A 117,173-nucleotide genomic window follows, 5' to 3' on the forward strand; every position below is an offset into this window, starting at 1 on the left:
TTCTTATTCTGTCAATAAGAAGAGACAACAAGGTCGATATTATTCATCATTACAATAAATTATTTGTTCTGCATTATTAAAAAACATAGATGCATTTCTAGGAGATTCAGTGACCCCCTGAACCAACACAAACTGCACCTTGGGTTTGACCGTTTCATCAGAGTTTGTGAGTGATTGACAGCTGCTCAGAGACGGCAAGGCTCCAGGTCAGCTCTGATTGGTCGTTTTCCAGTCTGTGAAATCTTGCAGATGCCATTAGGAGCACCAGAGGACACCGGAGGACACCGGAGGACACCGGAGGACACCGGAGGACACCGGAGGACACCGGAGGACGACACCGGAGGACACCGGAGGACACCGGAGGACACCAGAGGACACCGGAGGACGCAGAGGCACAATCGTACATAAGTACATCATTTAAAAATAAATTAATGAATAAATAATGGAATTTAAAATTGTATACAGGTTTTAATCAGACATTTAAAAGGGCATTTCCCTTAATGATTCCATTATTTATTTATGAATTCATTAATGTATTTTTAAATGATGATATTGACTATATTAGTTTTATACTGTGAAATATATTCGCTTATTCTTTTGTAGTGAAAAATCTGAACATGTTTATAATGTTTTCAACTTTCGAAATAAAGTATGAAAAAAAACTACCAAAGAGTATAGAAGCAAAAAAATTAAATAAAATAAAATAAAATAACAAAAAAAAGACTAAGCAAATCCAGTAAACGCAGCAGGGAAATGCAAATGTGAAAAGAAGTTGCCTGATTAAAACCTGTATTCTTAATTCAGTTTGTGAATCCAATTATTTATTTCTCTTTTTAAACTGCAGTTTCAAATACAATTTTAAATTCCATTATTTATTTATGAATTAATTACTGTATTTTTAAATGATGTACTTATTGACTGTTTTATGGTGTTTTTGTAAATCCCTTTTTGAATTTGAAGTATTTATTGATGGACTAATATTTAATTTGTAAATTCTTTTTCATAATTCTTCTTTTTATTGCACATTAAAATGTCAAATAATTAAATACTTTGTAATTTAGTACATTTTTAGCATATGTTTTTATGTTTTTATTCTGTATTGTTTTTATCTTGATGTTTGCACTATTTTAACTTATGTAAAGCACTTTGTAACTATGTTTGGAAAGGTGCTATACAAATAAAGTTTATTATTATGTATTTATAGATTAACAAATTCATTTGAAAACACATTTATTAATGCCTTTTTTTTATTGTGCAATGAGTTATTAATCAATTAAATGCTTTATTACTATTTAGGTGACTCTGGTGGTCCTCCATACTGCAGTTGATAAATTGTGAGAGATGGAGGGAGATGATGCATCCTATTGACACACACACACACACACACACACACACACACACACAGAGAGAGAGACCACAAATCCTTTGACAACGTGACGTCCTATAGGCTGGACTCGTGGGGCGTAAAAGAGAAAACCCTCGTGTGGAGATGTGAGACTGTGATGTCTCAGTGTGTGCATGGACATGTGGGTATCCTCGCCATCAATGGAGATGTTTGGTAACTGTGGAGAGCCACATGGGATCTGTACTTCACCAGGTGTGTTTGGAAATTAGCCGGGGGCTCGTGGTGCAACTCCACCTCCACTTCTATCCATCACCCATGAACTTTCCGGTCGTCCTCGCGCCGCTGCACCCTTCTCCTCACGGACAATGAAGACTTCTCGCAGGTGCAGGAGCTTTCTGTCGGTCAGCTTGAACTTCTTCGCCCTGTTCTTCTCCATCACCGCGTTCATCACGACGTACTGGTGCGTGGGCACGCAGAGAGTACCCAAGCCAAAGTGCAGCAAGCTGCGGACGCACCAGTGCATCGACTACGGAGTGAACGAGACCGACCCGAACAAGGTGGTGTACAGCTGGGAGACCGGAGACGACCGCTTCCTCTTCAGACAGTTCCACACCGGCATCTGGTACTCCTGCGAGGAGAACATCCACGATGAAAGTAAGAGGAGGAGAAGGTGTGTGTGTGTGTGTGTGTGTGTGTGGCTACTTTATACCTCACCATGAGACACTGTAACTTGATGACATTCACTGCTTATTATATGACATATTATTATATGGGATATGATATATCCATGTCCTAATTGTGGCAGGCAGGGCAAGGCAGCTTTATTTGTAGAGCACATTTCAGCAACAAGGCAATTCAAAGTGCTTTACATAAACATTCAAGAACATTTCGACAAAGTGCAAAAGATCATTAAGACATAATTAAAACAGTTATAAAAACATAAAAACATTAAAGATTAATAACACACAAGAGTAAAAGCTCTAGTGCAGTATAAGATCATTATCTGGTTTAATTAAAGGCAGCAGCAAACAGGAACGTTTTAAGCTTTGATTTAAAGGAACTGAGAGTTGGAGTTGGTCCTGCAGGTTTCTGGGAGCTTGATCCAGATATTTGGTGCATAACAACTGAACACTGCTTCTTCATGTTTAGTTCTGAATCTGGGGACACTAAGCAGACCTGATCCAGATGACCTGAGAGGTCTGGATGGTTCTTAACGTAGCAGAAGATCAGTAATGTATTTTGGCCCTAAACCGTTTAGTGCTTTGTAAACCAGCAGCAGTATTTTGAAATCAATTCTCTGAGAGACAGGGAGCCAATGTTGTGCAATGGTTGATGGTACTTTTGGGATTAAGTGACTGTTATTGCAGGATAACTTCCCTGGTCTGTCCAGTGAAGTAGTTTTTAATGATGAAATGATGAAAAAAAGAAGCCTTTATGTTGGAAAACTGTGTTTTCTCATGATTTCAAATTCTTTTACCTTTATTTTGATACCATTGATTTAAAAATCTATCTAAAAAAACTAATTTGGGGCTGTTATAACAGTTTTTGGGAGCATCTAATTTTCCCTCATATTTCACTCCATCCTTTTCCATATCTTTTGATTAGGGACTCAAATAGTTGGATCGGGTATCGTTGACAATTCAGTTCAATTCTATGTTCCTATACATTATGTAATGGAATTTGAATTCCTGTTCAAATTTTAAATAGAATTGTTGTTGCATTAAAAAGGTTTACACTTGAATTATAATTCCTGTTAATTTAGAAGATTTTTTTTACCAAGTTGCTGGTGCAGGATTTATTATTTTATTAATATCAATTCAGTTAAATTATATCTATGGATTTATTTGTCACATTTTGTTTTACAAAATTAGAAAAGCAATATTGAAGTCAAGTCTGATGTTGCTGTACACATAACAGAATAATCCCAGTCACTTCCACACCGGTATCGGTCCGGTACTCGGTATCGGCCGATACGTAAAGCCCAGGTATCGCTATCGTTGTCGGGACTGAAAAAGTCTGATCGGTGCATCCCTAGTTTTGATTGTTACAGAATAGATCATCATTGTCATCATCACAGTTTACTCAGACAGACAGCAGGCATAACCAGCGGCTCACCATTCACATTTAAAAAAAAAAAAAAACACTTATAAACAAATTGAAAATCATTTCATTCATCATTTTAACTCCCTCATTTGTCATAATGGGGCTCTCTGTTCTGTTCTGTTCGCTCAATTCAGAGATTAGATCAGATTAGTCGCTCTCTTTGACTTAGTCCCTTTCATGACAATTTCAGGATAATCGCCTTCCATTTATATCAGTCTGCTTATATGTGGCATGAAATGCAGAGCAAACAGCAGCACGTGGGAGGTTCAGCCTGAAGTTAATAAAAAAAAAGGAGAGCAGGATGGCACTCACTTCAGATTCAGTATTGTACTCGGGCCGAGGCTTTAAGTGGGCGGCTGCACAGCACTCGATAGGGGCAGAATGTGATTGCACTAGGGCTGACCCGAATGCTTCGAAGCTTCGACCGTGGCCATGGTATTCAAACTCCAAATCACTATTCAAATGCTTAGCTTTTTAAATCTTTTTTTATTTTTTTACATATAAGTATGTAATAATAATGTATGAATCCCAAAATAGCCCATGCAATAAGGAATAATCCAACATTATTCATCTTTAACATGAATTATTATTAGTTATTCTCAGACGTATATCGTATATCTGTTTGTTGTGTGCAGAGGTGTGTGTGTGTACAGTAATGCGGCAGTGGCGCTGTCCCGGGCCCTGAAACGGGGGAGATGGAGACAGACAGAAGAACATGTCAGTCTGCCGTGCTGCTCCGCGAAGCTTCGAATACCTTCGAATATTGCTCACCGAAGCTTCAAAGCCCAAAAAATGGTATTCGGGACAGCCCTAGATTGCGCAAGCTTCATTTGTTCACTAGGAAAGCAATTTGGTCACATTGGAGTAAAGTAATTGAATAACAAAGGGCTCAAGGGGTAGAATGAGTTGCCAAGGTAACATGCGTCAGAAGAAGGTGTGAAAAGTTCAGGTCAAAGGTGGGATCAGGCCAGATTAGTCTTCTGTGGTTCGTTCACTGCAACATGAGAAACACCATTCCGCCTATACCTAATCATAATGTGCTCGTCATTCATCTGTTTATGACGCTCAAGACTAGAATTGAACCAGAGATTACTCAAGAAGGAATTCCTAGCACATCTCATCAAGTGGCTGTACGATGGGGTGTGGTGGGGGGGGGGGCTGAGACAGCTTGAGTTAATAAGGATTATGTAACAGGGGCCTTGATGAGTTTTTCCTCAAAACAGCTGTTGCCACCCTCCTTCTACCTGATTAAAGTGTTACATTTACAACAAATCCAGCGACACGCTCCGCTCGACAGATGACAGAAGGAAAACATCACATCTGCAGGAATGTGCCGTGTCAAGGGTCATTTTATTTTACATCCCATTTGTTAAATTGACACGGACTCTTATTACTGTACGTCTCACATTGTGTTTAAGTTTGCGTGTAATTACCATGCATCTGTTTTTTCTTCAGAATTATTCCTCTATTCTATTCTGTTATTGTAATTCTATGCAAAGTACCTGTTATTCAAAAGGACAAGAGCCAGATGTTGAGCGGCGTTGCCAACACACCAGCTGGTGACACTGAATCAGAAGCCCAAAAAGCTGCATTTCTGACATATGCCTCTTATTCAAAATACTGTTTATTCATTTTGGAACTTATGAACTCTGTTTGCTGTGTGGTCATCGGGCAGGAGGTCATACTCTGTCTAAGCCGATCCAGCTAAACACACCTGGACAGAAATTGTGAATTAAACACAGATGAGAACTTGGACTGAGGCGTGTGTCAGCTCAGTACTAAGAGCATTTATTTATTGAGTTTAGTTTAATCCCAAACCGCTCCCCTCTGACCTTTTCAACAACTCGCATGTTCTCCAAACTCTTCCACAAACAGGGTACTCACTAATTTCTGAACTGCCACATAGTGAATTCAACATAAGGTATTGGCTAAAGCTGCCACTGCTACTGTGCTGTACTAAGTCATGACAGTATGTTGTTTTTTTCTGTTCTAGGTGAGATGTGCAGAAGCTTCATCGACTTGGCCCCTCCATCAGAGAAAGGTGAGTGTCCCAAAAGGACTCCCGTGAAACAGTTACTGTTTAGTGGAGAATATTCCATTTCTGCTAATAGATCCCCCGAAATGTTACACGACGATCCTTTAAGTTGATTCTTTAGACAATGACAGTAAAGTACAGTCTCCAAAGGCAAAACCGTAACACCCGCATGAGCAGCGCAGGGTGGCTACCTCGCTGAAATGCTGCGTTTCTCACACGTATGGCGTCCACACCGGCGGCGTCTCTGCTGCTGCCAGCCCTTTCTTTCTACATAGAGTTTGCCTTTCATAATGTCCATTTCATTTCATTATAAATATCATATTTATTTTAGACAGAAAAAGGTTAAGAAGTGTGTGCTCATTTGTAAATATTGTAATTTAGTAATATAATAAATATAGTAATAACCCACATTAAAACCTGGTATTTTATTCATTCATGGAGCCCTGCAAGCCACTGTATCTCTACAACACTGTCCTGTAAATATTTCAGAATAAAAGCCTTGTTTTATTAACAAATTAAGGAATTCCGTCCACAGAAAAAAATGCTTCAGGGCTTCTACTTTGAAACGGAAGCAGGAAGTGTTGATTTAAAAATAAATCTTTACTTGTTTCATGTCTGTGACATAGTCTACAGATATCTAGACATTGAAACTGTAGTGATGTTGCTGGTATGATGTCAATATACGGTCAAACGATCACTTTCACTGGCTGTTGCTGCTGTGAAACCCTCGTGGTAAAAATAGGCGAGACCTCGAATCTCCAAAAGTGAGCGCTGCTCACTCGGACAGCGTGGCTGCTCTAAACCTGTTAACGTGAACGCTGAAATAAAAAACAGCAGGTTCCGCAGCCGGCACGCACTGCTCATGCAAGCAGTGTGTCCCGGCCGTAACAGTGAAGTTAAATACACATTTTCTAAATAATTTGACCTATTGATGAAGGTATGATATCAACAGTTATCCACTGAGCTATGGAGGGCGATTGTTACCCTATACACAATACTTACACTTATACCTATAAGTACTTACATCATGTTTGGTCTGCTTCTCTAACTCTCAAGTTCCCAAATTCACTAAGCACTTAACTTTAATTTTGGGCATTGCCCTTTTAATATGAAACCATGGGGACACAGAGCATTCACATTCACATTCACACATTTGGTGTTGACTTTTAGGATTTTCAGCTGTGTTGATGCTGTCATTGGAGAAATACGCACTTCCCGCCTCTCTGCGAAGCAATTGAATAGGAAGAAAGACGAGAGGGAGACTGCAATGGAGATGCAATCACGCTTGGCTTGATTCATTGGAAAGCTGAGTAGGATTTGGAGTGGACTCGAGAGCTCTGACATCAGCTGAAAATCAGCAGCGTACCAGTGCGGACATGTTAACATCAGCCCCTATTAGCTCGCCCAAGGAACCACTGAGATGTTGGATTAGATCTAATTTGTCCACTAGTCCAAAAGATATCAGTGTTTTAAGACTAGTATTAAAAAAATGATTCACAGTTATTATCAGCCATAAACAGCAGCCCATTTCAAAGGACATGCATGAAACAACTACACTGTGTACTCAGGCTGACTACGGATATAAGTTATATCACACCATGATATAAAATGTTAATATTTGATGTTATTGTAATCAAATGTGCCCATTTTGCAGGGATGCTGTGGCTGTCGCTGGTTTCTGAGATGTTGTACATTGTCCTGCTGGTGGTGGGCTTCAGCCTCATGTGTATAGACCTGGTCCACTCCAGCAACGTCATCGATGGACTCAAGCTCAATGCCTTTGCTGCCGTCTTCACCGTGCTCTCCGGTAGTTACACGTTATTTCTTATTAACTGAGAGGCTTTGAGTGTTTTGTTTTTAGTGCCTGTGATGCACTTTAGTCACATGTTTGTGATTCCACTTTCCACACAACTTGATAAAAGATATGCACAACATAATATATCTCATCATGTGGTAATCAGGGCATGATAAACTCTGGATGAGGATTTAAGCCTATCAAGATTAGCATCTCATTATTTTGTTTACATGCATATTTGTGTGGCTCAACTATACATCCGTACTTGTGGAAACAAATCATCCTATTTCTGAGGAATTCTATTTTGCATATTTTTGTATTTGAACCACATGTTGTCTGTATTATTCCAGGTCTTCTTGGCATGGTGGCTCATGTGATGTACACACAGGTCTTCCAGGTCACCGTCAGCCTCGGCCCACCTGACTGGAGGCCCTACAACTGGGACTACGGCTGGTCCTTCTGGTAGGACTCCACAGTCACACAGTAGAAGTCAAAGATCGTACTATGTTTGCTCATCAATATCATATGACGCACCGCTCTATAAATAAAGTTTAAGTCAACTCCATTAGGAGATTAGATGAGGGATTCCATTTTTCCATGTAGCAGCCCCAAATAGTTGATCGTAGCTCTGCTCTCACCTCTCCCCAGCATCACTGTCTCTAATGAAAAAAGCCCAAAGCTCTCATGTTATGGCAGGATTAGGCTTTGGTGTCCAAAGCCCCAACACAGGCGCGATTGGAATTGCATAAGGGGATGATATTTCACTCCTTTACAATATGCACATTATGCTGAAAATTTGTTTTAGAGGCTAAACAATTCTTGACCTTTGGTGGGCATTAGCCACCCCTCGTGAAAAGTACACGAGACGATGATTTGATTGTCCGATCTCACATGTGGCACGGCATGCTTGAGGGGAGCGGAAGGACTTACAAGTGATTGATGCTAATCTCCGCAAACAACAAAATATTGAGGGAAAAATGTCTAAATGCAATTTGAATTGTGTCCCGACACGGGTGCTCACCATTTTTCATCACAAACGGCAGAGTCACCACATGTGCTGAATTACAAAGTGAATTTTTTCTTTTCTTTTTGCTCTGTTGTTTTTATCAGCATGGCCTGGGCGTCCTTCACCTGCTGCATGGGCGCATCAGTCACCACCCTCAACTCCTACACAAAGACCGTCATCGAGTTCAGGCACAAACGCAAGACCTTCGAGCAAAGCATCCGAGAGGAGCACGCGCGGGAGGCTTTCGGATATTTCCAGGAATGCTCCCTGCACTCCATCTCCAAATCTGTAGAGGTTTATTCCAGCCAGAGCCTGAAAAGTGGCAGGAAAACTCCCATACCTGTGGACTCTCTGGACCTGACTGACATTGCAACATCTTTGGGAGAAGAGCAGTGCTGAACCAGACAGGACAGGAGGTGGTGGCATTCCTCTCAGTATGGCAACTTGATGGATGGAAGACTTGTTGTCCACATGTGGTCTGCATTCAGTACGGGATGAACAGCTAACAGGATTTCAGGCTGTATCATGAGCTTCACCTGATTCATTTTAACACTGCCTTAAATGTGGGTGTGTTGTTGACGTTGGGAGCTTCAAACCAGCTGACAACTGAAAAAAGTGGACATGAGCTAATCTCATGGATGAAGGTGTTGTCTCTGTTTATGTAACCTACCACAATGTAGATTTAAGAGAAAATGTGAAGTATACCCATATAAATAGAGCGAGGGCCTCTCAGATGCTAATAGCCTTATTAAACATGTTTCAGTCAATCAATAAATCAATGCAAAGACAGGGTGACAGTTGGTCACTGGTTAACTGGTTTTCATTCATTGTGAAATAAAGCCACAAAGACTTGCTGCAAATTATGTGTCTATTCTGCCTACATATATAAATTATAAATGATATGTGAAGTGTAAGTGTGCAGAATTCTTGTACACAGAATGCTGGATAATTTTTCTGTTGGATGTTCACAATCAGTTACTTTCATCGTCTCATGAAGCCCAAACGAGCATTTGCAAACACACTTCTCATCATGTCAGGAAAAACTGCAGAGAAACTTATAACACAGTGCTTTGTAGCATTCAAGTTTATATGAACTCTTGTAATTAGTATAGTGTCACACATTTCCAGTACAGTATGTAATTCACAACCTATGTTCTATTTATTCCGCCACATTTTTTGGCATTCCTTCAACATATTTCCTGCTACTTCACCATCTTCTTACAGTTTAAAGCCAACAATGCAGTGCAGTGGCTTTGCTATTCAACAAACCTTGAAATATTCCACATCTCATTCATTCATACATTATTGATATTATTCAACTTTTAAAGCCAGCAATCCAGTGGCAGCATCAGCCTTTCAACATCTAGCATTCACACGGCAATTTCTTCAGAAATTACCTTCCTAGAAGTTATTGGTCCTTTAGAGAAAGTAATGTCGGTCTGGTTTCAGAGGGTAGGAGGAAAATGTAATTTCCTGAATATACTGTACATTTTACAGTTTTCTATGATACTACGTATGAACTTTGTAATTTCATATTTTTTTCACACTTTTTTAATATGGTAGTTATACTGGCAAAATTATTTATTGTCTGAGGCAAGTCATATGTTTAGGATAATCTTTTTTATGCTTCAGTCTAAGACAAGTTTTTCTTTCGGGAGACCATAAAAGCAACCTTGACCTTGAATACTACTTATCTCGTCTCCAGACCTGGTATTTTGTTATATGCCAGAGCGTCACAGCTGTAGCTGAATAAAGAGAAATACAGTAGTTTTTCCTCATGCAAGGATGTGAGAGCCTCTGGGCTGCTGACTTCATAGCAGTGACCTTGGTTTGGGAAAGTGTATTTCAGAGCAGTCTAACGTAAGATGATTCTCATGAGCCACAGTGTGACTCAATGACCCAAAAATAAAACACATCAAAGTAAACGCCAGCATGAGCATGTGCAACAAGATTATTTCAAATAAATAAAAAAAACAGCTGATGCATTTAAGATATTGAAAAAAGGTGGATAGCATGCAGTATAGGTCTGAAATTAAAAGCTTTATTTGGGGGGTTTTATGGGCATGGTTGCCTTATTTCAGTGGTGCAAAGTAACTAAGAACATTTAATCAAGGACTGTGCTCAAGTACAATTTTAAGGTATTCATACTGTACTTCGGTATTTCTTTTTTATCCTACTTTATAATTCTACTCGACTGCATTTAAGAGGGAAATATTTTATTTTTTACTCAACGGCATTTATTTGATAGTTGTAGTTATGTTGCAGATTCGGATTAGTAATTCTAAAATATAACAAACAAATTAACAAATTATATATAGATTACACATATTATATAAAGCCTCATCCACACTGGGAACGTCAGGAGCGCGTGGCAGCTGCAGGATGCCAGTAGAAATACATCCATAAGCCCTGACAGTAGTGCAGACTAGTCTTGTGTGAGACTGCTCTCTAGTGACAAAAAATAGACTTGCATTCAGGTGCTGCCGTATGATTTTAAATAAATGCAATTACTTTGTTCATCAGGGGCCCTAAAAGCTGCAGATTTATTGTGTGTCAATTTCTTTTTGGTAATTTAACTAATTGAAACAAATTGAAGAGTACAGATTGTGTATAACAAGTTCTTCCCTATCGCGTTGTGTTATAGTTTCCAGATTGCCATAGAAACCACAGTCATGTGAGCATCAGTTAATCTAACTGTGACTCAACTGTAACATGATACAAAGATTAGTTTGTGGTGGTCACATGACTTACTTAGAAAGACAAAATAAATATTTTAAATGAAAATGTAAGTCTAGACATTTATTTTTTTTTTATTCCATTTTTTTAATTTTTTTATTGCTAATTTAAAATGTACCGGAAGAAACCTGAGCACCTGGAGTAAACCCACACATAAACATCCTGCTACTTTCTAATCTGAGGTTTAAGATGTTCCGAAAGTCTGTATTTTGGCTCCCCCTTACCTGCAGAGACGTAATTGGCCTCTTCACCACAAGTGAAACCCAACCCTCCAAAGATTGTATCGTTTGCAGTCTGTTCTGCATTCTTCACTGCAGCATCATGTGCATCCCCTCTCTGCTCCTGCAGTCTGACACGTTTTTCAGCTGCCAAGGAGACATTGAAGTTATGTAATTCTCTGGCCTTTACAGCCTTGAGAGTGGTGGTGGTTGCCTGTTGCTTCTTTAAGGGCGCCAGATTGTCAAAAATCTGACCTGTCATGAGCTCCCTGCACCTCTCTGCTTTTGCAGTCGTTTTTAGGAACAAACTTCAACTTGCAGCATCACGTTTCTCCCTTTTCTGCTCCTGCAGTCTGGCACATTTTTCAGCTGCCGTGGAGACATTAAAGTTATGCATATCAATTCTGGTTTTTTTTCTGTCAAACTTGACAGAAACAAAATCAAACTCATCAAACCAGTCTTGGTTAGTCTTTACACTGTTCCACCAATCACTCTGGTTTCGGTCGAAATAAACCCTTAATTCATTGCATTAGATGTGAACAGAAACAGCCATTATGCTCTCCTAAAAGGAACCAGACTCCATTGAAAAACACAGTAATTTCAAATTTGTTCCTATTGGTACATCCATCCATCCATCCATGACTTTGACAAACACCCAGTGTGTCAATAAGTCACAATGTAGTATTTTCAATGACAAGTGCCATAAATGGCAACATGATCTGTTCTGCATTCTTCACTACAGCATCATGTGCATCCCCTCTCTGCTCCTGCAGTCTGACATGTTTTTCAGCTGCCAGGGAGACGTATTTAGCTTATTTAACATAAAAAAAGCCGTTGCAGTGTATGAATGCAGGAAGAAGACCCCCAGACACCTATGGAAGTTTTTATTGGACTTTATTAGTTGTAATCCACAGAAGACATTCCACAAATGTGTACCATGATTTTTCCAAATATTTCACTATCCACAAACATGTATTTTTTGGTTTTGTGTTGTGTAAAGTCACATCCACAAAAATACAGGGCGATTTGCAAATACGCACAACTTACTCTGTAAATACGTATTTTAAGGTTTACATGTAAAGTGATATCTACACATTTGTGCATCTGTTTCGCATTTGCAGATCGCTTCCTGTGGATTTATGGGCCACATGACATTTGTAACTTTCCTCCTGTTTGTTTACAGAATTTTGTCCGATTGGTACCGCAGCAGATCTGTAGATAAGAGTTGTAATCCACAGAAGACAATTCACAAATATGTACCATGATCTGCAAATATTTCACTACCCACAAACGTATTTTTGTATTTGTGTTGTGTAAAGTCACTATCCACAAAAATACACGTTTGTGGATAGTGAAATATTTGGAAATCATGGTACACATTTGTGGAATGTCTTCTGTGGATTACAACTAATAAAGTACAATACAAACTTCCACAGGAGATAAACGGCTTTTTTATGTTACTGTAAATAAGCTAAATATGTCAGACTGCAGGAGCAGAGAGGGGATGCACATGATGCTGCAGTGAAGAATGCAGAACAGATCATGTGTCAGATCCTTTATGGCACTAGATGGACTAATAAGAACAATTTCGAAATGACTGTGTTTTTCAATGGAGTCTGGTCCCTTTGAGGAGAACATAATGGCTGTTTCTTTTCACATCTAATGCAATGAATTAAGGGTTTATTTCGACCAAAACCTGAGTTTGTGATTGTTGGAACAGTGGAAAGACTAACCAAGACTAGTTTGATGAGTTTGATTTTGTTTCTGTCAAGTTTGAGAGAAAAAAAATACAGAATTGTTATAATTGTTGTAATAAAAACTTCCATAGACCCCCGCTTTTGTTTTGAAATCCTCACTATTTTTAAGGCAAGTCAAGGCAAGGCAAAGCAAGGAAGTTTTATTTGCATAGCACATTTCAGCAACAGGGCAATTCAAAATGCTTTACATAAAACATTCAAGAACATTGCGACAAAGTGCAAAAGAACATTAAGACATAATTAAAACAGTTATAAAAACATTAAAGATTTGAAAATAAAAACAAGCTAAAAATAAAAGCTAGAATAGAAGCTAAAATAGAGTATAAGGATAGAATATAGAATATGAGGTCTCAAGGTTGTCAAATCTGGCTGCAGTATATACTAAAAGTAAAAAGTGAAAGTATGCGGTTTGGAACGCACCCCGTGTTTCCTGTCTCCTAGACTCCGCCCCCTCTGACGCGCAGCTCCTGTGAGCGTCGCTGGTTCTTCCTCTACTCTAGCGGAGCAGCACCGACAGGAGGAGCTGATAGTAGTCTAGTTTAGTTGAGCTGGCGGGCTGTTCGGTCCGGTTAGGTGTAAACCAAGCGGTGAGCTGAGCTCCAGAGGAAGCTGCTGAACAGGAGACATGGAGGAGACGGGCGGTGCGACCGCGTACGGGGCTTCGCTCGCAGGAGGAGGCTTCGACTTCAACAAGTTCATCCGACAACCGCAGACCATCGTGCGGATCCTCAGCTGGGTGAGAGAGAGCACTGTGTGTGTGTGTGTGTGTGTGAACAGCGCATGTTCATAGGTTAGACGGAAGTTATGTTCAACATGGTGTGAGAGCAGGTGGCCTGCAGCGTGTAAACGGGCTCTGTGTATTATCTCTGTTTGTGTTAGTTAGAACAACAACAGGTTTACTTTATGCAGCGTCTCTGCGGGGCGTCATGTTGCACGCAGCTGGTCTGTGACAGACAGCAGCTCGGAGACAGCACAGCTCAACACTGCTGCTGTCAGAGGAGAAGACAGAAAACTGTCTCACACACACTGACACGGAAGCATAGACTGTATGCATATATATATATATATATATATATATATATATATATATATATTATATGTTTTTTTATTTATATTTTAAAAGGAAATTATCATCACATTTAATTAATGATGTCTAATTATCTTTTGATATGTTAAGATATAGTTTATTTTCTTCTGTTTTGTTTTTGTATGTATTTCATTGTTTTTATTGGATTGTTTTCCACTGTTTGGTTAGGTTTTTCTGCACATTTTGTGTATTTCTTGTTGTTGTTGTTTAACTTTTGTTGTATTTTTAAAATGATGTTAGTTTAGATCTTTCTTCCTTTTTTGTTATTGTTTTTTTTTTACCCTGGGGTTGGGTGGAAGTCCTTTCTATAAGCCTGTGGCTTCTTGACCTCTCCTGACACATTTCTTGTTGTTTTTTTCATTGACTGGATTTTGTGCAGTTTTATATATGTGCAAATAAATAAATAAATAAATATATATATATATATATAGACACACACACACAGTACTAAATATAGGATGTATGATCATTTAATCTGTCAGTGATCTCTGCAGTCTAGCTGTGCTCACCAGCCAGCAAATTACTACATTACATTCATTGTAACTTCTAAAGACAGAATATAAGACTTTATTTTCTTCTACAATATTTTATGTGTTGAATACAGGACAATCATGTCAATTATAATAATAATAATGATAATAATCTTTATTTGCATAGCACCTTTCTAAACATAGTTTCAAAGTGCTTGCACAGATACAATGAAATACAGACAAAATAAAAACAACAATAAAAGAACAAAACATAAAGACCAAATAATGAGAAAACTAAAACCCGTAACCAGTGGTATCAAAACAATAAGTTACTACACATAAGCCAAAAGAGGACAATATAAGATATGGGAAAAGGTGCACCAAGCTGTTGCCTTACAGAGTCAAAAAAAAAAAAGGCTTTTTATAAAAATGGGTTTCTAAAAGAGATTTAAAATTGGTAGTAGAGCTAGCTAACCTAATTATCATAAAGGGATTTGTATAGACATGGTGTATTTGCATAAAGAGGGTTTTTTATGTACCAGGGAAAGTTCTTCTGGGAAGTTATGAGCTGCTGATCACCGGTTGCTAGGCAAATCTTGTGGCAAAGATTTGTTTTTGTGGATAGGACACTGATCTGGAAAGTCCAAAATGATTTGTAACCAGACAGGTTGTGCAATAAAATACATTGTTGTCCAACCCCGCGTGATTGTGAGCAACAGATTGAAGGGTTGGGTTTGTCCTTGAACATCTCCTTGGTGAAGTATAACATTTGGTTTTACTGGAAGTGACTGCTTTCGACATCCCGTCTTGGGTAACCGACATGACGGTTGATTTTCATTTACTTGGTCCATGAAGCGTAAACTATTTGTTAGGCCTCTTGCTAATGCACATACAGGGTGAGGAAACGCACAGCTTCATCTGGATACTGTGACATGTCCAGTGTGGTAGATGAGGACTGAATGTGCCCTTGGGTTGCCACAGCCTGCTGAGTGTTTATGTGTTTGGGAATAACTGTGTGAGATTATGCGTGTGTCACTAGTAAACAGGGGGCTGATGGGAAGGTAAGGTGATACCTCTCCCCCGTTGACCCTCGCTGTTACTCTGGGTGAATGTGTGCCACTGAATCTACCTCTCAACACACACACACACTCACACTTAGTGCAGCTGTGCTCAGCTCATCTCAAATTCACACTGGCTAGATCGCCATGTATCTCCGGTGATTTTAATCTTACTTTGATGACACAAGAGAGGATTGTTTGCTCTGTAACCCTGCCTACAGGTCCCATAATGCACCACACACCTGCTACTGGATCAAGGAAAGTCTGCGAACAATGGCTCTTGGTCATTTAAGGTGCTGAATCACATCACTATACCTTCTTTGAAAAAGAAAAACCCAACAGTTCATGTTCTTTAGTGACCCTGCTGTCCTGACTGTTAAATGGGAAACAGTTTATTTAAGTTAAATAATGCACGTCTGGTAGTGTTTTAGTTCATGTGTAAACTAGGGCTATCAAAGTTAACGCGATAATAACTCGTTAATGCAAATTAGTTTTAACGACACTCATTTCTTTAGCGCATTAACGCAACTTGCGATTTTTAGGTTGTAGCGGGCTCAGTTTTAAAGCTAGAGTGAAGATACTGGTATCATCTTGTTGCGAAGGAGGCTAAATAACGCTCCAAACTTGCAGAAAACTGACATGGCCATTTTCAAAGGGGTCCCTTGACCTCTGACCTCAAGATGTGTGAATGAAAATGGGTTCTATAGGTACCCACGAGTCTCCCCTTTACAGACATGCCCACTTTATGATAATCACATGCAGTTTGGGGCAAGTCATAGTCAAGTCAGCACGCTGTTGCCTGTTGGGCTTGAGTTTTTCATGATTTGAGCATATTTTTAATGCTGAATGCAGTAGGCTGCCTGTGACGGTTTCTGGACAATATTTGTCATTGTTTTGCGTTTTACAGAAGGGTGTCAGGATTATTTATGCTGTGTAAAGATATCTTACAGCAAAGCAACCCAAAAGAACATACAGTATGTACATGTGTAAATGATTATGACATCTGTCACTCAACACACAAACACTTTTCAACCGTTATGTACAGAAACAACCGTCTGCTCCACTAACGATCCCTCTGTTTCACTTTTGTCTCGTGTTTTGAAACTCCCCACACTTACTTCCCTAATTTCTCTGACTTCTGCAAATTTTTTTTATTTTTTTTTGTCACATCAGCAGCAGGATTGTGACCTATTTCTCTCTCCCTGCCCTCTCACCTCCTTCCCTCCTTCTTTCCCACCCGTCAAACAGTCCCTCTCTATCCTCCTCCCGGATCTCATTATGAGTGTTGTTAGTGGCATCTCTGCAGTCACATGGCAGGCAGCTGCACTCAGAAGTAGGTCACATGATGGTTAGGTGGGTAACCAGAGGAGACAGCAACAGGCCTCGGGACGGTCAGAGGGACCAGTTAGTACTCTTCACTTTATAAACACACACACAGGAGTCTTTCTAGAGTCAATACTAAGAAAAGAGGCTGTTTATGATGACATGTAATGATGATGTAACAAACCCACTGCAATACTTTGCAGCGGACCTGCAGATTCTATATTTGGCAAACCAGTCTCGACAAAGAGCAAAAGAGAACAACATAGGGAAAGTATAAAAGCTTATTTTATTATCTATTATAAGCATTAAAATCAAGGGGAAATCACTTGTCTCATAGCAGTACTAATTATCCTCGATTACTAAGGGAGGAAGGGAAGGCAGTCAGTGTCCTACTATAGAGGGGCGGGGAAGAACAATACGAGGCCAAGGTCAGCTGCACTGCAGGTTGGTTCTGTCCATTAACATCATTTGGTGGTAGTCTTCTGAGCCATACCATGGACTAGGCTGGCAACACACTTCAGCCTCAAGGAAACCCAACTCGGGCCTTCAGACCGCGGCGCTTGGAGCTGACCCTGCACACAGAAAACACACTGGCCCAATCCCAATGTCCACACTCACAGACTCACAGACTTTGAGGCGTGTTCCCGCAAAGTCCATGAGGGTGTAGGAGGGCTGTCCCACTGTCAAATCATCAAGTCCTTTAGGGCTCTCTCGCTTTCTCTCCCTTTATGAACATTTTACGTAAGGCCGCATTTCTGCAGACTCTGCCTGAGGGAATTACCCGCAATTCATATCGTTGTGACGTTATGGTGCCTTCAAATGGGGTCGTGTTCACGAGAGGAGTCCATATGAACGCCCCTCTCATGTGGTATTCACAACCTCGTATATTGTTTTTCTTCGCAATGTTATAATATATCTGAGGAAAATGTTGATATTCCCAACAGCCTCATCTTTTTCCTCTGTCATTTATGCCTTAGCATTTCCTACATTATGATACCCACTTGTTAGTTTGCTAAATTGTTAGCCTCTGTGGCCTCTAAACACGTTAATATTGCCATTGCTTAACAGCGGTGTTCTCACAACTTAACCACTTGAACGCCAAGCATATTGTGTGCACCACTTCCCATGTTGTAAACACGAGCTCATGAGTTTCATTGACACCAATAAGTAGACTACAGAATGGACGCACAATCAGGCACACCTGCCTTCAATCAGCACCTGATTCACACACACCTGAAACCACTCCCACTCAGTGTGAAGGTGAGCTGATACGGAAGTGATGATACAGGTCTACCCTGTTACGATGTCACGGTGTTACACGTAATGATTGCATGTTTTGACCAATTTGTTAAAGTAGAAATGGATACGGGTTCCTTTCAGGACTTTCTTGAAAGGTCATGTCACATCATTTTCCTCTGATGAATTTAGTTATCTCTCTTCTGTAAAGTTTGCTTTCAGTACTCAACCTGAGGATGTTTGCTGATTTTCTCACGTGATAATGCATTTTTACGTGTTTTTGAGTACGCTCTCTTGACGGTGCGTTCAAGGAACTCCTGATAAATCGAAAGCTGGCTGCTTCACAGTAAGCTCTATAATACAAAAGCTGAAATTACATATTCTTTGCATGAAGGCCACAGTCCTTTTATTCTTCCTCTGTGGTTGATTTTGTGACAGCAGAGCGCCTGATTGCAGTGGTAGATTTTCACACTGTGCTTTCATGAAGTGAAACCAATGGCTGCCTGAAAGTTAACGGGACAAAATGGTCAGCAGTAATGTAAAGTATGCAATGTGAAGTTAATGGATAAACTAGAAAAGCCAGCACTGTGTTCCTTCAACAGGACACTATCTTCTTGTGTCTTTGCAAATCATTGAAAGCCACCTTCTTCTTCTTCTTCTCTCTGATTCACTGTAGATATTTGCCCTGGTGGTGTTTGCTTCCATCACAACAGAGGGATACGTCAACTCTGTCCACAGTGCCGAGGCAAAGTGCATCTTCAACAAGAATGACTCGGCGTGTCATTATGCTATCGGCATCGGGGTGATTGCCTTCCTGGCATGTGTGGCATTCCTGGTGTTGGACGCTTACTTGCCTTTTATGAGCAATGCGCAGGAAAGGAAGTACGCTGTCATGGCAGACCTGGGATTCTCTGGTGAGCGTTAAAGTGATTTCTTTCTTGTTTGTTTTGCACTAATCAATATATTTTATATAAACAGTGGATCAAATGACTTTGTGTAATGTGAAAGGTGTCACTCATAGGATAGAGTTATCACTGTACTACTCTCTATGGGATGTTTTAGCTTCTTTCAGCTCATTGTTTTGGTTTCACCTCTCATAAACCTCCTTTCCAGCCACAACCTGGACAGCTGTTTTCAGCAAAATAAAACTCTTAAAAACCCACTGTACTCCACACCAAAACACCACACATACAAAGTTAGTAACTAGTTGGTAAACAACGTGGAGCATTAAGCAGCTAAAGAGACAGATATTTCCCTCAGTAGTTGGTGGAGACCAAAAATGGAGCTAAAAGAGAGCAAATATTGGACACAGTCGACTCCAAATAAACGCTAATGTTGCTCTGTATCATGTTAAAATAAGCTAATGTTCACGTTCACAATATCTACTTTATAAGGTGATAATAGAGTATGACATATTTTTGTAGGCCAACCAGGTAGTTAGCATCACCCTGGTTCCCTCAACAAAAAAACAATGGGATTTTTGGTTTTGGATTATTGCAGAAAATAAGCTCTGTGGAAAACCAACATTTATGATACTTACACGTTTTGTTCAGTAAGATAATCTTCACAAATGAACACCACTGTTATGATTTTTGAAGTATGAATACAATCACCGGAGGTAAAAAGGTAACGTTAGGCTATAAACAAACTACACCACAGTCGTATGAGCTCAAGTATACACAACGAGGCCGTAAAGGAGGACGAGTCCCCGTGATGACGTCTAGTAGTCTCATTTAGCCACTTGTTAGCAACCGCCTTTTTTAAGATGCATAAAAGCTTCAAAATTCACGAGTGGGGTATTTGTTGATGTATTTTATGTCATAGAACAAAACTTTAAAATCTCTTAAAGCTTGTGTTAACCACAGACCTTATTTCAGTCATCTAACTAAAAACCCATTAAATAAACCCGTTGACTTCGAGGGAACCGAAAGTGCTAACTCATTTCCGGGTTTTAGGACTCATTCCCGTAGCACTCTATATGTCAATGTTGTATTCATATAGAAAGCCTCTGAGTGTTGGCGTAATGTGCAACAGACCGCTGCCTGTTTTCCTGACGTAACATTACATGTATTATTCATCTTTGCGCACGGTAGACGATGAGTGGGCAGCAGATGACATCACACATTGTGATGAAGTTAAACATTCATCAGCTGTACATGTCACAGTTCACAGTCAGCCATTCTTCAAGGAAACAAAGAAGTGGTAGTGCGAAAAACAGCTTGCAGTCACTTGAGCAGATGGTAACAGGAGAGCCCTTTGTATTCATTTCACGTTGTTTTTAGTATGCTTTTCACATTTTCATATCAGGGTTTTCAGCTGAGCACTTTTGATATCTTTTCATGCAGTGAGGAAAAACAATCATTTATATGTGTCTCTCTATGTTTTACAGGGGTGTGGAGCTTCATGTGGTTTGTGTGTTTCTGCCTGTTGGCCAGTCAGTGGGCTAAAACTCATGATGTCACCGGTGTGCCCGAGGACGCTGCTCGTGCCGTTGTGGCTTTCTCGTTCTTCTCCATCGCCACTTGGGTGAGCGGGACTGCTGTTGTCTTCTTTTCAGCTCAGATTTTCATTATCATCTAACTCTCTGCAAGAAAGCTAATACGCATATTTCCCAAAATGTCAGACTATTCCTCTAAAGCTGCAGTCGGTAACGTTGAGCAAATATGATTAAAAAGTTATTTTTATAAAACTGGCACAATATAAGAATGTTGAAAACAGTCGAGCCAAAACCAAGCACCGCTCACCGAAACATTTGAGGTGAGAAATAGACATTACAGTAACAGAATATTGATTCATATTTGATCAGCGCTGTCTAGTTTGACAGTTTGATCGCAGTTTGCCAGTTTCACAAGCAGTGATTGACAGCTGCTGTAGAGACTGCTCGGCTGTGACTGGTTGTTTTCCGTCAGTGTAGTCTTGCAAATGCATTTGGGAGCACTAAGTGGACACAAGGGAACATGATTTTTGTTCTGTCTCATGCACTACTATCAGGATATAGTGACAGTTTTATGAAAATAACTTTTTTTATCATATTTGCTCAAAGTTGCCTAATTCAGCTTTAACGCAGCAACTGGCTTCACATCATGCAGACTTGAAACCTGCTTAAGATACATCATTAAGTATTGTATAGCAGACTTAATAATAACACTTAGTAATAACACATGAAGTCACATTTTTGTAAAAGTCCTCCAGGTTGGTGCTTTCAAGTACTGGTGGGAACTTCTGACATTTGACGCTTCAGACTCAGCTGCTGAACAATAAACCTTTTATTTTTAGAAATTATAATGAAGTTGCTCTCACACACATTTTCCATCTTGTGTAGCATATTAACCGTATGTTACAATAATAGCTGAGAACAAACACTCAGCATTTGCTTATTGTTTGTCTTCTGGACTTGTCTTCTGTAATCGCAAGCGTGTTCTTTAGCTGGCTTTCAAATCATGTGTTGGAGCTTCCCACCATCACTTGAATGCACCATTCAGAAGACTTGTCAAGAAAACCCTGCATTTAACCGCATTACCACACATCACACATGTAAGAGATAATGTACAGCGAGCCGTGTGAAATAAACCCAGACATTGTGAAATATACCCCTTCAGGGCGATGTGGCACACCGACGCAAATATTGCATCGCCCTGAAGGGGTATATTTCACAATAATGACCGACTAGCTGTACATTATCCCGCTTATTACATGGCTACTTTCTTAAGAAATCAATAATGTCACACAATAATGGTCTGCCAGAGTTCGATATCAGAACTGCGTCCATAGCAGCGGTCTGCTATAAAGAAATAACAGAACGCTGTGATTGACCAATCAGAAGTACCGTTGATAAGTAGCAATAATGTAATGCATTGACTGACTAAATGTGTCATTGTGATGATGATCCCTCATCTGAGAAGTTTATTTTTACACTGGTGTGAAATGAAACCAGCTCAGTTAGAAGTTGTGAAAAATACATCCATCAGTCCAAAAGTCAAAGTAAGCTTTGGAATATTTAAAATAGTCTTCAAGTCTTCAAAGTAACTGTAAATAACGTGACATTTCTACTTCATTGTGCAGGGAATCCTGACCTACTTTGCGCTGGGCCGTTTCCGCCGCGGTGTAAATGAAGTTACCATCCCGACCTATGCGGATCCGCCACCAGATCACATCACCCCCTACCCTCCGACCTACGCCCCCACCTCCTACAACCCCACGACCTACACCCCTACCACTTACGCGGCATATCCCACTAGCGTGCCCGACATGCAGCCTCCCTACACCCCAAACCCCCAGCCGCAAGGAGACGCCGGCTACCAGCCGCCCAACTACTGAGACTACGGGAGGTGACGTGGACGAGGCGGTGTTCCAGGTCATCTGTTGGTACGCTGATTGTAGTTGCACTGCACAGACCCAGAGCCATATCACATTGATGTGGCTTCACATTTGATTCAACACACTTTTACGAGTGTTGTCCGATTCGAGAGCCTGAGCAGTGCAACTGCAAGTCAGAGATAAGCGACACCGCTGTTTACGTCAACGGGTCTGTGGTCAGATCTTGAGACACTGTTGACTGTTGGTACTAGCGCTGGGATGATTGGGTAATCTGGCCTCAGACCTTTGTGCAAAGACGCAACTTTTTTTTACCTCAAATGGGCTGATCCTGAAGGGGAGAAGTAGATAGAATGTACCCAGGAGGTCAAAGGTCACAAAAATGTGACGACGTGAAGAATACCTGTGACGGCTCCAATCAGAGAGGAAGAAGCCAACACTTAATGTGTTCCTCTTTTACTCTCTGGTGGAGAATGTGCATATGTACATATATTTCACTGTGCAAAGCTGCCATTTTAATGGTCGTATGTGCCTAACTTTCTTTTCTTATTTGGTTTAGTGGATGTTTCCCCTTCGGTGTGTTTATCTTGAGGATCTTTAAACAGTTTAGGATGTATTAAATTAACAAATGATTTACTTTCTGGGTGTAGAGCACAGTGGGAAAAGACCACTATAAAGCCAAATGTCCCCCTGTGATTTAGTTTGTTTTTTTGTAAAATGTGGGTTCTGTACAGATTATGCAGTTAAGTTTCTTAGCCATATAACCATAAAATCACCCCCGAAGGAAGGTTTTGCAATCTTTGTGCTACAGTAAAATTGCTCCTGTGTTCGCCATCTCAACTAGCTATGTCTTTAAGACCGTTGTAATCAAATTCGTTGCTGATGGTGACATGAGAAACCATAAAACCCCTTTATTTCTTTATTTCGTCCCTAGTCAGCGTTGCCCTTTAAACTCGTAGCTGACATCCAGATAGACAGGAGGAGGGAGGAGATAACTGCACTTATTGAACAGGTTTATCCACCGAGCATGTCCGTAGAGTAACTTATTAACCACCAGAAACAGCGCTCCGTCTTCAGCCTGCGAACAGAGCGGCCAGCCGCACACTTCCTCCAAGGACTTCGTGACATTTAGTTTTCTGAACACTGATGTTTATCTCCTGTTTACAGGCTCCTTAATCTAAACTGCTGAAGGCAGACTGCAGCGGGTGTGTCTTCTCTACCAATGACAGATTAACACCTCAGCCTGCAATGGTTTAGAATCAAACACCTGTCTTTTAGGAAGACTACTGGTTCACATTGTTGCTTTGTGCCCTGACAGTCTGTCAGTTTAACACCTCAGCTGCCTCATCTGGATCCAGATCTGACTGTTGTCACTCAGCAAATAGTGACGCTCAGAAATAGGCCTGAGGTCAGATTTTGGTCATTGTTGCGGGGGTGTAAGCGGACTTTAGATCTGCGACAGACGGACCAGAAACTGAATGTGGTTATATTTATTAAACATAAAGCTATTGTGGTACCACATTCAGGACATTTGTACAAGTGGAAAGACACGTGCATAACCTACTGAAGCCAAATATATGAAAACTACTGCTGTTGCTTTGTCATTTGTGCCTTAAGGAGAGAAATGAAACTGGATTAAATACTGAAGTTCAGCTGTGCATCACAGCTTCCCTTGTGATTTTTGCACAGACTGATCTTCATGCTCTGGGAAATCAGTTAAATCTGCTCTTCAGTTCACATTTAAAATCAATGAATCCATCTGCAGCTTTTAATCACACCAACTTAAATCGCTCAACTGACAGTGAATCTCGAAATTGTGCCTTTAGACTTCTGTGTCCCGGTATAGTATTACAATAACACGAGGCTGAAATTTGATTTGTAACCCATTTTTGCAGTTAATTAACTTGATATTTTGTAAGATTCATTTGTATTTCAGACTAGAATGATTTGTGATGCTTACAATGGTTTTATAAAAACTGGCTCAAAATACTGGTCACTTTGGTTGGCTTGATTTGTTTTTCTATTCCAAGTATCTTTTGACAGCTTTGTGAAGTTGCCATGTGCCCTTTTGCTTTCATCTTGATTTCATGTCATGGTATCAGAATAAAATCATTCACAGGAAGTTCGGTTATCTTCAGGCTATCGTTGCATCCATCTACTGCAGTAATGCAGGTTTTATACCGTAGGGAGGATATACTCTTTCCACTACCAACCTGCCAGCTCGCTGCACGGCCTCAGAGCCTGCCAGGATTTAAACAGGTTATTTTGGTCCTCTGTAGCATGTGAGGGCATTGAGTTATGTAGTGTGTTACAATTAAAAACAAGTACTGCAAGTTATAAAATGGGGTGAGGATAACCTCCCAACGGTTAAGAAAATATTAAATTTTCAATCTACTACTGACCTGTCATACATGGTAAAACATGAGTCAAACCTTCCATAGGAAGTATCTTCTTTATGAATGTTGGCAGAAAATACTACATTTATACATGCACAATACATTTTGTTAAAAAAAATATGTTAAACCTTATATTTGACAGGATAATGCTAGTTAAAGATGTTTAAATAAACCCCCAAAAAGCTCGATATTAACACCAGTGTAGTGAAACCTATGGCAATGCGTTAGTAGTTGGTTTACTCATTTTCAGGGTTATCAAGTCAAAACATACCAATTAGGCTGATTAAGTCCAGGTCTTTAGCATAACCTTCATAGTAAAATAGGAGGAAACTACAATCCAAAAACATTTAAAAGTTAATGTCAGATAAAAGAATCCATTTTCCCAACATTGCTCGCACACACACACACACACAAAAAACATTTGATTCCTGGATTTATACTCTCCACTCGAGTTCTTCAACAAGTCTTGGTGTGCGTTGGAATACCCATACAACCATACTATTTAGTATGAAAGAAAAATATTTAGTATGTCCTTATACATAGTATTTCAAATACACTATGCCAAAAATACCAGGATGTCCTACTGCAACCGGTTGCATTTTTTCAGTATGCAAAACAGCATGTTTTTCTGGCTATTCTGACCCACAATCCCCTGCAAAGCGGAAGATACGTCACCAGTGACTTATCTATGAAATAAACAAGAGAGAGAGCGCAGACAGATGACAGCCGCTGACAGCCAATTGACAGAAGCCGCAATGACAGCCAGCGCATTCAAGTGTAAGTAGGCTACTAACTTTACATATTTTTGTGATTTTTTTGTACAATGTTAATCAATACATTAATATAGGCTGCGTTCCAAATCCTATACTTTTTCTTTTTACTTCATATTTCTTAAGTGTGACAGATATGAGCAAGAGGGTCAAAGTTCAAGGCGCAATGTTATGACGAATTGGTATGTCCCAATTGTGTGCATACTGCATCCAACAGTGCGTACTTTGTAAGGGCAGCTGTAGTACATACTGAAGTAAAAAAAAAAAAAAGAATGCAATTTGGAACAGAACCAAATGTTTGTGTTTAGAGCTGGAGAGAAGCGAAAAGCTTCCTGGGAACCGCGGACTCCACGGGTTTTCCTGCGAGGACCTGTTGTGGGGTTTCATTCCTGAAGGGAGCGCTGTTCTCTTTGTCCACCACCAGACTGCCGTAACACCTTCTACACACGGCCTGATACTTGTCAGCTCCACCGATCACTTCCACCTGTGGCACAGAGACGCAATAGTTGACAGGTTATAAGAATTTGATTAAAGAAAAGGGGACTTTCGGTTTCACTAAATCTAACCCACTCTACATTTAAAAGGGTGAGTGACAACATCCCAATCATTTTAAAGTCAAAAGTTCATCATTTTTAAATTTTTTAGTGAAATAAATACAAGTATTTTGGAAAGATGTTGGTAAAACTATCGTTTTATAATATAAATACAGCATAATATAGTCATTAGTCCAGAAAAGTGTCCTGAAGCACTTTATGGTTATCTTATTGAAGATGTTTCTTAGGTTCGCCTCCTCACCTCCTTCTCTGCTCCTATCCTCTTGGTGTAGGCAGCTTCTTTGTAACACTGCATGCAGACGGCGTGGAGCTTCACTACGCTCTCCGCTAGAGGGACGAGGTTCAGGATGTTTCCAAATGCCTACAAGAATGCACAAGACAGCAGAAAAGCAGTGAGTACCACTGAATGGATGGAGGCATAATTGCATTACAAGGACAGAACAGACACACTATAGTGAGGAACAATGAGCACGTTGAACTATCCGTTATAGTGCTGCTCATGCAGATTCTTCCTTAAAAAATGGGTTTCTTGTCTTGGGACATTTTCTTGCGTCTACACCCACAGAGGTGCTCTTTCTGCTCCTTCAGCATCTACAGTTTCCCGTTTGTCAGTGTGAACTGTGAGTGTGACTGTGACTCACCTTTCTCTGGAAGGTTCCATCCAAAGCAGCGACAATGATCGTCTTCCCTAAATTGGCCATCTCTTCACAAAACTCCACCGTGTCTGGAAACTACAATAAACACAAATGAAGCGCAGATTTAGTGAGAGGAATTTTTTCCCGAGTAAGATGTCGTCTACGGAGGTGAGCAGCCGCTAGTTTAAGGCAAAGAAGAGGAAAATATACACTATATATATACTTACAAACTGTCCTTCATCAATTCCAATGACGCAGGCTTCTAATGCCAGAGGCCGTATGTCTTTCAGACAGTTGGCTGGTACAGCTTCCATTGTGTATCTAAAAGATGGATAGGATAGAGGGGAAAAAAACTGAATTTCCAAAAACGAAATGTGTTTTGCCAAAGATGTTTAAAACATATCGGAAAAATACTTTGCAAATTACTTCCTGCTTTATTCAGAGGTCCAACAAAATAATTACGGACAGGAAAATCTACGCCATCTACCACAGAATCTCCCCACTAGAGATCCTCCTTTGCTCAGGTATCATGGAGCAGGTTGGTGAAAGACACAGTATTCCTCCTCACTGTCTGCCCATTTTTAAAAGCAACTAATGGAAGGACATGAGTGTTAAAGTGTCACTCTCGAAGAGTTTCATTTAAATAAATGTCTGTTAAATCACCATCTATCGCTGAAGGAGGTGACACAATGGTTACTGAGCCTATGGCCCACTTATTAAAAAATATTGCAATATTTGTATATTTTCACAGTATTACGAGCTGGGTGTCTGTGGGGACACAGACACAATTATTTGTATTCTTTTTCTATGCTCGTGTCAATAAAAAGCCTCCAGACTGCTAAACTCTGAGCACTATTTCATTGTTTTCACTCAAATAGAAATGCTAAATCAACCAGGACTGAAATCTTAAGGATGGCCACTTTAACAACACTACCCTGATGTTTCTTGAACTAATAGGACACAGCAAGTGAAGGTCAATGGGATGCTGTCGGAGACCAAACGCAACAACGCAGATCCCACAAGGTTGCGTAGTATCACCTACACTAGGACTATGACTGTAGGAAAGTACAGCCCGATAATTACATTAGAAAATTCCCTGATGATACTGTGATTCTGTTAAGTTCATTAAGTGGTGGGACACTAACCATCTCATTTTAAAATTACACCAAAACACAGGTGATAGATGGTCTTCAACTCGAGGCAAATGACTGACATGAAAAATCATTCAGGTGTCCTCATATAAATAATTAGGAGTACACATAGACAACCTTCGTTGCTGGAAAACACACCTTGGTAACCTGTCCAAAAGACTGCAGCAGAGACTTTACTTTCTAAGGCGATTTAGGCTGTATGGAGTGAGCAGCCAGATCACGCTGATGTTCTACTGTGCAATCCTAGAGAGCGTCATTCATTAGATACAACTGAAAGGCAGGTTTGGGCGCCCCGATAGCTCAGTTGGTAGAGTGGGCGCCCATAAGGCTGTGTCCTAACCATCGGCAGGCCCGGGTTCGAATTCAAAAGCAGATTTGGCAACTGAAAAGCAGGTTTGCCAACATGCTCAAAACAGCTATAAAGGTAATGGGGAAGAAAGACTATGAGCCCATACAGAGCCTGTACAAGCAGGAAGTCATGAAACAAGCAACAGAACTCACTGCAGACTCAACATCCTCTCTTGTCTGAATGCAAACCTCTGCTATCAGGAAGAAGACGTTTGTTTGTTCCGGCCTCCATTGAGCTGTTGAACTCTAATGCTACATGTCAATGTGCGATAAATACACAAGCACTTCAATTCTTACAGGCTGTTTTTTAAGCTGCTCGTGTTTCAATAGGTTCATGTTGTTTTTGTGATGTTTTTTTAATGTAAAACAACACAGTTACACTGTCACTGTGCCCAAGATACGTGTATGTCAATACTATAAAGTTTATTCTAATGCAATTCCTGATTTAATTTAATTAAAAATAAAGTGTTCTCTTTTAGACTAGAGGTTATTTGCTGTACTTGTAGATATCATTTCAGCAAATCCAACCTCAGCTTCACATTTTTCTTTTGTTATCTCTATTTCACACTTTGTAGTTCCGTATGTGCAAACAAATATAATTTCATGTTTCCAATAACAGTCCATCCACCTCAGGTTGTATTTGTTATTGTGGGTGCTGTGCACACAAATTAAAACTAAGCTGATGAGCAAGGTTACTTTCTATTGACTCCATTACCACATCCCCAAAGACGGGTGTATTTCTGTAACTTAGTTGAATCAAAAAAGTGAATGAAAACGTACTTGTCATGTGTGGCCACGCCTGTGTCAGAATAACGTGTGTCTTTGGCATATTTGATCACCAAGCATTTGTACTGGGCTATCTGGAACCGGCGCACTCTTCGCATCAGTTCAGTGCTGCAAATAAAAAAATGACAATAATTTAGTTAACATCAGTGAAAAGCCATCTGTACATTTTGTACATGACAATACAACAGTCAGTTATGTGACATTACCTCTCAAACACAACATGCTACTATATACCATGAGCATGAGGTAATGAATACTAATGTAATATTGTTTAATGTGCAACATCAGTGTGAAGTGGTCCAAAAATGTGTTAATACACAAAGCCTACTGCATACAGATAATAATGCACATAGTGCACTTTCATAAGCTACTGGAGTTACCCTGCACTATACTCATTTTTAACAGTCTCCTCTGCATTATATTCACTTTTTTTTTTAATAGTCCTGTATCACAACTGTTAACTTGCACTATATTCAGTTTTAACAGTTTTCTTCATCTTGTATTTTTATATCTGGTATATTTTTTGTACTTTGTACTACTAACTTTTTTACTGCCTTTTTACTAACATGTTTTGCACTATGGAACTGTGATGCTGGAAACTTGAATTTCCCTCTGGATCAATAAAGTTACTATCCATCTATCTATCTATCTATCTATCTATCTATGTATCTACTGTATCTATAGCAGCTGTAGGATCCTATAGGGAGCTGCAGGGTAAACAATGGAGGATACTTGGCGGGATGTTTGAGTCTGGGCGGAATATTAAGTCTTAACATTACTTTAAACAGTGAATATGATTAACAATAACTAACTACAGCTGCAGAGAGACGTGCTTTGTTTATGTTTGTGAATGAATAACTCACCTTTTGCCTGAAAACATGGGTCCAAAGATGACCTGGATCTGTCCTTGTGCTCTCCTCGGTGAATGAGGCAGAACTCTGGGAGAATCCACGCAGTCCATTCTCACTATAATACCTTATAATAAAAACAACAAAAACAGTTAAATAAATAACAAATATATTACTGACTATGTCCGACAAGAATCTAAATGTTGAATATTTCGCGCCGGCGGTTGTGGGCTGCTTTATCTAACATTCAACCAATGAGAGGAGAGACACGTGAATCTTTAAACCAATCAGCTTCCACGGAGAACCGACGGCGGAGCTGCGGACCAATCAGAGCCCAGAGCGTCATCACAGTAAAAGAGCGCCTGTTCTGCAAAAATTCGTTGTGTCTAGAAGGGAGCCCGCAAATTGCGAAATCTGAGAACCTGAGATCTGCAAAAAAAAAATGCTAAATACTCTCGCGAGATTCGCTGCCCAACGACAAAATCTTAAACTTAAAGCTGCAGTAGGCAGTATATTTCTGGCATCATTGGGCAAAAATTCCATAATAACCTTTCAGCATATTGTAATTCAAGTGTTCTGAAGTGTTCATAGATTAATAAATCAATTTGTAAACAAATTTATTAATGGCTATTTTAATTGCACATTTGGTTAATTATGAATGAATGAATGAATGAAAGACTTTATTTCGAACATATAATAAATAAAAACAGATACAAAATAATAACAAACAAAACAAGAGTTATAGTGTCCGAAAAGGAGTAGGTAGAAGAAAAACTTATATTACCCTACCCCTTTCTCACTTCTCCTCTATTAACTCATATATCATAGAATGATAATATAATATAAAAACTATCCCAGATTTATTTACATCCCAAGTTGAATATATGAACAGCATCCCAAGTTTATTTACAACCCACAAATACATCCGGAGTTAAAAAAATTATCAATTAATTAAATGCCTTATTCCTATTTACGTGACTCTTGTGGTCCTCCATAACAATATGCCAATAATCATGTCAAGTTTTACAATTAAATCAAGTTTTGAATTGTTCAGAGAGCAGTAGAATAAGTAGTAGCCGTGTATATTGTTATACCAGAATAGCCTGCAGTTAACACTAAACAAGTCATAATAAAACACAAATATAATAATAACGTGCAAAGTATGTAGTTTTCTATCAAAACGCGCCGTGAGATCCAAAAATGGCACTGCGGGGAGCAATACCGGAAGGAATTGATGGAAGAGCCAAAAAATATCTCCTACAAATATTGCAAACAGCAGCAATTAAATGCATCACAATTAAGTGGCTAAAACCTTAAATACAACATACAATTTATGGATTGAGAAGGTATGGGAAATTTACCACATGGAACAAATAACCTATTTCCTAAGACTCCAAAAAGACACATTTATTAAAAGGTGGAGCCCTGCCATGATCATACTAATACAGCAATCAGTGATCTGAATATTTGTATATATCCTGGATCATACTTGTATCTCTGTCTTCCTGACCCATGTCATCTCTCTCAGCACATACACCCACCCACACAACACACATCTTGTTTTGTTTTGTGTTTTTTCTCTCTCCCACTTGTTTTAAGTTGTGAAATTTTGTGTAAAAACAAAGAGACAGCTGTAAAATGAAAATACGGTAGGAAAGAATGTGATGATGATTGTATAAGTTGCTGAAATTGCAATAAAAACTAAGTTAAAAAAAAAAAAAAAACGCGCCATGAGTGGCGTGTACAAAGCAGCTGTGCTGTGTGTGTCTGTAGCAGTGGTCTATAGCAACTATTCTCAACCACTGGGCCGGGGCCAACTGGTGGGCCTCAGAGCACATCCTAGTGGGCCGCGGAGATTCTGACAAATGGTCAGATTAACCTCTTCAAAATCCAACGGCCGCTATTCTGTTTTTCAGAGGTTGTAGCGGGCCGGTTTTAAAGCTAGAGGAAGGATACTGGAATGATATGAAACTAAAAAACCTAATGAATCCAATCCAATCCAATACATTTTGGTGAGGAAAAACTGGCATGGCCATTTTTAAAGGGGTTTCTTGACCTCTGACCTCAAGATATGTGACTGAAAAATAGGTTCTATGGGTACCTACGAGTCTCCCCTTTACAGACATACTGTATGTCTCGGATACAGTGACACAAAACGGAGCTTTTTTTTAAAACGAAAAGTGGTGTTGGAGACAACCCTGCACCAGTAAAAGCTCCAAATTGGTGGTGAGGAAATATGAATCTGAAAAGTTTGGATTCATAATGTCAGGCAGTGATGGGTGAGGGTAAACTGAATATGTATGTGGGTCATTACACCTGTCAGTGGCAAAACACATATTTATAGCCCAGTTTGTCATTTATTTGGGAAGATGGTCCTCAGAATTATTTTAACAATCAGAAGTGGGCGTCAAGTTACAAAAGGTTGAGAACCCCCTGGTCTATATATAGATTAGTGGTCACATGGTTCGTCAGTCAGTCATTATTAGTCTAAAGTCCACATTCAGCTCTCCAGATCGCTCCAGATGCGCACATGTTGCTCGGATTTATCTGCCAGCGGACTTCCGTCGAGTTAAGTCACTTCAAGAGATAAAATGATGCACTGGACTGAAATGAAGAAAGATGTAAGATTTGACTTTGAGTGGTATTATTATTTCCCTTTTTCTCTCTGCTCGCAGGAAGTCACTGAGAGTTGTGGAGAGAAAGTCAATCTATATAATGACGTCATTCAATGTATGTTGTATGTATTTGCTTTAAATTGAATGGCCAGGATCATAAATATAATAGTTATCTCTAACTGTGAGTTTAGCCTATAATCTTTCCTAGTTCCTGAAGTAACAACCCTCCCCCACTGAAGCAGGTAGGGTTATAATACTAGCAGAGGAGGGCGCTGTTCCTCCGCGGCTCATGGTGTCTCATGGTGGTGGTGTCTCGGTGGTGTCTGAGCTTTCATTGCCGCTCAGCTGACAGCAGTGTCTCCGTGTGACAGGAGCTCGAGAGGCAGTATTCACCCAGCCTCTGGTCGCACAGGATGTCCGCGGACGACGTGATCAAGGCTCACGTGAAGGCTCTAAAGGAAGGTCAGTGTGTTTGCAAGCTAAGATGCTGATTCATAACAATGCGCAGAGATCCGGTTGAGGTTGAGGTTGAGGCCAGCAGCAACGGAGAGGAAACACACAGGTGTTGTGACAAATTGTGTATCAACGTGAAAACCTGTTTACCTGTCGAAGATGTGTAGCCCGAGATAAAGATAGCCTACACGGTTTTAAAAACAGATTTTGATTTAGAAAACGCAGGCTGCTAAAATATATTTCACCTGTTTTCCACTATGTGAGGATAAAGAGGCTATACAAGTTACATATTGGTGACTATTCTGGGTGATTTCTAAAACAACTACATAATATTTTTTTACAAAAAGAAAAAAACAACACAGGGTTCCAAAAAAAAACATGCTCCTTCTGCTGTAGGAAACATATTCAACACAAAACTGGGAAATTTATTGAAGTTGGTGAGCATACTGTCATTTGATACCTTGCCTACTGTGCAATATCATTTTCCACTTGTGCAATTTTGTTAATGGTCTGTTTATTGTCAATACTGTATATACTGCTCCTATTTTTATACTTCCTTCTATTTAAATGGTTCATATTTTGTTACACTTTGTTTAGCTCTTTTTTTTACTGTGTTAGCTGATGCATCTTGTTTTTTGCACTATCCCCTTTGCTGCTGTACACTGCAAATGTCCCCACTGCGGGACTAATAAAGGAATATCTTATCTTAATTAGAGAGCCAACAGCAGGGAAATGACAGGAAGTGCGTGGCGAGAGAGATGGGGAATGTTAACATTTATTGTCACACATTGTTTTTTTTACAATGCAGTTAGGTGACATGGGTACTCAGGTAGTGACCGGTAGTAACTGGCATCTCTCCAGCCACCAGTCCCAACTTGGTCCGTGTGAACCAGTGACCCTCTGGTTTCCAAGCCAAGTCCCTATGGACTGAGCTACTGCCGCCCCGAAATGCAACAAAGGTCCCCATGCAGACGGAGTTGAATCGGGGATGTTGCCGTTCATGATCAGTGCCTTAACATCCTAATATCCTTCCATACTTTGATACTGTGTGTGTCCAGGTACAGAGCGTGCCCGTGGCCTGGCTCAAACGTTGCTCAACGTGCCATATGGGGAGGGAGATGGGGAGAAACTGGATGTCTACATACCCAGCACCAACTCTTTGGGTATGGACTGCCATGACACCACCCCACTGGCACGCTTCACATATGCAGAAGCATAGATAGTTGATTGACTGATTCCCTCTGTTTCAGATGTACCCCTTGTTATTTACCTACATGGAGGCTACTGGCAGTTTCTCAGGTACGGCGTTATATTCTCTTCTGCACTGCCATGCACATTTACATTTGTTGTTCAGGTTTTTCACGTTGATGCTTTTTGTGCTCATACAGCAAGGAGGAATCAGGATTCATGGCTGTTCCGCTCGTTGATAAAGGTGTAGTGGTGGTTGCCGTCGGCTATGACATCGCCCCCAAAGGTAGAGTCTTTTCATTTCTGACAATTTCTCTTCTTGGGGGGTGAAAAAGAGATTGTTTTATGAAGATGAACAGTGAATGTCAGCCCCTCTGCCTGTGCCTCTTTCAGGCAACATGGACCTGATGGTGTCTCAAGTACGCAGGAGTGTTGTGTCTGTTGTTCAGCAGTATTCTCACATCAGGTACCAATGCTCGTTTTCTGACCCTGCTTGAAGTTAATTCATTGCAAGGAATTCAATGCATCACATTAAAATTAGGGCTGTCAAAGTTGACGCGATAATAACGCGGTAACACATTAACGCGATCGATCTTTCGGAGGTTGTAGTGGGATCAGTCCTAAAGCTAGAGTGAAGATACTGGTATCATATGAAACTAGAAGGAATCTATTGATACTAATCATGTCATACTAGCTTGTCACAAAGGAGGCTAAATAATGTTCAAAAATTACACTAAATTTTGGCGAGGAAAAACTGGCACGGTGTTTTTCAAATGGGTCCCTTGACCTCTGACCACAAGATATGTGAATGAAAATGGGTTCTATGGGTACCCACGAGTCTCCCCTTTACAGACATGCCCCTTCAATGATAATCACATGCAGTTTGGGGCAAGTCAGCACACTGACAGCTGTTGTTGCCTGTTGGGCTGCAGTTTGCCATGATATGACGACAGTACCTGTGAGGGTTTTTGGACAATATTTGTCATTGTTTTATATTGTTAATTGATTTGTAATAATAAATATACATATACATTTGCATAAAGCAAGCATATTTGCCCACTCCCATGTTGAAAAGAGTATTAAATACTTGACAAATCTCCCTTTTAAGGCACATTTTGAACAGATGAAAAATGTGTGATTAATTTGTGATTAATCATGATTAACTATGGACAATCATGGGATTAATTGCGATTAAATACTTTAATCGATTGACAGCCCTAGTTGAACTGCATTTTTTTTTTAACGTTCCCTCTAACCCTGCTCTTCTCTCATTCCGAATGAGCTAAAATGTCACCATCACAAATCCACTGTGTCTCTGTTTGTGTTTTATGAACTCTTACTGATCTTTCCCCCAGTGGTCTGTACCTGTGTGGCCACTCTGCTGGGGCTCACCTGGCTGCAATGGTCCTCTCCACCGACTGGTCGCAGTACAGCATCACTCCTCAGATCAAAGGTGAGGTCCCTCAGGTGAAACGGGACAAGCGTTTGTGCTAGTTACAAACGATTCTTTTCTCACATACTATGAACATTTTTTAACGTTAATATTATCATTCGTATAGCATATAGCATACTAAAGAAGAAGCAGTGGGGCTCAAAAATATAAGGTTGAGACACAAATGTTGTATAGCTGATATACTGTAGTTTTGTCTTTGTTGTTGTTCCTCTAACTGTCTTATAGGTGCTTTCCTTGTCAGTGGCATATATGACCTCCTGCCCATCCTGTCCACCTACGTCAACGAGCCTCTGAAGATGACAGAGTATGTTCCTAATTCTAATTGTTACCCACTTTTTTTTTTTTTACAGTAATCACACATCAGAAGCACTTGTGTAGACACAGAGCCCACGCAGCACAATAATGTTAACACAACGGCTGCATCCGAAACCGCATACTATGAACTACTTACTCAATATGTGTACTATCGTTCAACATACTTTTGTGTGAATAAACAGTAGTATGTATCTTTTCGGACGCACTGAACTGTAATTGCCACGTCTCCTTACCGGATGGAGATGGGTAACCATGGTAACCCGTACCTCGTGTGACTGAACGATGATCTAAGATTGGAATCTTATACTTACAGTTAGAACTGAAGCGTTATTGATGTTACAGAGCTGTCTGACATTTTCTGTTATGAACGTCACCGATACTCCCGCATTGCATTATGGGATATTTATGCCGGCAAAGTGTCCAGTGCTTGCATACTGTAATATTTCACCGGAAATAGTATGCAATTCTCGTACTATTGGTTTCAAACTAAAGTTTCGGACATACTAAAATATCTCACATACTGTTTTAGCGTACTAAATAGCATGCTGGTATGGAATTTCATACAAATCAGTTAGTTTGTCTGTAGAATTTTTCAAGTAATGACATGACAGCCGTTGGACGTTACAACCTGTTCACATATTGGCAATAAAAAATGATTGTACGTGTAAAAACCTACATACAGTCCCTTTAACTGTGATGTAGAGAGCATTGCGTGTGAGAGTGTGATTGTCTGCTTGGAGGAGAACTGTTTGTGTGTGCATGTGTGTGTAATTGTCCTCTGCCGGTCTGTCGTGCCAGTCAGTATTTGACTCCTCTGTCCCCCGGGTGTCTCCTGTTGGCAGGGAGGTGGCGGTGAGGAACAGTCCCAGCAAGCTCGTCCCTCAGCTCAAACTCTCCTCCTCTAGCTGCCACATCATTGTGGCCGTCGCAGAGAACGACTCGCCGGAGTTTCGCAAGCAGTCGGAAGAATACTACAAAGTCAGTGCTGCTGATAGAGCATGAACACTATTTTGGTTAGAGAGTATGACAGGTACCCTGTGGAGTTGTCTTGTAAATACTCTGCATTCTTCTTCTTCACCGCCTTTGTTGGCGCATCACTATGTTTCTTTGTGTGTTACGGGCGGCAACTGTCAACCAGTGCAATAACGTGAAACAGGAATGTGTATTGTGTGCATGCGCTTCTTTGTTTACAATACAAACAAAATGGGAAAACACTCTATAAAAAATTGTGCCGTAGCATTACTAGTGGTCAAAACTCCTTGGGGTACCTTTAATGTTGAAGATCATCATTGTTTTTAGCATCAATTAATTCAATCAATTAATTTATCTTTTTGTTTTTAGTAATGGTTTAGTTTATAAAATGTCAACAAATGGTGAAAAATGTCCAACACAAGTTTTTTAGCCCAAGGTGACACCTTTAAATCACTTGTTTTGTCCAAAACCCCAAAAATATTCAAGTTGGAATAATGTAGAACAGAGAAAAGCAACAAATCTTCAACTTCACATTTAAGAAACTGGAATCAGACAAAATTTGCCATTTTTTATTAAAAAGTTAAACAATTACTCAAGAACTATCTCAATTGATCTCGCTGTGACCTCTCGTCTGTTGGTGAAAACATCATTCAGTAAATGTGTTGCTGTTCACCGAGTGGTAATTGTTTTTTAAGGTGTGAGCGCCTCAGCAGTTTGAGACCTCAACAAATTACATTTCAGTGTGTAAATGATTTGTAATCATGTTTTATTAAGATACCTGAAGTTATTGTGGAAGTAGTTGAGTGTGTGCATATATGTACTATTTCCTTACCTCTTTCTTCTGGCTTTAAAGACTTTGGAGGCGTCAGGACTTGATGTGACCATGGAGGATGTGGCGAGCACTGACCACTTCAGTATCATTGAGCAACTGGTAGATGGGGAGTATCACCTAACAAAGGTACACACTACACATGCTCACAAAACGAAAGAAAAAAAGTGAAGAGGACCCACTCCCTTTGTAGATATAAAGGGCTCATTCTAAGCTAACAAAAACACAACGATTCTTATTTTCAGGTGACTATACACTAATGAAAACATAATGAATATTCCATTTCTACCAATAGATCCCCCTAAATCCTACACATTGGTCCTTTTTAAACCTGCTAATACTGCTGATTTCAAACCGTCAGCCACGTTTTCATCAGACATACAACACATTTGCTGTAGTTTTCCACAAAATTCAGCATATTTCAGCATATATTCATAAAGTATTTTTAGTCTTTAAGGTGGTTTTATGGTTATGCCAGGCCCTTAGAAAAAACAGTTGTGTTTTAATTAATTTCTTCCTCTGTAGCTTCTCTTGAAGACGATGGGGAAGAGCTGAGGCGGCGGTCTTTCATCCATCATCTAATATCAACATACCTCTGTATCAACATACACCTCTGAACAGAGTCATCGTGCACCGTTACTGATAATATATGCATTAATTCAGGTTTGTACAATGGTAAATGTACAATTTTTAATCCTTTTGATTAGTCAACAATGAGGTGGCATGGATTGTTTTAACGGTCTAGTTTACTGTATCATTAGTTATATGTTCACTGTGCTTTCAGAAAAACGTGTTATGAAAACATGGTGTGCCTAAAACTGAGTCACTTCAAGGATGGTGATTGTAGCAAATTATTCTGCTGTTAAACCTGCTCGTATTCAGTTGTAAACAGATTATATAACGACATAGTGCACAATGTTATCTGTTATCACCAGGAATTACTGTTCCACCGGCACACTAAAAGTTGTAGAAATGATAGTTAGTTTTGGCCTATTTCCAATGTTTTTTTAAAAGGGTGGGTCAGTCTGTTTTGTGTTTTTCTTTCTCATGACAATCTGTACCATAACTTAGAAAGTTCATTGGTAAGACAACAATAGGAGCTCATGACAACAGTACTGATATAATAATAATAATAATAATAATAATAATATAAACAAAGTGAATGTAGCTTTTTATTGTAACCTACACAATGCTGACATCTCACCCAGCAGGGAACTTTAATGAACACTATTATATATATACTAATATATATTTGCACAGTTTATTTAATCATAATTTAGCAGACTACTGATATTTAAATACACATATTTTTAAAGAACAAATGGGACTAAATTTAACTGATGCACATTGTTACTGCGCTCATTCTAGCATCTTGAATAATTTTTTACATTATTGTTTGCACAAAGTGTTCTGTGAATCATCTCTTTAGATTATAAAGACAATCATCACAATAAATATTTATATTTGAGAATCCCTGTAATGACAGTTTTTTTTGTGTATGCGTGCCATTAAATGAGATTTGCTGTAATTTGATTGTCCTATCTTGTACGACAAATGAGAGGCAGGATTGTATTCTGTCTTATTTTAGCATCAGTTTTTCGCCTGGCAGAGTTGTTTTGGTAATGGTAATTGATTAATTTAAATTAGGGAATTTTACCACTAAAGTACACTATTAAACCTGCAGTAGGCAGAATATTTTTGGCATCATTTGGCAGAAATTCCATAATAACCTTTCAGCATATTGTAATTCAAGTGTTCTGAGAGAAAACTAAACTTCTCCACCTCCTCATGGCTCTGTTTTCAGGCTTTAAAAAACCGAGCCCATGCGGGAGACGTTGACCAATCACAGGTTCAAGTCCATGACACAGAAGCACATGATTTATTTTTTCAGATTACCTGTCTAATGCACTACTATCAGGAGGATATTGTGACCGTTTTATAAAAATATATTTATTAATCGTATTTGCTCCAATTCTATGCATTGCTGATTTAAGTCAAGGCAGATCTTGTGACCTTGTCTCAAAATCAAGTTTTAAGATCTTTATTTTAGTTGATACTAGGTTCACATGGTGCATATTCCCAAATAAAGTTGTATTTAATCAAATTACGACAGACTGACACAGAAAACCATGGTCAGTGTGTTTCTAGGTGTCTGGGCAAGCAGTTGCCAGTTTATTCGGTACCTACATGTAGCTAAATAGACAGTCTTCAAGGTCCCATATCATGCTCATTTTCAGGTTCATACTTGTATTTTGTGTTTCTAATAGAACATGTTTACGTGCTGTAATGTTAAAAAAAAACTTAATTTTTCTCATACTTTCTGCTCGAATATACCTGTATTCACCCTCTGTCTGAAACGCTCCGTTTTAGTGCATTTTAACAGAATTGCAACAGAATTGCGTTGCCTGGCAACAGTTTGGGTCCATGTTTACTTCCTGTCTGCTGATGTCCTTAACATACACTGCAACCAGGAATAAACTGGGACACATTTAGAATATTTATGTTTAAAACTGTGTAATGGTCTAAATATTGTATATTTGTGACATCACAAATGGACAGAAATCCTAACGGCTTGTTTCAAACGCATTTTTTCAAACGATTTTTTAAAATGGAAATTAGTAACTGTTTATTGTTTACATTTTCATTTTAATTTATCATTGTTGTAGGTCTATGGTACAACGCTACAACGGGGTATTAGGGTCACATTGAGGGGGAAAAAAAAAATCTGAGATTTCAAGAATAAAGTCATAACTTCATGAGAAAATAAGTTGTAATATTATGAGAATAAAGTCATAATATTATAAAGTAGTAATTTTACGAGTTATTTTCTTTTTTTCTCGTAAAGTTATGACTTTATTCTTGTAATATTATGACTTTATTCTCTAAATCTCAGATGTTTTTTCCCTCAATGTGGCCCTAATACTCCGTAGTACATTGCACTTGGGCCCTCACTGCATTAGACTTACATACTATATACTTAGACTATAAACTGTGTTACCTTCATCACAATGCTCAAATGTTTTGCGGCTCCAGACAGAATTTTCTTTTTTTAAATGTCTCTTTTGATAGTAAAGGTTGCTGACCCCTGCTTTAGGGGGTCAACAGTCACCCTGTTGATCCGGCCAGTGCCACCAGCTAGAGGGCTCCTTTTCTGTCCCTATCAGTCAAAGAACACACTTCTAATCATTTTCTTTATTTTGTGTAGTCAACACTAAATCATTATTAGTCACAGGGAGCGGTTAAACATGTTTTACCCATCAGTAGTTGTGTTTACTGGGTCAGTCAGTGTGAGGAGCTGACCGTTGACGACACCAGTTGAGCTGTTGAGTCTCCACAGGAGGAGCCAGTTAGTCACCGACAGACTGCTACATTATAACAGACATTACAGACATAACAGACCATCAGACATGGCACGCCGGTCGGGCTCGGAGACCTTCAGCACCAGGTAAGCCCTGAGGGTTTAGAAGTCACGAAGGGACGCCCTGATGTAAAGCTTTTAACTCCGTTCAGCGTCTTGAGTCCGCTGATTTATAAGCTGGCTGGAGATAATACTGACGTTAGCATGGCTGAGGCTAATGCTAGCTAGCGGCTAGCTGGCGTTAGCTTCATGCTAACTGTTTAAATGGAGCCGGTGTGTTGCGTAAACAAACGGCTGGCTAACTTTAAACTAACCGACGCGTGTGTTATTCCTAAGGACGTCGACAGTAAGTCAGTGTTCGTTCGTGTGACTTTAAATAGTTTAAAGTGTTTTTGTTTTACATTTTGTTCACTTTAGTGGAAGCCGGTCAAAGTTAACAAGTGTTGCCTCTGTGTGGTGCTTCATACTGACGGGTCGTGTGCTTCTGCCTGCGTGGCTGCCTGTAACACAGACAGGTAACAGTAGGGTCAATGAGCTGTACTTATCAAAGTAGAAAGGTTTCTGCAGCTGTGATGGACAAGAACTAGTGAAATGAAGACAAGAACTAGTGAAATGATGACAAGAACTAGTGAAATGAAGACAAGAACTAGTGAAATGATGACAAGAACTAGTGAAATGAAGACAAGAACTAGTGAAATGATGACAAGAACTAATGAAATGATGACAAGAACTAATGAAATGATGATAAGAACTAGTGAAATGGGGACAAGAACTAGTGAAATGAAGACAAGAACTAATGAAATGGGGACAAGAACTAGTGAAATGAAGACAAGAACTAGTGAAGCTGGGACAAGAACTAGTGAAATGATGACAAGAACTAGTGAAATGGGGACAAGAACTAGTGAAATGAAGACAAGAACTAGTGAAATGGGGACAAGAACTAGTGAAAAGAAGACAAGAACTAGTGAAATGGGGACAAGAACTAGTGAAATGAAGACAAGAACTAGTGAAGCTGGGACAAAAACTAGTGAAATGAAGACAAGAACTAGTGAAATGGGGACAAGAACTAGTGAAATGAAGACAATAACTAGTGAAGCTGGGACAAAAACTAGTGAAATGATGACAAGAACTAGTGAAATGGGGACAAGAACTAGTGAAATGAAGACAAGAACTAGTGAAATGGGGACAAGAACTAGTGAAATGAAGACAAGAACTAGTGAAATGGGGACAAGAACTAGTGAAATGAAGACAAGAACTAGTGAAATGGGGACAAGAACTAGTGAAATGAAGACAAGAACTAGTGAAATGGGGACAAGAACTAGTGAAATGGGGACAAGAACTAGTGCTTGTGTTTCTTTTTTAGTCAACTCAAAAGGTACAATAGTGGAAAAAGTCTTCAAGATTCAAGATGTTTATTGTCACGCCTGTTATACAGGTGCAATCGTGTGAAATGCTTTTTGCTGGGAAGCTCCATTAAAAATGATAAGTTATATTACAATTATGAAAGGAAATACTTTGTACAAGGGCATATTAAGAACATGTACATATCAGGATGTATGAATGTACATATATAAGAAATACTTTGTACAAGGCATATTAAGAACATATACATTAAGAACATATACAGTATAAACAGTATAAGATCTATTTTTGTGTGAGAAGGTGTCGTATGAAACCGTTGTTGCTCTATGCTGATGGTGATGTAACCTGAGTAATTACTCAACTACCTGTTTGTCTGCATCTGTTGCATCTTCTTTTACTGTCAAATGAGTTACCATCTGGTAAAGGTAAAAAAGGTTTCTGGAGGTCAGACTAAACCAACAGAAGACACAAACATTTACACTATGGTGGTTTAACCTGTTTAACCATCCAGGTGGATTTGGCTCAAGCTGACATCTATGTCGAATAAAAAACATAAATGCGATAAGATAAGATAAGATATTCCTTTATTAGTCCCGCAGTGGGGAAATGTGCAGTGTACAGCAGCAAAGGGCATAGTGCAAAAAACAAGATGCATCAACTAACACAGTAAAAAAAGAGCTAAACAAAGTGTAACAAAATATGAACCATTTAAATAGAAGGAAGTATAAAAATAGGAGCAGTATATACAGTATTGACAATAAACAGACTATTGACAAAATTGCACAAGTGAAAATTGATATTGCACAGTGAGAATGAAATGAAATTCCACCTGAAAATATCAGGTTATTGTCAGTTTTTTGGTTTGTAAGTGGTCTACTGGGAGCAGTGCTGGTTGTGGAGTCTGACAGCTGCAGGAAGGAAGGAACTGCGATAAGATAAGATGAACCTTTTTTAATCCCCGGGGGGAAATACAGGTGTCAAAGAAGCAAAGCGCAGGTACAGAGGTACAGGTGTACAAAAAGATTATAAAACAATAAATAGAAATACAGAATATACATAGTGAATGGACATAGCGTGTTTCGTCCGTCAGTCAATAAAAATTGTAGTGTACAATAAATAGATGTAATATGTGCAGTCTATAAAATGGTATATGGGATGTAGTGTAAAGTAAGTTTAAGTGCACCAGTGGTTAGAAGAGGTGGTTGCAGGTAGTGCAGATAGTCCAGATAGTTCGTGTTTTAAGTTCAAGGTAGTCCAGATAGATCCAGATAGTCCAGATAGTTTTCATGTGGGGGTCAGCCTTGGTTGTGGAGCCTGATGGCTACCAGCATGAAGGACTAACCCAGGCACTTTGTGTTGTGCCGAGGGGGGATGAGTCTATGACTGAAAGATTTCCTCATCAATTGACATTGAAGCATCTCTGTCAATACATCTGGTAAATAACAGATATACAAAACAATTTCACATTTACAAAGCTGGAACCTGCAAATAGTAGCTTGATGAAATGGATCAATAACTAATAAAGAATGGGAAAGTAAACAATTCCTGTTTATTGAACTCCAGAACTGGTGCTAAGGTCAAGAAGTAACTAAAGTCAGAGCACCGTCACACACTAAGCTTTAAAACTGTGAATTACACACATCTGGAAGCGTTTGCTGTCTATGTTGTGACCTTAAATGCCAGAGTGGGCATGAAACATAATGGAGACTTGGATGTTTTTAAACCATCTAGGGGATTTGGCTCGTATATTGTGTGTTAGTATCCAACCACACGTAAAATGTGTTCAGTCCTCATTGAAAGGACACCTTTGACTATTAAAACTGGTTTTGAAACGCTTTGTTCAAGATTCAATGTGCTCAACACTAATCAGTTATTGCTGACCGAGCCTAATTCTTTCTTCATCCCATTTTTAATCACACACGCTACACCTCTACAGGTTTGGTTTCAACCTGTTCTTCCTGATTGACCTTATTATTATAATTTTTAGTGAAGCATGACTTTCCGTCTTGAGTCTACGTGAAGGGGTAGAAACTTGAGATTGAGAGTGTAATGGAGAGAAAAGGAGGAGGCTTTGTGAGATAGAGATCAGTTATTCATGTGGGAGAGAGGGCCGAAGGGACGCGGAGTTTATTATGGGATGCGTGCGAAAGGGAACAGCATGATGGTTACAGCGTGTTCGGGGGAGAAGAGGCGAAGAACGGGTGAATAATTGAATTCTTCATACAGCGAGGCAGTGTTTGGGTCTGTGCTGTATAGGGATGGGAAATAGGGGCCATGCATACAATAGTGACAATAAGGGCATTATTTGTTGGCCGGGGGTTTGCCAAGTTGACATGTCTATATGTGTGTGTGTGTGTGTGTGTGTGTGCATGCGTGTGTGTTAAAGAGCTCTTGTCGAGAAGTATGAACTTGTTTAGAGAGCAAATGAAAAGGCAGAGGGGAAAAGTAATGGTTACCAGCTTTATGGGAAGTAAGATTATGTGGTGGTATTCAGTAATACCAATAGCCTTTTGGTAAATATTTCTACAAACTAGTTACACCCATATTTTTCAGACTAGACTCATTAAAGCAGACTGTTTGCTTAGGCTGAAATTGCTCTTTCACAGAGACAAACATTTCATTGACGCTGTTGTGACATTTATTTTGGGTTGCTAAATGAGATGATTTATCTGTTTAACTACATAAGTGCTCTGCTAATTCAGTCCCACCTAGATGTTGCTTCAGCTCTACCACAAAATTGTGTAATTTACAGTTGCATTGTCCTCCTCTGCTCAAGATCCTGTAAATGTGTTGCCGAGCTAGCTTCATGTACCATTATGCTTTAATTAGGGATACAGCAATCCGAGTTTTTCAGTCCCGATACCGATAGCGATACTTGGGCTTTGGGTATCAGCTGATACCGAGTACCGATCCGATACCAGTGTTTAATTAATAAGCTGTATGTCTCACTGTGTGGAAGTGACTGGGATCATTCTGTTAGGTGTAAGACAACATCAGGCTTGACTTAAACATTGCTTTCCTAACTTTGTAAAACAAAATGTGACCAATAAATACATAGATATACATTTATTTAATTGTTCTTTACTATTAAAATAATACATTTTACACCAGCAGCTTAGAAAACCATTGTCACCGATATCCAATCCAGCCATTTGAATCAGTATCGGCCCGGTATACAATCCGGTATTGGTGCATCCCTAGCTTCAATCATACATTTCAATCTCAAGCAATCATTCGTAATTGCTAGTAAATTGGCTAACTTTTTCAGGAAATGACTACAGGAATAAAGGCCTGTGGTACAAGAAAAAAATCTAATAAACTTAAGCGGTGTTGGTTCTTGTTTTGGGAGGTAATGTTTGAAGATGTGTTTTAAAGACAAGAGAGAAGCCTGTCAGATATGATAATATTGGCCAGTTATTACTATACTATGATTTAAACAGGGATAAACCACATTATATGACTCGGTGCAGAAGGAGTTGACCTCAACCTTTATTTACTATACTTGTTGGTTGCCCTTGACAACAGAAAGGTCAAGGGTCACCGTGGCACTCTTGTTCTCACAAAACAAGCACGCCTCTCGTATTTCAGCGGGCAGGGTGTCTGTTGGCATCTCATTCCAGCCCTACACCTGTTTGTGAAACTTCAAATAATTGATTTGTAACTCAAATAAAAGTAGACAATGGCTCATTATGACCAATTCAGAGTTCACTCGTTAGTACATCCATGTGGGTTCAGTCTGTGGATCCTATGGTCTTCTGCACATGGTCAGCGCAGTTTGAGATGTGGACGTCACAGGTATTAAACTTGTTTTCCTGGCTTCAAGCTGTAGATTAGTTGTTTATGACATTTACGTGTACTACCAACAGAAGCCATGAGAGGTGTCAAACTGATGCTACTACACAGCAGAATTATAGGAAAAGATGATCATCAGGTACATTTTGTATCTGCAAATTATTTCCAAATAATTCTCCCAGGAACTGAGGAAAAGGGCCTTGTTGACAGTGCATTTTAGCCAATGAGCTTTAGGGATTTCACTGAATCCACAGAGGAACAGGGTGTCCCCCATAGGACCAGATCCTTACGCATGTCGTCACGTGATCAATGTAGTTAGTAGATGAGGGTCTCAACAACAGTCGCACTCATTAAACGTGTGAGATTGGGCCTCCCTGAAGGTTAATGTTTTATTTAAGTTATAAGTGTATGATTCATTTTAATGATGTTAGTGGAGGTGGTCTTTATTTTGTGCGAGGTGGCCCGCCTCAGCAACAAAACACTGCAGGAAACCCTGAATCCTTCTGTCCAAGTGAAAACATGAAAACACTAAAGTAAACTGTTTTTAGAGCTGCAACAATTAATCGATTAGTTGTCAACTATTAAATTAATTGCCAACTATTTTCATATTCAATTAATCAGTCAAAAGGCTCTGATTCCAGCTTGTTAAATGTGAATATTTTCTGGTTTCTTTACTCCTCCGTGACAGTAAACTGTATATCTTTGAGTTTTGGACAAAACGAGACATTTCAGGACGTCGTCTTGGGCTTTGGGAAACACTGATCACCATTTTTCACTATTTTCTGACATTTTATAGACCAAACGACTAATTGATTAATCGAGAAACTAATCAGATTAATCGACATGCAAATAATGGTTAGTTGTAGCCCGAACTGTTTTTCCCACACGGCACTAGTGATACGGTGTTCCAAATATCTTTGGGGCTCAGAACGAAGAAATAATCTGACTTTAATACCAGAACAGAGTGAGGTTAGTGATTCGCTTGTCATCCTGAGGAAGTAGGACGTGCCAACCACCTACTCAGTATGCATATTAGAGGTTCTGTCTGAACAGTACAACTAAGCTTTGTTGTGAACAAAGAACAGTAGGAACTCCTCCCCCATTTTCATTCTTTCATCTTCCCCAGCTATTGTTTTCACTGTTTTTTTATTTTTTTTATTTGAACTTTATACAGATTTTTGATGAAATTAACAATACACAGAAGTTACAAATAGTGTTTCTATTCTTGTCAGTTGCAAACAATGGCAGGTCATTCTATACAGTACCATGTAATGAATATTAAACAATTGACATGTGATTTGAATACCTAAAGAAATAATGAGTTAATTAAAGCAAACTTTGTAAGTTTAAAACTATTTAATAAAAAATACAGATATATTAATTTTTTTCTTTCTTTTTTTTTTTACAATTTTTGCAATTGCACTTTCTCCTCTTTGTCAGTTTTTGTTACCTTTTTATATTTTGTGCCATAACACATCCTCCATCTAGGGGTGTAAGGATACATCGATCTGGATCGATATATCGATTCAATAATCAACGATCCAATATCATCGTTGCAAAGTGAAAACATTGATACATATTATCATCTTTAAGATCCATCCATTATCTGTAACCGCTTATCCTATTCAGGATAGAGAAGATACGCCTTTATTTTGAAATTCCTAACTGATAAAAAAACATTTGTACTTAAACATGAGAAATGTGGAACTTTATAGTGAACAATAGGAAGTATATTTGTATTCTTTTTTATTAAAAAGCAAATATTTCTTTAATTTAAATTAAATTTTTAATTTAAATTTAGTAATTAAATTAAATAATTTAGTTGTTTTTTGTGAGTTAATATAAATGCAACTGATTGTGTTAAATATATATATAAAATATGATATTGTCTCATATTGAGATCAATATTTATATAAATATCATTGAATCAGATTGAAATCATCGTGGCAGACTTTGTGATTTCAGCAAATATCGTAACGTATTGTTCAAAGAATCGATATATACTATCTTATTGTAATTCAATTTGTGATTTACACCCCTACCTCCATCATGCCTCTGATGTGCTTCTCTATTCTCAATCCCAGGCTATAGTGGTCATCACACCCAGTCCACGCCTGACCGTGAGGATGGACACGAGACGTCCATGACCTCCTTTGGTGTTGCCGTCCGAGGCCTCCCCCTGGCCTTGGCGTCCATGACGCAAGCTACCACCTCAGACTCCCGCTTCCACCCTAAATGGCGGGCAATCACTGTGGCGACCCTGCTGGCTTTAGTGCTCATGTTATACCTGCACCGGACAGTAGGGGACAGAGACACTACTACCAGAGGATACTACCGCAACCGGGTTCACGGTTTGCAAATGCACAGCGAGGGCGAGGATGACATCTTCAGGGACGCTAACAGACAAACTGCACGGAGCCTCTCTCGCCACCAGAGAAGGGAAAAACCGTACAATGACACATACCCGTTAAGTCGGCCAGAGAAGACCAAGCACGGCATCCGCTACCGTATCGGTGTGATTGCGGATCTGGACACAGCGTCGCGTAGCTCTAAAGATCAGACGTGGTTCAGCTACATGAAAAGAGGTTACCTGACTGTTTCAGACAGCGCTGACAGACTGGAGGTGGAGTGGGATGCTGAGACCATCACACTGGAGAGTCATCTGGCTGAGAAAGGACGAGGTAGAGCGATACACACACTGATCTCTACTCACCATGTTTGTGTTCTCACATCAGTATGTTGGTTTACTTAATGCTTGATTGACTCACTGTGCTGCAGGTATGGAGCTGTCTGAGCTGGTGGCGTTCAACGGTCACCTGTACAGTGTGGACGACCGTACAGGCGTGGTGTATAGGATCGAGGGCAACCAGGCTGTCCCCTGGGTTATATTACCTGACGGTGACGGCTCAGTTTCCAAAGGTCAGTCTCCAAAAGGCGTCTAACCTATATCCATTGGGTACATGTAGGTCCTCTGAGCAAAATTTCTCAAAATGTTATTGAACGTTCTTATTTCCTTCAACAACACAACTCTTTTGCACTCAAAAAGTAGTCCAAAGACAGCCAATGCAGCCTTTCTTAGATCGTTTTGATGTGTGTCGTGCACTATAGTTGGAACATCAGTAGAAAACAATTGGCAACACAAAAACAACTTTGGAGAGGTTGGCAGTCATTTTAAGCTGTTCACATGCCTTCTCACACACCAGTCCTTGTTTTGTGTGCAGGATTCAAGGCAGAGTGGCTGGCAGTGAAGGATGAGCACCTGTACGTTGGCGGCCTGGGGAAAGAATGGACCACGACCACTGGAGTAGTCGTCAACAACCACCCAGAGTGGGTGAAAGTTGTAGGCTACCACGGTGATGTGCAGCATGAGAACTGGGTGCCGTACTACAATGCTCTGCGGAGCGCAACAGGGATACATCCACCAGGTTCGGACTTTTTTTTCTGTTTCCTTTTCTTTATTAGGCTTTCAATCGATTAAAATATTTGATCGCGATCTGTTCAAAATGTAACTTAAAGGGAGATTTGTCAAGTATATACACAAAATATATATATACAAAGAAATTAGTGGCGTTAAAACTAATTTGAGTTAATGCTTTATTATCGCGTTAACTTTGACAGCCCTACTTCTTTATAGTCCTATCCACATACAACCATTACTGAATTGGTATCTCATCTTTTCATTGGCACCAAGAGCATAGTTTGGGTTCAGATGTCCTTAATCCAAAAATCAATCAATACAACCTGAAGTAAATTGCTGTTTTCTGATTGCACAAACAGTATTTAAAATCACATTTAGTTTCATTGGAAGGTAATGTTGTAACTGCCCCTTTTTAATAACACACACCCTCTCCCCACACTGTGATTGATGTCTGATTGATGTTCAATTCTAGCATCATTTTAGGAGAAATTAAACTGTAGATGACATTATTTTTTTAGTAATGTGTAGAGTCTTCCTCTTAAGCTGCATACAGCCTCACCAACCTTCATCAATAAGCAGGTAGGGCAGCTTGCATGTAGCCTGAGAGGGAAAGGGAAGAAAAAGCTGCCTTATTAAATAAAGCTTTTGCTGCGAGTTCGGGGTTTGCTGACCCAGATGAGCAAATAAACTTTTTTATGACCTCCAAGCTCCTCCAATCTGGATTTGGCTGCTGGACAGTTAGGACACCTTTTAAGAGATTTTATATAGAAAAGTAGAAATTGCACTTAGGATTGGCGCTCACATTTATAAGCAATCTCCCTTCTACAACTGTCCTTGTCCTATAGGCTACCTTATCCATGAATCGGCAGCGTGGAGCGAGCGTCTCCAACGCTGGTTCTTCCTCCCTCGCCGCGCCAGTCACGAGCACTATGAAGAGACCGCAGACGAGCGGCGCGCCACCAACCTCCTCCTGTCCTGCCCCGCAGATTTCAGCCACATGACTGTGCGGCACGTCGGTCCGCTCAACCCGACGCACGGCTTCTCCTCGTTTAAATTTGTCCCGGACACGGACGATCAGATCGTTCTGGCCCTGAAATCAGAGGAGGACGCGGGCAGGATCGCCACCTACATCATTGCATTCACGCTGGACGGTCGGGTGTTGATGCCCGAGACAAAGATAGGGAATGTGAAGTTTGAAGGGCTGGAGTTCATTTGAAAAGGGCGGCGCCGAAGGTCTGCAGGGATCCTCCATGGTTTGACGCCTGAGAAGTGGACTGTATACGTGCAACACTGTTGTTTTGAGTCCTTAAAATTACTTTCCCTCTCAGTTCTACTGTGCAATAATATTGTATGACCCCAAATTTATATATTTCATAATTATATGATAATTGAGAGGCGCAAGAGAAGGTAGAAGGGCAGGAGAATGCAATACCACCACCACAATTAAGTGTCACCAACAATTTACCCATTCATTTTTTTGAGTGACCAGTTTGGGCGGCCTATCTGTGAGTAGCTACACACACCAGTCGCACAGAAATCGTCACCAGCCGGTCACCACCCAATACGATTTTTAATGCTTTTATAATTAGACACTATTGATCTTAGCTGTCAGTCTATCAAACAGCAGGTGATGTGGATCTCCTCTCCTGCAGCCAAACTCTGCTGGTCAGACACTCAGGGGAACAAACAGGATGAAAGATCTTAAGGAAAAGAAACAAATGTCCTTAAAATTACTTGAAATATAACAAGCATACTCATTTCTTTGTGTTTTATCTTACCTGTTCAGACACACTGAAGTCTCTGTTGTTACATGTATGTTAATGTAATGGGTATGCATATCAACTTTCTGATTTACATGTGATCAGTTTTTTCTGAGCAGGTCCACCTCAAATGTTTCTCACATGCATTAATAAACTGAATATCATCAGCTTCTCAAGCCAGACAACAAATGAAGCACCAGCTATTTAATTTAAACAGTAATTATTACACTATTCATATATTAATTTTGTATCCTCTCAAAATGCAATTAAAAGATCTTTTCTTGTTTGAATGTTTTGTATCTTGTTTTTAATGGGTCTGCCACCAACCGTGAAGATGCAACATTATGTTAACATTTGTTAAAACAAACAGATTTATCCAAAAAATAATCATACATTTAAAATGTTGTCTACAAAATCAGTATTATTGCATTACACTTTTCATCACTACACAGTACTTTGTTGCGCAAATTTCATTAAGCATTACCTTGACTAATGTTACAACTTTGCAGGAGAACATTGGCAAACTAAATTTCACAAATAATGATATAACTGATCAAAAATAACGACGGATTTCAGTTTGACATGCTGCAAAGTGAGCAATTATTCCGTTTTATCTCCAAACATTTCAAACCTGAGGAAAATCCTTGTGATTCATCTTGTTCACAGGCTTGTTCCCATGGCAAGGATGTCCTGAGGTAGACCGGCCATTTGAATGGGTTTGAAGGAGCCCAGTTTAGTGTAAAAGTCGAGCATCCTCCGATCGCTCTGCCTCAACTCACAGAACGCTCCTCTGGAACCTTAAAAGTTATGGAAAAAGGAAACCAAGATGGTGTTTGAGAGTTAATATTTATTCTCTGAAGTCCTAGAAAAGGATACGGTTTGTGTTTTAAAATGGAATTGATCGATATTGGAACAAAGTCATGCAGCGTAAGAGATGCAAAGCTCCCAAAACCAGCTAGTAAAAACAGCTGCAGTGCCTGCAGATTTAAAACTGCTCTTAAAGGGATAGTTTGGGTGTTTTGAAGTGGGGTTGTATGAGGTACTTATGCATAGTCAGTGTATTACTTACAGTAGATGACGATCGGCACGCCTCCAGTTTGGAGAAGCGGACTGGAGTTACCTCACGGAAGCAAAGCAATGTACTGCTGTGGACGACAGCACTGTATTGCTTCGCTCCGGCGTCGGTACTTCTGTCTGTTTCTCCAAACTGGAGGCGTGCCGACTGTCATCTACTGTAAGTAATACACTGACTATGCATAAGTACCTCATACAACCCCACTTCAAAACACCCAAACTATCCCTTTAAACAGATTTTCTGCTGAACGCTGGTAAGAGTAGAGGGGTCACATCGCTCAGTGCCATCACATGTCCTTTAGTTACTTTGAAGAGGGAAAGAGGATCTTCCTACCTGGATTGTATTTCTAAAAATAAAAACAAATTAAACTCTCAGCTGGCACTGGTATTAAAATTGCAGGAATAATTAATTCATTTGCCTGGAAACATCATGTCTACAGCTGCAGGAATAAACTGATGCTGCTGTGAATTTCCCTCCTTACAAAGAGGATGAGCTGTTGTGACAATGACTGAACAGCTCCTCCTCGTGGAGAATATGCAGCCTGTTAAACCTGAGTTTGTGAATTGGTTGCCGGCCAGTTCCATGAGTACAAGGCCTTGACCTACCGCTGCTCCTGATGGAGGACAACAGCCGACCAATCATGCGCTTGGCTGGAGAGGGATCAGTGACCCGGGGCAGCACTTGTATGGTAACCAGGGAGGGGAAGTCCTCCAACACTGGATCACTTGCTGCCCTCTGGAGGTATGAGAGAAAACACAAGTAATGCATCTTCATCTTGTATTCTGAAAAACGACTAGATGTTGCGTTCGATCACCTGAATCTTGGCTGCGGCTGGTTTGGCATCGGTGAGTGCCAGGGCGTAACCACACACCCCGATGTCATCCTCCAGGACGAGAGCACACTGAGGGGACGGGGAGATCTCACCTGATGACAGGCTGCAGCGGGACAGAGGGAATGTTACTGTAAGACTCAGGTATGAAAGTACGAATACTCCACAGAGAGAAATCTGACTCTTTCTTACCTGTCACCAATAAGCGGAGGCTGCATCATCAAGGGGACTTTGCCCTCTCCTGTGCTCTGTATCTCCCTGAAAATCCTTTGAACCTCCAACTAGTGCAGAAAACAAAACAGTGTAACATCACTGCTGAATTTGAACAAAAAATGTATCACTTTGTCTGCAGAGCTGGCATCCTAACCTTGTCCTCGGGGCAGTGCGGCCGTATGTTGTAAACCGCCGTCATGGGAGGATGTCTGAACAGGTCCCTGTTTCCGTGGCAAGGCAGCATTCTCTGTAAGTACAAACATACAGATACAGACAAAATAGTAGATTCAATATGACCTATGTGAAAAATGATAAAATATGTCACTGTCTTTGGACATCACTGCTTAACTTACCTGGAACTCCCCAGAGAGGCCTCCTCTGAAGTCCCAGGGTTCAGGTTCGTCGTTCATCAGCTGGGCCGAGGGTCGACCCTGCCCTCCTATGGAAAGTAAACACAACATAACATGATGCTTAGGTTCACTTTTATGGATTAAATTTGCTATAAATGTGGTTAAAGATAACCTAAACTTAAACTTTATTAGATTGTCATATACATACAGGTACATACATGAAACTTGACCTCTGCATTTAACCCATCCTTAGGGTGCAGCAGTGGGCTGCTCCTAAGCGCCCAGGGAGCAATTTGGGGTTCAACAGACTGTATCCCTTAAGGCCCAGAAAACACCAACCAACTAGCGGCAATGAAGGCGGACTGTTGTGTCGTCTCACGTCGCCTTTGTCTTGGCCGACAAGTTTCATTTGAACACACTGCAAAGACTACAGTCAGCAGCCAGTTAGCATGTATGTTCTGCGCATGCGTGAGAGGGAATAACTCTTCCAACCAGCATGTAGCGGTAGACTGTATTCATCATTCAAAAAGAGGAAACCGGAAGACCAAGGATGGCAGATATACAGGCTGTTGTTATGAAACGTACATAAAATAAAGCGGCATTTGCTGACCATTTCACTCCACTCTAACTCGCCACTTAGCTTCATTCCAGATGACCATGTCGCTGTGATAATATCCGTGTATCGGAATGATCAGATGAGATGGAGATTAAAAATGAGAAGAGCCTTCTGTGTTTTTCCTCTCGATTTTACCCGGCTTGTTTTCCGCACTTCTGTCTTGTTCACTGATTCGTTTAAGCTGAACAGCCAATCAGAGTGATTTCTCTCACCGACGCGCTCCGCCGCCAATTCAACATGCTGAATTGGTCGGAAAATCCTTCGACACGTACAGACTAGAGCCGACGGTGCGGGACACACCACAACAACTAGGCCGACAGACGCTCACCGACAGCCCGGAACTGGCCGACGTGTGTCGGGGCCTTTACAAGCCGGACTGTGCGTTTGGATCATCATTAGAAGATTCAGATTTTCTCACCGAGTGTTTTCACGTAGGATCGAGCCAGACCGACCCCGCTCTTGATGTCACATATGTAGTTGTAGAGGTCGTACAGGATGCTGCGGTTCGGGGCGTTCGACAGACGATTGAACATCTGCACCACCGCTTCGCACATGTCATCAAACTGCTGCGCTCTTGAGCGCCACTCCGCAGTCTGAAACAAAACAGGGTTTAAGCATGAATTTACAGCACAGATTATTCACAACATCTGCTTTTGAAAAACAAAAAAGTCGAAATACGCAACACTACCTTGTCTGTCTCTGCAGTGGCGGCCCAACTGTTGTTCTTGAGCCAGTCAAGCTCCTGCAGCATGGTCCTGGCAGTCAGGCCGTATTCGTACGGCAGGTAGAAGAGGTCCGACAGCAGCTTCAGGTCCTCCAGGGTCAGGGGCTCTGCTGTGTACAGCGGGTTCTCTCCAGGTCCAGGAGTGTAGGAGCTCTCTCCCACGTCTGTCTGCATGGGCTCTTCATCCGACGACTCCTTCTTGAGACGAGCCGGAGGACGACGAGGGCCTGGAAGGACGAGGAGGGCGATGACGCTATTTGTTTTTTAATATCATTAAACAGTTTGAGTGTTCTTTCGTGACTCTCTACCTCCAGGTTGATCGGTGCTCTGAAACTCCTGCAGCCAGTCGGTGAGGGCCAGGATCAGGGCTTTCTGGGGGCTGTAGCCAGCGTCCTGCTCTTCATCGCCTGGTGAGACAATGCACAGAAACCACACTTCAAATACATCATATATTTTCAGGCTTCTATACCTATTATCCATCTGATTGTTACACTATTCTCACATTTCCGTGTTTCATCGCCTCTCGACAAACTGGGTTTTATGTCTCAAGAAAAGTCTGAAGTTTGAATGCACTTAGCAACTGAGCTCCTAAAAGATAAGGGCCCAATTCCAAACCACCCCCTACACCCTCTCCCTACCTACTTCCACTCCGTTTACACGTTCACGTGGAGGGTCCGCCATATTAAGTGCCATCCCAAACCAATCACTAGGGAGTGGAAGTTGGTTGTAAAACCCTCCAACAGCGAGCCTGCATCGATGCCGACGACTTAACCAGCCGCCCTTACTGATGATTTGCAACGCCGTTTTGCTTTCGTCATGGAAGATGCTCCAATGTCAGTTTTGTGCGACTACCGGTACAAACATTTACTCGTAAACTGCTCAAACTAAAATAGACATTTACTTTATTCTACTTTATTGTCGTACAGACGTTAATCAACTTAAAGTAAATAGATTGTATTTAGAATCAAATGTACCGGTAGACATGTTCATTAGATTGTAAAGTGTATATTATTTATACATATATATACAACATATATTTATTATTTTTACCCCTGTCAGCAGTTTTAACCCCATAATTTATTATATCTTCAACTGTGCAATACTGACTTAACAGGACAAAAATGTAGTGCAATAATTCAGCTGTGCAATAATTTGGTTTACTCCGGCATTAACACTGCATTTATTTATACAGTACATTTAAACTAATATTCTTATATATTTATATCACTGCACACTTAATGATAGATCCTATTTTTCAGCTTTATTATTTGCACTGTTGTTATACATATTTGTTATTTATTTATATTTTCTTCAAATTCTCTAGGCTATGTTTATATTTATATTTATATTCTAGACTGGGAGTAAAGCATAACTCAATTAAGATCAATTAAGTATTTCTGATTCTGATATTTATTTACTTCCTTGCCGGAGGGAGGGAAGTTCGTCCCGAAGCGGCCGCTGTATTGATACCCTACACCTTAAAGAAGGAGCTTCATTGAGCTGTGAGTGTGACTACAAACGGAGTTCACTCCATCACAGAGTGGGAGTGGGGACGGATTGGAATTGGGCCAAGCTGTGCCACTATTTTCTAAACATTTCCAACAGCCACTGGTCTCTGTTCAGGTTAGTACTGTGTACAAAAAACTACTTTAGCTCAGACTTGAAACCTGCATGAGCTAGATGGAAGGTTTTCAGCTACACAATCCTGTTTCGTTGATGCATATAAATGATTGTGGGAAGATCTTATCTGTTAGAAAGTGTTTCATGTCTGCCATCATCCTGATGAGCTCAGAGAGGAGCCACAGGCTGCTGTTCAGAGACAACTAGGCTGCACAGGTGAGCTCAATCTGCACACAATCAGCCCTCCTATAACTAGGAGGGGAGGAGGAAGAACATTCCTCTGTTTGACCTGCTACCAGCTAGACCTGTTGCCCTGTCTTCATCCAGTGCGTCTAAAGTGAGTTACTCTTTCAGGTTTATCGCTTTGATGATGTCACTTTATGACTGACCATGTTTACCTGGAATGTTGTTTGTGTTTTAATATTATCTGGCTTTGAGTCGATAATTCTGATTATGATGAGTAAATACATGTGCAATGCTGTTTATGTCATGCATCTCCCTCTATCTTGTGTTTTTGAAACACAAGATAGTAGTAGGACCTCCAGACCTCCACGGCTCCTTCCCCTCAATCACTATAAACAGTTACACTGCCGTATTGTAAAAGCAGAGTTGAATTAGAGCTGGAATACCCTGCGTATGTGCCAAAGCTGATGAATGCAATAAAATGCAGCACAGCGAGCGTTATTTTATTTATAAGAGAAAATAGACACTCACCCATTTCCACATCCCTCTGTCCTCCATCAGCGGTTGCTTTGCACCACGTGGCCAAGGTGTGGATGGCCACAAAGTTTGGGAAGAACTCACAGTTGGGATTGGTGAGCACTCCTCCCAGTTTGGGAATGAGCTCAGTGGGACGATCCTAACGGGGAAAGATTGTGTTAATCATTTCCGGATACAGATCAGCCTGGAGCTTATACACACACAAATTATAAATGCAATCTTGTAAAAAATGTACCTTAAAGGGGCCTAGGAAAATCCTTTGGGGGTCGTAGTCGTTTGCGTGGATATTGTCCCAGATGACTGGCGCCCTCTTCAGGACGGAGGACACCTCTTCTATGGACTCCACAGAGATTTTGTGGGATACCACTTTGGGACCTAAATAACACATAACAATAGGATGTGTTGTAAAACTGTACATTTGGCTACTTCTGTGGAGGTTCAGTAAGATTCTGGGTCAGCGCTGCCTCACCAGTCCACAGTATGTCGATACCCGGCAGCAGCTTCTCTCCCACAGTATGCAGGTAAGACGACTGGGACACACTGGGAGTGCAGAATGCAGCGCAATAATCTGGAGTTACAGGGACAGAACAAGCGGGAATGATGGAAAACAGTGACAAAAGAAGAGTTTATTATGTAATTCTTATGATTTTACAGGGCAAACTGAATAGTTGTCAAGTCAAAAGTCTAGGTCTAATGATTACTTATAAAAGCTAAGTCAGGAATAGGCGTGGTTTTAACTATTAATATCTATTTAAAGACTGTGGGCTTAAAATGCACAGGAAGTTTAATTCTCCTTTACAGTAATTCACCACATAAGCAGGCAGGCAAACTCATTAAAATATGCAATATTTATGATCAGTGTATATGATGGAATAGAGGCAGCAGAATGTGCCCAACATTTTCTCTTGGGGGGCATGCCCCCGGACCCCCTCTAAGTTGGCTACTGTTTCCCACTGGCTGGCTACTCCAGATCTTTGTGGAAAGCCCAGTTCATCCCAGTGGAGTATACCATTTTGTAACGCCACTTGTTGAAGTGATTTATCAGGTTTCCTCTCTCTTAAATCTTCCTCACTTTGCGGCTTTAGTGATTTTAGGGAGTGGCATGGTTGGTCGGGAGCACGAAGATGGGTGGTGTGTGTGTGTGTGTGTGTGCCGGTCTGGGCCAAAATGTCAGGGCGGATATTTTTTGTCCCAGTGCAGCCCTGTGTATCACACAAGCTTGAAACTCCCCAGGCTGTGTTCAACGGGACTAAATAATATGTGAAAGAAACAAACTGCAGTGTGCTCGTTCTTTTAGTAGCAGTTTTAGGCACTGCCTGACCTGTCGGACAGAAGAGGAAGGTGTCGGGGTCTCCCAGGTGCTGGTAAACCGCATTAGTGATGGCCACCTGAGCGTGGGCGAAGGAGCTGAAGGCCTGCTTATCAGCTGGACACATCTCCCTGTCGATGTCGTCAAAGAGTAAAGAGAAGGACCTGCAGCCAAACTGCTTCACCTGAGGCAGAGAGAGGATCTTAAGATCATTTTATTTTTCAGACTCCCGACAAAGTAAATTTCCTTTTTGGATTAAACCACCAGGAATTAAACCCACTACCTGCAGCAGCGTCGGCACCATCAGTTGCACGTTGACCTACTTGCAGTCAGTCTATCAAACGCCTCTATTTTATCATGTTTCACATAAAGTAAGATGATGTGCAAAACAACCCCCCAGAGAGCCATAAAGATGAGATTAAATTATCTCTCGTGCTCCACCCTTCATCTCTGCATAACAAGTCCTAACCTGATCCAGTTTCCTCTTCAGGGCGGCGACGTCTTTGGGGCTGGAGAATGTGATGTCCAGGCCGGGAGAGATTGCATAGACGAACTCCACGTCGTGCTGTTTAGCTGCCGATATCAGGGCGACGAGTTGTTCTGGGAAAAGAATGAGATGAGAAAAGAAACCTAAAATATACTGTCCTCCCAGTTACAGAAATATCCTAAATAATAGCTGTTCGACAAGTTCCCAGTTTGATTTGATAGGCATGAACCAAGAACAACCATTAGGACTGAAAATTATGCAAAAGGTACAAGTACAGTATAACAGTATTTGATGGCCCAAAGTCCACTGACGGTATCTGTTTTGACGTACACTTTGACATGATAGTTTTAATGGGTAAATCATTATTGCCCTTCAGTGGGCAACATTATTGATAAGATGCACCCAATGAACAAAGGAGAGGCTCCAAACCGAGCAATTAAACAATAATGTATCTCAGGAGATAACGATGACTCAGCACGGGACTTTGGTATGACATAGATACAACATGAGAGACACCTATAGTTTAAAAAGAACCACATCCCTTTGTGTTTTTACCTGTTTTGTTTCACTTTGTGAATGAGGATGATTCATGTACTTAGGATTTGAATACAGGTTCAGTTAAGGATATTTTTAGTTTCAGTTAGTTTAGTTTTAGTTAATCTTCCAGGAAGATTAGAGATCATTAGCACGTTTTTTTTTTTACTTGCACGTGGGTCACTACGCCACAATAGCGTATGTAAGATATTTTCAAATTTAGGGCTCTAAATGAAAAGTAATATAAACTTTTAAAATATATATATATATATATATATATATATATATATAAATAATAAAGAGTACCTATTATGCATATTTTTAGGTGCATACTTGTATTTAGGGTTTCTACTAGAACAAAAACACTTTATTTTTCTCTTACCGGCTGTGCTGCAGCACCTCTTTTCACCCTCCGTCTGAAACGCTCCGTTTGTTAAATTCAGAAATATCCTCCATGGGATATGAATGCATGAGGGAGCAGGACTCTATCCCAGATGAAAATATTGATGCCCAGGTAGCAACTCTCAGAAATAGTGGTGGTCCACATCAACTAATTCAGACTATCTGAACAGGTCTAATCAAAGAGAAAGTGATTAATGATCCTGCTAAGAGGCTGCTGTTTGACAGTCCTGTGTGTTTTGGGTTATTTGGTAGTCGGATCATGAGATTTGAGGAGGACACGTGAAGGGGTGAAACTCACCTGCCTCCTCTGCGGAGTACAGGTCCCTCCAGTACATCCTGTGTTTGTAGTCATCCTTGGGGGCGTACAGGTATGTGTTCAAACCCCACTTCTGTTCTCTGTGAAACGCCAGCAAAAAACAATCACATCAAGTATTCTGTTAGTTGTTATATGATGAGAAATGATTATGAGCACACAGTGGATCATTGTGCATTTTAAGGGTCTTGAAAGTGAAAATGAAACTCATCAGGAGACAAGAAATGTATGTTTGCTCGTGTTTGTACAGTGTGGTTAACCTCTCCCTTGTACACAGGAGTACAGTGCTTTATACTCCTACTAATAAATGATTGAATATGGCTATTTCATTTTTGCATTGTGCCTATATAGACGTACACCAATCAGCCATAACATTAAGACCACTGACAGGTGAAGTGAATAACACTGCGTAAGGATGTGAGCAACTTTGACAAGGGCCAAATTGTGATGGTTAGACGACTGGGTCAGAGCATCTCCAAAACTGCAGCTCTTGTGGGATGTTCCCGGTCTGCAGTGTTCAGGACCTACCAAAAGTGGACCAAGGAAGGAAAACCGGCGACAGGGTCAGACCCGAGGCTCATTGATGCACGTGGGGAGCGAAGGCTGGCCCGTGTTGTCCGATCCAACAGAAGAGCTACTGGAGCTCAAATTGCTGAAAAAGTTAATGCTGGTTCCGATAGAAAGGTGTCAGAACACACAGGGCATCGCAGTTTGTTGCGTATGGGGCTGCGTAGCCACAGACCGGTGAGAGTGCCCATGCTCTCATGACGATATGGCTGATCGGTGTATAAATTGATGTAGTTGCTGTCCAGTATAGATTGAGGTATGTCCATTTTTCATGGTGGGAAGCGCCTTCGAATGGACTAAATACACACAGACTGTGAGACTGATTTCTTGACAGCAGGCTTAGCTTTGACTGTCTTAACATTCATGTTCCTGCTAGGGCTGTCAAAGTTAACGCATTAATGCAAATTTGTTTTAACGCCACTAATTTCTTTAATGCAATTTTTAGATTGTAAAGGGCTCAATTTTAAAGCTAGAAGAAACTGACATCATATGAAACTATAAAACCTAAGGAATCCATTGACACCAACCATGTCATACTAGCTTGTTGTGAAGGAGGCTAAATAACGCTCCAAACTTACGTGAGGAAAAACTGGCCTGGCCATTTTCAAAGGGGTCCTTTGACCTCTGACCTCAAGATATGTGAATGAAAATGGGTTCTATGGGTACCCACGAGTCTCCCCTTTACAGACATGCCCACTTTATGATAATCACATGCAGTTTGGAGCAAGTCATAGTCAAGTCAGCACACTGACACACTGACAGCTGTTGTTGAATGTTGGGCTGCAGTTTGCAATGTTATGATGTGAGCATATTTTTTATGCTAAATGCAGTACCTGTGAGGGTTTCTGGACAATGTTTGTCATTGTTTTGTGTTGTTAATTGATTTCCAATAATAAATAAAAGCATACATTTGCATAAAGCAGCATATTTGCCCACTCCCATGGTGATAAGAGTATTAAATACTTGACAAATCTCCCTTTTAAGGTACATTTTGAACAGATGAAAAAATGTTTGATTCATTTGCGATCAACTACGGACAATCATGCGATTTAAATATTTGAATTGATTGACAGCCCTAATTCCTGCACTTCCTCACAGTGTTAGTTGTAGTCAGAGGCCACATACCGTTTAAACAGCTCTGTTCTCTGCTCCATAGTCCACGGTCGCCCATAAAAACCTGCATCAAGCAAAGGTCAAGTTTATGCACCAAATGTGTCACCTTATTACCAGAAGTGATCAATACCTGATTTATGTATTTCTACACGATACTGTGCATCTGAAGTTCATCATGTTAGCTTATCGCAGCCTAATTTGGATGTTTACATCTTGATTGGAGAGCTGTTACTACAGCTGGATTAACACTGGTGGTCTAGAAAAAAATATCTTACTACAGTGGATTAGTGATAAGAAACCCTCTGTTCAAGGCTGGCGTAAAGTCATATTTGAGATGGTCCCTTTGGAATATCTTACAAATATTCTACATGTCAAAGTAGATCAGTTCTACAATATCTGGCAGCCCTATCTGAATTATATTGGACCTGATGTCTCCATTATCTCACAAGGAGTCTCTTGAACATGAACTCATATATCCTGTGACTTCCCTGCACTAAGGACTATTTCCTATGACCTCCTATATACATTTTTTGATCTGAGCTGTACCAGTGTTTGTTTGTTGTTGTTTTTTAATTATTATTCTTATTGTGTTTGTGAAAATAAGAAAACCCAATAAACATATTACAAGAAAAATAAAAAAAAACACTGGGGTCCAGTTTGTCTATACTGGTCCCAGTCTGCTCACCTTCCACTACTCCACTGATGAACCTCTTGGTCCCAGTGTGGGCTCGCTCCTTGGCTCTTCCTGGTGTCGACATGATTGGCTTTAGTCTCTTCCTCAGTCTCAGTCTCTACTAATGCTCACACAGCAGCTGCAGCACTGACACACTGTGCAGCCTGTTTGTCACTCATAGGTTTTAATTTGATTGACCTTATATTGCACCAGTCGGTGATGCTTTCATGGTCTAAAGTCTGAAGTTGTAAATACTGTGAGCGAATAAAAGAAAACACAGCTCTGGTTTTGTGATGACTGAAGTACACCTCAGCAGCAGACAGGCGAGCACTGTACGCTCTACGTCTTAAAGGGACAGTGTCTCTGTTTCTTAAAGGGACAGTTCACCTGAAAACACCAAGGGGGCAGTCAAAATAACAATAACCTGATATTTTCAGGTGGAATTTCATTTCATTCTCACTGTGTGATATCATTTTCCACTTGTGCAATTTTGTTAATAGTCTGTTTATTGTCAATACTGTATATATATATATATATATATATATATATATATACTGCTCCTATTTTATACTTCCTTCTATTTAAATGGTTCATATTTTGTTACACTTGGTTTCGCTCTTTTTTTTACTGTGTTAGCTGATGCATCTTGTTTTTTGCACTATCCCCTTTGCTGCTGTACACTGCAAATTTCCCCACTAATAAAGTAATATCTTATCTTATCTTAAAATAACACTTTGAATTTCAGAGCTCTGCTGCATTTGTCCAGCCTGTAGTGTTGTTGAGGATAATCCGTTGATGAGGATCTACATGTGAAAACGGTTCCTCTTGGTTTTTTTTTTTTCCTTCTGTCACATTATTTGGAGGTATTTCTGACTGGTAATTCACCAGCAATTTAGTTCAGTGACTGATGTAAAAGCAGCCACATACATTATTAAAGCTGCTATTGATAACATTGATAACGTTCAGCCACTAGATGTTGCATTCTCCCTCCCTCGTTCCATTGCATTTACTTCACAACAAGTCGTTGCCAGGCATTTACCGTCAACCTCAGCCATTTATCCGTTTTTTTTCTACACTGACGACCACGTGATACCGATCTTGTTTTACTATTGGCTCACAAGCCTCGTTAGAAGTGGGAACCAAACATCAGATATCTTCCAGAGATAAACAAAACATTCATTTTGGACCCGCCAACATTTTTAAAATGATTAATTCATAATCATTACAATGATTTTTTTCAGGAAAAAACATACTTTTATTTGAAACTTTTCTAAAAGTTATGTGGATGTTTTTTTTTAAATACTCATCTATGTAAAATTGTTATTAGACCTTTTAAGCTTCATTTTAAAAGTGATGAATTATTGGCCTGTATTAATACCTAATTGCTGGTGCCTAACACTTCAAAATACAGCCTCAAAATAAGTGAACTTAAAATCCTGAACATTATCAGCCGACAGACCCCCCCCCAGACATGTTTTAAGAAAGACATAGAAAAATATATAAATAATAAATTATTTATATCGTGTTTTTTGGACCATGATTGGCTCCAAACTAGTGATGTCACAAAACCATGCTTGTACATAAACTTCTTAAAATGAGATTCAAGGTGAGCACATAAACACTTTCCCCCTTCAGTAGATGAATGTGAAAACAAACACTGCACATACATCATTCTGCACAGTGAAGCTCAAGACATGAGTCAAGTGGGGGAAAAAAATAAGCAAAACACATTTCTAGTGGAAGGGGACTTTAAACGACCACTGTAAGCTACTTAGTACAAGGCAGCATATTGGCTTATCTGGAACATCACTCCCCTCCATAGATCAATGCAATCACTGTTTGTAATTGCCAAAATCATAATTACATGATCAAGTGGCTCCCAATCATAAGCCCCAGTGGACCTAACAAAAAGTGAGGCAGAAAACCTGATGAAATGTTGGATATAGCCAAATTAAATCCACATTTGATGTCACTGCTTTGATATTTGATGATGCAGTTTTCAAGCTTCCAAATGCTTTGGAATTGAAGAGTGTTAATGAAGTGAACTGAGGGTCTGAAGACAGCAGATAAAACAAGCTACAAAGACTTTGAGTCGATGTGTAAAGAGAGAAAGACAATTTAGAGTAAGTATACAAGACTCAAATTAAGATTAGGGGCCTGCAAAACAAATCAACTGGATGTCATGAGATTCTAAGTCAGCAGGAACCTACATAAGAAAGATACAGAGCTTAAAGCAGAAACAGGATCCAGGGTCACTACCAAGTCAGAGGTTTAGACTGGCTCGTACTGCGGCAGTGGACGGTTTGACTTATCAAACATACGCAACTAATAATATTAATAGTGAAAGCACTCTTCTGTGCATGCTGGCTCACTGGTATGGTTCTTTGGATTTCAAATAAAACAAAGTTGATAGTTCATGAGGTAACACAATCAAGAGCCTTTATTTTTTATATACAAATATACAAAAAAATGATCATTGTTATGGAATGAAACAAAAATCTTTAGTGGGTTCCACTAATATGTCAAATTAAGTGCTATATATTCATACATATCAACTGCACACATCAGAAACTGCATGCGTATTAGAGTCGAAACATGAAAACATACAAAAGGTTGCTACATATAAGTACGAGCATGAGGCTCTGAGGTTCATGAAAAAACAAACACTTTCATCTTTGCCACGTCTCGCTGGGTGTTCTTGTCCTCCCACACAGCTCTGCTACCTCTTTAATCCTCTCTGGGCCTGTTTCAGCAACGAGTCAAAGTCGAGGTCCTCCAACCTGCTCTTGGCAGGAGACGGCTCGGCGTCTCTGTTCGCGTCTGAGGGAGAGAGCGATATTTAAAGACCACTCCATACATTTTCTTTTGGTGCAGCTTGCAAAAAACAGTGATTGGGCTTTGCCAAGAGAAAAACTCTACATACTTAAAGTGGAAGTGAATCATTCAATCAAGTTAAGCTGGTGTACTAAAATGGATTTTCACTCTAATGAACAATTATATAACAAACATGACAAATTTCAGCATTTAAAAGAAAAAAGCAGCTTCGTTTCATCTTTCGTGGCAAGAGAGCCGCCATGCTGCAGTAGCCTGTGATGTCATAAGGTTGGATGGCTCGGCTGAGTTACACAGAAAGAACGGTAGAGACCGTGAAAGACGGTGACTGAGGAGACACGGGACGGAAGAAAGAAAAAAAGAGGGGACACTATTGTTTTGGTCTTTGATGTGAAGATGAGACAGTCCATTTCATAAACTGACGTTGAAATGGAGATCAGTACTGCAGCAGCGCTGACTAAAATGACACTGAAAGAGCCCTCCGACAGGCACTGAGTCCAGCTGCAGCTGACTGTCTCCCCATCTCCTGTCCTCTCCTCTCTCTGATCACCTGTCTCTGTATCCCCATCTCCCATCCTCTCCCCTCTCTGATCACCTGTCTCTCCTCCTCTGCTGTCTCATTCAGACCGTTCAAAGACAGGGTCGCTAAGAAAATAAACGCTGAAAGCACTACTTTATTCTGAAGTCCACGTTGTAGTGTTTATTTACGTAAATTGACGGTAGCTTCTGCTATCAGCTCAATATTTGCATACCAAAACTCCCTTCACAAAGTAAAACTCACCAACTAGTTAGATGAAACAAAGCTGCTTTTTTCTTTTAAATGCTTAAATTTGTCACGTTTGTTATATAATTAATCATTAGAGTAGAAATCCATTTAGTAAACCAGCTTAACTTGGTTGAACATTTCATTTAAACTTTAAACTGTTCTGACTTCACTACAGCGCTGTATATTAGTTTGTGGCGTCTCACCCAGGTCAGCGTAGTGGGAATTACAGAACTGTCTCCTTCCACCAAAGCAGATGTCAAACGGCAGCTCGTTGGGCTTCCGTAGTTTGCCACCGTTGTCGATGGCTGAGAAAGCGTCATCCATGTTGTAGAATGTGACGAAGGCGTAGTGGTCACTATGGGAACCAAGAGGTGCAGGGTTTTAATACTGATAAAAAGATGAATGGTACACTGTAAAAAAGCAATAAAAACATAATTTCAATGGTGCACACTTACCCTCTGTCTCTAAAGTGAAGCGACACACATTCCACGTCTCCGAACTGAGTGAAGCGTTCCCTCAGCTCGTCGTGCGTCATAGACTTGCGGATGCGGCCGACATACACCACCCTGCGCTCGTCCTGTATGAGAGGATTATTATAATTACTCGCTAACCGACAAAAAACAGACCCAAAAGCATCGGCTGACATGTCTGTAATCTTTTACTCACTATGGCTTTGAGTTTCTGAATCCTGATCTCGTGCTCTCTCCGGAGCTTCCTGGACTCTCTGCTGCTGCTGTAGAGAGGAAGACGGAGACTGAGATTACAAAGAAACACCTTTTAATTTCCTTTTAAATGTCTAAATCCCAACATTAACTGACCTGTAAACATCTCTCCACTGCCTACGGCGAACCCGCGGGGAAGGTGATCGGGATCTGGATGGAGACCTCGACTGGGACCATGATCTGGATCTTGACCTGCTACACCTCGATCTCGAGTAAGACCACCTGTGGCGCCGAGGTGGGGAGCGGGAGCGAGAGGGGGACGACGACGACGACGAACACGAACTGCTCTCTGAACGCTTGTGACGGCGCCTGCAAGGACAAATTGAGAATGAGGAGCGATGCACAAAGAGGACAAAGAGAGATTAATACTGAATGTAACAGAGGATCATTACTTTTGTCTTTTTGGAGAGGGAGACGCAGAGCTGCAGGAGGAAGAGGAGGAGGAGGACGACGACGACGATGACGAGGAAGGAGAGCTGGAGCTGGAGTCCGAACAAGGAGATCTTCTCCGATATCTCTGTTTGTCCCTCCCTCTGGCAGGAGGGCTGGGTGGAGGTGTTGGGAGGGTGCATGGGGCGGTCTCGTCTTGACCACAATCTTGCTCTGCGGCAGCGCCGTCTGAAAGAACTTCTGTGGACGTGCTCGTGTCTGATCTGATCCTGGGTTGCTCAGAGAGATGCTGCATCACAGACTTTGCAGAGTTATCAACGGCTCTGTTGACCTCGCTGGTGGAGGTCTGTTTTTTGCATTCAGCAGCAGCGCTTGAGTCACGGGTGGTCACCTGCGATTCATCAGAGGTTTGAGATACATCAAGTTTAGAGGCTCTATTACGCGGAGTTGCACTTGTACGGTCCAAAGGTCCGCAGTAATCGTGATCGGAGAATACAGATGAATACATGTGAGGAGAGATGGGAGCGGCGGGGAGCTCTGGGAGGTTAGCGTGCGTCTTCTTGGACGGAAGAGGACGGGGGTCGATTATCTGAATGGCCTTGGATGGAGGATTTTTGCGTCTTGCTGGCGGATCTTGTTGAGTGGTGAGGATTATTTCGGTGCCGAGGGGCTCTGGGATGTCCGCGGCCTCCGACATTTGAAGACATGGGGAATTCCTGAGGGGTTTTGGATCGCCAGGTGATTCTGAAATGCTTAAAGGTTCAACAACAGAGGCTCTTTGTGTCCCTGCAGGCTGAGTTCTGTCCAAGTGTCCATCTGTTTGGAGGTTTGGATGAGAACTGGGAAGTCTGGGCTCCGGCTCGTTCTCACACACCCTCTCCTCTTTAGCTGGAGGAGGAAGAATAAAAAGAGTTTACGTGAGATTGGACATTAGCGTCCGACAACACGGTGTTATCAGTAATCTGATTACTCACCTTGTGTTTCCTCAAACTGTTCCAGCAGGCTGGTCAGATCAGGCGCTTCGATTCCTGAAGCAGAAGAACAAACAGACATGAAACTTTGGAGGATGCTGTTTGTTTCTCAGTTATTCTTCGCATCATCGCAGAGAACTCAGGCTACATCCACACTCGTACATTTTCGTTTTAAAACGGATAACTTTTGCTACGTTTGTGCCTAGCGTCCACACTACTCCGGCGTTTTTGAGCCCCTAATACGGAGACGGTTGAAAATGCTGCTGACTCCGTTTTAGTTTGAAAACTCCGGGGGAGTTTTTTAGTCTGGACGGACAGAAATGGAGACCTTTTGAAAACGATGACGCAGACACCCGCGTTCGCTTCTTTATTGGGTCTTATCAGTTGGGACGTGTCCTTCCCTGATTCGTCACGCACCATCCGGAAAAAAACAAACGACATCAGCCTCGACCACCAGTGGTTAATGTCAACATGGATAACAAGTTACAAGCGTTGCTGACCCTGTTGTCTCTGCTAGCAGCTGTTGTGTAGTTAAATTCTGCATTTTATAATGCTACTACTGCCTACATGTGCAGGAGGCAAGCTTATTATTTGAGCGGCACACACATGCTCAGTGTACGTGAATGGTCATGTGTTAGGGCTGTCCCGAGTAAAATTTTTTGGGCTTCGAAGCTTCAGTGAGAAATATTAATTTTTTTAATAATTTAATGACTATTCGAAAAATCGGATATCATGACCCATCCCCATTATTTATAACACATTTTTAAAATAAATTTAAACGAAGCATTCAAATAGTGATTTAGAGGTCGACTGCCATGGCAACGGTTAAAAGCTTCGAAGCATTCAGGTCAGCCCTCATGTGATATGCGTTTTCAAGCGTTGCAGTATGGACAGAGATTAATCGCTCGTCTGGACGGAGATCGTTTTCCTTTTAAAACACAGTTTTTAAAACGAAAACATTAGTGTGGATGTAATGTAACATATGTCACATTAAGCCATGTCCCAACAGTTTACCTGAGTCAGCTGCTGCACTCTGCACTGCACAGCCAAACTGAGGAGTGGGTGGTGGTTCCTCACTGGGGTGAACCTCTGATAACGTCTCCTTTACTGGTAACGGAGCCTCTACGGGAGCAGGCGGCTGACTGAAGCATGGCGTGAGGGAAGGACTCTTTATCAGCCTCTCTGTATCGGGACTTGGTGACGGAGGGGTCTTTGGTTCCAGCTTGGCTTCTTCTTTCGTCGGGTTCGGACTGCATCTTTGAGGCTGCGGTTGCTTGCACTCTGAGGAGGATTCGTGTTTGGTTGGACACAGTACCGGAGGTCTGGAGGAGACACCTGAAGCTAACTCAGTAAGCTTGTTTTTAATTTCCTGAAACAGGGTGGCGAAGCCCTGGTTTACTGACGCCACCTGAGGCCCTGAGGAGGATGGCAGTCTCTGAAGAGATTTGCCTGAGGATTCCTTTTGGATTTCTGGAAAGTGCCCGGTGCTGTGAAGACTGGAGTCTCTGTTGAGGAACTCCACTTTGGACTGTGCTGAGGAGAGGTCAGTGGTTGGTGATGTTGTTTGGCTAACTGGCAGGGGGAGGAGGACAGGATTTGGGGGATCACTACTGAGCAGTGTTGGTTTCTTTACTGGACTTTTTTTGCTTTCGGACACGGTAACATTTGGATTAGCTGGCTGCAGAATGGCAGGTGAGATGATTTCAGATTCATCCCTTGGGCGCTTTAATCCGCTGCGACATAGGTTAATGGATGGTTTGGCCTCCGAGGGGTGAGGCCTGGGCGAGGCGGAGATGCGATGGGTCTTGTGACCGGGAGTTTGAGATCTATGGAGCTGATCAGCACTGCTTCTTCTAGCATCTGGATAATGGTGTGCTGCCTTTGGTCCACAGCTGTTTTGTCTTTGCCCCTGTAAACAGAGGATGGGGGTCAGCTCCTTGGGGGGCTCAGGAACACAGGGCCACTTGGTGGTGTAGTTCCCCGGTTTCTCCACCAGGGGCTGTCTCTTTTGGCGCAGCTGTCTGTACTGTTGGAGGCTGAGCGATTTGGCCTTCATCTCGCCTTTCGGCGGCAGAACCTCCGCCTCGTTGCTGTTCATTTCTGAGGGTGGCGTTTGGGGTTCAAGTGTTGAGCCAGCTGGAGTATCAAGTGCTTCGGTGCCGTTCAGTGGAACTGACACAGCTTCACCTGTGTGGCCACTTGTTAGATTTCTCTCGTTCAATTCCTTTTCCGCTGAATCAAACGAAGCCACTTGAACGAGGCCAAAGCTCACCCTTTTCTTCTCTCTGGATGGTGGAGCTATGGATGAGTTTCCATTCAGCAACACACTCCTTAAGGGGTTGTCATTATCTCGCTTTTCATCTCCCTCTTCTGTCTCCCTTGGGTCTTTCACACTTCCCTCGTCATCAGACGACACAACGTTTATCTCTTCATCGCTCTCTTCGCTGGGTCTCTCATACTTCCACACCTCTCCCTGAGAGAATAACGTGCGATTCTTTTTCCTCAGTTGATCCCCCTCCTCTTCCACCTGCAGCTTCAGGCAGTAGGGGTGCATGAGCTTCACCAGGTTGACGAGAGAAGACGAGGTGAAGACCTCGACTTCAGCCTCCGCTTTCTTATTTGTGGAGTGAAACAATGTCTGACTTTGTTGTTTGAACAGCTGTAGAGGGCCGCTTCTCTCCGTTTTGCTCTCATCTTCCTTTTCTCCGTCAAACTTTATTGTGAAGGTTACATTTGGCGATTTAGATCTTGGTCTAAGTCTGTCAGCAAGTGATAGTTCCTGAAGAGAAGAAAAAAAAACACATTAAGATCTTGGGAGTCTAATCTTTCAGCAGAGAAGGTTAATAATGGGGACATCACATATCTTATACAATCTGTTTTTTTTGTTTTGTGTTCATGCATGTTCAGTTCTGTTTATCGAGGCATGTGGCTTATCTTTATCATGTAACATCTAAGGGCCTTTGCACACCAAGTCTGTATTTTTCGTCCAAAATTGTCGCACTTTTAAAAATAAATACAACTTCACAATGTGTCAATCGCATTTACACGCCGACTCCGAAACTTTTGTCCCTCATTTAAGAGTTTTGTTTGACCACTCAGAGGCACCGTCCGTGCAAATGTCAACTCATGCAGAATGGCATCTGATAACATTCAATTCATCTCTCAGCACAAAGCACTTTACGATTAAGTAATAAAAGAATACAGAGGAAGTTAGCTTCTTGCTAATGTCATTCATTCATCAGCCCCGTTTGGGACTAGTGCAATTAGAATTTTTGCAACGAAGAGAATAATAAAACGCATCGGACCCAGTGCGCAAGGTTTCTGTGCGCAATGTTTTTTTAATCGGATGACGGATTAAAAATACAGACTTGATGTGCAAAGACCTTAAGTGCTTAATAAAGCCGCTTTGATCATCATGAGGTGCTCATAGCTAATCCAAATTTGAACAGCATAACCAGGAGGTAACGCTGCAATGCAATGGACTGGAAGTTGAATTGAATTATTGTTTCCAAATAAGTCATTTGGGGCATATATCTCTTGTTCCCTAAGTGTGCACCCACCACTGAGTTGTCCCTGCGCTCTGGGTGGGTGAGGAGCTGACTGTCTGGCAGGGTGTCAAAGGGAGTCCCGTCGTCATCCTCCACGCTGTCCAACATCTCGGTCAGGGCCGACAGCAGGGTCTCGCTCTCTTCCTCCGCTCCGCTCTTATCCTGAAAAGGGGCATTTGTTCATATGCAAAATTAATATTCTACCAACATGTGGCAAATGTTAACTTTTGTACGCTGGAGGAGAGTCAAAACTGTCGACAACATAAGAAAAGGCGTCTTTTTTTCAACTTCCAGTGTACTCGTGACGATGTGCTTTAACTCTGACCTCTGATGTGACCGTGGAGTCTTCAAAAATGGCCAGTATGGAGTGATCCATGCAGGACTGTGCGTCCATCTCCACGCCCTCCATGTCACGTCTACTCAGGACCAACTGCAGAGACACAAACACACAAATATTAATACAACACACAATCTTACAATACACTCCTTCCTCTGGGTGTGACCAGAAGCTGAGGTACAGGATGCAATAAGCTCAAAATTAACGTTTGCAGCATAAACAGGAAGAGCTGCCAAATCTGACGAGCTGATGCTTAATGCTCCACATTTATAATATTTATAATCTAAATAAATGCATTGATCTAGGGAGACATATCTACGGAAATTAGAATAACATTCAACAAATAAAAAAAAAAAATCAAACAAAACTATCGAGCTGCAACTAACGACCTTCTTGATTAATAGATTAATCATTTGGTCTATAAAATATCAGAAAATAGTAAAATTCTATAATTCTATTTTATTATTTGTTTGTTTTTTCCTGACAAACCTACCTCTTTGCACTTTGTACTAATCTTTATTGTTTGTATCAAAAAACAAATGCAGACATAACTGAACATGTGATTCAAGATTCAAGCCCTTAATTGTCATTGTGTAGTACAACGAAATTAGATTGTGACAATCCCATAGGTGCTAATGAAAAGATAATACAATTTAAAAAAAAGAGTGCAATATACATATAAAAGAAAATACAATATGTATATTGATGAGATGACAGTTTTGCCAGATTACAGTTCTGCCAGATTATTACCCAAAGTGTCCGTCAGATAATTATATAATTATTGCACAGAGTGATCAGCATGTTATTGCACATATCTGTAACAGTAGATTTATAGTATTTACACTGCAAACGTGACTGATGTGTCAGTGTGGTGTGAAACTATAACTACGGCTTAATAATTCATATAAATGAACATGGACGCTGTCAACGAGCAATGCCTCACTCTAATCTACTAAAGGTTGATCAGGACAGAAGTGTGCTAGGAAGTAGGACGCAGGCTGAGGGGACAAGTGGCCATAGAGGCGGGTCACAACCTGCTCACTATCTCTGGGAAGCTGAAACAACAGCTCTCTCTCTCTCTCTCTCTCTGGGCTTCTACTGTTGTAACAAGGCTCTCACGCTCTCATGTGACAGTAAAGCACTTTTTTTTCTCCCTGTGCATGCCTGAAACAACTCTACATGATGCTCAGTAGACTAGAGAACAGAGTATAGAGGAGACAGTGGGGTGAGCAGGACAGTGCTGAGGGTGCAGCTTTATCTGAACATCTTGTACTTCAGAGGAAATGAGCCAGTCTTTCATAAACCCTCGACGGTGGACGTCGTGTTAAACACGAACAAAGAGGTAACAACATTAACTAACGTGTCATCGAGCTGTTTCGGTTTAGCTACATATCAGATGAATCACTGAGCTCCTCTGCCTCCCTGCTGCTCACTAACCTCCGTAGTACTACTAGACCTGGTCCAGCCACGTGTCGCCGTGAGGACATGTGGCCTCGCGCCGGTGGAAACCCCCCCATTAAACCCCGGAAACACCCTCCCGTGAGGTTATTTTGTGTGTCCGTTAGCTCGTATTAGCAGACCGGTACCTCAATGGGAGTGTTGCAGGCCAGAAAGTCGCTGTTGCCGGCATTTAAATCCCCGTCTGTACCCCTCCACTGCGCCGCCATGTTGCTGCTCCACATGGTCCGCTGGCAGGCCGGAGACGTAGACACGTGGTGAGACACGTGGTGAGTGAGACACGTGGTCACCCAGCGAACCGGAAGCGCGCCGACCTGGGATCAGACTGACGTCATCAGGTCCATTAGAGAGAGCGTGAGGAGAGGAGAGGAGATCAGATCCAAGGTCAGCTATATGTGTTCCTCAGTGATTGTCAATTATGTTGTAAACGAGCTACAGATGTGATTTTGCTGTTAAAAACTCAGGACTTAATGAATCAAAGCTGTTTTGATTATTTATTAAAATCGGTAGATAAAAATAAATAGACAGATTAAAGGGAACAGTTTTTCCATATCTCTCTGTGACAACAAATACATAAGGTTTCTAGGCTTTCTTTCATATCAAGTTAGTTAGCATCAATTAAATCAGTGTTATTTGCTATAGTAGGACTTTTGATGCAGGATTGTCACTTTTTATTTTATTGCTCAAAAGCGACACTACTGGAGTTATCCTGCACTATACTCATTTTTAACAGTCTCTTCTGCACTATATTCACTTTTTCAATAGTCCTGTATCACAGCTGTTACCCTGCACTATATTCAGTTTTAACAGTTTTCTTCATCTCCTTGTATTTTTATATCTGGTATATATGCACTACTAACTTCTTTACTGCCTTTTTACTAACATGTTTTGCACTATGGAACTGTGATGCTGGAAACTTGAATTTCCCTCGGGATCAATTAAATTACTATCTATCTATCTATCTATCTATCTATCTATCTATCTATGCGTCCAAATGACAATGCTACAAGTTCTACTCAATAAAGCAGATGCAGGACAAGCGGCAGCAATAACTTAAATACAGTATCACAGGTTTATAGGGGAGAGTGGGATAATTTTAACCTGTGTGGAAGTTGAGCCACCCCTTGTTTCTAGGCAATGAACAAAATTGATCATGTCCACATATTTTGCAAGAGTCATCCATTTTACTGACCCTGTGATGGAGAGAGGCCCATAAGTGGGGAGCACATTTAGGTTAAAAAAAAAACCCATCTTTTTGCCGATCAAAGTGATTTATTTTTTGTTCAAATTGCTGGATGATACAAATTTGTTAAAATGGTGCGGGGGGTGGGGTCACATGGTTATTTGAGCCAAAAGGCCTGCGGGAAGTTGAGCCATTTATAATTATATATAATTGGATTATAGCTTCAGCTTGTTATATAAATCTCAATCTAAACTGCAATGGTTCAATAAAGGATAAATAAAAAAAATGATCATATGGGCTAATCAACTTTTAACCTTTGGTTCACGTTTTAAGGTGCGTCACCATCTGTCATGCCGCACTCCTGAAGCAACATCTCTCCACTGCCTTTAAGCACAATGTGGGGGAGTTCTTTGATAAGCTCACTCCAGTGATGGACAGGTATGATTGATGGACTAGGCATACCGCATATGGCTCAACTTATCCTCTCCCAAGTCTCCCAAGAGACCTCTTTTTTTTCTTAAGTCATACTGAAAACTGTTTATTTTAGATCCAAAAGTGATCATTCCCAAGGATGCACCACATACTGAAATATATGTACATGTTTTAGTTGGAGACATTACTGTCATTCCCTCACTTTAAAGACGCCTCAAGTAAGAACTGGCTCAACTCTCCCCACTCTCCTACCTGTAATTTACAAACCCTATGATAGTCAATACAGTAGAGGCAGTTTTGAAAAACCTGTAGTCATCTTATTTGTGTTTTGTATTCATTAAACATACAGCATTTCAGCAAAATTAGGGAAACTGCTGTGAGATAGCCTACCACTGTGAACTGAATGATTAGTTTGGATCAGTTTCCCCCCTTTATGGCAAGAGGCTTTCATAGAGAGAGCACTAATAGTGTTACTGGGACTTAGCTTGAAATTGCAAATAACACTCTGTAAAGCTGTTGAATTCACCCAAGTGCTCCATCGTTTCCCGTGTTATAATTGCTGAGAACATCATGGGAATATCAGTGCATTCAACATCAGTATCATAGTATGGCAGACATGATAATAATACGTGGCATTAATAGAATCAATCCCATGTAAGCAAAGAGTGTATCTGCTTCCTGCCTCATCACCAGAACAAACAGGGATTATCTGCATGTTCAGACATTGCAATATAGATGTGTTGACTTTGCTGATTAATGTGTGTACACACACCTTCCACCGTGACGTGGTTTGCTGTCAGGGCCTAACAACAGTGTTTCTACCCTGTTTCACTTGAACCTACAAAGGTCCCGTTTAAAGGTGTAAACAACGTTGGTATCGCGTGGTATCTCTGTGTCAACAATTAGTGTGGAAAAAATGGATAAATGGCTGAGATTGATGATAAGTTCCTGGCAACCACTTGTTGTGAAGTAAATGCAATGGAACGGGGGGAGGGAGAATGAACATCTAGTGGCTGCATGTTATCAATGTTATCAACCTTTAACTAAAACGTGTTCAGCCCTCAGAAAGCATTTGTACAGCTCACTAGATCATTATGATTGAATACATTTGAATGTGCTTGTGTTCACATGACTTAATGTCTCGCTGAGGCCCTGCACGACTTTGCAGTCAAATGAATCAGAACCAGCGCTGCTTCATAATAAATCCCTTTTTTGTTGTGGTTGTTTCCACTTTATCCTGCGCTCCACGCTGTGCGCTACCTGATATAATGAATAATTATTCAAAATGTCTGAATAATAAAACACAGCTGTCTGAAGCAGTATTTTCACCTGTGGATTGCATTGATGCAGACCCGCAGCAGCAGCAGCAGCAGACCTCATGCTCCACTGACAGATCACATGATGGTCTTTTGGATGGTTGATTGCATTTACATATTCAGCACAGCAGACAAGTGTTTTCCTCTCTTCTCCTCCTGTAGTTACCATCACACTACCCCATTTCCAATTGTGCAGTGATGCTGAAGTTGTTCCACTACACAGTTAATCATGTGAACAGAAGCTGGAGTGTTTGTCTTTTAATGAATCCGGTCAAACCAGTCCAGCTTGACCCAATGACATTGTGTTTGTCACCTCACATCACACCTCCATCCACACCTTAACTAGGTGATGCTGAGCAGTGGCTGTTGAAATGTCTGGTTGTGTGAAATTAAATATATATAAAACAAAAAATCCCATTTTAAATCCTCCTACGTTTGATGGTTTTTTTTCCCTCTGGTCCCTCTACAAAAACAGCGAGCCTGGCTCTGTCCAAGTGTTACAAAATCTGCTACGAGCACATCTGAAACTCACTAAATAACACGTTCAATCTTACTTGAGCTTTGTTCAGTCAGAACGAGCCAGACTAGCTGCTACCGCCTGTTTCTAGTCTTTATGCTAAGCTAAACTAACCAGCTGCTGACTCCGGCATCATAGAGTGATATCAATCTTCTCATCTAACTCTGCAGCAAGAAAGCGAATAAGTCCATTGAGGGATCCTGACTCTTAGTACCTGACATGGGTCAAGCTTAAAAAAATTTGGACCCTACATTACTTCTTCTCACCCGGGGAGAAGGGACACTCAAATGATGTAGCCATTTTTGGTTGAAATTTCATTTTTTCCTTTCACACTTGTCATTTTCTGTACTTAAAGGTACTATGTGGAACTTTCAGAAAGTCCTTAGTTATGTGTCAAGGCACTTGGGAGCGCGCATACAACAGGCTGTTATAGGCAACCAAGAAGGTCTGGGAAGGTCTCATTTTTAATAAAGGAGAAGTGTGTAACATTTCGGGGGATCTATTAGCAGAAATGGAATATAATATTAATAACAATGTTTTCTTTAGTGTATAACCACCTGAAACTAAGAATCATTGTGTTTTCATTAGCTTAGAATGAGCTGTTTATATCTACATAGGGAGTGGGTCCTCTTCACGGAGTCCGCCATGTTGCACCGCCATGTTTCTACAGTAGCCCGGAACAGACAAAACAAACACTGGCTCTAGAGAGAGCCTTTCGTGTTTTTATATCACCTGAAGGCCACCGTAGTTCTTTCTTGGAAAGGGAGGAGTGAGCGGAGAGGTACTCAGTTGGTTGCAATCTGCAACCACACCGCTAGATGCCTCCAAATCCTTCACACTGTCCCTTTAATACATGTAAACTGTTACATATACTGTAGTACCCTTAATTACAAACAACCTCGGAGCATCACCTAGTGTATAGTGTGAGGGTATAGCAGTGTAGAGTGAGTGGGCAGCGTTGTATGTGGATGTTTTCTTCTAATGGCTTGGGAGCAGCATGTTTAAAGAGAGCTGTCACGTTAGAGTACTTACTGTAAAGGCCTGTCAGGAAACCAACCAGGAGAAAGAAAGTTATAGCTTTAGTTGACAGTTCTTGTGCACATGTCAGATCACCAGAGCAGAAGATAATGGTGTTTAGTGGACCTGTCATGCTTGTTTTCATTTCTTTTCTTAAAAAATAAATAAGTACTAGCTGTCACACTGTTGTCACAGTATACTCAGAAGAGTGCTTCACTGCTGGACGATATTTAAAATACTACACTTCTATAGCAATTTAGAGATACTGACTGACAGACTTTAATATATTTTGAGTTGAAACCCCCCTGTACTGTAGCTTCCTGTTGGTAGGTGGTGATATCCTGTCTGGCGAATAATGTAGATAAATCTGTTGTGATTAATTTTCTCCACTAGATGGTGGCATTATACATCTCCTATTAACATCTGCTCACACGTTCTGCTTCTCTATCAGCCACTCTGAAGTTGTGAATGAGTTAATTCCCAGTGAGCTGATTGCTCCGAGCCGCAATGGATGCCAATCAGATATTCATACCTGAATGAAATGAATGCGTAATGAACTCGGGTTCATCGCCTCTTCATTTGTGTTGCGCTATCTTGTATCATCTCACTGTTTGTCTGTGGAGGACTACGGATGTGTCTGGCCCGTTATCTCGTGCATACCAGCGAGGAGTTGACCTTTCTGCTGAATGTCATGGCGGTACACGGAGTCAATGGCTGTACTAGATTAGTTGGGAGGGGAAATATGCTCACAGACGCGCACTTTAACAAGGTACAGCATATTCCCTGTTCATTTATTTTGATGCACAGGGCCACCTGGAGTGTACTTCCCATATACGTCTTACCTACAATCTGCTCCGTGACCTCTATTTTTGTGTTTCCTTTGCTTTATCCCTTAATCCCACATCTTCTGTACTCCTGCTACATCTCTCTTCACCCCCGCCGCGCTAACACACACACGCACACACACACACACGCACACACACACACACACACACACACCACCTCCCGCCTCATCGCCCACAACTCTTGAAACACATTACTGTCTGAAATGGGGCCAAAGCATCCTCCAGTCTCCAGCGGGTGAGGTGCGAGTGTGTTCGGGAGCGTGCAGAGGCATGTGTAGTGTGTGTGTGTGTGTGTGTTCAGTAGGGGGGGGGGGAGTTCTGTGTAAGTGGGTCACCTTACTGCAGCTTCCAGCGCCCAGCCACCATGTCAGTACATGGCCCCACACACACACACACACTCAGACACACATATTTAACCCACTCTATCCATCCACTGTCCCTTTTTTTTTTCCACTCGAGCCACTGTTTTTGGTTGGAAATGTGAAAACGCACTCACTCGCTCATAAACAGACATTTTCCCTAATTCCCTTAAGCTCTACAGAGTGCCAGACTTTACTCTCATTCTCGGGGGGTATAAGTAAATAAAAAACATCTCTCTCTCTCTATCTCTATCTCTCCCCCCCCTCCCCTCTGCCTCTCATCCCTTCCTCACTCTTGACCTGCAGCAGGACTCCCACGGTGCTCTTTTGGCATGTTTGAATTTTTAAAGAGCCCATGAGGTCTAAGGAGTCAGGTATATGCTTTCCTCTCTCCGCCTCACACTTGCTGCTGTTGTGTGTGTGTGTGTGAGAGCATTTTTCTATGTCTCGGCAGCTCAGTCATGCAGTGTTTTGCATGTGTGTGTGTGCACTTCTGTGACCTTTCAGATATTGTGTAACGCCGGGGGCAGCGTGTTTATAAAAAGGCGAGAGCACTCTGATCTTTAACTTGACACCCTCTCTACGGGGTGACGCAGGACACGCAGGCGTTACTTTGAGACTGCCGAGTTGTGTTGCTGCCGTGCCCGTTTGATTTTTCTTTACTTGAAGTAAGTCTTCGAGAAGAGGAATGTCCTCCCACGTGGTGCCGAGGACATCTGTTAGTGAGAAATGAAGGCCTGAGAGAGAAAGGAGAAGAGGAGGAGGAGGAGGAGGAGGAAGGGGACTTACATTAATACAAGGGGGGGAAAAGAAAGGAGGTGAAGGAAGAACAAGAGAGCACGCAGAGAGGTGGAAACAAGGAGGAGAGAGAGTGACATCAGCTGGAGGAGGCCACTCTTTCCACAGAACAGCAGAGGTGAGAGGCTACTCGACAAGAGGTTACAGGTGTACACGTTCACGGGCGCGTACGTTCACGAACACGCTCGGCGTGGTAACAGAAGCCCTGCATCAATAATGTAGCTGAGAGAAACAGGATGCAGATTCTGCCTTACATAAGAGTTTACAGAGGGCTGGCTGTCTCCGAACAGCCTCTTTCATTCTCTGCTTTGCCCTCAGGCTGGATGCACACAAGATTTCTCAAGCTAATTAACCGCCACATTCGCCGTCCAAACAACTTTTCAAGATAAGTGTGCTGCAACAAAGGCACGAGAGCAACGCTAAAGCCATTTTTAACTTCAGTCTACTGACTTTAGGTGATTTGTTTTACTCTGTGGGGCGATTTTTTAGTGGTGTTTTTCCACTAGTCCCTGGATCTTATATTATTGAAGTTTCATTATTGAAACAAGGCTGTTGTTTTGTAGGAGGCATGGTTAGTTTGTTGAAAAAGTACAAATCCCTCAACATTAATGACCTGGGAAGTGAACTTTGTCTCTGCAGCTGTGGACAAACTGATATGGTTGGACCTGCCAGGAGCCAAAGCACATTGTTGTCACAGGTCACAGAGACATAATTGGGGTCTAGCAGGGGCCGCTATTTACCTCAGATAGACTAGATAGGATAAATCTGTCCAAATCAAAATCTGAAACACACTTAGACTAATCATTGTTTTAGTCATGCCAGCAGCGTGGCCCTATAGATGGCTACATACATACATGTATGCCGGTTTGTGGTTGGCCCATAGACTATAAGAAGTGGACATAGTCGTTGTGACGTCACCCATTGGTTTGTGGACTAAAGTTTTAAAGCCTCGAGTTTTGCATTTTGGCCGTCGCCATCTTAGTAGTTGGCCGTCACCATGTTCACTTTTTTGCAACCAGAAGTGACACAAGAGGGTGGAGCTAAGAACAACCGATCGCTGAATAAGACCTTTTCTGGCAACCAAAAAGATTCTAATAAATTTCCTGATCTGAAAACACACTGTGAAAGGGTTAAAGTGGTAAGACGAAAACGCGGACAACTCCCAGACCTTAAAACGCCGTGGTAGCGACCTGTCAATCACAATGTAGCCATGCCCTAAAACATACCCTGCTTTATGGACTATTTGACTCTAAATGGGACCATAATTTACTAAATGAACATCATGCTGTATTGAAGAAGACTTGAAACTAGTGATTGAGACCATAAACTCATGTTTACAATGTTTACTGAGGTAATAAATCAAGTAAGAAGTAGGCTCATTTTCTCATAGACTTCTATACAATCAGACTTCTTTTTGCAACCAGAGGAGTCGCCCCCTGCTGGCTATTAGAGAGAATGCAAGTTTAAGGCACTTCAGCATTGGCTTCACTTTTCAGAACCGGAGGCTGCCCACTGTTACGGACATTCATGGTCCCTGGATGATGTATCTCACCGACTTTGGTGATGCATTGACTTTTCTTCTAGTGCCACCATGAGGTTAACTGACCTTAACTGACCCCCAGACATGTCATGTGGCTCCACCATCAGGTCAAAAATGTCGGTCAATTCTGGTTTAATCAAGATGATAAATGCATACATGAATCAAGGAAAGTAAACAGAAAGAACTAAGGAAACATTTTAGGGAGAATGTAAGTCACAGCAGGAAACTTTGATTCGCTCCAGAAATTCACGTTCCTGTTTTTCCTATTTTGTCATTTTCTTCTCTGATGCCTTTTCTTCACCTTCTTGTTTGTTGATACTGTCTTTCATTACTTTGGCCTCCACAGATTTCTTTGTCTCCGTTATTAATCTTTGTTATGTCGGCTTTGACTTTCTGTTAACGGGCAAACTGTTGACGTGTGTGTGTGTGTGTGTGTCTATATAAGTATGGTAAGGTGTAAGACGGTGTGCTTTGTGCACACATCCGCTTGAAAGTATGAACTTGTCAAAACTGTCTGTATGAAACTGTTAATGTGGACAGATGTATGTGTGAATCACAGTTTTCATTTGTAAACGTGTGTGTGTGTGTGTGTGTGTGTGTAAAAGCTCATCATGCTTGTGCTATCCTTTTTCTGCCACATTGCCATGGCGACAGTGCCCTCCCGGGGTAATGGGGGACGAGTGCGCCAGAGCTATTTATTCTCTCTTTCTCCCTCCATCCATCCATCCATCCATCCATCCATCCATCCATCCATCCATCCATCCATCCATCCATCCATCCATCCATCCATCCATCCATCCATCCATCCATCCATCCATCCATTCATCGCCCTCTCTTTTCCTCCGTCTGTCTCTCTCTCTCTTCCTCTCTGCCCTCTTCCTCCTGCAACCTCTCCGTCTCTCTCCTCTCTCCGTCTCCCTCCTTCCTCTGCTCTTTCTTCCCCTCTCTGATTGGCTTAACACTCTCCTCCTCAAAATGAGATACTGCCTAATGAGACAGAGGGTGAGGAAGAGAGAGAGGGAGGGAGACAAAGAGCAAGTGTCTTAAAAAAGGGAAGTAGAAATATGTGGAGGAGGCGATCTATGTAGACTTGCACGTAAAGAAAGAACCTGATTTAACAAAAGTCTGTGATGTCATTTTGGAGGGAAACAGCGCAGAATGTCAACAGTATATTTATATAATCCTACATTTAGCTCTCTGTCTGAGCTTTGTGCATGTGTGTGTGCTGTAATGTATATGCATGCAGTCTCTTGAGGTGTGAGTATGTGTGCTGTGGGCTCAGTTGGGGTCATGACCTTTGAAATGGTTTGAATATTTGAAAATCCCTGAATGAGCAGTGTTTGTATATAGAGTATTCTGTATGTGTTGTTTGAAGCAGAGGTCAACGACCTTTTTGACCTTAAAATGAACCAATGTCTACTTGTGACCGGTTGTCATACAGTATAGGTTAAGAATGATTTTCCCATTTCAGATTTTATTTGAAACCTTTTTAGAAGGCTGAAGGGTTGAAACTCTGCAGTATTTCACAAGGAAATAGCAGATCGATGATGACAGAAAAGTCTGAAAAAGAAAAAAAAATTTAAGCCGAAAACACACCAGGCAGGGGCTCGCCGCAATAATTAAATGTTTCTGCAGCCGGGAGGCATGTTCATGTGCTTCAGGTGGGAAGAAATTCTTTGTAACATAAGTCAACATGTCACAGGAATCACGGGACTCTGTTAACTGATTAGCTGTGGGTACTCTCTGGCCGCACTTCACTGCAGGATCAAAACGGCCGCTGCAGCTTTCCATAGACATTGCATGGCAGCTCGTCACAGGCTGTACTTGGCCGCTGCTCTGGTGTGTTTTCAGCGTAAGATGAGAAGTACAATGCCACTCTCATGTCTGTACGTTAAATATGAAGCTTCAACCAGCAGCTGGTTAACTTAGTTTAGCATAAAGACTGGAAACAGAAGGAAACCTCTAGCCTGGCTCTCACCAAAGGTAACAAAATCCAACACATCTATTTAACCAAACATATCTAGTATTTCCCAAAATGATGAACTATTCCTTCTATCATCTCATGACTCCTCAGTTTTTTCTTTCGACCCCTTTCAGGGCTCCCGTCCCCCAGGTTGGGACCCTCTAGTTTAAAGGATAAAGCTGTAAATATTCAATATTTTCTTATTGTCAACAAATCCCACGAGAAGACCAAAACAAACGATGCGTCAGCTCGTCTCTCAATAATTTCTGACTTCCTGTCTGTGGCTCTCAGCTCCAAGCCAATTTCTAATGAAAATGTAAAGTTTTAAAAAAAACTAGGGCTGTCAATCGATTAAAATATTTAACTGCTATTAATCGCATGATTGTCCATAGTTAATCGTGATTAATCGCCTTTTATCTGTTCAAAATGTAACTTAAAGGGAGATTTGTCAAGTATTTAATACTCTTATCAACATGGGAGTGGGCAAATGTGCTTGCTTTATGCAAATGTATGTATGTATTTATTATTGGAACCGTCAACAACAGCTGTCAGTGTGTCAGTGTGCTGACTTGACTATGACTTGCCCCAAACTGCATGTGATTATCATAAAGTGGGCATGTCTGTAAAGGGGAGACTCGTAGGTACCCATAGAACCGATTTACATTCACATATCTAGAGGTCAGAGGTCAAGGGACCCCTTAGAAAATGTCCATGCCAGTTTTTTCCTCGCCAACATTTAGCGCAAGTTTGGAGCGTTATTTAAGCTCCTTCCCAACAAGTTGGTATGACATGGTACAAATTGATTCCTTATGTTTTCTAGTTTCATGCCAGTATCTTCACTCTAGCTTTAAAACTGAGCCCGCTACAACCGAAAAATCGCAAGTTGCGTTAATGCATTAAAGAAATTAGTGGCGTTAAAACAAATGTGCGTTAACACATTATTATTGCAATAACTTTGACAGCCTTAAAAAAAGCTATTTAAACAGCTGGGTACTGCAGCTTTCAGCAAATGTTACTCAAAAAGGTGTAAATAGTGCATTTATTGGGGACTATTTTTCAGCGGTGGATTAATACACATTTGGTAGGTTATAGTGAGTATTTATAGTCAAAATGAACTACTACAGTGTCCATGTTGATGGCAATGAAGGAGCACTTCAGTCAGCTGGTGACTCTCTCTTTCTCACACACAAACTTGTGCGTCTAACAGAGAAAGACACATGACATAGTGATAGAAGACAGATTAGAGTGCGATGAAGACAGTGGGAGGGAAAGGTGGAACGGAAGAAAGAGTAATAAGGAAAGAGAGAGACGGCGAGGAGGGAGGAGAGGGGGGGCAGAAGAGATAAATGGCCCAGTAGACAGGAAGATGAGTGAGGCGAGAGAGCAACACTGTGTGGCATACTGCAGACAGAAAGACTAACGGAGCGAGAGAGTGAATGGGTGAGAAAGGGAGACGACAGCGAGAGAGCCGAGGCACGTCAGTCGCCCCCTCCTCTCTCCTCCTCCCTTTTCCTCCCCCTTTTCCCTGCCCTCCCTGCCATGTAGCCTAGACCTTCGCTGGATGGTAACAAGCCACTCAGACGGCTGCAGCACACACACACACACACACACACACACACACACACACACACACACACACACACACACACACACACAAATGCACAGCCAGATTTCCTGAAGATCATTTAAACCTTCATGTGTGCACTTCTGTACGTGTACGATCATGTGTGTGTGTGTGTATGTGTGTGTGCGCGTGTGTGTTTGTGACTGTGTGTGTGTGTGTTGTATGTGTGTGTGTCATTGTAGCAGCAGCAGCGGTGAAAAACAGCCTCTACATATTTAAAGGAGAAAAAAAAGGACCCACATCACATGGTTGTTATTCTCTCAAATCTGCCTCTCAGGTCACTTTGACAGTCCACTCTCTCTCTTTCTCTCTTGCGCTACCTCTCTCGCTCTACAACACACACACACACACACACACACACACACACACACACACACACTCTCGAGCACTCAGCCTCTTGTTCCCTCCCTTTCTCTTCCTCTCTTTCTCCCTCTCTCCTCCCACCTGAGCTGTAATTTGCAGGGCTGATGAGGGTGAGGGCAGAGCAGAGGCAGGAACAGAATCCTTCTCACTCTATAACACACACACACACACACACACACACACATACATACACGGTGTGATTCACAGCTACAACTGAGAGAATCCGATCCTTTGTGCTCTTTTTTTAACCTCTTCTTCCCCTCTTTCTCTCTTTTCCTCCCTCGTCGTCACTCTCTCCTCCCTCCCTCCCTCCCTCTCTCCCTCCCTCTCTTTGCTCCCTGGTGGTGTATGTGTGTGTATGTGCGTGCGTGTGTGTGTGTGCGTGTGTGTGTGTATGTGTGTGTGTGAACAGTGGGGATAACAGACGCTCATGTGAGCAGCCTCAGTGGCGGCAGCAGTGACTGGTGAGAGAGAGGAGGAGAAGAGAGAGGAAGAGAGCGGGGATAACGGAACCACCACCATCATTCTGATCGGATTCATACCAGACATGTGAGAAGATGTCCGTGGGCGGCTGCGCGTGTCCCGGTAAGTAGCTGCCGTGGTGATGGTTGCCGTTAACGACAGCCCCGCTGCTGGTGCTGCTGCTGCTGTTGCCAGCCGCTGACTTTTTCTGGTCGTTGTTGTTTGTTGTTGTATTTGGGTTGGTGAGTGCAGCCGCTGCCGTGGCGTGACTGGGGCAGAGATGGGCAGGGAGAGAGGTGCCCCGGGGCCCTGGGGTTCTGTGTGCAAAGGCTCATGGGAGGTCGCCCTCTGTGAAGCTGAGAGGATGGAGAGCAAAGAAAATACTAGAATAGATGGATCAACATGTAGTCTGTTTCTTCCGTCTGACAACAGAGTGCTTTTTTACTGTTTGTTGATTAGTTTGGAGAAAAAAGATATTTTTTGGCGGTGCAAACATCTGGGCATGAAGTTGTTGCTATGGCACCACTAATGCTACTTCTTCTTCTTCTTCTCTTCCTCGGCCAGTTTGTTTTTGTTCTTGTTGCTTCTTCTTGCTGCTGATTTCTGACTGTTGGACAACAGAGCTCTTTTTAAAGTCGGCACAGATGTTGCACTCACTTCTCCGCAGTGTGAAAAACTGACTGGCCCCTCGTGCGGAGATACCAGAAGAGAGAGAAAAAAGAAGGATCAAAGTGTGACATTTAAAGGGCAAAGGTCACGAGCTCAGATCAAAGGCTTGCATGATTGATTCTGCCCCTCTTCCCACATGAGCTATTAATGAATATTTCACGCAGAGGAGTATATCATTTAGGACGCGTTAAGAGGGCGATACTGTCAGATACTCCTCATTCAGATTTAACAGCAGTTTTTCTCATCGACATAAAAAATGCAGCATCACCACGTCTGTTTGGCTGTGAAGTCAGTTTTAGCATCCCTAAAGATTAAACTCCTACTCTCATTGTTGTATAATGGCCTTGTTATTTTCCATCCTCTTTTACCCAGAAGTCCTTTCTTCCTGAGTTCATGGAAGGTCGGCAAGTGCATCCTTGAGAGGTAGAAGTACTGTCTCACATGTTACGATCACTAGCATCACCATTTGTTTATTGCTGCTGCTTTCAATCACATCTGCTTCTCCTCTGTCCTCTCTTGACCTGCTGCTGGGAATCAGACAGACGACCAACGGTTTCATTTGAACTTAAAAGCAAAATCGGCAACATGATGAACAAAACAACTCTGCAGTCAGAGGTTTGCTTGTCACTATTTTTTAATAAAATTGGTTAAAGTTGAGTAACAGCCCCGGGGCTTCTGGGAGCCGAGCCACAGAGAGCGACCTGCGGGGAGTAATATCCGTCATATTAGACCACCGTATTGAGAGGTGCGCGACTTGTTTGCTGCCTGCGAAGGCCGAGGAACTCCCTGCGGTCCCCGAACTGTTGCGTTTGGGTGTCGAGCGCCTGACAGCAAACAGATAATTCTTCTCATTTTATTAGCTTTAATCAGACAGAGGAGGAAAGGAAAAAAGAGGAATCAAGGTCTAGAAATAAACCCTGCGCCGCTGAGCCTCAGGCAATATATTAAGCATTGCAGCAATTTATGTTGCACTCCTGATAGGACGTGTAGGACATGAAATATAATCCTATAGCTGAAAATGTATTCATAATAATGATAGATGTACTCAGAAGCTCACGATATACAGCAGCAGCAGGAGAGGAGGAGGAAGTATAGAGTTGTGTGTGTGTGTGTGTGTGGTGTGCTGTATCACCCTGACGTGGCCTCCTCTCTGCTGCCTACCAGGCCACAGTGGCCGCTGTGGTCAACCCTCAAACAGCCGGGATGTGGATACAGAAATTTAGCCAACCACGCATCCAGTATCAGATTCCTTAGCTGTTGCCAGTTTCGACTTTAATCATTAGAAAGATGGAAACACTAACTGGTCCCATGTTTTTTGCGGTTTGGAAACTCTTTTGCTGACAGATTATTTCAAAGGCGGAAAGTTTAGGAAAGCAAATTAAGAGACAATGCCAACTCCATCCTGGCCTCTACGGTTGCATGAAGAAGGATGGATGAGTGGATGATGGAATGGCACACGATTGGAGTAGAAATGTAGACAAAAAGAGAAATATTGGCTCTGTGATCAAACCAGACGGATTAGGTATCAGCAAGGACAAACTCTCGAGATGACAATTTGTCTTGAACACACAATGTGGCGCAGGGAAACTTGGCGCACCCGTGTTAAATGTGACTGCACGTACACGTTGAGAGTTTTCGTGTGTGTCTGTGAGCGCGTGCGTTTTCAATCTCTGCGCAGCGCCCCGTGCTATGAAGGCAAACGCTGCCACCTCAGCCGTTAAACAAGCCAGCACAGCAGAGGCGGGAGCGTTTGTTTAGAACCAGGCCTTAGCTATCTTGCGGTCAGATTGCATACTTAATCAACGTGGTCATGGAAATTTCCAAAAAGACGTTATGACCGCACTCTTGTGCGCTCCACTTTTGCTCTCTTATATTGTTCTCTCTCTGGTGTTCCCCCTTTCTTTTCGCCTCAGTCTTGTCTGCTTTAAGGATTCTCCCCTTTATTTTCCTCAAGATTTCTTTTCAACTCTTTCAAGGAGAGCACAGCTGCTTTCCCCATCTTATTTGGAAATGAGTCTTAACAAGTCTGTAACTTTAAAAAAGGCAACACAAGTCATGTTTATACTTTTGCAACAAGTATTCATTTATATTCTATCATACAAACCTGGAGGCCTGAAACAATCTGTTTGGTGAGTAAAGCTTCACCTACATGACGTAACTAAAAACCAATGTAAACACTGCCTCCAAATATGGAACAATCCCTCCATTCACACTTTAAATGAACCCAAGTCTTGACCCTTATACAGTGGATTTGCACACTTATGCCTCCCCACTTTCTTTATGACCACTCAGAGAAGGTCGAGAGATGCTAGATGATGATAGAAAACAGAATAGAATATAAAACTACAAAGTCTCTGTGTAGTCGTTCCCCCTCTCGTTCTCTCTTGTTTACATTCCAGAGCCGTGTTCGACACTGAAGGATCCTCCCCTTCTTGTGTGGGCTCAGAGTGTGTGTGTGGACGTACGTGCATGCAGCATGTGCCCCAACATGTGGATGACATAAACAGTGGAGCAGTGTGTGTGTGGGGATGTGCTCCGAGCTGCGCTACATCCCGGAGAAGAAGTTACATGCTCTCTGCAGCTACAGTACAGATGTTTTGTGCTTTGTGGTCAATCAGACTCTGCGTTGACCCACCCAGACCTTACATTACACCCCCTCCCCTCACCCCCTGCTCCTTTACCTCTATCGGAGTCTATCCTATCACACTATCTCACTATACAGCGTGTATATACCTTCATCCTTCCTTCCCATGCCCCCCCCCCACCCCTCCCCTTGCTCCCTCCTTCTCTTTGACTCCCATGATTGCTAACGTATGTTGGCTGGCTGGCTGGCTGGCTGGCTGGCTAGATGAAGGGAGGGGAGAGGGGGGTAAGGAGGGAGGAGAGAGAGAGAGGGAGGAGAGAAGGGGGAAGGGACTGTGCCCTCTCATGCAGAGAGTCACATGGTGTCCCTGATTGGAGGAAAATGAGTAAAGACTGCAGCCCGGCTGAAATGGCAACAGACAAAAACGCACAAAGGCTGAGCTGTTTGGAAACGGGTTGCACAACAAGAGAGCCTGAAGAGGAGGAGGAGGAGGAGGAGGAGGAGGGTGTGACGGAGGGGAAGAGAGAGAGAGAGAGAGAGAGAGAGAGAGAGAGGGAGTGAGCAGATACTGAGGAGAAATGTGGATTAAGAGAGAGGTAGAGGAGGAGGAAGAGGAGGGAGGGTGGCAAGAAAAAGAAAAAGGAGAGACGAGAGGTGACGTGGAGGAGGAGGAGGAGGTGGAGGAGGAGAGGGGGGGGAGGCAAAGAGCAGAAGAGCCAAGAAAAGAGAGGCAAGTGGGAGATGAGCACCGTAGGAGCGCAGGAGGAAGAGTGGGTGGGAGGGAGACAGGGTGAGACAGAGAGAGAGAGAGAGATCAGACTGTTTCTATGTTTTCTGCAAGGCTGAGCAGTGACGTGATTGGCTGAGGGGGGGTGGTGTGGGGGGGGGCAGACCTGACTCTGAGATCAGAGACAGACAAAATGGCTCCCAGAGAACAGAGAACGCAGCATCAGGGCACTGTCATCTCCCTTCACACAGCTGTCAGCTGACACCAGCCGCCGCCGCCACACACACATCTGACACTCACACACACACACACACACACTCTTAAAGGCTAAGCCACCTGCGAAATGCCAGTGTGAGGGGAGAAAACTGAGGATGATGGCTGATAATGCACATCATTAAGTTGCTATAGTATGCTCTTTTTGTGAAACATTTCTGATGAAACACAGATGATATATCTTAATGACAAACTGGCTCACATTAGAGCCTTTTTCCCTGCTTTAATCCCTCCACCTATTGGCCTGTACTGACATGTGACGCGCTCACTGCTGAAGTTCCCTTGTTGCAGTGTGTCTGTGTTCTCCTGCCAGAGGAAATACTGAGGAGGGAATTCACCCAGCCAGCGAGAATACTGTAGGACAGCATGAAAACAAACACACTGGATCACAGCAGCCACAAGAGGGAGCTGCCGTCAAAGGACAGCCTCTGATTGTAGGTCACTTCTAATTTCTCCCCCCCCCACTGTAATGATGCATGGAGTCCTGACTGCAAATCAAACAGAGACTGATCACTTTGTGCAGCATAACAGCATCATTTGCATACAGTTTCACTTATGAAGCTCATTTGCATAACAGCTTTGATTATTGTTCTTTTATGTGAAGTTGTTGTGCTTTTATTTGCTCTTGCAAAAGAGCTGCATCAATAACAATTGCTGAAAGAAGTACTCTGTTTTACTCAAGTTAATACAACAATGTCAAATTACATTAGAAGTACAAGTTCTTCAATTAAGTATAAAAAGTATAAGTAGTCATTATGCAAAAAAGAAATTGCCCCCATGAGTGTTTTGTTATATATATTGTATATTAGGGCTGTTAATCAATTCAAATATTTAATTGCATGATTGTCCATAGTTAATCACACCTTATGTATCTGTTCAAAAGGAAAAGGCAGATTTCTCAAGTATTCAATACTCTTATCAACATGGGAATGGGCAAATATGCTTGCTTTATGCAGATGTATGTATATATTTATTATTGGAAATCAATTAACAACACAAAACAATGACAAATATTGTCTAGAAACCCTCACAGGTACTGCATTTAGCATAACAAATATGCTCAAATCATAACATGGCAAACTGCAGCCCAACAGGCAACAACAGCTGTCAGTGTGTCAGTGTGCTGACTTGACTATGACTTGACCCAAACTGCATGTGATTATCATAAAGTGGGGATGTCTGTAAAGGGGGGACTTGTGGGTACCCATAGAACCCATTTACATTCACATATCTGGAAGTCAAAGGTCAGAGGTCAAGGGACCCCTTTGAAAATGGCCATGCCAGTTTTTCCTTGTTTAAATTTAGCATAAGTTTGGAGCGTTATTTAGCCAACACCCTTTCTAGTTTCATATGATGCCAGTATCTTCAGTCTAGCTTTAAAACTGAGCCTGATACAACCAAAAAAACGCAAGTTGTGTTAATGTGTTAAAGAAATTAGTGGCGTTAAAAGGGATTTGCCTGACAGCTCTAATTTTTATTTTAACCAGGGGTAGGCGATAAGGAGAAAATCCTCTATCGTGGTACTTTATATGTACACAGTAAAGTTTCTGCAAAATAAATTGAGAAACGTTTATGGATAAAATAACCAGATTGAAATGTCTGTGTTTAGCGAATCCAGAGAATTAAAAACATGAAGGTACTTCTTAACATTAATGCAAAAATCATGTAAAAATCAATATTGCCATAAAGCAGTTATCTCGGACTATGAGTATGTAGGAATAACTTTCAATTATAATGGCTGTTTTGAACAGTAATGACAAAACAAAACAAGCAGGGAGAATGATCTTTGCTATGATAATCAAAGCTTTTTCAGACTGAAGTTACCTGTAGACATCAGGTGCTGTTTGACCAGCTGATTCTCCTTATGTACAAGCCAGGTATGGGGCTCCCATAATTTCCACCAAATGGAAATGTTTCATGAACAGAAACAGAAACACAGCAAATTGCGTTTGTATATGGCAGGTTGGGGAGATTTCTTTAATTTTTTAGGTTCATTTAAAAAGTGGTGACCCCAAAAAAGATATCATGAACTTTGTTTAAGTTGCTAAAGAAACTGTACATATCAGCGAAAAATGAATTTCTAATGTTAAAAACGTAATAATTAATGAATGTTCAATGATTGTGGCGATATCAGTCCAGAGTACATTTAATTTCAGGCTAATTTTGATTCCATAGCCATTAATGTATAAAGAGACGTCTGTAAATCAGAGGATACATTTTTAGGTAAATCAGTCTCCTAGCATGAACACTTAAATAGCCCTTATTTAAATCATTATGCCCTTAAAGTTGTAAAATTAACTAATAACCAAATTCAGAGTTATTTTCTTTGGCATAATAAGATCATGCATCAGACCCACGGGTTCATATAACATATCCGGTTCTGCCATCTTCCTGCTACAGGTAGCTGTGTGTGGCTGTAATAATGGATATATTGGCTGTAATTCATCACTTTTATTATCTGTATGCTGTAAGCCTGTACCGTGGTGGATGTATTAACGTCTCTGTTCCCAAACAACCGGCTATCGGCCAGTAGCTAGTAGTGCTAGCAGCATGACATAAACATAATTTAATGTAGGTGTAGGCTATTTACTTACACGCCGGACAAGCACAGGACACAATGGGAACAACCTCTTATACATCCATGGTCTGTGGTCTATTGGACATCAATTTTGGATCCTTGACATGAAAAAGTTTGAGATTTCTCTCAAAATCTGTGTGCTGGATTTTTCTAACTTCCATTTATGTCCATCCTTCACTTTACGCTCCTCTAGGAAGCAGCCGGGCCAACAAGTTTAATAAATAAGTAAGTAAGTAATTAGTTATAATAGTATGCATATTTATAATAGTTTTATTGTTAAACACGGGACATGTTGGTAGAGACATTAAAATTATGAAAATAGAATAGAAATAATTTAGTTTTACTTTTGTACGGCTCTTTTGTAGGCAGATGTTTCACTGGCGTCCGGTAGTTACTTTCAGTTCAAAATGGCAGAAGCGTATTGCTGCTGGGCGCTGATGTTGCAATAGAAAGAACAACTGACTTTCACTTCTTATCAATATACGTTCTTTGATCAAAGTCAGGAAACATAGGGGGTAGGGGTGAGAGCAAATGTATCTGTATCTGCTAGCTGTTGCTATCTCACTAACTAGCTTCAACTGGATTTGGCTCTCTCGCTTTGACAGTTTGGTTTCCTTTTGAAATTATACATTGCTACAGCATAAAACAATTAATATGTTAAAACAATTTTTTTGACTTGACTATGAATGTAGTTATTGCAGTATATGTCGTCATATTGCCCAACACTACCATTAATTGAAATGTGTAATGTGTAAGTAGCATTTTTATGTTGTAAATTGGCCGAGGGAAGATAATCTCAATTCATTTATACATTGTTTGAGTGTTTAATCTGTAACAGTGCACCGAGTTTTAGTCATATTTAAGTCATTATATGTTTTGTATACAAAACCTGAATCAGAAAAAGAAGTCAGATAAATGCAGTTGAGTATAAAAGTAGCCTACAATATTGCCTTTGACATGTAGTGGAATAAAACTATAAAGTAGCCTTCCACTGCAGATAAGTGTTGGGTTTTCTGACTCACAGACGGTTTGATCTAAAGCTCGCAAAAAAAAAGTGGCAGCTTGTCCTTTGGATCTTTTTACCAGAGCTGAATCAGACCGATAGATCTCTGTCACTCCATCTGATCCAATAAAAGAGTAAAGGAGCGTGAGCTGCCAAGTGTATAAAATCTGGCACACAGTGACCACTGAAAAAAGAGCCCCAGAGACATTTTAACTAGCTTCCACATAAAGCAACGGGACTACCTGTGCTATTGATGTGTTTACAGCGTGTCCGACGTTCTTACTACGAAGTGGTAAAATGCCATGAAACCGCACAGCTTTGGCGTTACGCTCAGGGAGAGAAATGTAGTGTAATCTATGAAGTGGGTTTGTTTTTATTCCTGTTTGAGGAAACAACAAAAACTCTTTGAACTGGGATCAGTTTAACAAGGGCTGTGTCTTCAACTCATACCGACACGAGACTGTCCCCAGGTCAGTGTTTAAGGCGGTGTTGAAGGGAGGAGGACTGGGACGGTTGTTATCACAACTCTGGCAGATGTGTGTGCGCCGTTTAGTTTCCTGTTGACTGGTGAGTGGAAGTGGCAGGCTGCACACATTTGCACATACACAGGCGACACGTGCGTGAGAGCGCACACATGTACACACCCGCTGACACTCGCACACACACATACACACTGTAGGCATCCTCCCATCCTCCCCCCCCCCCTCCTTGTGCCCCTGAGCCTGACAGTCTGGACATGGGAGATATCAGAGAGAGGGAGAGGCATGAAAACAGAGACCAAGTCTTTTGAGTTAGATCAGTATGTAGCTGTGAAAGTGCATTTGTGGGTGACAAAATGGCGATGTCAGAACAGCTTGAAACTGAGGGAGGTAAGTCTCTCTCTTTCTGACCTTTTTCCTTGTTGTCTTTCTCATAGCTGATTCAGCAACAAACAAAAAAACCCTCAGGTCAAACAAATCAAAACAGCTGCAGAAGAAAATGTCTTATTGTTTTTCTTGACGTATCTCTTGGTTTGTTGGTGTTGGGAGAAACGCTGTACGAGTTTGGCCCCCTTCTCCACTTTCTTGTTTTTGGACTTTGACTTTGACAAAGGTGAATTAAACAAGTTGCACTTGTAGGTTTTAAGTGTAAGCTTAGTGAAAACATCACACCGGGCACTTCAGGGAGTTTATTCAGCCACCGCACGCTCCAGCTTTAATCACTTATTGTACATGGATTTATAGCTTTAGGTGTGAATGTGTGACTGCATGTTGGGAAATGAGGCTAGCTGGTGAATTGAAGGTTAGGCAGCAGTGTGTGTGTGTGTTTGTGTGTGTTTGTGTGAGTGTGTGTATGTGAGACTTGGGGTGCTGGTTGAAGATAAGACCTGCCCTATGCCTGAGAGCGAAAGAGACGGTGTGTGTAAGCCCTTCAAGCCTTATCCTGACACACCTCCCACCCCCACCTCTTCTCCATCACCCCCACCCCCCCCAAACACACACACACACACACACACACAACATGCAGTGAGGATTAACCCCGTCATGTACCATTTCAATGGGCAAGCTTTGGAGACACACACACACAGGATTAACCCTTGTGTGTCCATTTCCATGGATGGTTCTTAGCTTCGCTCCGGTTGTGACAGCATTGACTGCTCATGTTGCCATGGCTACAGGGGCCAGCGAATGTAAGATAGGCAAATCCACATAAGTCACCCACAGCAGACACTCTAAGCTACTGCTGACTACACCTCCCCCTGGTACTAGACACACAAAGATGCTGCCAAAAGACTGACAGGAGCCTCGCGAGCTGTGAAGTGCTCATGTCACAAGCTTACCATGGTCAAACCAATATACATAAACTCAGCCCGAGCATCTTTGTTGCTGGTCGGGTGAGAGACGGGCCTCAGAGCAGCTTATCCTCTCTACATGTCTGGTTCCGGGAGACACTGGTCTTCACCATACTCAAGATTTCTTCCAACACGGGAGTCTGAAAAAGAGGTCTGCATTTGAGTTGGCGTCTTCATTTTGTCAGGGAGTTATGTTCTGAGACTCTATGTCCAGACAGAAAAGATCTGCAAATATTTCAGAAATAAAGCGACAGCCTCTGCTATGAAAAAGCAGAAAGTGATCAGACTTAGTTATAAAAGAAAAATTACCTTTAAGTACCTTAAATGGAGATTTGTCAAGTATTTAATACTCTTATCAATATGTGAGTGGAAATATCCAATTAGTCAATAGTCAAATATGCTGCTTTATGCAAATGTATGTTTATATTTATTATTGGAAATCAATTAACAACACAAAACAATGACAAATCTTTTGTACAGAAACCCTCACAGGTACTGCATTTAGCATGCTCAAATCATAACATGGCAAACTGCAGCCCAACAGACAACAACAGCTGTCAGTGTGTCAGTGTGCTGACTTGACTATGACTTGCCCCAAACTGCATGTGATTATCATAAAGTGGGCATGTCTGTAAAGGGGAGACTCGTGGGTACACATAGAACCCATTTTCATTCACCTCTTGAGGTCAGAGGTCAAAGGACCTCTTTGGAAATGGCCATGCCAGTTTTTCCTTGCCAAAATGTAGCGTAAGTTTGAAACGCTATTTAGCCTCCTTCACGACAGGCTAGTGTGACATGGTATGCACCGATGAAGTTCTTAGGTTTGTAGTTTCTAGCTTTGAAACTGAGCCTGCTACAACCTCCGTAACATCAATTGCGTTAATACATTAAAGAAACTAGTGGCGCGAAAATTATTTTGCATTAACGCGTTATTATTGCGTTAAGGTTGAATGCCCTAGAAAACATACAAGTAAAAATCATTCTACCTGGCTTCACCAGGTCTCAGATATGTCAGAATATCACAGACGATGGAGAAAATGGTTTGAGACCCATAATTAAACAGTAGAGAGAGGAGTAGTCATTGCGAATATAGGAGTGACATAATAGGGGTGGAAATGGATGTTTGACTGATGGATTAAATAATTACATGGATGATAATTCAAATCAGTGTCATTCCATTGATCATATTGCGTTAATACAGCTGAAGTATTTGCTTTAATTAAAATGTCTCAGCTTTTTTTCTTTTCAAGCAAAGAATATATACAAATTGTAGGCAATTGGAAATGCAATTTGCACTTTTGCAGTAAAGTATGTGGGGGAAAAAAATCCAATATGTAATGCTTACAATAATGTGTCTACTGTAACACCTTGAAATGCACCCTGCAAACTGAAATTAATCTGAGCACTCATCTATAAAATAAATTTTTAAAAGTTGTTACAGTACACCCTTTATCTATGGGTCACATTAGTTTAAAGGGATAGTTTGGGGTGTTTTGAGTTACTTATCCATAGTCAGTGTATTAGCTACAGTAGATGACGGTCGGCACCCCCCCAGTTTGGAGAAACAGACAGGAGTTCCCGGCACCGGAGCAAAGCAATGTACTGCTGTGGACGGGGAACGCAGAAAAACTAATTTTAGCCACCTTAAAGAAACAATATCTGTTATCTTGCCGTCAGACAGCCCTTTCCTTTCCTTTCCGATGGGGAACTGAACTGAAAGGGAAACTTATCTATGCTCTCTTCAAAGCAGTAAAGGTACATTTCACTTTCAATTCAGTTTGACGTCGGAAATATATTCTAAATATAGCGTGCACTTAAATGGATATTGATTTGTTGTAGGTGAGTCTTTCTTTTAGGTGGTTAGAATAAGTTTTTCTGCCCTCCCCGTCCACAGCACTGTATTGCTTTGCTCCAGCGCCGGTGCTCCTGTCTGTTTCTCCAAACTGAGGACGTGCTGACCGTCATCTACTGTAGGTAATACACTGACTATAAGTACCTCATACAACCCCACTTCAAAACACACAAACTATCCCTTTAAAATTGTGCCTCTCAAAAATAATTCAACTTGAACCAAAATAATGTTAAATTATGTTGTATTAGCTATCAGCGCCGGTGTTCAGATGCACAGCAGCCTCTGTGAAAGCCTGTTAACTGTGTCCACAGAGCGGCTCCCAAGAGCAGCTTAATTTGTGAATAAATCATTAATGAAACATTGTGTTTTCACTCGCGGTGTACATGGGTAGTGTATAAATCAGAACCACGCTCATGCTGGTGGCTGCAGCGTCCCTAAATAATTGAGGCGAGGGAGAGCACTTCCCTGTTTGAAAGGAAAGCATTTTTCAATATTGATACGGGATCACCTGTCAAAAATGTCCCAGTCATCCTTAAGTGATATATTAAAGTATATCAAATTAGAAAATATCATGACATGCACTTGCATCAATATATGAAAAAACTACTGACCTACCACCACTTGTTCTTTTTATATCCCAATGTTGGCCATATGGGTGAGTCCTCGCTGGCTGTGATCTGAATATCTGATTATAATTTGAGGCGATTTAAGCAGATTTAGAGGCCTATGGGATTCTCCTTTTGGCTTAGTGCTTCCTGTGTGTTTATGTGTGTGTTTGTGTGTGTGTTTATGTGTGCATGCAGAGAGAGAGAGATTCCCAATGGTAATGGATTTACTGGTCTACCTTGGAGACAGTTCAGTGTGCAAACTCAAAGACACAATTAATTGTAAACAACCCCAAGTCTGTTATCCTGTAGATGAAAGTTAATTTGTTGGATCTTAATCTACTTTTGACAGATCAGGCTGCTGCATCAGCTGCTATACATGCATCACCCTGCATGGACCCATAGTAATATATAATGCATATATGATACAATACGATAATACTTTATTGTCAGACAGGTCTGAAATTTGTTTTGCATCACAGCAGCTCCATTTGCAGCAATCACAGAAGACGATATTCAGGGCCCTTCAACGTAAATTTTATCTGGGATTAGGCTCCATATTTAGTTTTAGGATAGACTGGTGTACAAAAGAGTGCTTCAGTCTAAACTTATTAAATCGTGGAACCCTGTATCTCCGATTTGATGGTAACAATTCATATTGTTGTACTCTCGGGTGGGATGGCCTGTACTGGCAACACGTAGGCTCTCCCATTGGTATATCCTTATATATAAGGTGATTCTGGGTCTGCTCCCACAATACTAGAGAATACTTTAGAAGCAGACTCTATGGCATACCAATGTTTTTAGCCCGCTTGTTGTACAGCTGACTCCCAGAAAAGTTCCTTTTTGTCCCCCCATTTCTCTTTAGATAGTTCTCTTTTAATGCAAATTTGAGTGATTTTAGTGTTTGTAAATTGTATTTTATCTCTGTTTGTGTCTGTGTCTACAACTTTGTGTTCTTGCTGCCGGCCGTCTTGGCCAGGTCTCCCTTGGAAAAGAGGTTTTTAATCTCAATGGGACTAACCTGGTTAATTAAAGGTTAAATAGATAAAATAAATGAAAATTATTCACTGTTCAAAACATGGTTGGGGGGTCAGAGACGATGGTGTTAGCCAGCCTTAAAGGTCCCATATTGTGCTTATTTTCAGGTTCATACTTGTATGTTGTGTTTCTACTAGAACATGTTTATGTGCTGTAATGTTCAAATAACCCTTTATTTTCCTCATACTGTCGGCCTGAATATACCTGTATTCACCCTCTGTCTGAAACGCTCCGTTTTAGTGCATTTCAAGGGAATTGCAAAGGAATTGCGTTGCTATGCAACAGCTTGGGTCCATGTCTACTTCCTGTCAGCTGGTGTTGTTCACATACCCTGCAACAGGAAATAAACTGGGACACATTTAGAATGTTTACGTTTAAAACCCTGTGATGGTCTAAATATTGTATATTTGTGACATCACAAATGGACAGAAATCCAAACGGCTTGTTTCAAACGCACAATTTCTGAATACGGGCTGTGCGTATTTTCTCGGTATATTGAGCGTTTTGATAGTTTAACAGTGTTTATATAGTACTTAAACCTGCTTTATAATGTAAAAGACAGGAACATCTCACTTTTTACAATATGGGACCTTTAATATGTTATTATGATAGGCTGATTCATAGAATTTCTCACGATCAATACTGCATGAAGCTGTTACTGATGATACTTTAGACAGTTGATCAGCAGCAAAGTGCTGTTTTTTAAGAATGCATTATAGTTCAGTTAAAAAACGGCCTATGAGCGTATTTAACAGGTTTTTCTTTTGTATTAACAGTAAAGCACTGTTTTTAGCAATAACAGGTTAAATACTGTTGAAATCCTGCTGTAAATTAACAGCAATTGTTTACAGTGCAGCCTTAAGATGTTATTATGATAGGCTGATTCATAGTATTTCTCATGATCAGCTTGGCTTGGCTTGTCACTGTTCTCAGTTCAGTTGTTTTGCAGCATGCTAAAGCTGATGTGCACTAATTAGACAAAACATGAAAGCCACTTTGCAGTCAGCATGATGTTTATTTCCACACACATTAGGCCAATTCTCATCTGTGTCAGTTACAAGGAAGGAGATGGGGATGTAGTGGAGGAGGAAGGAAGAGAGAGGGGGGAAAATGCTTAGCAGACAACCTTCATGTGCAGTTGTGCATTAGTGGGGGGAGGAAGAGGAGGAGGAGGAGGAGGAGGAGGAGTGGGAGAGGTTGGCTGGCGGTGCTGGGCAGAGAGGAGAGAGGAGCAAATGCATTGCGGAGGGAGAGGAGGAGGAGGGCCTACAGCTATTGTTCATGTCCTCCCGTGAACAAAGGGCTCATCTGGGTCCGTATGTAAACCCACAGCAGGCTTCAGCCCACTAACAAGGCCTCATGCGGGACAAAACATAACCGACCGACTCCCGCAAAACTAGGCCGTTTCCATTCTCGCGGTTTGAGGAGATTTCATTGATCCTGTTCAGAGAGAGAGAGGACGTATCATTGCGTCCAGCAGCGGGCCTATCCGTCTTTACGCACAGAGCGGAGCGGAGCGTCCACACGGGCTCTCATCAGCACGGATCTGTAAACACCACTGATCTGATTGGACTTCTGCTCAGGTAAAGGGGGTCGCTTTAATAACAAACACACAAAACAGAGATGTGGAGCTGTGGTAGTGATTGAATGTGTGTTTACTGAGCTGATGTGGTCGTAGTTTATCGTCTTATATCGGTGTTTTCTCGTTGAAAAAGGGGGATTTAACGCTCAGGCGTTACCATGACGGCTAACACTATGGTTACTAACTGTTCTCTGGTTGCTAACGGTAGCTTCACCGTGCAGGCCTGCAGGGCTGTGTTTGTTTTGGTGGCTGCATATATGTTGTTAGTTGTGTTTAGTGTGTGTGTGCATGGCTGTGCGGCTGCTTAAAACGAATACTGGTTAGCTTTATTGTGGCGAAGTGTCCTGATATCACCTGTTTAACGTTTTAGCCTAGCCAGCTAACAGTTAGCATCTGTGGCTAACAGTTAGCATTATTCTCTAGCTAACAGTTAGCATTGTGTGCTAGCTGCCTCTCAGGCTAATTGCCTTTGTAAGCAGACAACTCCACGTCAAATGTAGTGATATCTGATTTTCTCCATGTCGTCCAGCTCTGCCTTATACTAGAAATATATATTTGACACCACAACTTGGTTCTCAAATCACAGTTTCCCCTGCATCTTTATCCTTTAGGGATTAAATTAAGTATATCAAATTAGCAGATATCATGACATGCACTTGCATCAATGTATGTGCTTCAGCTGTTAAAGTTATGAGCTACACAGATGTTGAAAAAGCTACTAGAAGTGCGGTTTAATAGGAAAAATCATTGTGATTCGTGTTTGTTTTGTTCTAAAGTTTGCTGAGGTAGGTTTAGAGTAATATAGCTGTCCTGTTTGGACAGGCTACTTGTCTGTCCCCCCTAACAATCATGGTGGCAGGAGTCCAAAACCACCACAGGTTACTCTCATTTAGAGGAGACTTTTGTAAAAGCTGGATGTTTTATTGTGTCTTTATTTAATCTTTATTTAACCAGGAGTAAAAACTCTGTAAAAGCACAGTTACACGGTTGCAGACATAAAACAAACATATCAATTAAAAGACAAAGAGATAATTACAGAATCATAAGGTATCGAAAAACATTCATCAACATTTAAAACATCTACAGCCAGATGTGCCTGTTTCCTGTGTCTGTGGAGTTCAGATGAAATCATATGTTGACATCCATGTTACTCTACATTTGAGATTTGTTTTGAGAGGTGGGCTGACCATCACTTCAATCCAAGAAGATATGTGCATGTATATAATGTGTGTTTATGTATATATATATATATATATATATATATATATATATATATATATATATATATATATATATGGTGTAATACTGTAAGGGAGAGAGAGGAACATGATTCCCAGTGGAGGAAGTGGAGTCCAGCTGATGTGATTGTGACTGCCTGTCATTAACCGCTAACAGGAGAGGAGAGGAGCTAATGGAGCTCTCAACAACTAATGGACACATAACCATCGATTATTTATTTATTTATCAAACCCATTTGTTTTCCTCTGGTGGTGCATCCAAGCCCATAGCATAGCAAGTGCTGGCTCACACAGTAAACAACTTGTTTTTACACAAAGTGAAGGCAGGGTTTCTAATGGATGGAGGTTGTATGGCGTTTTATTGCTGTGTAGATGGTGCACATCTTGTTCTTGAAGATTTGTGATCCTCTTCATTGGAAACTTCTCTTGTTATTATTTATTTACCTATAGTCTACAAGGGCTATGGCAGGCTATGTGGTTACTGTTATACATATAATGGGAACCTAGTAGAATAGAGATGTAACTCCTTAGAGATACGTTGTCGTTATTTAAGAAAAGATTGGTTTTAAATGGGTAGGAACATAATTTAGGAACGGCAACCTGATGTGTATTAGTGTGGCCCCAAAGTTCAGTGTTGGACTGGGCTGTCTGTCCATCTCACTACAGCCTGTCTGTTGACATCTACATGTTTGTGTTTCTGTAAAGACATCATCCAAAATACAGCAAGAGCACTTTTGATAGTGGATCCATATACAGTTTTTAACCTCTTCTCACAGAGGAGAGCCTGTTTTACTTTTGTCTTACCTAATACTACAGCTGGGCAATATATTGATATTACATCTATATCGTGATATGAGACTAGATATCGTTTTGGATATTGTAATATGGCTTAAGTGTTGTCTTTTCCTGGTTGTAAAGGCTGTATTACAGTAAAGTGATGTAATTTTCTGAACTTTCCAGACTGTTCTAGCTGTTCTATTATTTGCCTTTACCCACTAAGTCATTATATCCACATTACTGATTATTTATCAAAAATCTCATAGTGTAAATATTTAGTTGAAGCACCAATAGTCAACCCTACAATATCGTCGTAATATCGATATCGAGGTATTTGGTCGAAAATATAGTAATATTTGATTTTCTCCATATCGTCTAGCCCAACCTTATACTAGAAATATATATTTGACATCACAACTTTGTTCTCAAATCACAGTTTCCCCTGCTTAAAAACATCCTATTAATGCAATTAAAGCTTATCTTTGCCTGTCTGTGTCTTTATATATCTCTTTCAAACATACGCAGTGTCAGATATACGTTTAATATGCAGAGACAAGACAGAGAGACATTAATGAGGCGGGGCTTCACCATGGTGACGGCCGGGGTCGTGACCTGGAGGCCGGCACGCCTGGATGGCCTTTATAGGAGAGCTTGGCAATTAGAGTAGAACAAGTGTTGGAGCTGTGTGTGTGTGAGAGATAGATTCATCAGTTTTGTACGTGGGTGTGAATAGAGTCAGCATTGGTCTGTTTGTGTTTGTGGTATTTTATAGTTATTTTTGGAGGGAGTAGTTGGGAGGGCAGCAGTTTCTGTAGGAGCGCGTTGTTTACAGGAGGCTCCCTCTTCATCGTGTTTTGTGTTTTCATGAAACAAGATTGGTGTATTGCTGGGGATGATGACCTGTAAATGAGTGCAGCCAACTGAAACTGGGCCATACTGGCCAGTTCAGGCTGCATGTGCCTTCACCCTCACATGATAGTCATTCTTTGGAAGGGTCAAAAGTGAAAACCCGTCATTTAGAAGTACCACCGTGATTCCCAAGGGTGTAGAAACTTCTGGTACCGTTGTTTGTGTTCTTTAATTTATGTCCTCTTTTTTTCGGTTTATATTGTAGGCCTTTATCTTCAGCTGGGCCAACATGCCCAATGTGTTGAAAGGTTTGCCGTCTCAATCCTTACTTTTGTGGATTTAAAAATACAACATTTATTGCCAGATTAATCATGTTTCATCAGCTGTCGCACCATCAGGATTTTCATTCGCCGTTATCTGGAAGCACAATATCTAACATTTTATGTAACTTTTGAACCTATAATATAAAAATTAAACACAACATTAATGTTCATTCTTTCTTTGTTTATTTTTCCTCACCTCTCTTCTAGGCTGTTCCTCCAAGTCCTTCAAGCTGTACTCCCCGAAGGAGCCCCCAAACGGTAGCACTTTTCCCCCTTTCCACCCCGGCACCATGCTGGACAGAGACGTGGGGTGAGTTTTATGTCTGTGTTTTCTGTGTGTTTTGTGTATCTGCTCTGGGTGAGGAGTTCAGTCTTCCAGCCTTTAAACATCTTCGACAGGTGCTTGTATTATTGCATGCCATGTTTACATAGCCTTGCAAATATCATGAGTTTAATTTCCTCAACAATATGCTAGTCTGGAAAACATCCACTGGTAATTGATTCAGCTCGGCAGCTGGTAGTCTGGCCAATCGGCAAACTGTAGAAAGTAGTTTAGATGCTGGCGACAACAAGCGGCGCTGTATTGTGAATTTGAATTTCAGTCACTGCTGGTTGTATTTATTCAGGAGGTTCACAAACTTCCTGATCAAACACTCAAGAAGTTTCGGAAGCTGCAAAGCTGGTTTCAGTGGATAGTTTGGTTCAGATTTGATGTTTCCAGGACAGCTACCTTGTTTTACCAGTTAGAAACTAGGGGTGGGAATCACCAGAGGACCCATGATACGATATTATAAAGATACTTAAAGGCAGGGTTGGTAAAGATGGCTGTCCAATCATTTCATTTAGCCTGAATGTAATGACGGGCTACCTGTCTTCCTGCGTGCACCCCGCCCTGTGCACTCATTGCACGTCACTAGCGTCTTCCACAAGCTGCTAGCGTGACAGCTGTGAGTACTAACAATAGCCATGTTTGCTGTTGACGTTCATTATGATATGTGTACATTCATAATGATAATAGTGGGGGGAGTGGCTTTGGAGGGAGGCCTGAAGCGACGAACTGTCAATGTTCCCGACTTGACGACTTTCTCGCTGGATTTAGTAACTTTTGGAGCTAGTGCTGCTAGATACTTTCATTGGAAAAGAGTTGGTAACACTGGGCTCGTTTTTTCGGCTGGATCATTTTAAAAATCTAGCGTACTCCTGCTAGTTTCTCAAAATCACCACCCTGCCTTTAAGTCACGATACAATCTTATTGCGATTGAAACATTTTGCAATATGCTGAGTATTACGATAGATATATTGCGATTTATTACCTTTTTTCAACTACAAATCATGCAGTTTGTCAACATCTGTTTTATCTAATAAGATAGAGTTTCCCTCTGTTTTTGAGCGTTGTTTAGCATTCTTCCCGACAAGTTAATGACGTGGTTGGTACCAATCGATTCCTTAGGTTATCTTGTTTAATTTGATACCAGTATCTTCCCTCTAGCTTTAAGACTGAGCCCGCTACAACCTCTGAAAGACAGAAGAGTGGCCGGATTGCTAAGAGCTTCATAGTTGATATATAAAACAATGATACTTGATGTCCGTATATTGATACAATATTGCCACGTAAAATATCGTGATACTATGCTGTATCGTTTTTTCCCGCCACCCCTATTAGAAACCTGAGTTTAAATCCAGGTATAGCCCAAGTAGTGTTGTGTTTGTCCAGTCAGGTGCACCGACTGGACACTCATACTCTACCATGGATCAGGTGCTTAATATCATTTTAATGTATAGCATACAGAATACAGCACATGCTGGTAGAATACCTTCTCTAGGGGACACCCCTGGATGCAGGAAGGGTTATTGGTGATATTTTAGCAAAAGAGAGCACAATCTCATGTCATATGATTAAAGGTTGATCCAGTTGCCCATCTGTTTTAGTGTAGTGTCATTTTAGCAAGCCATTATCCAGGCAAATACCTGTTGAGTTACGACTAGAGTGAAAATTGTGAACCAGCTGTGTGTGACTAATGTTTAATGCTAAAATTAATTTTTCTTGACTTGTGTGGCTCGGTAAGGTTAGAGGGTATACCTCTGCAGGATTGTGTGCTGTGCATCAAAGCTTGTCTTGCAGTAAGCAAATCAGCTTGTGTCATCATGTGTGTGTATCTGAGAAGTGTTATTATTTACTGTCCCCTTGTATCATCCAATTTGTGCCATGTTTGGCCTGCGTCCCAGAGTCGTAAAGACAGACTAGCTCCTGGAGGAGGACATATTAGCACTATAGCTGAATGTAATAATCTCTCTGTCTCTCGTTTCTCCAGTCCCACCCCGATGTATCCTCCCACATACTTGGAGCCCGGAATAGGGTAAGACTGCATTGTTTCCCATTATCTCCAGCTGGTGTGAAAACGGCAATAATAACACAAGTAAAGATAAGGTTGTGGGAAGTTGTGCTCTTATCTCACTTTTAAAAGAGATTTTGTATTTAGTCTGTGACGAGGCTAAACTAGGTAATGAAAAGTATGGAAGCTGTGAGAGCTTTATTGTTGCTATAATCAGGATCTTTAATAATACCACAGTCTAACTGTTCTCGACCCGTTCTATTGGTTTCCCCCTCCTTCTGTCTTTCCATGATGGACCAGGAGGCACACACCATATGGCAACCAGACAGACTACAGAATATTTGAACTCAACAAACGGCTACAGAACTGGACAGAGGTTCGTAGGCACACACACACACGCTCAGATACAATCCAGTAATTGTGTTGGTCACTGATTATTCTTCCCCTCTACACCCTGTAGGAGTGTGATAACCTGTGGTGGGATGCATTTACTACAGAGTTCTTTGAAGATGATGCCATGTTGACCATTACTTTCTGTCTGGAGGACGGACCCAAACGTTACAGTAAGAAACAAAGCCACTGGAACATGTTAGGCGTCTCCCATTTCCCAGTTTGTACATCATCAATTCCATTCCTTGCGTCTTAATCCCTCCCACGGGAGATGCAAGTAGTGGAGGCGAGGACAGAAGAGTCGAGGCAACAGGCATTTAACAAATGAGACATCGTTGCCTCGGAGCCGCCATTTCAGAGCGACATCAATTAATTCTACAATTTCATTCAGAAGACGCTTTTGTCCAAAGCGACGTACATCTGAGAGTTCGTACAACACAAGCAAGGATCTAGATAGGAGGAAACAACGTGCGCAAGTGCCAACAACAGCTTCAAGTCCGATCGGACACAGGGGCCGACAGGCAGTGCACAGAGGCAATGCACAGGGTGTATAATAAGTATGACATGTGGCACAGCTGTATCAGCTTTGTTTTGTTATATTGTTATATTTTATGATCTCTGTCAGATGAGCAGAACAGTGTTCAGGACAACTTATAGACTATATACACTATTACTAAAACAATTCACAACGTGACATAATGTGACAAAAATGAACAGATTTCGTATGTTGTTTTTTTAACACACACATTACAGCCTTTATATATTTTATTGTGTGAAGCACTACAGATGTTTGTATGAAAAGTAATATACTATTATAATAAATAGTGACTCGAGGAGGCACAAAATCGGGAAATAAGAAACGGCTATTGTATTGCTATTGTAACTTGCCAATTCCTTCCTGCCTCATGCTCCTTGTGTTTTCTCTCCTCCTCTGAAGCAATTGGCCGGACGTTGATTCCGAGGTACTTCCGGAGTATATTCGAGGGCGGTGCCACTGAGCTCTACTATGTGCTGAAACATCCCAAGGAGTCCTTCCACAATAACTTTGTCTCCCTCGACTGTGATCAGTGCACCATGGTCACCCAGAATGGAAAGCCCATGTTCACACAGGTGTGTGTTAGCGTCTCTAGCTATTATTGTGTCTGCCCCTTGTTTGTAAATATGTGTGGCTACTTCTGTCATTTAATACGGCTTAGAATAAAAATCACTTGCAAAGGGAGCCTCAGTAGCTCACCTGGTAGACCCACTCCCCTTTTCTGCATGTCATCGGCTCTCCCCCTTTCGTAACTTACGTCACCATCGAATAAAGGTAAAAAGTAAAAATAACTTTTTAAAAATCACCTGCAAATTGTTAAGAAATAGGAACCTTTTAGCTGGTGCTTGATGCACACAATATCACAAAAACAATTAACAATTTTGAAACAAATTGTGTACAAAAAAGGTTTTAAAAGGCCAATTTAAGTTTAGTCTAAATTGTTGTTAACTTTCCCCCCTACCATATGGTTGCATACATCCTTGGAGGGTCATTTTGGAGTAAAGCCAAAGTCTAAGCCAGAAGCCAGATATCATTGCTGTACAAATATGTTGCACGTGTTTTCTTCTGGGAGAGTAAAACATGTTAGAAAAAGTGGGATATACTGCAATTCATTACTAGTTTATTTGTCCAGTAACCTGGAGCACTTTTATTTTGTGATTTGTTTGAGTGAAAGTGAGATGGTCCTGTAACTTTGTGAAGTTTTGCTATTTAATAGTCAATGTTTTCTTATGAACATACAATTTAATTTCAATTTTCCGTGAAAGATAAGTCAGAAAAATGTTTGTGTATGCTGTCAATTATAGTTCTTAGAAAGAAATAAAATTGGAATTTGCTTAAATTGGAATCGGCAAGTCAGACTTTTAAATCTTCGTATCGGCCAAGAAAATTGCAATCGGTGCATCTCTAGCTTTTATCCGAGTTCAACTACTGTATACTGATCTGAGTCCTCTGAACTGTTGCAGGTGTGTGTAGAAGGGCGCTTATACCTGGAGTTCATGTTTGACGACATGATGAGGATAAAGACGTGGCACTTCAGCATCAGACAACACCGTGAACTCATCCCCCGCAGTATACTGGCCATGCATGTGAGTGGATTTAGATACAGCTTATATACATTTATATACACTGATGTGTGTGAGTGTCAGCTTTGTAATGTGTCTACTATTGATTCCTCAGGCCCAGGACCCACAGATGCTGGACCAGCTGTCCAAAAACATAACAAGATGTGGCCTGTCGAACTCCACCCTTAACTACCTCCGAGTAAGTGAAGCACACACACACAACATTTTACCTTCAGAGTGACGCTGGTCTTTAATGCTTTTCTTTTCGTTGTGTCTAGATTATGGTCCAGTCATAATGTAATAGGAGCTTTTAAGAAAACAAAAACCTAGCGACTTGCAGGCTTCCAATGATAGCTGCACCTGACTTAAACATATCAAATGATAATTGCAACATAAATGTAACTCTTGAGAATGACAAAATATGTTGGTCTGCTTTATCAATGTTTTTTTGTTGAGGCAGTGAAGGAACTATGTAGAGAGTTTTTGACCAATGGTGGCACTGTAGAGCAGTGTTTTGATGATTGTGGTCTCTTGTGTACAGTTGCCCCCTCTTAGCCGATTAGCCGACTAATCGGCCGTTTTGGTCTTGGCTGATTAAGAATTCTCCATGGAAGTCGATGGGTCATTTTTATGCTGTTTTCATGCTGAACATCTTATTTTCAAGAAACTTATGAGCACATCTCTGGTAAACACAAGATTTAAATAGGTGCTTTTGTGTGATTCTTTGTGGAGAAACTCAGTTTTACAGATCTGTCGATTAAATCAGTTAATCGATTCGTCAAAAAAATGGTATGAGTGTTATGCCTAGTTCACACTACACAACTTGAGCCATGATTTTCCGCTCACCGACAAAAGCCCCAGATCAGAGGCAAATCAGCGTTGGCTTGCTGCTTGCACATCGGCGCTTGAGCTTCATGTGTGAACCGCCCAAAGACTCGAGGCGATGCAACATTCCAGATATCTAGCATGCTAAATATCTGGACCTGTTGGGGACTCTGGCCACAAGCTCCAGCCAATGAGAGCGTGAAACACACGGGTTGAGGGGAAACCTGGCAGAGGAGGGGTCGCCTCTCAGGAACTTACTGTATGTGTTGCATTTGCAACACAGAGCAAAGTTGTTGTTGCACCTAGAGGAATAAATGGTAAAAAGAGTGTGATAATTGGCTATTTTGTGAACACGTACCAACATCAGCAATGTGTCTTGTGTATGGTATCACGTCATTTACCGTGTAAAGATCTTGTAATGTGTGACCCCCTATCTCCGGTCAGTCATGTAGTGTGAAAACCACAATGACTTAAAGACGCCCGTACAAGACAGCAAGTTGACTAGTGTGAACTGTACAGAGATCTGACGACTTTGAAAGTTGTGTAGTGTGAACATAGCTTCAGTTGAGGACAGCACTCGTTGGGTGTGTCTTGTGTTCTACTAGCATACACAGAAGGCTGCACATGTTGGACTGGAACTACAGGTTCAGTGTTCTTGTTCACAGACGCTGCATAAGTCACAACCTCACATTGGCTAATGTAAAATTACATGTCACTGATGAAATTGGTCTCACTTGAGTTGTGTTTATATGTTTGATCCAGTATTTTCTGACCACGGTTTCCGATCTGAGAATTTCATGTCCAAAGATGAAGTTGTTTACGCTGAACACCAGCTGATAATGATGGTGCTTGATCTATTGGAGTCTCTCTATTGGTCTTAAACACTGCGTTATCTCTAAACTGTTGCATCTCTTTCTGTTCCCTCCTCCAGCTGTGTGTGATTCTGGAGCCCATGCAGGAGCTGATGTCCAGACACAAGACATACAGCCTCAGCCCCAGAGACTGCCTCAAGACCTGCCTCTTCCAGAAATGGCAGAGGATGGTGGCACCACCAGGTAGGGGAACAGCTGAAGGCATACAAACACACAACCGCATAAACCCACAGCAGATGTACCTGTAACTCTTCATCCCTTCTCTGTAGCTGAGCCATCAAGACAGGCGCCAAACAAACGGCGGAAGCGTAAGATGTCCGGTGGCAGCACCATCAGCGGAGGAGGAGGAACTAATAACAACAACAACAACAAAAAGAAGAGCCCAGGCAGTGGCTTCCCTCTGTCCAGCCAAGTTCCAGTGAGTACTTAGCTGCCATCTAGTGTCAGCACTCTGCTACTACACCTCAGACCGAAACATTACCACTATGTTCATAGATGAACTGCTGCATTGATTCATTGAGGAAAGTTAACATATCACAATGCCAACCAAAGAAGGACACAGCACATAAAGTGCCTATGACAAGTATTCCCCCAGGACTTTTTTTTATGTAAAGTGAAAAAAAATATCTACAAATATGAACATATGTCACATTCATTACATAATAATAATAAATCAATCATCACTTGTGCAACCAATTTTTAAAAGTTAAATAGATTGAATGGAGATTACCTGACTGTTATCAAGGTGTGACAGGTGATTTAAGGACTCGTATCATGAAGGGCCAACAGTTGTCTGGTCAATTTCCTGCAAAAACTACATCATAAAGACAAAGGCACATTATATACAAAAATTTGTGCAAACGTAACTAAATGTATTAATGAAGGGAAAGAAAACAGGGACATTTAAGAGGCATTGAATACAGTGCCTGATAAGGTCCTGACACTCCAAACTCCAAGACGGTTGGCCGTCAGTGAGCGTCTGTCTGCCTAGTTTTGGTGAGTGAGAGTGGTGTGAAAATGGTCGGCAAACGCTGCTTTGTTTCATGTACGTATCATAACAGCGGCTTGTATATCGCAGTCCTCGGTCTTCCGGTTTCCCTTTTTGAATGACGAATACAGACTACTGCTGGTGTGAAGAGTTATTTCATTTCACGCAGGCGCAGAATGTACGTGCTAAGTGGCTGTCGGCTGTAGTCCTTTGCAGTGTGTTCAAGTGCTACTTGCCGGCGAAGACAAAGGTGACGTGAGGCGACACAGTCGGCCTTCATCGTCATAGTTCTTTGATGTTGGGTTGGTGTGTCTGGGCCTTAAGTGGAAGAAACATGGTGTAATGCGACCAAATTAATGTTGTCTGTGATATTAAACTGCTACGTTTGGTGTAAGCAAACTAAATGTGCATCAGCAGAAGCGCTACAACATGGCTGCACCGACAGGCTTCATGGTGGGGATGGGTTTGTGAAAGTAGCCGTAGAGGCGTAGTGTAAAGTTATACGTGTACACAAGAGGAGATCAGTTCACCCTCTTCTTTGACAGGACAGCTGATGCACCCATTTCTCCCCACTAAAACAATATATTGATTGCTCCACTTCTGTTTCGCATCTCCGCAGGACGTGATGGTGGTGGGAGAGCCCACACTGATGGGAGGGGAGTTCGGTGACGAAGACGAGCGTCTGATCACACGGCTGGAGAACACGCAGTTCGACGCGGCCAACGGCATAGACGACGAGGACAGCTTCAACAACTCTCCGGCGCTTGGCTCCAACTCGCCCTGGAACAACAAGGCCCCCTCCAGCCAGGAGAGCAAGAGCGACAACCCCACCTCACAGGCATCGCAGTAGAGCCCAGAGCCCCGCAACCTCAACACAAACCCCTCTCTGCCACCCCCCCAGACCTCCGACCCGACAGCCACGAGTGCAACAGTCCATCGCCTGCTCACCAACCCAGACATCACTGTAGAGCTCAGATTCATCACACAGGTGGCCCGAGGGGGCTCAGCATGTCTCAGACAATGTCACTGAGCCGTTGCTGTGACTTCCCATATTTAGGCACTGTGTCCCACCTCTGTCTCCCCTTTTCCTCATCTCACACTCAAAAATGTCCCATCTGCTCTCGCTAATTTTCAGTTCGGACAGCGATCGGGTAGATGTGACCGAGGAGGGGCAGGGATTAAATCCAGGGGAGAACTGTGCACACTAAACTACTCACACTGAAGTTCACATGTAGGGCGGGGAGGGGCGGGGCGGAGGGGATGGCGGCATCGGGGCTTCGAGATGGTGGCGAGTCGCTTAGGGACCACTTGTCCACCCGTCCTCTAAACATGCCTCTCAATTCTGGTCTGCTCTGTTGACGCACAAGTCACTCGTGATGTTTGTTAATAGAGTATATGTGTGCGCGCGTGTGTGAAATGTGTGAGGAGCGAAAAGAGTCTTTGTGGCGTTGCTGAAGCAGACAGACCAGAATTTAGAGTCCGTCTATAAAAACCATTGAAATTCACACACTAATAGGAGAGCTGAAATGTGGCACTAGGGAAACATCACACATAAACACACACACAAACAAATAAACATAATGATTGAAGGATTTTGAGTCCCCTAGTGCCAGAGCCATCTCTGATTAGACTACAACGGATGCAGTCTTTCAAACAGAGAGCATTTACAACACACACACACACACACACACACATGCACATACACACAGTTACACATTTTAAGAGTTTTTATACAGTATATATTTCCCTAGAATGTTTTTTAATTTGTATTAAACGCCTTCATTTCAATTGTTACTTTTTTATTTTCTACCAATACTGAAAAGCTACAGACCAAGGAGCAACACAGGACTTTTATCCCTCCCCCCTCTAAAATATATTGTTTTTATCTTTTATGTTTATAAAAGAGAAATAATTTAGTGTGGATGTTTTTATTTTGTCTTTTCGTTCCTTTTTTGGAGATTTAAATTTTTGTGTATTTGTGCTTGTATATTTAAGGTAGTAGCAAAGTTCTGTCTGACTGTAATAAAATGTATTCTTACTTAGATTTACCTAAAGCCATCCCGATCTAATGTAAAGAAACAAAAATAGGAAAAAGGAGAAAAAACACTCATGACCCTATCCCCCTCTATCTTCCCACCTGCTCTTTCCTCTTCCCTCTTTTTTAAAACTTGTGTAAATTAAATTACAAAACCTCCGGGGGTACAATGGCACCATGGAGTAATGATTTTACTGTTTCAGTTGATTTTTCTTTTTTATTTATTTTGGAAATTTTAGAAATTCACACATGTATTTCATCTATACAGGAAGTGATTTTTCACTTAACATTCATCACAATTTTGTGTACTGCAACTTTCAACTTGATGTCAAGTGAATGTGCTCACTGAATTTTAGTTAACCGGTGAATTTCATATTTCATCACTGGCTAAGACCGATCTTTTTTTTTTTATTAATTTTTTGTCTAAATTGCCTTCATTTGTGCAGTGTCTTTCATAACCAACAGAATGATCCCATCAATCATCCAAACATCTTCTAAAGCCAGCTTAACATTAAGTTCAGTCGTCATGTTGGGTAGCAATGCTGAGTCTGTAAAGTCTCCGTTTGTTTTGTACATTTCCATTTCGTTACAGTTGATTCCAGCAACAGTTATGACTGAGTTTGAATGGTGACTTGTACCTTTTCCAATCCCTGTAGAAAAAATCATTGTTTGATATATATTTTTTGATTTGGTTAGTTTCTGCCCTTGATAATTAATGTATGGTACCAATAAAAAGATACATTTTCACTTTAAAACATTTTTTTGTAATTATTGCAACACAGCTGATAAAATAAGTTGTTGTTTCTGGGGTTTGGTCACTTTTGAATGCTTTAACTATGACATTTCTTTTTTGCTATGAGGTTCTGACACGACATTGACTTTACCCTCATCCTACCAACATATTTAACATATTTAAGACTACCGACTGGGGTCCCCAAGAATAAACTACTGTAAGAAACAACCATCATAGCAAAATGTTGATGTTTTTCTTCTCTAAACATTATTAGTTATGTAATGTCATCTGAAGAAAACATTTTTTTTAGGAAAGTTAGTTAATTTGCATATTGTGTAAAATGAAAATGGACAGATAATATGAGGAAATCTGTGTCTACTGCATCTGTCTCCTTCAAAATGACTGACAGAGTGACCCCCCTGATACTGTGTGATACTTTAAAGTAGAAAAGTAGAACCCATGACAAACATTTTATCTATTAAAACTGTAGAAACTACTTGTGTTTTGACTGGGGTCCTCCAGAGACCCAATACATTGGTATTTTAAAATATTACTTAAAAAGCACTAATTAAAACAGAAACAGACTAGAATCACTGCCTCGCAGTTGTATCCTATTAGACATTTGTGTGAAATTGTCATAATTAGGATATGAATTCTTGAGTTTCAAACAAAGCCCGAAGACTTCGGTTCAGTTGACCAATCATGTTCTTGTAGAAACCCATAATAAGTCCTATTTAAGGTAAGACAAACCTCTTCCTATTATAAAAAGTTTCTTGCTGGTGCAGCTCTAGAGTGCAACCAGCAACTCTGTCATTGAGGTGCAGCAAGATGTGGCCTGGCGTATGAGCCGATGAATGGGGAAGACTTTTAGTGTGCACGTAAGTAATGCTTTACTCTCTTTGCTTTGTTTCTGTAACAACCAGAAAGCACACAGGCCGTGGTTGGTAAGGTTAGTCCAGGTGAGAGTAAAAAATCGAAGACGGCAAAAGCCTTCTTTATCCTGTCTTTTATTTTCCAAAGTTACAACAGTCAAAGCATTAGAGATGTGTGTTTGTCCCTGTTCTATTTACAGAAGTCAGGTCAGTAGAATGAGCAGCAAAGGGCCCCAGCCTCTTAAATATTGGGTCTCCACGTCAAAGCCCTGCAGTACATCCGTTGCCCCCCCACACCAGCCTGCCTCATACATACATCCACCTGCCAACTATCACACTTTCTCTTCAGGCATTTCTTCCACTCCCCATGTCACACTGTACCTGCGGAGCTGTGAAGGCTGTCAGTGAAGCCTCCAGCCAGCTGAAACACTGAAGGTCTCCTGGGGTTAAAGTAAAGCTGTAACCACCCGATGAAAACTCTCACCTCCATGGAAGAGTCAGTCATTGTCCTCGCTCTGGCTGTTATGTCACCTGACACTGCCACGCTCTTTTTAAGGCCTTCAGCAATATTTGTGAGACAAAGAAAGAAAGTATATGATTTTTAAGGGCTGTCAAAGTTATTGCAATAATAACGCGTTAACGCAAATTTGTTTTAACAACACTAATTTCATTAACGCAATTTTGCAATTTTTAGGCTCAGTTTTCAAGCTAGAGTGAAAATACTGGTATCATATGAAACTAGAAAAAACATTAGGAATCCATTGGATAAGGCTTATAACGCTCAAAACTTGCACTAAATTTTGGCGAGGAAAAACTGGCATGGCCATTTTCAAAAGGGTCCCTTGATCTCTGACCTCAAGATATGTGTATGTAAATGGTTTCTATGGGTACCCACGAGTCTCATATTATCTGTCATTTTGACATGCCCACTTTATGATAATCACATGCAGTTTGGTGCAAGTCATAGTCAAGTCAGCACACTGACACACTGACAGCTGTTGTTGATTGTTGGGCTGCAGTTTGCCATGTTATGATTTGAGCATATATTCTTTATGCTAAATGCAGTACCTGTGAGGATTTCTGGACAATATTTGTCATTGTTTTGTGTTGTTAATTGATTTCCAGTAATAAATATATACATACATTTGCATAAAGTAAGCATATTTGCCCACTCCCATGTTGATAAGAGTATTAAATACTTGACAAATCTCCCTTTAAGTTACATTTTGAATAGATAAAAAAATGTGTGATTAATTTGTGATTAATTACAATTAAATATTTCAATCGATCAACAGCCCTAATTTTTTAAAGGGGCATGCACTTATATTTCATGGATCCAGGTCAAGTTGCTTTTTTTCATCCCTATTTTCTTACTAAGTACTTATTCTCCTATATTCAACTCAAACTGCTCATAATGACGGCATTTGCTGTGGTTATAATAACTTAACCTTAATCAGCTGTTGATGCCATAAAACATGGGTCCCATTATGGGTGACCTTTGACACTTAAGATACTGTAAAATACCTTCATATTGTGTATGTCCCAGTACAAAAGTCCATAAATCCAAAGCTGCATTAGGATATGAAGTGAACCATGTTAATTAGTCATCTATTAACAATCTT

General features: G+C 41.3%; 8 protein-coding genes across 13 annotated transcripts; 5 read left to right on the forward strand and 3 right to left on the reverse strand.

The window, feature by feature from the left end:
- The first annotated feature begins 1,401 nt into the window (after window positions 1-1,401).
- Window positions 1,402-9,435, forward strand: LOC141765276 (germ cell-specific gene 1-like protein). Its single transcript, XM_074631336.1, has 5 exons — window positions 1,402-1,999; window positions 5,442-5,489; window positions 7,138-7,290; window positions 7,629-7,740; window positions 8,389-9,435. Exons 1-5 carry the CDS (start codon window positions 1,711-1,713, stop codon window positions 8,681-8,683), a joined length of 897 nt encoding a protein of 298 aa, XP_074487437.1. The 5' UTR covers window positions 1,402-1,710; the 3' UTR covers window positions 8,684-9,435.
- A 3,645-nt stretch (window positions 9,436-13,080) lies between these two features.
- syngr2b (synaptogyrin 2b) lies at window positions 13,081-24,472 on the forward strand. The gene is made up of 4 exons (XM_074628995.1): window positions 13,081-13,731; window positions 18,846-19,083; window positions 20,559-20,695; window positions 22,232-24,472. The coding sequence occupies exons 1-4, from the start codon at window positions 13,621-13,623 to the stop codon at window positions 22,484-22,486; spliced, it is 741 nt and encodes a 246-aa protein (XP_074485096.1). The 5' UTR covers window positions 13,081-13,620; the 3' UTR covers window positions 22,487-24,472.
- tk1 (thymidine kinase 1, soluble) lies at window positions 22,682-30,216 on the reverse strand. The gene is made up of 6 exons (XM_074628996.1): window positions 29,987-30,216; window positions 29,118-29,231; window positions 27,066-27,159; window positions 26,845-26,934; window positions 26,445-26,564; window positions 22,682-26,133 (listed from the first exon to the last, which is right to left on the reverse strand). Exons 1-6 carry the CDS (start codon window positions 30,082-30,084, stop codon window positions 25,954-25,956), a joined length of 696 nt encoding a protein of 231 aa, XP_074485097.1. The 5' UTR covers window positions 30,085-30,216; the 3' UTR covers window positions 22,682-25,953.
- Window positions 30,217-32,446: 2,230 nt separating this feature from the next.
- Window positions 32,447-39,267, forward strand: afmid (arylformamidase). Its single transcript, XM_074628997.1, has 11 exons — window positions 32,447-32,592; window positions 32,958-33,048; window positions 34,098-34,202; window positions 34,290-34,338; window positions 34,428-34,513; window positions 34,621-34,693; window positions 35,583-35,680; window positions 35,906-35,984; window positions 36,838-36,973; window positions 37,821-37,925; window positions 38,322-39,267. Exons 1-11 carry the CDS (start codon window positions 32,563-32,565, stop codon window positions 38,349-38,351), a joined length of 882 nt encoding a protein of 293 aa, XP_074485098.1. The 5' UTR covers window positions 32,447-32,562; the 3' UTR covers window positions 38,352-39,267.
- Window positions 39,268-41,109: 1,842 nt separating this feature from the next.
- Window positions 41,110-51,776, forward strand: cant1b (calcium activated nucleotidase 1b). Of its 2 annotated transcripts, none has more exons than XM_074629002.1 (5): window positions 41,110-41,241; window positions 48,393-48,989; window positions 49,087-49,227; window positions 49,530-49,733; window positions 50,572-51,776. In XM_074629002.1, exons 2-5 carry the CDS (start codon window positions 48,452-48,454, stop codon window positions 50,940-50,942), a joined length of 1,254 nt encoding a protein of 417 aa, XP_074485103.1. In that variant the 5' UTR covers window positions 41,110-41,241; window positions 48,393-48,451; the 3' UTR covers window positions 50,943-51,776. The 2 variants fall into 2 exon arrangements, with proteins under 2 accessions (XP_074485103.1, XP_074485102.1); XM_074629001.1 differs by lacking the exon at window positions 41,110-41,241 and adding an exon at window positions 41,396-41,500.
- Window positions 51,763-63,337, reverse strand: ogal (O-GlcNAcase like). Its single transcript, XM_074629000.1, has 17 exons — window positions 63,044-63,337; window positions 62,371-62,422; window positions 60,664-60,761; window positions 59,412-59,542; window positions 58,955-59,126; window positions 58,103-58,201; window positions 57,869-58,008; window positions 57,628-57,772; window positions 55,602-55,700; window positions 55,258-55,520; window positions 54,988-55,162; window positions 53,957-54,042; window positions 53,758-53,850; window positions 53,583-53,671; window positions 53,376-53,496; window positions 53,167-53,296; window positions 51,763-52,283 (listed from the first exon to the last, which is right to left on the reverse strand). Exons 1-17 carry the CDS (start codon window positions 63,114-63,116, stop codon window positions 52,147-52,149), a joined length of 2,103 nt encoding a protein of 700 aa, XP_074485101.1. The 5' UTR covers window positions 63,117-63,337; the 3' UTR covers window positions 51,763-52,146.
- A 2,107-nt stretch (window positions 63,338-65,444) lies between these two features.
- Window positions 65,445-74,362, reverse strand: LOC141764073 (uncharacterized). Its single transcript, XM_074628998.1, has 11 exons — window positions 74,184-74,362; window positions 72,586-72,690; window positions 72,273-72,422; window positions 69,727-71,491; window positions 68,716-68,769; window positions 67,744-68,629; window positions 67,448-67,660; window positions 67,296-67,362; window positions 67,085-67,206; window positions 66,833-66,984; window positions 65,445-65,851 (listed from the first exon to the last, which is right to left on the reverse strand). The coding sequence occupies exons 1-11, from the start codon at window positions 74,277-74,279 to the stop codon at window positions 65,751-65,753; spliced, it is 3,711 nt and encodes a 1,236-aa protein (XP_074485099.1). The 5' UTR covers window positions 74,280-74,362; the 3' UTR covers window positions 65,445-65,750.
- Window positions 74,363-80,381: 6,019 nt separating this feature from the next.
- Window positions 80,382-114,701, forward strand: ldb1b (LIM-domain binding 1b). Of its 5 annotated transcripts, none has more exons than XM_074629004.1 (12): window positions 80,382-80,640; window positions 86,425-86,597; window positions 104,614-104,716; window positions 106,719-106,763; window positions 107,040-107,115; window positions 107,200-107,302; window positions 108,067-108,239; window positions 109,128-109,250; window positions 109,342-109,425; window positions 110,983-111,106; window positions 111,193-111,341; window positions 112,531-114,701. In XM_074629004.1, the coding sequence occupies exons 2-12, from the start codon at window positions 86,570-86,572 to the stop codon at window positions 112,759-112,761; spliced, it is 1,239 nt and encodes a 412-aa protein (XP_074485105.1). In that variant the 5' UTR covers window positions 80,382-80,640; window positions 86,425-86,569; the 3' UTR covers window positions 112,762-114,701. The 5 variants fall into 5 exon arrangements, with proteins under 5 accessions (XP_074485105.1, XP_074485106.1, XP_074485104.1 ...); XM_074629005.1 differs by lacking the exon at window positions 80,382-80,640 and adding an exon at window positions 86,014-86,122; XM_074629003.1 differs by lacking the exons at window positions 80,382-80,640; window positions 86,425-86,597 and adding an exon at window positions 95,025-95,177.
- The last annotated feature ends 2,472 nt before the right edge of the window (window positions 114,702-117,173 follow it).

This window comes from Sebastes fasciatus, chromosome 3, assembly GCF_043250625.1.
Source record: "Sebastes fasciatus isolate fSebFas1 chromosome 3, fSebFas1.pri, whole genome shotgun sequence".
Lineage (NCBI taxonomy): Eukaryota > Metazoa > Chordata > Actinopteri > Perciformes > Sebastidae > Sebastes > Sebastes fasciatus.

Excerpts from the sequence above, each read along its gene's own strand:
- LOC141765276 (XM_074631336.1), top strand. The coding sequence starts at position 1,711 with ATGAAGACTTCTCGCAGGTGCAGGAGCTTTCTGTCGGTCAGCTTGAAC. Across the intron at positions 2,000-5,441 it reads GGAGAACATCCACGATGAAA|GTGAGATGTGCAGAAGCTTC; the intron begins GTAAGAGGAGGA and ends TTTCTGTTCTAG. Across the intron at positions 5,490-7,137 it reads GGCCCCTCCATCAGAGAAAG|GGATGCTGTGGCTGTCGCTG; the intron begins GTGAGTGTCCCA and ends CCCATTTTGCAG.
- syngr2b (XM_074628995.1), top strand. The coding sequence starts at position 13,621 with ATGGAGGAGACGGGCGGTGCGACCGCGTACGGGGCTTCGCTCGCAGGA. Across the intron at positions 19,084-20,558 it reads GGCAGACCTGGGATTCTCTG|GGGTGTGGAGCTTCATGTGG; the intron begins GTGAGCGTTAAA and ends TATGTTTTACAG. Across the intron at positions 20,696-22,231 it reads TCTTCTCCATCGCCACTTGG|GGAATCCTGACCTACTTTGC; the intron begins GTGAGCGGGACT and ends TTCATTGTGCAG.
- tk1 (XM_074628996.1), bottom strand. The coding sequence starts at position 30,084 with ATGGACTGCGTGGATTCTCCCAGAGTTCTGCCTCATTCACCGAGGAGA. Across the intron at positions 29,232-29,986 it reads CCCATGTTTTCAGGCAAAAG|CACTGAACTGATGCGAAGAG; the intron begins GTGAGTTATTCA and ends TTTTATTTGCAG. Across the intron at positions 26,134-26,444 it reads GGATAGGAGCAGAGAAGGAG|GTGGAAGTGATCGGTGGAGC; the intron begins GTGAGGAGGCGA and ends TCTGTGCCACAG.
- afmid (XM_074628997.1), top strand. The coding sequence starts at position 32,563 with ATGATGCACTGGACTGAAATGAAGAAAGAT. Across the intron at positions 33,049-34,097 it reads CGTGAAGGCTCTAAAGGAAG|GTACAGAGCGTGCCCGTGGC; the intron begins GTCAGTGTGTTT and ends GTGTGTGTCCAG. Across the intron at positions 34,203-34,289 it reads ACCCAGCACCAACTCTTTGG|ATGTACCCCTTGTTATTTAC; the intron begins GTATGGACTGCC and ends CCTCTGTTTCAG.
- cant1b (XM_074629001.1), top strand. The coding sequence starts at position 41,419 with ATGGAGCCGGTGTGTTGCGTAAACAAACGGCTGGCTAACTTTAAACTA. Across the intron at positions 49,228-49,529 it reads TGACGGCTCAGTTTCCAAAG|GATTCAAGGCAGAGTGGCTG; the intron begins GTCAGTCTCCAA and ends TTTTGTGTGCAG. Across the intron at positions 49,734-50,571 it reads AACAGGGATACATCCACCAG|GCTACCTTATCCATGAATCG; the intron begins GTTCGGACTTTT and ends CTTGTCCTATAG.
- ogal (XM_074629000.1), bottom strand. The coding sequence starts at position 63,116 with ATGTCGACACCAGGAAGAGCCAAGGAGCGAGCCCACACTGGGACCAAG. Across the intron at positions 54,043-54,987 it reads ATCCTACGTGAAAACACTCG|GAGGGCAGGGTCGACCCTCG; the intron begins GTGAGAAAATCT and ends TACTTTCCATAG. Across the intron at positions 53,297-53,375 it reads CAGCCGCAGCCAAGATTCAG|AGGGCAGCAAGTGATCCAGT; the intron begins GTGATCGAACGC and ends TCATACCTCCAG.
- LOC141764073 (XM_074628998.1), bottom strand. The coding sequence starts at position 74,279 with ATGTGGAGCAGCAACATGGCGGCGCAGTGGAGGGGTACAGACGGGGAT. Across the intron at positions 72,423-72,585 it reads ACTCCACGGTCACATCAGAG|GATAAGAGCGGAGCGGAGGA; the intron begins GTCAGAGTTAAA and ends GCCCCTTTTCAG. Across the intron at positions 68,630-68,715 it reads ACAGTTTGAGGAAACACAAG|CTAAAGAGGAGAGGGTGTGT; the intron begins GTGAGTAATCAG and ends TTCCTCCTCCAG.
- ldb1b (XM_074629003.1), top strand. The coding sequence starts at position 95,144 with ATGGCGATGTCAGAACAGCTTGAAACTGAGGGAG. Across the intron at positions 95,178-104,613 it reads ACAGCTTGAAACTGAGGGAG|GCTGTTCCTCCAAGTCCTTC; the intron begins GTAAGTCTCTCT and ends CCTCTCTTCTAG. Across the intron at positions 108,240-109,127 it reads GAAAGCCCATGTTCACACAG|GTGTGTGTAGAAGGGCGCTT; the intron begins GTGTGTGTTAGC and ends GAACTGTTGCAG.